Here is a 121,896-nt window from a genome sequence, read left to right as displayed (position 1 = left end):
CTTTATTTAGTATTTCGACACTTTAGGCTGGGCATTAGGCCATGCTGATTTTAGATTCGTGTGCAAATTAGAGAAGGATGTACACTATCGTTTTCTCCTTGTGTGGACCCCTGTCACACACTCAATAAGGCCGTCTTCGTTATTCATTCGTCACACAATTTTGTATTTTGTGACCACCCGTCACAAATTTCAAAAATAAATGAATATGTGGACCTTCTGTCACACAACTCCGCACTACCACTGAAACGATTTTGTATGCTTTTCCATAATACAATAAGAGCAATGCACTGACTGATGGAAAAGAGGATTCTACTGAACTCTTAAAATAATTTGGAGCCGCAGCGACGAAAGGAAGGTTAAAAAATGAAAAAGGATATGAGATAGGGTAGTGAAACTTGTTGTGGTCAATTTTACCGCAACAAAGTTAATGATTTTACGGTGTGACGTTGGAAGCACTAACATCTGACACCTGTTGAACTCAGCTGTCATTTAATGCTTCATAAAATTATTTGGTTTGCCATTTAAAATAAATAATGAACATTTACTACAAAACTGATTCAACTACCACCACTTTTGGCGTATCAATTGGTCAGCAAGATCATGCGATTTGACATTTCTAATTTTCCTGAAAGTACTGCTGATGTTCTAAGTCGTACTTCGAGAAGTGTCCTATGCTTAATACTGGTGCTAATAAACACTTGAAAACATTCAGAACTTGGCATTAACGAATGAGATTACTTATATATGTAAGTACTTAAAATCCCATGTAACAGCACTAGCCAAATGTATTCATAATGTCTTCATTAAAAACTAAATTATTGAAAAGCATTTCAAAATATATGATCCGCAACATCTTTTGAATGGCTTTATTATCTCTTAATACGAGTATAATGTTTTTCCCTTTGTTTTCTTTTCTTTCTTAAAATCCATAATTCAAAAACAGCAATTTTATCACAACCACTTCCACTCAGTAACTTATTGATTCCCCCAACAAAAAAAAATAAAATAGAAACTCAAATGTGTACCACGTGCCAAATTCAAGAATTGGCAACGTTCTTAAACATTCAACCGTCATTATACTTAACGGTACATCTATCTACAAGCCACACCATATAAGATTGCTTGAGAGTGGATTAAAACATCATTCTAATAGAATATTGACAAGACAAGACAACGAGCGACGACATAGAGACAACGACTCAATAGCAACGACTTCTTCGACGACACCAACTTCAACAACAACAGCAAGGACGAACAAACTTACAACGACAACGCACGTGACGGAATATATCATCGTTTCAAGTTGCCACCACCGAGCGCTGCCATCGCCTGACGTCGCGCTGCGCCGCACCGTATAAATTAAGAACTATCTTCTAGTTCTATCGCATATAGTAAAAGTTCTTCCTTGTCTCAATTAAATGTAAAAACTATATTTCGTTCCTGTGGAAGGTGCGGAAGAAAAAGAAGGACGGGGCTTGAAGTAGTTCCAGGGGTTGGGGGTGAATTTGCATGCATATAATCTTCTCCGCATGCATATATTTCTAAGAGAATTGCTCTGGCACTTGTTTGCGGTCTGATAGAGCGTCAAAGGGATGCATTTTTGCCCACCATCCGCTAGACTAAAAAAATTGGAATATAAATTTATCATCCTCTCCCACATGTGACGAAAACGAGGACGAGAACGAGGACGAAGAGTATGCATGTTGCTTCCTATTAGCAAATAAAGGCAGAAAAAAGAAACCTTCCCACTCCAGCATGATGCTCCTGTCCCAGTCCCAGCTATAACCTTACCATGAGGATGCTGCAGTGAAGAAAAAAGATTCGTTGTCGTTGTCGTCGTCGTCGTCTTTTTTGAGAAGATGTCGCTTTGAATGTGCACACTTTGTGTTTTTGGATGAGACGGTTGAAAATTATTTATTTACGAATTAAGCTACTTTGTGCTTGTTTGGCAGAATTCTATGATCATATCATATCAGCTAGAGCTACGAGTGAATCTGCATTTAAGAGAGCTTACCTTTGTACAAGGTGGGTCAAAAGTGACTTCCTTATTTGAGGTATTAAATCTGTAATCTAACAGCTAGGTTCTACATTTCACTTTCACTCGAAATGAAATCGAAATCGATCGAAAATATAATTCGGTGTTCTACAATTCGATTTTATCGATTTCAATTTCGAATTTATCGAAATCGAAACGAAGTGAAATTGTTGTGTTCCACAATTCGATTTTATCGGTTTCCGAGCGAGTTTAAATCGATCTTGTTCATTTGATGTGAAATAGTGGAACAAAAAAGACGCGATTAAAAATGTAAGTAAAAAAATGATTTTTTGAATGGAACTTCCTAAGTTTATTGCACTTTAAACATATTTGAAACAGGGGAAAACACAAAAATAATGCGCAGGAGGCAATATTTATACATTTTATGGAGCAGCACAAGGATCTCGCTAGGGGATTTATGAAAGGGGACATAGCAATGGTTCACCGCAGAAGGACGCGAGGACAACTAGCAACATCAAAAAAAAATCATGGTTTACATTTTTGTATTGAAGTTTTGGACGGGCTGGAAGAGTTCAATAAGGAAGAAGCTATCCCATAACAAGGCCAAAGATGTATCAACTGGAGGAGGCCCCTTTAATCCTTGAGGGAATTCCTAACACGATGGATTTCGGTGGGGAGGATGAAGTCGAATACGGTAACAATAATTCCATGCCCAACAACTCCCAACAAGTTGGTCAAAAACATGAAGCAATGCAAGAAGTCACTGAACCTGCATTACCAGCAGCACCATCAAGTAGGAAGAGAAAGCGAAAAACCGGTGGTGGAAACAGCGTAGAAGATCTTATTGCAAAACAAACCAAAGCAATAGAACAAATTGGTGAAAAAATGGAGGGCATATTGATAGCTTCCAGCAAACTCGCTTGTGTTGCAAAGGGTATTGAGCATACTATGAAAAAGCTGCAGAAATCTGTGGACTCTCTTCGTATGTAACGTAGTACCTTTGAAAAATAAAACAACTTACAATCATTGCATTCATTGAAAACTGACCCTTTCTATTAAAGAAAAGCGTTTGATCTTGATTTGGCTAATATGGGTACCGTCTATGCATCCTATGACGCCAGGAATGTTGAATTTGTCAAAAAAATTTCGTTTTGATTTACTTTGATCTTTATCCAACTTGGACAGATTCGATTCTCCAAAATTGTTAGTACTTCTGTTACCATTTTTGAAACAGTGCTTCGCAAAAAGCGATATCAGCATCCTTCCCAATTGACCTTTGGAAACTTCCCTCGGCAAGAAAACGCAAAACTGCGGCTAGCTGCAACGTTGCAGGAATTGAAGATTGTTTAAGATGTGGCTCAACAATTTCCAGCACCATTAAGAAAGCACTTTTATTAAGTCGGTAGTATGAAATGAACCTACATGTACAAAAAAACTAATAATTGACAAGCTTTAACTTTTATTTTCAGTCTTACAACAAAAGCAACATCTGCAATTTCTAAGGGATTAGATACATCTCGCAGCCTTCGTTTTTTTATTTTTTCCAGTGCATATTTATTCCTTTCAGTCTGCAAGACCAAAACGATTAACGCAGCACTCATTTTACGATCCGTTATATAATCTGTAGTGGCTAGTTAGTATTTTTTATATTTTTAAACGCGTGAAAAATAAAAATTATTTACAGGAAATTAATTTGCAAAAATAAAAATACTTCAACAACTTCGCAACTGGCAGATATCAGCTGATTTCAATTTCACGAAAAGTGATTTCGAAAAAAATTCGAAGGTACCGAATCGTTTGAAATGTAGAACACTGAAAATGAATTCACATGATTTGCAATTTCGATTTCACTTTCCTTTCACTCGAATTCTGGAACCTAGCTGTAAATGTAGTAATCTTAATCACAAAGCATGATTTTTAAAGCTTTTTTTGAGCATAGGAGCCAGTTATAGCTATCATTAGTTTTCACCATTGAATCCTATCATTGGAATTCTTTTGACAGGTAGATTATAGTTATTGTCTGGCATTGAAACAAAATTTTCTGATTGGAATCAAGAATTTGAGTTGATCATTAAAAGCGAAACTGACAGGTGCGAATACAAAGAAAATGGAACATTTTCACTGGAACAATTATGTTCCGAAATGTTAAATCAACAATCATTAAAAACAACAGACATTTTCAATGAAAGCTATAAACCTGTCAAAAAATTGCTTTCAATGATGAAAACCAATGTTGGTTCTAACTGGTTATTACTTACTTACTCCAGCACTCGGCGCCTTAGGATAGGACTGGTAAAATCAAAGTTCTGTGTAGCAGACACTTTGTCTTTTAGAGTGAGGAGTTTTGAACCCAGTGCTTTGGCCATACCGAAGCAGCAGTGTTTCGCTAGGGTAATTCTTCTTCGGATCTCAACTAAGGTGTCGTTCGTGGGATTGATGTTTGTTCCAAGGTAGGTGAACTCCTTAACTACCTCGAAATTGCTGCTACCAACAGTGACGTTTTGTCCTAGGCGATGGACAGATGTTGCTTTGTTCGTTGATAACATGTACTTTGTTTTGTCCTCATTTACTTCAAGATCAACTAGTTTCGCCTGTTCTTCAATCGCTGTGAAGGCCTCAAGCACAGCTCTCTTGGATCGACCGATTATGTCTATGTCGTCCGCATAGCCTTGGAGCTGGGTGGATTTGTTGAAGATAGTGCCCTCCGTGCTCACACCTGCCTTACGCAATATCTGCTCCAGGACTATGTTGAAGTCACATGACAACGCATCTCCTTGTCTAAACCCTGCGCAAGTTGGGAATAACTCGGCACAGCTGGATCAGTTTGTTCGGGATCCTGAATTCAGACATCGCCATAATAAGCTCTTGGCGGTAGATGCTATCATAAGCAGCTGTAAAGTCGATGAAAAGATGGTGGGTTTCGACTTGAAATTCGTTGGTATTTTCCAGGATCTGCCTCAGTGTGAATATTTGGTCGATATTTGTGTTGCAGAAAGGTTAAAGACCCTCACACAGAACGTTGGATAGGATTTTGTATGCAACATTAAGCAGAGATATGCCATATTTTGCATAACATTTTGCATAACATCGGGTCACCTTTTTTGTAGATGGGGCATTTGGAGCTTATCGACTTCTCTTTCGTCATTATCTTGCTCGATATTTTGCGCATTCAGCAGCTTTTGGAATTGCTGCTTGAAATTATCTACAATTCCCTGTGCTTCGGTGACTAGGTTTCCTTCACTGTTTCGAAGAGCTTGTGTCCCGGTTCTGAAACCAAAAGCTAATTGCTTCGACCTTTTAAATAAACGTCGGGTGTTGTTCTTGGCCCGAGACTCCTCTAGATCTTTGAGCTGAGAAACTGCGGATGCTCTTTTCTTCCTTCGCAGAATCTTTTTGCTCATTTCTCCTTTTCGTGCAATACTCTTCTCTTGCTGCTCTTGTTTTCCGTTGCAGCATCTGCACACGTGCATTTTCCGTCTCTCTTTTCAATATCACGCACTCATCATCATACCACGGGTTCTTTTTCCATAGTGGCTGGTAACCTATGGTGGTCTCGGCTACATTTTTATTATTTCGAGATATTGGTTTCACAATGTGTTGACGTCTGTATTATTTGGGAGGACGACGGCGGAGAGTCGCTCGCTCAGGCGCTCACTGTAGTCTCTGGCATTCTCCAATGTGTTAAGGCAACCGATGTTGAACTTCTTTCTTTGGGCCGCACGTGTTTTTTTGTCGTTTGATATTCGAGCTCTAAACTTAGCCACTACCAGAAAGTGGTCAGAGTCGACTTTTACTCCTCAGAAAGTGCGTACCTTCAAGATGTTGGATGCGTGCCTTGCGCATATTAGCACTTGTACGATTTGGTTGGTGGTTCGACCATCCGGAGATCGCCAGGTTGCTGTGTAGATCTTCCGTCTTGGAAACCTAGTGCTACTTATCACCGTATTACGAGCTACAGCAAAGTCGATAAGTCGGAAGCCGTTATCTGTTGTTTCTTCGTGGAGGCTGTGCTTTCCAACTTATCCGCCAAAGATGTCTTCCTTCCCGATTTTTGCATTGAAGTCTCCGAGTACGATTTTGACGTCGTACTCTAGACAGCCTCCGTAGGCCCTATCCAGGAGGTCGTAGAAATCCTCCTTGCTAGACTTCTCAGCCTCATCGGTAGGGGCGTGTGCACGTATTATACTGATCTTCTGTAATGTGGCCTTGATGCGGACCACAGCCAGGCGATCACTTATTGGTTTGAAATGCATGACTTTCGTTCTAAGCCGATTTCCCACGACGAATCCGCATCCATATGCAATCTTTGATGATAGCTATAATAAATGTCGCAATTCTTTCTCTTCATTGTCCATCGTATTTCCTGGATTGCAGTAATATCTGCCTTATACTGCGAGAGGACAGATTCAAGTTTCTGAGTTGCACCTGGAGTGTAGAGGGTTCTTACATTCCAAGTACAAACTCTCAATGCCTAGTCCGTTGTCGTTCCGGGTCTGATTACCATAAGAGAGGGTTCATTATCCGAGGCTGGTATCTCTATCATACCTTTCAAGTTTTTCACTGTAGAGGTGTAGTTAGCCCCTCGCACTAACCTCCAAACGTGTTGGGCCATTGATAAGTTGCTTTTTTCCCGATTTTGTACCCGCGCTTACAAGTTTCGCAAGTTATATCTAAAGATATAACCAGTATCCGGTGGTTACCACGAGGAGGAGAAGTAAAAACTTGGTGTGTAGGAAAAGTTGCAGCATAAGCCCCCAGATCCTACAACACCCCACCACCTACTGGTTATTAGGTATGGTATATATTGTGCCTCGAGTGAGCACAAGCTTCATGCTGGGCCTTTTCCAAAGTGTCTTCCATGACACTTCTTAGAACATCTGTAGTCCGTTCCTTTTTCTAACTATAATTGTTCAAGTTTCATTGTTACAAAGTTATAGAAACGATTTTAATCAGTTAGGAACGACAATTGTTCAAAATTGTTGATCTTCAAAACTACCAATATTAAAAATGAAAACAAAGCTTTTTATAAATTTAAATCGCATAATTAATAACTAATGAAAAGTTGAAACTGCTTTTAATATAAATTGATAAACAAATAATTCACTTTGACAGTTCAACAATTTTTAGTCACTTTTCGACCTGAGTTGTGAATTGTTATAAATCGTTAATGTTTGACACTTCAAACAATGAGCTTAGGAACGATGTGATGACGTCAAATTTGTATAAACTGTAACAATTTAAACGTTTCGGATCAAAAATATAGTTTACAATATTTTGAAAAAAAACATTCCTCTGGGCTCCACGGCAATAGTAAAATATCCAAAAGGAAACAATTTAGTTACAGTTAAATCCGGTGAACCAATTAAATTGCTAATTTGTATACAGTTACACCACACCAAGGCCCTATTTCATGCTCATTGAAAAGTTTTACAGGTAAGGGTGAAAATTCTGTCCCATACAAAAATTTCAGTTTTGTAGAACTGTCAGAGAATATGCGACAATTGTCAAAATTTCGGATCATACAAAAATTGTCATGAAATTCAGGAATTTTATTTTAAATTAACAAAAATACAAATTACAATTTTGTCAGTATGTAATTGACAGTTCTGACAGGCAATGGAGTCTCGTTCGTTAAATGACAATTTTAGTTAAAAATTTGGTTGCATTTTGGCGAATTACACAGCTGTTCTCAAAATTTTAAGGAAAAAGTTAAAAATTTCGCGTATGTCATGGTCTGATAGCAACAAATATGTCTTTGTATTTAATTAACAATTCTGTCACCTGTAATAACTTTTGTAATGAAAACTTGTCATAGAAGTCTGAACAATTTATAGAATTGTCACTTATCAATGTTTATCAAATAGGTTCCACACTCATACTCCATATAGTAAATTTTGGGGTATCAATAATTATATGTGGAAATGAGCCTCATTTTGATTGTTTTAAATTATGAATACAATCATTTTGCTGTCTTGCCGTTTCATGTAAACGAACTTCGTTAACAACGCAATCTTAAGGATCTCCTGATCTTCATTATTGTCCAAATTGGATTTTGTGTGGATAAAGCTGCGTGTCGATGTTGCTGGATGCTCAACAGCACTTGCAAGAATAAGTTCCACAATTGGTTCTGTTTGGGCAGTGCCAGGTCTTGAGTCTCGGAGAGATTAACTGCAACGCCTTGTTAAGAATACCGTGCCCTAGTCATGTCTGCAGTGGTTGGATTTGGCACATTGAAATGACGCCAAAATAAGTCATTTGAGGTCAAGTGATTATTTTAAAATAATCTTCAATTAGTTTGGTTCTATCTTAGGGACTCAAGTTAATTTTAGTTGATGTCAAAATGACTTTTTTTCCAAATTAGGAAGCCACCTTTTGGCCCACCCTATATACGTGTACATATCGAAGATAGACTGCATCAGAAGGATTACAAGGTGGATTCGGTGCATATCCAGTTTGTTTTCTATATATATTTTTATATTGCTCGTTCTCGCTGTTGACGGAACGATGAAAACTTTTCAAAATTTGTTACTTGACTTGAAAAGTTTAGGTTTGGAACCTACATTATGCTTTGTATTATATTTAGGTAGTATTATATTGGATTTTATCATACTCGTATAGTACCTTTGAGTGAAGGATATTGCATGCGAAATGTTCAAGGGAATATGAGATTCGCAGAAGATTAACTGAAGGGAAATTATGTACCTATACAACTTAGAGATATAATAGTCGACGGAAGATATGAGTATACTCACATAGATTAAGTAAATATTTTGATGGTTTAAAATAGGGAGAAAAAAAAAACTTTGCAATTTTAGATGTAAGACTTAGATTTATGGAGAGTTAGCACAAAGAACATATGCATCTACATATAACCTACTTGATAAGAGACGGTTAAGAAGTTCATAAGTTGCAATAGTCATTAAAGTTAATAAGAAGTTACACGCGTTGACGTGTGTCGTGTGTTTTGTACGTAATTACTTTACAAATGTCAAAACAAATAGCCGCCATTTGCAAAAAATATAGCATCATCATTAATTGGATGATGACTTTTGTGCCATCCACCCGTTATTATTGCGTGGGTTGTCAAAATTGAAAGGTCGAATACAGTACCATACGCATTTAAAAAAATTGCGAAATTTGAAAAGCTACATGCTCATGACTTACTTTTTAATAAAATCAATAAACATCAAAATAAATGATAGCTGTCAATTTGACATTTTGATATTTATAAATAAAGATGGCTATTAACTTTTAACTTAATATTTGTATTAACCTTCCGATGCCAAGTGGGGTCTCCCATCACCCCACTACTTTTTATAAAAACTCAAAAGAACTTTTCTCGGTTTCTTTTAATGTAGATACTCGATCTTTAATAAATTATAATAATTGATTTTCAGTTTCATTATTTTTTTTATAGAAGGTGATGGGGCGATGAACAACAGCAGATGTAATTCAATTAGGCAAAAAAGCTTTGCCTTCAGAAGGTTAAAGTTAAAAACAACATTAAACATTTCTAACATAATGCATTATTTCGAAAATCATAATTCCTTAATGCTTATTATTTACACAGCACCAAATCGAAAAATCTAAGGCCTCTTTTACACGAGACGGTTTCGTCCGTACGGTTTTTATCCGTGAGCCATTGATAGTAAACTAATAAAATTAACTAAAGCTTTCACACTGGACGGAGACGGGTTTTTCCCGTACGGAAGATTTAAAACAGCGGTCTCAATGACTGAAACATATGGCGACCGTGCCGTCTTATCAGGGGCGTACGGGACTACGCGTACGCATTCACAATAGACGATTTTTATTCGTCTGCCGTCCGTTATTGTTGTCACTTGTACTAAAGAAAAATATCTAAAATATAACCAAACGTAGACGATTTACGGGGAAAATAAGATAGGTGTGAAAACAAAGTCCGTACGGGAAAAAAATCGTACGGATTTTAACCATACGGACGAAACCGTCTCTTGTGTTAAATCACACAGTTTTGGCTGCTAATTGTGATTACATCTTCGACGTTCATTAAATTTTCTTGCAAAACTGCTAACTGTGATTGAAAATCTTTCACTTTTTTATATTAAATTTAAGTAATGTCAATAAAGTGCTCTTAAAATATATATCGTTCTGTTTTTACTTACTTAAGGTGGTGCTACAGTTCGGGGCGGACCTGGAACTCAACCAATATGCGTCTCGAGCCAGATCGGTCCCTATAGCTAGCTGTCTTCAGTTTCGCACGGAAAGTTGGTTGAGATTTTCACCCACCTGCGTGAGCCACCTGAGTTGCGGTCTTCCTCTACTGCGCCGTCCCTCGGGATTGGATTCGAAGACCTTCCGGTCTTCTAAGCCATTGGAATTTAATTCTTTGAACTAGGTCAGTGTCGCTATTCAGCCCGTACAGTTCGTCCTTACATCTTCTCCTCCATTCTCCATCTATGCGTACGGGACTAAAAATCACCCGAAGAATTTTTCTCTCGAAGCATCCTAAGACGTTCTCATTTTTCTTTGACATAAATGAGAACCGGGATGATGATGATGAGTGTCTTATAGATGGTGATTGATGATACTCGAGAGAGGACCTTACTTGCCTTCTAAGTCCAAAGAAGCATTAATTTGCAAGAGTAATTCTTTGTTTGATTTCAGGGCTGGTTTCGTTGGCTGTGTTTGCAGCGGTACCTAGGTAGACAAAGTCCGTAACTACCTCGAAGTTATAGCTGTCCATGGTGACGTTTTGTCCAAGACGTCGTCGTTCAGTGTCCTTTTTTGATGACAGCATATACTTGGTCTTGCCCTCATTGACCACTAAACCCATCTTCTTCGCTACCGTCGAAATGCTCAAAAACGGTCCACTGACATCACACTTCGATCTTCCAATTATGTATGTCAATATCATTTGCGTATCTGAGTAGTAGGTCCATCCACCTTTGGAAGACTGTGGTTGAGTTTTGCATAATTCTTTCCAGAACGAAGTTGAAGAAGTCGCATATGACAGTGCATCGCCTTGTCTAAAACCTTTTTTGACATCAAATGCATCGGTGAGATCTTCTCTGACCTTGATAGAGCAGCATGTATTCTCCATCGTCATTCTGCACAAACGGATAAGTTTGACAAGGATACCAAAATTAGACATTGCTCTGTAGAGCTCTTCCCTATAGATGCTGTAGTACGTACGCGGCTATAAAATCGATAAAGAGATGGTGGGTATCGATTTGAAGCTCCTGGGTTTTTTCCAAGATCTGCCGTAGTGTGAATATTTTGTCGATAGTGGACTTTCCTGGTCTGAAGCCACATTGATAAGGACCTATCAGGTTGTTGACGAACGGCTTCAGACGTTCACATAATACGACAGAAAGGATCTTATACGCAATGTTAAGGAGACTGATGCCTCTGTAGTTGGCGCAGTTTAGAGGGTCTCCTCTTTTATGCATCGGGCACACTATGCTGAGACTCCACTCATCGGGCATGCTTTCTTCCGACCATATTTTGCAGAGGAGTTGGTGTATGCTCTCTACCAAGTCATCACCTGCTGCTTTTAATAGTTCGGCAGCGATAACGTCGGCTCCATCAGCTTTGTTTGACTTCAGTTTAGATATAGCTATCTTCATTTCGTCAAGGTCGGGTAGGCGGAATTGTTGATCCACCTCGCCTAGGTTGAGTGGTTCTATCTCCCTTACAGCGGAATTCGGTTCATCATCGCCGTTTTATAATTGGGAGAAGTGATCTTTCCATATTCTCAGCATCGACTGCGGTTCTACTACGATGTTCCCCTGATCGTCTTTACAGGCTCCGGTTCGTGGCTGGGAGGTTTTTTTTTACCTTTTGGTAAAATTTACGAACCTAATTCCTGTTGTTACATCCCTCTATCTCCTCGATCGCTCTCTTTTTTTCCATCTAAGAAGCCGGTGTTCCTCTCTCCTCTTCTACTCGTAGAACTTGCAAGCAGCTCTGGCCCTTATGTACAACGCCGTTTTGTATGTCTGTTGTTTTGCTGCGTGCGCTTGTCAAACCAGGGGTTTCGCTGTGGTAGCCATGTGAAACCTAGCACTTCAGAGGCGGCATCTCTGATGGCTGCAAGGCAATTTTGCCACTGGATTTCAATGCTTAATGCAGACAGCATAGGACTTCTTAAGAGGTTATTAGAGACTCGATCAAAAAAGTACATGGCAATCTATTGATATTGTAGCCATCTAACGTCGAAACTTCTCACAGCACTTCCTTGTTTTAGTCTGGATCGGGATATCCGTAGCCGTACCTTGGCTACAACGAAGTAGTATTCCGAGTCAATGTTGGCCCCTCGGAATGTTCGGACATCCTGTATACTGGAGAAGTGTCGTGCGTCGATCCCAATGTGGTCAATCTGGTTGACGGTTGATTGATCAGGAGATTTCCATGTCCCCTTGTGGATATTAAGATGCGTGAACTGCGTACTAGCTACCAGAACGTCTCACCCGCAGCGAAATCGACCAGCCTGAATCCGTTGTCGGAGGTGGTGTCGTGCAGGCTGTATCTCCCGATTATGCCACCAAAGATGTCTTCTCTTCCTAGCTTGGCGTTAAAATCTCCTAAGATAATATTAATGTCATAGTCAGGGCACTGCTCATATGTCTTGTCCAAGAGCTCGAAGAATATGTCTTTGGTGTCTTTATTTTTCTCCTCTGTCGGGGCATGCGCGCATATTAGGCTTATGTTGGCGAATTTAGCCTTAATGCGGATTGTCGTGATGCGCTCTCAACCTTACTGCAACTGTAGACGACAACGTTTATTCCATCTCTCTGGGTGAGGAGAGGTGCCTCTCCCCCCCTCTTTCGTTTTCTGCCCCCAACAACTTTCCACTGGGGTTAGAACCCAATCTCCAGTTGAGGTATTAAGCACCCGATGTTCACCGCGGGCAGGTGAGAGTATGAGTTGATAGACAGAGGTGGGTTTTTTGCACGTTTGTGTCCTCTTGAGTGCACATGTCTGCCATTTGAACATCAAAAATGAATTGTAGAAGTATTAAAAAAACTAATTTCAATACAAATTTGACAGCTACAATGACAAGAAAGAATGACAAAATAAAAGTCAACTTATTTATAATTTGATGATAAATCTCATTTCAATTTGCTGTTTTTCATTAATGTAAGCAACATAGCCGAATGTATCTGAGAGGAATTATTGGTTTTGTTAATTAAAATTACAAATTATTACTCAAATAAATATGTTCACTATAAACATAAATAGAACGGTGCACTTTGGCGTATACGCACCGTTTCTTATTTAATTAAATATTTAAAAAAAAACTGTCTTAGCTGCTTCACCTCCTAAGTCTCTATAGTTCATTTTATATCAGGGTTGAACTTTGCTAGGAATCGTTTTTATTCATAAATATAGCACCACATTTCTTCCAACATAAAAACAAGAAAAAAGTATATTTAAGGTCAAGGAGAAAAAAAAAACTAATTCTCAAAGATCAAACAACAAAAAAACTTCCAGCAAAATATAAATAAGTAGTTTTCTACTTTTGAATTTTTGTCACCACAGATGTTTCATTTTAGTTGCAATAATTGAAAATATTTGTTTCATATGTTTCCGCTCAAATCAATGTATCCTCGAGGGCTTTTTTGTTGTACATTCGAAATCTTTTTGGGATTCAATAAAAGGAATAAATAGTTGAAATAGAATTTTGGACACATTTGCTACAACTATTGATATTTATTCTAAAACAAATGCATATTTTTTTTTTAAATATGATTGTCCATCATCCATCTCAATTTATGTTGGTAGGAGGTGCAATCGGAGTTTGTCGAATGTACAAATAAAATTCAAATGCATAAAAATACATACGTAGACCTAACTACTGAACAAAAGTTAAGGTGCTTGTGAAAACTCAGGAAATCCAATTTAAATTCAGGGGCTAAAAATTTCGATTTTAAAAACTGGACCAGAAAACGGTTGTTAATATATGGGCCTATTATGTAAGACAACTAAGAAAAAAGTTGAGTTGTAATCCGGCAATCGGTATTACCGATCACAACTAGTTGACTGTCAGAAGTCAACCAGTTGTCAACTCAAAAATGGTTGACTCTTTAAGTGTGTCCAAGGTATTATGTAAGCCACTTGAGTTGTCTCTCACCCTGAGGCTCCACAAAAGTAAAATCCAATCCAACTTCTTTTCCACAAACCATTGTTTTTTTTAACTGGGCATATTATGTCTTGACGTGAGCAACTTCAAATGTCACATTTGACATGTGAAACTGTTAATCTGTTCTTTACTTTTTTGTTGATTTACCTTTAGTGTCGGTAGTTATTGGTTTTCGGTGAATCAATTTCTCGAAGTAAGGGAACTTTATGATTTGAAGGCGCACCTACTCAAGCACTTACTATGGGAGGACGGTGCAGATGTCGGTCGACAGCTTTAAAGCTGTTCTGTGCCTAATGAACGAGTGAAAAAGGCACTCGACGATAATTTAAACGAAATAAAATTTTAATTTCAAAAAGTCTGTGGAAAATGGACGCTCACCACTATACATACAACACAAACGTCAAATTTGATGACAGGATTTTGATCCGCTCGTAAAATCTAAACTGCAATGACCGGATCATGGACTGAATGTTGGATTGTTGGTCTCTGTTGGATTATTGAACAATGGAGACCTCAAATCAGTCGTGATTGTAGTCAAAATTCAACTACTGATATTTAGCGGTTGTATAGTGCATTTGTGTGCACACAAAAATAACTAAAATTAATTTACTATGTTGTTTCTGATTTCTCTCGTTCTTGATTCAGTTACTCCATGGACGAAATTATTGACGTCATGATCATTTGAATCGATTTCTCCATTATTTTGAATTTTACTTATATATAATACTTTAAAATGTTGACTTATGTTATGTAAAGCACAACTTGCATTGACAAATTTTTCTTTCGGGACTGTAATGCAGTCCTCGGGCAGATAGAAGGCACCTGAATTTACTTTTGATCACGCCAATCGTTCTTTCAATAATGTTTCTTTTTTTTGCGTGTATGGTATTGAAACGTGATTCTGGACTCCCACTTTCAGCCAATCGAAATGAAGTCATTAGATGGCTCTCTAAAGGATCTCCCAAAATAAAAGTGTTCTCATCCAATTCATTTAACATTTACTATTATTCACTTAAATTGTAAACGAATGAATCGTGATTAGCATATTTGGAATCTATGAAACGCACAATTCATTTTGCAGTCAAAAAATGAATCTTCGATAAATTCATCTCGTCATTTGTCATATGAGCTTTAATCCATTGTGGACTGATACGTTCTTCTACTACGTCTAGCACTTCTTTTAACACTACTGACACTGTTGGCTGAGCAAGGCCTTAATCAAAAATACTCCATTACCAAGATCAGAATCTCAGACTGACATTTCGGTTTGCCTACAAGCTAACTGCACACTAAATGTGAGAAAGTGTGCGTGAAATGATGCAAAAACTAAACACATTCTCACATTTAGTGATCCGGCCCATCAAAATGATTCTTGTTAGTTCTCAGGCACATCTAAATGCTTCATTTTGGCCTAAATTAATGGAGTATTTTTGGCCTAAATTAAAATCATTACCACTGCACTTTTGGTAACTTCCTACTGCCATGAAACGTAGGGCAGTGCAGAGTTTGAGAACTGGCGGGTTTTTCGGAGAAACGTTGTGGATGTTTCAAATAATCTTTGATTTCGTTTAGCACATAAGCAAATGTGTTGAGTCTAAAATAACTTAAAAATCTGCAACAAAACGAAGGAATAAAATCAACACTTCTCATCAGGCCCGTAGCCAGGATTTCGGTTGGGGGGGGGGCTTGCTTGTTCAATTTCGAAAAAGTTATTCTATATACAAAAATTTAAAAAAAAAACTACATAATTTAAATGTTTTATTTTTGTTTTTATTTTTTTTATTGAATTAAATAAAAAGTTCGGATTTTTACAGCAATAAACGACTTGTCTTGCTTTTAGACATAATGTCGATCACTTCATCTGGATCCACATCAATACCTGAGTGAACAGACAGCATTGCAAGTGCGCTTAGTCTTGGATGGCCCATAACGCTTCGGGATACTGTTTTGATCCTTTTCATCGTTGAAAAGGTTCTTTCAACGCTAGCTGTTGTAACTGGTAGTGTGGCTGCCAAAATTGTGAGCAAGTAGCTTATGCTCCTGAAGTAGGTCTTGTCACATATATCTAGCAGTTTCAGAACATCGGAAGAGGGATCCATCGATGAAATTTTTTCGCACCAGAGTATGTACTCCGCTTTAACAGCTGACAAGGATATTGCGTTATTGAAGTAGAGTGTTAGATTTTCCATTTCATTTACTCGACTGGCGGCAGCAAAACCTGGAAGCAGAGCTTGAAACGATAGTAAAACGTCCTGTCACCTGTCAGTAAGATTTTGTATAAGAGAATCTAGACAAGGAATAGTTATAGAAACTCTAAAATAGTCTTGTGGACATGATGTTTCTGGATTAGAGCGCGTTGTTTGTTTCAAAGAAAGCCATGGAATTGTTATGCTGACTTCAAATAAATCCCTGGCAAGTTATAATGCGGATTGAAAAGCGTCTCTGAAAAAAAGTCTCTGGCAGTTTCTCTTATGTTCTTAAGACAACTTAAGACTTGTATCGTGTGATTTATTGCAGACACGAAATTTAAAGATTCATTTTGAAGGAAAATTGGTAAGGAAAGCGTTAAACTAAAAAGTTTTTCGCATACCATGAGGCTTACCAGAAAATATCTTCTTTGAATTGCTGCTAACAGAGTTGATGCTTTTGAAGGCATTGCCCACACGTCTTGGTGGATATTTCATGAAGACTAATAGCAATACATTTGAAGAGCTCTACAAATAAAAGAAGGCTGTCATGCCTTTCAATAAACCTTGTTTCATAAAGGCGCAAAAGTCGTTTTTTTCTGCTTTCTGGAGCGTATTTTTGGATGCCGATTTGGAAAGTCTTATTTGCATTTGAATGGTTTCGAAAGAAATTAGCTATTTCGCTTACTACACCAAGACAATTGCGAATCGAGGGTGTGGACATGGCATCAGACAGAGCCAGGTTCAAGCGATGACTTGCACAGTGAGCATATCTGGCATTTGTATACTGTTGCCTTATCCTACTCTGTACTCCACTTAAGTGGCCTGACATATTTGCCGCTCCGTCATAACATTGGCCAACACACTTGTTCATATCTAGATGTAGTTCCTCACATCGCTTCAATATGGTTTTAGTCAAGTTTTTAGAAGTTTGGTCATCAACAGGAATAAAACTTACAAAATCTTCCCGAAGCATACTTTTCGTGGGCTCTGTATAGCAGTCAACATATTGGACACATATTGAAAGTTGCTCAGTGCCAGAAACATCCATTGTTTCATCAGCCAGAATGCTAAAATAACTCGATCTTATAACCCGGTTAGATATTTTTCTTGTTACAATATCAGGGCATATATCTCGTTTTGGATATCTGGGCTTATATAGGTTGCATTTTTTGAACTGGTTACGATGTGGTGTTTTAAATTCGTATCCTCAGACTTTGTCTTTTTTTTTCTTTAAACCCTTTTTTTGCACAAAATATACCAGGTTCACTCAAACTCACTTTTAACACTTATTTAAAATACTTAAGACACCTAAAACACTTTATTCGCACAAAATTAATAGTAATAGTCTCTTAACATTACTGTGTATTTGTCTTTATTAAATAAAAGTATCTAAATAGTCTTCTTTTGATGAAAAAAAGAGTCTGTTGCAACCAGATTGCTAAGAGTTATTTTTAAACACAATTTGAACTTAAATAGTATTAACTCTTATTTATACCTACTTGCGTATATAAAAAAAATGCATTTATGCGTACAGAAAAAGCATGAAATCTGCCGGATAGTAGCTCTGCTTTTCTGATGTGGCGTATGATAGATAAAGCACCGTCGTTTTCGGCTGGTTTCTAGCTAGTTTATAATATTTGTGGGATATACATTTATTAAAACAACATGATTTCAGAACAATATTCATAAGTAGTGAGGAACTAATAAGAGAATATACAAACTTTTGTTCAAATTTTTTTTTTAAAATAATTTCGGGTGGGAGACTTGAGCCCCTCTAGCCCCCCCTTTCTACGTGCCTGCTTCTCATCAAAGAATTGTTTACAAATAATACTTTTTGTTTGGAAGTTCCAAAGTGATCTCGAATATTTTTTCTCATCGGCGAAACATTGAGGGGACTTTCTTCTTCCAAATTTATAAGAAACAAATCAATAGATCTCTTCATTTCGTATTATTTTGTCTTTTTTATAAAATTTTGCACCGAATCAAAAACTTTAAAATTAATGCGTATTTTACTTAACACAGCTGATTTTGACAAAAAAAAAACACATAAAAGTAGACAATGGGCAGGTTCAGACAACATAAAGAATTTATTTGCAGTCAACTACATGCTTGGGACGTACATTTTGACCAAGACAACTAGTAACTTTTTTAAGCGTCATACATTTCAAATAAGGAACCTTACTTCAGAAACCTGTACCTTGTGTTGATTGTGCATAAACTAAGCAAAGCATTATTGTCAACCAAACAACTTTCAGGCAAGCTACAAGTCCAACGACACTTGTACATATTTTGTATTATAAAGAAATATAACTTATTCCTTTTCCAATTTGACAAGGAACCTCTTCACACAAAACATTAATGGCAATTGGCCATAAAATAAATTATACATAGCGTAATAAAGTTCAGCTTTCAGCTAATTGAAAAATCATGATTAGGTGTCATGTTGACATAAGTGGACTTGACTTGAATTGTAAGGCAATTTTTTGGAAACTGAATCAGATACTTGAAACTTGCCTTACTTTCAAGTCCCTTATGTCGTCTGAACCTGACCAATGTATTTGGTCTACTCAACTTAAAAAAGTTTTCTCCCATAACCCGATTTTTTTTTTGTAGTTGGCTTCAATTTGAGTGGCTTTCTGATCCATAAATGATTTAAATAGGATCTATAAAAATTTTGTATATCCTTAGTAATAGTAACTTTCTAGAATTTCAATTAATTCGTAGTTTGCAGTAGCTTTGACACCTGTCAAACTCAACTGTCATTTGAAGTGTCATTAACATCAGTTAAAAAATCAATTTTAAGTTTTTGTTTATATTGAGTTATTAATTTGTCGTTAATTTGCCATAAATAAGTTTGGACAAATTAAATTTAGTTTGTCTGTTTTTTTTAAAGATGACCATTTCATTATTTTAATTTTTCAATACTTTTTATTTTTTATGACAACAAAACAGTCAACAGAGTATGACATTCCCCACTGTCAAACTATAGACAAGGACAATCGAAAATTCTTTTGGGAGCTTAAAAATATTTTACAAATTTTTACTCATAATTATAGGAACTTAAATGTTTAATCATTTGAAAATGTATTCCCACCAGCGCTTTCCTATGAAGCTTTTATTTCTTATTTTGACATACCTACGAGTAGAAATTATTTGCATCACATGAATGAATGACGATAACTAGAAAAATGGGGGAAAAACTTTAATCAACAAAAATAAAATAACAAAAAAGAAAATGCATTTAATATAACAATAGTGAAATTGGACATATTTACATGCACTGTCATGGAAATAGCTAAAATAGTTTCTTTTTTTTGATGAATTCTAATGAGGGTTTTTGTTTTTATTTGAACTGCAGTTTCTATGAAATGAATGCATGACCATTTCTCTATGTTAGCTATGTAAAAAAAGTCGTTCAAGTTTAAGGGACTTTCTATGAAATCTAGATTCATCACGAGTGATGATGATGATGATGATGATGATGAATGAACCCAAAATCAACGCTGTGCAAGAATGTACCAAATTTGTTGGGAATGTTGTATCACTTTAATCAAAAGACTTAAAATTCTACAAACACTATTTATTTGATATAGAAATGCAGGAGTTCCAATCAACTCTTACTTCTTGAGCCAAGGCGATTCGATAGTGACTGTTTAGATTGTAATAAGTTGGGCATACATGAACAAACTGCTTACTGATTTGTTTGATGGATTTTTAGCTTTTTAACGGTATATCCACTTTGCTGTTTCACAAGTATAGGGCTCCAATTTGTCATCTGTCAAACTATGTTTTTTTTTTTGATTCGATGGATCGCATAACTTTCGCAAAATGGCGATTCTGGAACAGAATTTATATATATTGTGTATTTGCCTTAATGAAAGATCTGTATTTGTCTTGTAATGTGTATTAGACTTTAACCATCCATCTTTCTCTTTCTGATATATAGCTATCTTAAATCATCTCTTGGATGTATCTAGAATTTTATAAGATATATTAATAAACGCATCTTTTGTAAAAGAGTTCATTAAAAGCATTCCTTTGTAATAAATAAAGAATTATAAATAGACTTAATTGCATACACAACAGTGGTGTCATAAGTGGAATTGAGATAAACAAATATGTCATTGTCAGAAGAAACCCTGCAATCGCTTACATCAGTCTTCTCGGAAGCAATCAAAAAAGCAGTTGTGGATGCCACACAGGCGGCGATATCTACTGCCACGAGAAACGGCACAACCTCACACCAACCTTCTCCAAAATTACCAACATTTTCTATTGGTGAGTATAGATCATCTGAATCTGAATCAGTCGGAGATTATTTTAGGCGATTCGAATGGGCACTCCAACTCAGCAAGATCCCAGCAACCGATTATCCGCAATATGCACGTGTTCATATGGGAACAGAGCTGAACAATGCCCTTAAAACGCTTTCAAGTCCACAGAATCCAGAAGTCCTTTCATACGAACAAATAAAAACAACCCTTGTAAATCATTTTGACACGACAAAGAACAAATATGCTGAAAGCATCAAATTCAGACATATTGTTCAGCAAGCTGATGAATCAGTTGCCAACTTTACGCTTCGTCTGAGGCAAGGCGCTGTGAATTGTGATTATGGTAATTTTTTGGACAGGATGTTGATAGAACAATTTCTGCATGGACTTTCTTGTCGTGAGATGTGCAACGCTATAATAATCAAACAGCCCGACACATTTGCTATTGCATATGAAGCCGCACAATCAATTGAAGCAAGTCGCAACACAGCAGTTGAGGTGAAATCAGAAATAACACCGGCAGGCGAAGCCACACACAAACTGGGATATGCCCCCCCACGGTTCAAGCGCGGCCAAAAAGAAGCATTACAACCATTTTAACAAGGACAACACCCAAATCAAACTTGTAATGGGTGTGGAGGTAGACATTTTAGGAATCAATGCAAATTTCGAGAAGCGGAGTGCCATGCTTGTGGCAAAAAGGGTCATATTGCAAGAAGGTGCCGATCGAAAACCGCACAAATTGTCGAGGTCAACGAGGAACAGCCGAGTGATTCAGATGAAATAGTACAATGTCTCAAAAATATAAACCTGGTCAACTCCATAAAGCCTACTTCCACATCAGACACCCTAAAAATCGAAGTGAAAATTGATGGCCGTGACCTCGTGATGGAGCTAGATACTGGTTCACCATGTGCCATCATTAGTGCACAGATTCTTCGCACTATTAAACCCCAGTTTTCGTTGATGAAGTCAGACAGACAGTTCGCAAGTTACACCCGCCATCGACTTAATTGCATCGGACGTATTCCAGTTAATGTAACTGTTGGCAGAAAAGTTCGTAGGTTAAATCTCTATGTGGTAGAAGGCCACTTTGACACTCTCTTTGGAAGGGAATGGATCGCTCAATTCGCCAGTGACATAAATTTTTCTAAGTTCTTTGAAACTTCAGGTCACGTCAACTCTCTCACATCAGCAACTCCTAATCTGTCAGAGGAACAACGAAATCAAATGAACTCCCTTCTCAACCAATACGAAGAGGTGTTCAGTAACATAGCTGGCAAACTAAAGGGACCTCCTGCTTCACTTCATTTTAAGCCTGACGTGTCACCAGTTTTTATGAGAGCAAGGGAAATTCCTTTGGCATTGCGGGATGCTTATGCCAAAGAGATCGACTCGAAAATTTCCTCAGGATTCTATAAAAAAGTGGAATACTCGGAATGGGCATCAACAACACATATAGTATCCAAGAAAAATGGACGTATTCGTATTACTGGGAATTACAAGCCAACACTTAATCCACGAATAATCATTGATGAACATCCAATTCCAAAAGGTGAGGATATATTTAATCAAATGAAAGATGCAAGAGTATTCTGCCACTTGGACGTCACAGATGCCTATTCACATTTACCCATTGACGAGGAGTTCAGCCATGCCATGACATTGAACACCACTACCCATGGATTAATTCGGCCAACTCGTGCTGTATACGGAGCTGCAAACATTCCGGCAATTTGGCAGCGGCGAATCGAAATGGTGTTTCAAGGCATTCGAAATGTAAGAATCTTCTTCGACGACATCCTTATTCATGCCAAAAATTTTGATGAAATGCTAGAAGTTGTCAATCTGGTCTTGGAGAGAGTAAGAGAACATGGACTTCATTTGAATCGAGAGAAATGTGTGTTTGCGACATCATGCGTAGAATTTCTGGGACATAAAATCGATGCTAATGGGATTCAAAAATCAGACAAACACACAGAAGCAGTGAAAAAAGCACCAAAACCTTCCACCTTCGAAGAACTGCAACTATTTTTGGGTAAGGCAACTTATTATAGTTCTTTTATTCCAGATCTTTCGACGAGAGATCGACCATTGAGAAACATGCTGCGGTCTGAATCGTTTAAGTGGACACAAGAAGCACACGAAGCATATATGAACATCAAAAGTATTTTAATATCGCCACAAGTCCTTATGCCTTATGACCCGTCACTTCCGCTTCTATTAGCCACTGATGCGAGTAAAACTGGACTTGGAGCCGTCCTTTCACATGTCTTAAGTAATGGACAGGAAAGGCCAATAGCATATGCGAGCCGCACCATGAGCGCAACAGAACAGCGATACCCTCAGATCGATAAGGAGGCCTTAGCTATTGTCTGGGCTGTACAAAAGTTTTTCATGTATTTATACGCTCGCCATTGGACCCTCATCACCGACCACAAGCCATTGTCTCAAATTCTGCACCCAGAAAAATCTTTACCTGTTCTCTGTATCAGCAGAATGGCAAATTATGCTGAGTTCCTGACCAACTTCAATTATGATGTCAAATTCAAAACAACCAAAGAAAACGCGAATGCTGATTACTTCTCACGAGCTTCTTTAGAAACAGATGTCAATAAAATTACCCAATCGCAACAAGTTTTTGATTCTGAAACAGAATATGACCCATTCGATAATTTCTTAGTTCATCAAATTCATCAACTGCCACTCAATGCAAAACGAATTGCTCAAGAAACTAGAAAAGATCTACATTTGGGCAAAATGTGTTCCATACTCGAATCAGGTCAATGTCTAGTCCGATCGGGTTTCAAATCGCCTGAGTCCAGCTATAGGTTAGCTGCAAATTGCCTTGTCTTTGAACACAGAGTGGTAATTCCATCAACTTTACGTGAAAAAGTTCTTGCAGATCTTCACTTAGCGCATTTGGGAATGGTGAAGATGAAAGGTTTGGCACGATCATTTGTTTTTTGGCCGGGAATTGACGCAGATATCGAACGTATGGCAAGGAATTGTAGCAACTGTACTAAAAATGCACACTTACCCCCCCAGTTTCGAGAACACCATTGGGAGTATCCAAAAGGACCGTGGGAACGAGTCCATATAGACTACGCGGGACCCGTCGCTGGAATGATGTTACTCATAGTATCTGATGCGTATAGCAAGTGGCTTGAAGTTAAAACAACTAACTCGATGACAACTGGTGCTACTATATCTATTCTCGATGAATTATTTGCTGCATATGGTGTCCCAGTAATAGTGGTGTCTGATAATGGCACAAATTTTACGTCAGCTGAATTTAAAACGTATCTACAGACAGTTGGCGTAAAATATCATAAGCTGACAGCACCGTACCATCCATCAACGAATGGACAAGCCGAGCGGAGCGTACAAACAGTAAAAAATGCACTAAGAACCATGGAAACTACTAAGACCTCACTTCAGCTAAACCTTAACAAATTCCTTCGGCAATATAGAAAAGCACCTCATACCACCACAGGCCAATCACCATCGCAGCTATTTTTGGGTCGTTCACTCCGGACTAGTCTAGATCTTCTCAGACCTGATGATATATTTACAAAAGTAACTGAAAAACAAAACTCGCAATTCAGCCCAACCTTCCGCATTCTGCAACCAGGGCAATCGGTCTTTTTCTTATCAAACAACCCTCGTATGGACAAATGGGTTCCAGGAGTTATCAGAAACCGTTTGGGAGACCTTCATTATGAAATCACGTACCTTGGCAAACGGTTTAAACGCCATATCGACCAGATCAAAGGTCATAAAGATAATTATTCAAATAATCAAGATAAAACTCATGGATCGCAATATGCAGAGCATATAGATGTTCCAGTCAACGATCGCTCTAGTCAATACATAAGACCACCACAAACGCCTACACCACATCAACAGCCATTGAGTGAAACTAGTACTGCTGTTGTAGTACCTAAGCAGCAGTCACTTACTCCACAGGAGACGCATTCACCTGGACCTGGAAGTCAATTAATAACACCCCCAGCAGCTCCACGAAGATCCACCAGACCTCGGAAGCCTCGGGTCTTATTCTCACCTTAGCCACGAAGGGTGGGAAGAAATATTGTGTATTTGCCTTAATGAAAGATCTGTATTTGTCTTGTAATGTGTATTAGACTTTAACCATCCATCTTTCTCTTTCTGATATATAGCTATCTTAAATCATCTCTTGGATGTATCTAGAATTTTATAAGATATATTAATAAACGCATCTTTTGTAAAAGAGTTCATTAAAAGCATTCCTTTGTAATAAATAAAGAATTATAAATAGACTTAATTGCATACACAACAATATACAATGGGAACAGCCACATATCGAAATTTAAGAGGAGATTATAGTTGACATAATCGTTCGACATCGCAAGCAATTGGCAAAATTGTAAAGAAATTTGAAGAGACTGAATTGGTTTCAGATGTTATAAGGTCTTACTTACTTACTTACTTACTTAAGGTGGCGCTACAGTCCTGTGTGAACTAGGGCCTCACCCAACAAACTTCTCCATCTAGCTCGGTTCCTAGCTGGATATCTCCAGTCTTCAAGTTCTCTGAGGTCACTTTCCACTTGTGGGCACCACCTGATCCGCGGTCTTCCTCTACTGCGCTGTCCTGTTTCCATTTTCATTTGTTTCCATGCGCTCTGCGTGACCCGGCCATCTTAGTCGTTGGACTTTTACCCTTCTGGCTAAGTCTACGTCGCTGTACAGCCCGTACAGATCGCCGTTCATCTTCTCCTCCACTCCCCTTCTGTTACGCCTGTCGATGGTGACGTCCTTGACTACCTCAAAGTTACGTCTGTCGATGGTGACGTTTTGACCAAGACGTCGGTGTTGTATGTCCTTTCTTGACGATGATGTACTTTGTTTTGCCCTCATTAACCGTTAAACCCATTTTTGCCGCCTCTGACTCAATACTTGAAAAAGCCCCATTGACATCACGCTGAGTTCTTCCGATTATGTCAATGTTATCAGCATATGCCAGTAATTGGATAGGCTTTTAAAAGATAGTTCCTCTAGTGTTGACGTGTGAGTTCTGCACTATTCTTTCAAGTACGATGTTAAAATAATCGCATGACAGCGCATCGCCTTGTCTAAAACCTTTTTTGACATCGTAAGGTTCTGTTAAGTTTTTCGAACCTTTATGGAGCAGCGTGAATTCTCCATGGTCATCCTGCACAAACAGACGAGTTTGGCAGGGATGCCAAAACTAGACATGGCTCTATACAGCTCGTCCCTGTAGATGCTGTCATATGCGGCCTTGAAATCGATGAAAATATGGTGGGTGTCGATTTGGTGTTCTTGAGTTATTTCCAGGATCTGCCTTAATGTGAATATTTGATCGACTGTGGACTTTCCTGGTCTAGAACCACACTGATAAGGACCTATCAGGTTGTTGACAATGGGCTTTAGACGTTCACATATTTCGGCAGAGAAGATTTTATAGGCGAGGTTCCATCCATCGGGCATGCTTTCTTCCGACCATATCTTACAGATAAGTTGGTGCATGCTCCTAACCAACTTATTCCCAGCTGCTTTAAAGAGCTCGGCATTCAAGCCATCCGCTCCAGCGGCTTTATTAGACTTCAGCTTAGATATGGCAATCTTTACTACGTCTAAGTCGGGAGGACGGGATTGTTGGCTTTCGTCGTCTATGTTGAATGGATCATCCTGCCTGACAGCGGAATTCGGTTCGTCGTCGCCGTTATACAGTCTGCAGAAGTGGTCCTTCCATATCCTCAGCATTGACTGCGGTTCCACTATGATGTTTCCACTTTCGTCTTTGCAGCCTTCAGTTCAAACTCAACAAACCAGGGGTTCCTTGTTGATGGCTGTTTGAAACCCAGCACATCAGAGGCGGCTTCTCTGATTGCATCTTAGCAATGTTGCCACTGGTTTTCAATACATTGTGTTGGCGGCATGGAACTTCGAGAGAGGTTACCTGTAACTCGGTCGGAAAAGGATTTGGCGATCTCTTGCGATTGTAGCCATTTGACGTTGTACCTTCTTCTAGCACCTCCATGTTTTGCCTTGGGTCTGGAAACCCGAAGTGCTACCTTGCTTACAACGAGGTAGTGGTCCGAGTCTATGTTAGCACCTCGGAAAGCTCGGACATCCAATATGGTCAATCTGGTTGACGGTAGATCTGGAGAAGTCCAAGTTCCTGTGTGGATGTTGACGGGTGAAAAACGCGTACTGGCTACCATGACGTTTCACCCCGCTGCAAAATCTATGAGCCTGAATCCGTTGTCGGAAGTGTTGTCGTGCAGGCTGTTCTTCCCGATGATGGCACCAAAGATGTCTTCCCTTCCTAGCTTGGCATTAAAATCGCCCAGGACAGTTTTAATATCGTAGCTAGGACACTGCTCATTATGTTTTGTCTAAGAGCTCGAAGAATATATCGTTGGTGTTGTCATCCTTCTCCTCTGTGGGGGCGTGCAAGCATATCAGACTAATGTTGCCGAATTTAGCCTTGATGCGGATGGTCATGAGGCGCTCATTGATGCACCTAGACTTCTTGCGTAAGTCTGGCTCCAATGACGAAGCCGCAACCAAATAAGCGCTGTTGGTTTTCGTGGTAGCAGTCACCATAGTAAATATCGCAGTTTTTCATCCTCTTTTTGTCCAGCCCATTCCATCGTATTTCCTGAATGGTGGTGATGTCTGCTTTGTAGCAGTCTAAGGCCTCCGCTACTTCTTCGACCGCACGTGGTCTGTTAAGGGAACTAACATTTCACCGTAATACCCGAAGTGCGTTTTCTTTAATTCGTTTGCGTTGGTTGTTAACAGTTAATCCGTCGGTATCCGAGGCTTGTTGGTGCTTCGCAACTATGATGTTTTTACGTGGCCAGGAAGTCACCCCGATGGCACAACCCATAACCAGGAGGGCCAGATCCTACGTAAAACTCCAAGGATGGGGAGCCGGATAAAACAGCCCCTTACAGGCCTGGGCTCCGAATAAGTCGAAGAAGGCCTATAAGGTGTGTAAACGCCACCGTTGATTCCATCTCGGGAATACCTCCGCTGCCATCTGGATAAGGAGAGGTGCCTTAGAGAAAACAACTCTTCCCCTCTCTCGTTTACTTGCTCCAACAACTTTCCACTGGGGCCTGATTATGAGTTTCGCCATTTTTCAATTATTGTTTTCGCTTTCGCCTTCTTCGTTTTGAATCCGACCAATTCCAATAGCTTTTTTTTTGCGGATTCACAGGCGAAAGAGTGTTTATTATTATTCAGTGTTCGATTTCGTGGATTATTTCTTTATTTTAATTTTCTTATAATTTATCCACAATAAAATATAAAATTTTAAAATTCATTCAAGGAACGATAAAAACAAGCAAAGAAATCGACATCAATTTTTGGCTCTCGTCGAGTTTATGAAAAAAAATAAGGGCATTGCAACGGGAGCACTCGACGGTCCTGAATATCGGACTAAACCAAATGAACTGTGGGACAATATTTCAAAAGTTTTAAATAGCCTAGGACACCCTCGAAAAAATTTTGAAAGCTGGAAGAAAGTATGAATACATTTTGTTCTTTTAACCATTGCTATGATTTTTTTTAGGTTTGGAAGGATTTCAAATACAACATAAGAAAAAAAACTTCGTCACAACACCAAATGCATCCGTAGAACAGGTGGTGGGCCAAATACTCAACACGCGTTTTCTCCCCTTGAAGAAGACATAATAAAGCTTCTTGATTTGAAAGCATGTGAGACTGGGATGAATGTGTCTTCATATGGGTGCCAGGAGGAAAATCGTCCCGAACAAATGGACACGAGTGCATATCACTCCAATGAGGATTCAAGTCCTAATCGAAACATTTCTAGTCAAAATGTCAAAGGTGATGAACAACCAGAATACTCCGGATCTCAGAACCTCAAGCAATCTCGGAATTGTGAAACATTCGTGCATTCGACACTAATTTCAAAACCTTTGTTGCAACTACAACTGCACCGCAATGAATACTTGCAAAATCAAACACAAGCATTTTCTGAAGCACAGCAATCGCAGTGTTTTGAAACATTCGTGGATTCGACAGCAATTTCACAACCTTTTTCAAAAACATCTGCAACAACAGCCAAGAATAAAATAAAATATACACCATAATTGATTCCATTTTTTAATTTTAATATTATTTATTAAATAAATCAACGCAAATTTCACAGATTTCGATTCGCCGCGAGTTCGTTAATAAGGAAATACGAAGCGAGTCGAATTTGAAAGGTCGAATTGAAAACGATCCGCCGCGAACCTCATAATCAGGCCCCTGGGGTTGGAACCCAATCTCCAGTTGAGGTACTAAGCACCCGATGTTCACCGCGGGCAGGTGAGAGTAAGAGTTGATAGACAGAGGTTGGTTTTGAGAAAGACCTGTGACGCTTGTGTCCTCTTAAATACACATGTCTACCATATAAACATTTAAAGGGTACTAATAACCCCTTGAGTGCCTGTAAATTATAAAAACAAAAGAAACTTTATAGAAAGAAATATTAAGCAGGTTATTTTGCGTTTGGATTGTGTTAGGTAGCCAAAAAGTTTCCTACATTAGAAAAGTTTGTAATGATTTTGTGCTTTTAATAAAAACTATTTGAAATTGTGTTTTTTTTAAATTTTTATTTTTCTTCATAAAATTAATAATTTACATTGTAGAGATAATAAATCTTCAAACTAGCTTTTGTATATAATTTGCTTATTTTTTGTTTTGTTTTAAATTATTTTCTCTACTTCTTTTCATTTTTGTTTGCTTCGTTTTTCATTAATTCTGTTATTTTATTTATTTATTTATTTTTAATCTCTTCAATGATTTTTATTTTTTAGGATAATCTTATTTAATTTTTGTTTTAAATATGTATAATAATTTTGTTTGTTTTTTTTTGTTTTATTGTAATAAAATCCGAACTCTAGTCGCACGTCAAAAGACTTTTTGTTTTATATAATTTATATTTTTATAGGATGTAAAATGCAATGCAAAATAATAATTAAAAAAGATAGAATTACTAATAAATTGTACAATTATTAAAAAAAAAATGTAAATAATTCTGCTTACAACAAAACACAAACACAATAATAGGCAGAAAAAGAAGTAAAGAGGGAAATGCAGGAGGAGAGTATTTGAAGCGGTCAAAATATTATAATGAACAACAAACACGTCAAGAAGAACAAATTTCATAGGTTTTATAGTTTTATAGGTTTTCGTTCTTTGTTTTCTGTTTGGTCGTTTTTAAAAACGCTCCTCTAGGCTAGGATTGAGTGATTCTGAGAAAAGGAGTTTTAGTATATTCGCTCGTAGAACAGAAGATACGCCTGCGCTGTGAGCACTTGCTGTTCAGTTGCTTCCTGGACTCGGCTATCGGACACGTAGTACCATTTGCCAGGTGGCGGTGTAATATTTGGCTCCTCACACGGTGAGGGCTCGGGCTCCTCGTCGTTCTCAACCTCGGGCTCGGAAGAACTGCAACTGGTGGAGAAGTCATCGCTGTCGTTGGCTTTCATGCGGAGATCACGAGCCTTCTCCTTGGCCAGCAACTCCTCGAGTTTCTCAAGCTGTTCGTCGGCCTGATCCAGCTCGGCCTTGCTGCCCTGAGGGATAAACTTCCACCGCCTATCGTCGGGCTTGAGCTGCGGGCGTACTTTGACGTAGGCGGTATAGTGACCACCGTACATACCTCCAGAGTGCTCGACTATGCCGTACAACGCATACACGAGCTTCTTTTGCTTCCTATCAATATTTGGCAAGTTCTTCACTTTGGAGCCACAGAATGGGGCAATATCCAACACCATTGGGAACTCCACATGCCGGGTCAACTTACTGAAGATACAACGCTGTCCGATTTGGAATCGCTTGAGATGTAAGATGAGCACCGCGGGTGGACTGGATATCAAAAATTGTTTAGTAGCATTGGTGTAGATTGTCTTGCCGCCCTCACCGTTGATGCGCTTTGTACAGTTGTCACAGCCCACCTTATTGTTGCCAGTCATAAGTTCGACGGCTGTAAAATTATTGAGGCACGATTGTACTGAGCACTCGCCATCGTCGCATTGGTAGCGCGGCGCAATCGTTGTGCTCCAATCTGAGTAGCTTTGGGTGCGAACGCGTTTCGCTTTTGCTCGTTTCGAGGCAGCAGCCTGGGCGGTAGCTTCTGAGGTAAGATGGAGTTTGTCCATTTCGTTGGAAAGCGAATCGTTGATTTCACCATTTACCATCGGCGGCTGAGATGGTGTTGCCATGCTGGTGGTGCTGAGAGACAATTGGCGGACTAGGCTGGCTCCCTTCTCGCTGATACCAACTTCTATCAACTTATTATTGCTGACACTCACGACAACGCCATCGCCGCCAACTGCAACGCCATCACCATTACCGCCCTTAGCCAAGAAACGATCTTGAACGCTCACGCTAGCGTTGGCAGGGCTTGTGGCAATACCTGAGTCTGAAATCGATAAGAAAATAAAGTTCAGGAATTTTACACAATCTAATTTAGGCTACTCACCATTTTCATCATCATCGAGGGAATCTTTATTTGGATTTTCTGGAGAATCTCCACGTTTCTCTGGTACGAGAGGACTTGGCAGCTCGTTGCTGTTGTTGCCATTCGGGTCGCAGGTTGACACATAATTTGACGGCACTGCCGTTGTTGTTGCTACTGCTGCTCCTGAAGCTGCTGTTGTTGTGGTTGTTGTTACTTTCGATGTTGTTGCCGTACCAGAAGTTGTATCATCATTGAGGTTATCTTCCACATCGGCATCGGACTGCTCTGACCCGGATGAATTGGTCTCCATGGAGTAGGCAGAGTTGAGCTGTTGCTGTTGTTTCTTTTGCTGATACTTTTGACTACGTTTGGCTTTGCTTTCTTTTTTCAACTGATGCTTGGAATGACCCTGTGGCACATTTTCTGGACTATTTTTGCGTCGCTTAGGCGGCTGTGGTTTCTCCACACTGACTGGCAGAGACATATCAAGAAAATTCTCATGCCTCGACGAGGTATGGACGCAATCCTGGCATCGGAGTGTTGAAACTAAAAATCCTCGGAATACTTGTTCGGGGCGAAGAATTCGATCGCCCGCCTGTTGGCCATAAATTTTGCATTTCTTCTTCATATCCTCGCTGACATTGTTGGTGTCTTGATCGTAGTAGCCAATGTTTTGGAGGATTACTTTTTGGTACCGTTTCAAGTCATCAGATCTTAAAAAAAGATAAGATAAGAAAAGTTAAAACTACATTAAGAAAAGAGGAGAAGGATATATTCTTACCTGACGCTCTCGAGTAAATGACGAAGAAGCTCATGGGAGTCGTGCTGATCTCCACCACAGAATTGTGGGCATTTGGCGCAAAGTTTATCAAACAATTTGCAGGGATTAAATACACCTCCTAAGCAGGCAACAATTATTTCAAATACATTTCAAAACGTGTAAAAGTTTTCTAAGCTTACCTCCGGATTGTAATTCCTCTAAGGTTTGTGCCAAGGCACTAGTCAGACCTCCCCACGAATTGAGTGTTCCTTTGATGGGTGGCAATTCCACATCTTCGTCCTTATTGAACTTAAAAGATCCTCCAGGTAGAATAAATCTAAAAATAAATTCAATAAAACTCAATTTCTTAGCCAAAAAATAACAAGCTAAAGCATTCTAACTCTTCTCCAGGTTCAGAAGATTCTTTAAGGACATCCAAAAGAAATGGTGTCTGGGCCAAACATTGCATAACGGCATTAAAGAAGCACGTATTTCCCAAATTAGTCAATCCTCTTACTCGAGGTAACTGCAATTGTTGTGGATTTTTTTGTGATGAATAATCTGTTGTTGTTGTTGTTGTTGTTGTTAATGATGTCGGAGGTCTGTACATGGTCTGATCGTTGCCCATGTGACCTTGAACTCTTTTTGCCATACCAGGAATTGGTGGTGGCGGCGGAGGTGGTGATGGCCCATAAACGACTCCGTTATTGTTTTCGGTTGTGTTTGCAGTTGTTTGTTGCTGCTGATCCATTGGTAGCAGAGGTCTTATGTGTTCTAAGGTAGCTGCAATTTTTCCTTGAATGGCGTCAATAGAATTCTCACTGCCATGCAGTGGAATAGCTGGAGCTGGTGGTGGTTTTTGTTGTAATTTCTTAACCAATTCCACGCATTCTTGTAGACTTTTACACGTAGACGCACTGACTTCTTCGTCACATGAATAGCACCAAATCTCGTAGGTTGTTGTATTCATTGCCATCGAATGGAAATATGTATGTGGAGTCTGAAAAAAGAATAAGTAAGAATATTTAAGTTACTGGAACTTTAATTTAAGCAGAATTTCAACAGCCATTTACTGAAGAAGTATTGACATGTTTTTAAATACTTTTTGACAAGCAAATAGAACATTAAATGCTTGACTTCTATAAATCGGACCTAAAACTGATTGGAAACCTTGATTTTTAAAATCTCTTGAAATATACTATAGTTGATAGGGACCGAGCTAGATGGAGAAGTTTGTAGGATGAGGCCTTAGTTCAGACAGGACTGTAGCGCCACCTTAAGTAAGTAAGAAAGCAATATTCTAACGACATCAAAATAAATCTGCTTTATTTTTACATTCGATATCATGGTTTAATTTATTTGCAAATGTTGATACTATTGATTGCAGAAGCTTACTTGCAAGGAAATTTACATTAAGTCGAATTCGAAATACAGGGACATTCAGCTAATCTATGCAAAACAGAAGAAATCAAGTTGTGGCATAGGCGTTTGGGTCATGTTGGACAAGAAGCCTTCACAAAAATTGCAAGGGAAAACATGATAAAGGGACTCAAATGACTTCATTGGATGACATTGGTTTTTGCGATGTCTGCATAGGTAAACAGTGTCGTGATCCGTTCAAAGGTGTTCGGTAAAGAGCAACAAGAGTTCTAAAAAGAATTTATTCTGATGTTTGCGGTCCCATTGATGTAGCTGCTTGGGATGGTTCAAGATACTTCGTGTCTTTCATTGTTGATTTCACACATTTTGCTATGATTTATGCACTGAAGGAATATGAAGCTATGACAAGATCGATGTTTGGAAAATCCATATCGAAGCTTACTGTAGGCCAAGGACGAGAGTATTGTTCAAGGGAACAAAAGTTATGGTACAAAAACATGTTAAATTTGACGAAACTGACTTTCCGTTCAAGTATAAAATATCAACTAAGAACAAAAATAAAAATGGATTGGCGCCCCTTCGCAAAATTACAACAGTGATCTTCAAGGCGAGACTACTGTAAGGCGCAGCGAACGGGAGCGCCGACCTCCAAGTAAGTTTGATGATTATTACATGAGTTATAGAGCAACTTCTGCGGATGAATTTTTAACAGGTATTCCGAATTCTCTTGATGAAATCAATTCTTGCTCTCATGCTGCAAAATGGTATAAGGCTGTTGAAGACGAATTCTCTTCAATGAACGAAAACAAAGTTTGGAAAGTGGTCAGAAAACAGAAGAATGCGAAGATTTTGAAACCGAAGTGGATCTTCCAAATTAAAGTAAACGAGAACGGTGAGCCGACAAGATATTAGGCCAGACTCGTAGTGAAGCAATATTTACAAAAGGGTGGAATTGATTATGACGAAACCTACTCACCCGTTGCGAAATTGACAACCATACGAATTTTGTTAGCTGTTGGACTGTACAAAAACCTGATATTCCACCAATTAGATGTAAAGACTGCATTTTTACATGGTGAGTTGAAGGAAGTACTTTATATGGCTGTTCCAGAAGGGGTTTCCGAAGCAGATGGAAATGTTTGTCGCATACTTAAATCCATCTACGGCTTAAAGCAAGCACCCCGATGTTGGAACAAAAAGTTTAACGATTTTCATCTTCAATTGGGATTTAAAAGATCTAATCACGACTATTGTTTGTACACCAATGTGGGACAAGAAAAAGATGACTTCATCATACTTATTCTGTATGTTGATGATTTACTAATTGCTGGAAAAAGCTTAAGACAAATAGAGCAATTAAAGACAAATTTGGAAAAGACATTCAAGATGTCAGACTGCGGGAATCTTAAATATTTTCTTGGAATTCAGATTGATGTTCATGAAAACGGAATACATTTATCGCAAGTATCCAGCATTGATAAAGTTTTAAGCAAGTTTAGAATGGAAGAATGTAATCCTACTAGAACCCTGATGGAAAAAGGACTACAACTTAAAAAGACAATAACTGAAATTACACTTAACAAGCCCTACAGAGAATTGCTTAGAAGCTTAATGTATATTATGATGTGGGTTAGACCGGATATATGTTTTCCAGTTGGATACATAGGAAGATACCAACAAAACCCATCAGAAATTCATTGGCAAGCTCTCAAACGAATTGTGAGATTTTTAAAAGGGACTAAAAATAAAAAAAAAACTTGTTTTCGAAGTAAGTAGTCCTAATTCTTTGATTGGATATGCTGATGCTGACTGGGGAAGTGATGTAGTTGATAGAAAATCAGTATCTGGATATACGTTTAAAGTTTATGGATGTACTGTGTCATGGTCTAGCAAAAAGCAAACTACTGTTGCGACTTCTTCAAGTGAAGCAGAGTATATAACCCTTAGTGCTGCTACATCTAGCCATTTGGATCCGAGACATATTACAAGACCTTAAGCAAATTAATACGGAACCTGCAATAATTTACGAAGACAATAAGGGATGTATGATGTATTGGAATGGCTACAAATTTAGAGAGCAAACGGTCTAAGCATATAGATATAAAACACCACTTTATTCGAGATCACATTCAAAATGGACTGATTGAAATCAAGTCTATTGGAACAAAGGATCAACTGGCAGACGTTCTTACAAAATCCCTTGATTCAACACGTTTTCAAGATTTATATTTAAGACTTGGTTTAAACGACAGTAGATGAAGCAAAGATAATCAAGACAATATTCAAGCCATTAATGAATCACCAATGAATTCATACAAAATGACAGGACCATGCTGGCAGCATAAACGGTTAATATTTTATTAGAAATGGGGAGGGCTCTGCTGTTACAGTGAAAACTACGAGATCAGTTTAAATTTTTACCTTTAGGCAGGTGATTTTAAGGAGAGGAAAGAGGGCCGTTTTGATGCCATATACTCGTTAAACCTTTGGAGTGCGAAATTCATAACAGTGACGCTAGAGCCATTTCGTCGTGCTCAGGTCGTTGATTTTCATTTCGGAAGTTTCTTTACCATCATTAATTAATTAACTTTCGAAAGTTGAAATTCTGGAACACTAGACATTTACAGAGAAAGTGAACACCAGTCACAATCACACAAATAGTATGCGACTTCACTTCTCTAGAAGATGGCAAATTACCCTTTTTTGCTAAGACCTTAAAAAAATTGCAGGGATGGAGGGGACCTACAGTTTATATGCCGAATCCGAGAGGCTAATTTGAGAAAGCACTTTTTCATGACAAGAATTACCTTGAATTTGTCAATTCCTCGCAAGAGGCAGTACCAGTGGATAAAACTTTAGGTGGCACAGGCAGGGATCGAACCCAAGACTCCTCGCATGACATCCTAACGCACTAACCATCATGCCACGGGTACTACCAGCCCAAACCTCCAGCTTGGTCTTTTTCTCCGTCGGAAGCGAGCTTGAAGGTCTTTTCTTGGGTAGCCAGAAGATTATCAATAACCTTTTGATAATTTATTTTTTATTTAGCGTTCTTCTCATGAATTGCTCCAGCCGTTCATTCTTTGCAATTTTTTTCATTTTTCTTGGAACATCGGAAATTCTAGTGATGTGCATACTCCCCGTTACAGTCTGCTGGCTGGAGGCTAGCTGACATCCTCAAAGTCGGCGTGTGGTCTCAAGTCAGAATGGCAGTAACTTCCATGGGGGGAAAGCCGAACATAAAGTAGGTCGGAAAATAAGTCCAGAAAATAAAACGGACTCTGTTTGTTACCAGTCTTTTATGAAAGTTTTTATTGATTGATTGATGATAGTCAACATCCGTTTTTTAAACGTTCTTCTTCCCTGGCTCAGAAATTTTACATTTTGTACACACACAAAAAAACACTTTTGTGCGCCGAATCCCTCTCGGAATCATATTATTATTTGGGACATTTACAGAGGTGTCTAGTAGTCAGAAACAATTATTGATAATTATTGCTCCTTTATAATGGAAAACGACGGTCTTAAAACCGCCTATTAAAAAAAGCATTTTTTAGTGATACATATTATGGGTGTGGTCTGGAAGGTCAAATAGAATGAAGTCTCATAGAATATGGCTACCAAACTTTTGTACAATATAAAAAAACTGGCCTTATTTGGTTCTATAAAAATTCGATATCGATATCTTAGGAGTGTTGAAAGTCAGTTTCAATTTCAATAGTTGTTATCCAGACCAATGAACACATTGTAATGAACTACAACAAAGCAATTGTCTTGCCTGGATCGCCTCACCTAACGATGGAGAAAGCTACCATTGACTCTGGAACGCCTTTAAGAGCCACGCAGACGAAATCAGCAAGCTATATTCAGTCCCTTTATCCAGATTTAGCAGGTGGTACAAAATCTGGCTCAGCAGATTAAGAAAGTTCATGAAGGCATTTTGATTTTTCGTAAGATCTCTTATTTATCCTAAAGAAACTATTTTAACTTTAAGTTTGACATTAACTTTAGATTTAATCAACTGAGGAGTTTTACATGAAATGAAGAAAGTGCATCTAAAATGTATGGTTAGGTTAAAGTGGCTGTCCAAGAAGGAAACGGACACACTTAGGGCCATTGTGATACCACACGAATATTCCTAACCTCAATGGAACCAGTTTGAGTCCCTTACGAAACGTGAGAGGCTGATTATGCTGATATGATTTTGATCATTTAAGAAGAATTCTTGCGTTTTTGAGCCAGAGCAGGGCATGTACATAGTAGATGAAGAACTGTTCCCTCCTGTTCCTCGTCCATTAGGCTTTTTGAGAATACGCCTAGTCGCGTGGCTTGCTTTTCTATTAGACAGTGACCGGTTATGAAACCTATTATTAGGCTTATATGCATTCTGCTTAGAGATAGCAAGCACCTTGATCGTTTTAAATCCAGTGTTGGCCAGATGTTTTTTGTGACCTGACACGTGGTGATGTTGTTCCATCTGGTGTTTGCCTTCTTCATAGCGTCTTGCATTAGCAACAGTTTACAAGTAGCGATTGGTATGCCAGTATGTGCCAAACGTGGTAGTATGGGTTGCACTGTACCGTTCCTGGCGAATTCATCTGCCTTACAGTTACCTGGAATGTCTCTATGGCCCGGCATCCAACAAAGGTGAATATTAAACTGTTGTGCCATCTCCATTAGCTAGAGATCGACAGCTATGGACTGTTATAGAGTTTGTAGAGACAGAGTCCAGGGATATGATAGCAGCCTGACTATCTGAGAAAATATGGATATCAGATGTTGATATCACGTTTTCTTTAAGCCAGGACAAGACTCCTTTTATCGCCAAAAGTTGGTAAGGCGGAATGAGAAACTTAATTTCAATCATTCAGAGTACACACCTCCATCAACCACTTCTTTTGTTTTTGAACCACCTCATCATCCTATCCTGCCAGAAAGATCTGGAAGGTATAGAAATCTCGAAATTTCTGTCGAATTGCAGTTGGGGGATGGTGTAGTCTGTGTGCTTTGTAATTGATTCTAAATACCTAAGAATTACGGAGTGGCCAATGTTGTTGTCAGTCCACTGCGACGAAGCTTTGAGGCGAATAGCTGAGCTTGCAGCTATTTGTTTGCTAAATATGTCAAGAGGTGTTAGGTAGGGTAAGGTGTCCAGTGCCGCAGACAGGGTCGTTCGAAGCGATCCGCTTATACATAGGCAAGCTGAACGTTGGACTTTATTTAACTTATCCCTGTTTATACCATTCTCTAAAGCAGTCCACCATACTGCCACACCGTACATTAAAATCGGTCTGATTACCGATGTGTATAGCCAATACGTGATTCTCGGTTGTAGGCCCAATTTATTACCAATAGCTTTTTGCAAGAAAAGAGAGCTACAGTAGCTTTTTTGACTCTTTTCTGTACGTTGCGTTTCCAATTTAGTTTTTTTATCTAAGAAAAGTCCCAGTTATTTAGCCTCGTCTGAGAATTTCAATTGGATTTCTTTAATATAGGGAAGGTTGACAAATGAAATCTTGTATCTCCTCGAAAATAAGACCAAATCGGTTTTGTGTGGGTTAACACCCAGTCCACACCGACAGCCCAAAGTATTAGTCTGTCTAAGGCATTTTGTAAGAGTTCTTTAAACGTGTTAAGATGCTTTCCTGAAACTACTATAGCAACGTCGTCCGCATAGGCTATCACTCTGAAACCCTTCGCATCCAGACTAGTTAGGATTCCATTAACCACTAGGTTCCAGAGGAGAGGGGATAGAACACCACCTTGCGGTGTCCCTCTACTAACGAATCGTCTGCCAGAAGAGTTGCCCATTTTTGAGTTGATTATTCTGCTAGTCAGCATTAAATGAATTAACTCCCGAAGCGAACTCTCTACATTTAGAGATGTTAGTACAGATGTGATTGCACCTTGGTTGTCAAGGAAAGCAACCATAGTGAACTCTTTATAATGGAGGGAATATTTGACGGTGCGTACTAAGGTGTGTAACGTTGTTTTTAACGATTAACCTTTACAGTAGGCATGTTGAAACGAAGACAGAAGTCTTGTATCAATACTTGCCCTTAAATGGATACCAATCAATATTTCCAAGGTCTTAAGAAGGAATGATAGACTTATAGGTCGTAGATCTTAAGGATTGACTTACGAACATTTACCTGCTTTGGGTATAAAAACAACAAAAATCTAAAATGTATGGAACTGATTTATTTTTACTCTGGAAATGTTTTGTGAAGTTTTGTGGTAACAAACTTTTGGTACAACGTCGGAATTACAAAAAAAAACTTGTTTTCACAAACTTTGGAGGTAATTGATGGGGGGAAAGCTAAAAGTGAGACTCCTGGCACTTATACTTTTGTGATCACATTTTCAAGAAATTAACTCCAAAAAAATCTTAGAAAAAACCTGCTAGGCTTTAGGGTATCTCATATCAAAGCACAAACCCTCAAAAGAACTACACTCACCAATTTTGGCTATACAGAAACCCGTGGCGTCATAGTTAGTGCAAAGGACTGTCGTGCCAGAGGTCTTGGGTTTGATCCCTGCCTGGAGGATTGACAAATCCTAAAAAAGTAATTCTTGTCATGAAAAGTGCTTTCTTAAATAATTCGTTCTGATTCGGTTTAAAAACTGCAGGTCCCCCCCATTCCTGACAATGTTACTAGCAAACAGGATTGGTTGAAAGTTGCAAGTCACTAGGCCCTAGTTCTCAACGGAATGTTGCGCCACTTAATTTAATTTAATTTAAAAACTCCCAAAACTTTTTTAAAGATGGAGAGATAGCATTGATCAGCTTACTAAAAGCTTTATGGTCCATCAAAAAAGTAAGATGGAAAGATTAGGTAACCGAGCCTCGAGTCGATAATGATGACTTGTATTATTTAAAGGCTATGAACGATATTACTTATATTTTTTGACCTGAAATTACCCTAAAGATTTAACTTAATTATATGGAGCTTTAAAAGGTCCTGATAAGATTTTAATATCAAAGGATTAATGGAATTAATAAAGGCAAATCAGAATGGCAACCGTTATCGCGCCATAGGTACTCGGTGAGCTCTTATCTCACCAAGACGGTGGAGACACAAGCCCTACAGACCGTCCGTTAAACAATGATCTTGTTAATGAATCATTTTTGTGAGCACTCGATTTGACGTTTTGCTTCGACCTTCGATGTAACACTTTTGTATTATTTTCTTGTGAGATATGTAAATATGTTGTCGGGCTGCAAGTACAGCAGGGCTTTAACTCCTCCTGGAGCGTAGGGCAGCATCAAGTTCCTTCCACCTATCCCGATTCACCACAACTGACCTCAGCTGCGGCCACGATTGAATACCTTGAGACCGAGCCTCCTTTATAACAGATGACCTCCAAGTTGTCTTTGGTCTTCCAACTCGTCCATTCCATTGGACCGATTGTTTTGCTATATTGTCGTCCGGTTTCCTCAGTGTATGGCCTAACCAACGCCATTTCCGTTGCATGATGTCTACGTCCAATTTTTTCTGTCCGGCCCTATTACACAGCTCAACGTTGGAAATGGTTTGCGGCCACCGGATCTTCAGAATAGAGCGCAGACAAAGGCTAACGAAAGCTTGTAGTCTGCTAGAGATGTTGGCAGAGCATTTCCATGTTTCAGAAGCATATAACAGCCCTGATTTGACGTTGGATTCGAAGAGTTTCAACTTGGTGCGTAGCGATATTTTGCTAGTGTTCCACACAGAAGAAAGGATTCCAAATGCACTACGGGCTTTGTTTATTCTACTGTTAACATCCAGGTCCGTTCTGCCATCAAGAGCTATAAAACTTCCCAAACAATTAAACTGCTCGACCTCCTGTATTGTCCCCTGCCTTAGAATAACTTGTGTGCTTTGGCCCATGGTCATTACTTTGGTCTTATTTGTGTTAATCCTTAAGCCAGCCACCTCTCCATTTAATTTCAGTGAATGACACATCTCATTTAAGCCTGCCGTGTTGTTAGCCATCAGACATATATCGTCAGCATTATCTATGTGGTTAAGCTTGTCAAATAGACTTAATTGGATACCGTGTCTTTCATTTGTACCCATCGTGGCAGTCATCACATCGTCAATCGCCAGCAAAATAAGAATTGGTGACAAGACATCTCCTTGTCTCACTCCTTGACGCACATCGAAGTAGTCGGAAAGCTGTCCATTGTGCAACATAAAACATCTTACGTTGTTCTACGATTCTTTAATAACAGCGACAATTTTCTCAGGGATTCCTCGCGCAATAAGCGATCTCCAGATGCATTCACAATTGACCCGATCAAACGCTTTCTCAAAATCTACAAACATTAGGTACAACGGTGATTGGTACTCAGATGATTGTTCGAGTATGATTCGCAAGGTGTTGATGTGGTCGACGCACGAGATCGGCCACTGCCAAACCCCGCTTGGTGCTTATTGAGGGTAGACTCGATACTGGACTTAATCCTCTTGAGAATAATTGTTGCGATTAACTTCGTAAAAACGGACAGAACTGTGATACCGCGCCAGTTATTACAGTTTTTGAGATTTCATATCTTTGGTAATTTTACAATAACTCCATCCTTCCAGTCCCTTGGGTAGTGGAGTTTAAGCAAAATACGGGAAGCTTTTAGGAATTCTGCGGGAATGCCATCAAGTTTAGCTGCTTTGTATTTCTTTAGAAGATGTATTGCATTACTTATCATATAATGTAAGCGATCAGGTCTTCAGGAAAAAGCCAACTACGATTATAGCTTTTACAGCCAACATTACTCGTGTTATTTAAAAAATTCGTTTTTGTTTTATTTTACATTTTAAAACAAACCTAAATTCAGGACATTGATTACATTTTATTATGTACACTTGCTTTTAATTACCCTAAAATAATTTTTTGTAAGAGCCCGAAAATTCCTTTTTAAACTCAAAAAAAAACAATCATTAAATCTTCATAAATACAATTTAAACTTAAATCTATGAAAATATTAACATGCAACTCACTTCGTAATGTTTAAGGGCGTGCTGATTCTTCAACCTTCCGCACAATTGTTTGCCACACTTGAGACACAGCCACAATGTTTTATCATATTCAAACGATTCACTTCCTTCGTCCTCGCTTGCTGGTGGTGTTGTTGGTTGTGTCTTGCTGGCCTTTGCACATTCCGAGCAAGTTTCACTAACAATTCCAATCACCTTCAAGTTCTTACGCAGAGAATTCGGATCGACGGACTTCTTGATGTGTTTACAATCACGCGAGGATCCAGTCCCCGAGCCATTTGGTGGCTTCTCGTCATACGACTCAGTCGAGTAGCCTTCGCCACCATGTGGAGCAGATTGATGCTTCTTCTTCATTTCAATTCAGCCTGCAAATTCAACTTCAAATGCAACTTTTCTTCTTCCTCGGTCCAGTTTTCAGAGAGAGAGAGAGTAAAGGGGGGCTCTTATCAGTTGGGATTACATTTACTTGAAATTGAAATAGAAATAAAGAAAAGCTGAACAAAGCTGAACATAAGAAAAAATATATACAAATAAAAAACAATAAAAACAAAGAAACAAAAAGAACAAAAAACCTAATCCCACTTTTTGCGGGTAAGAATTCGGATTCCGTCGTCGCGTCGTCGGCTCGGGTCAGGTCCGAAACAACTCGACTATATTCTTCTTACATAAATACAATTTTTGTTAAGCAGAAGAAAAAAAATTAATGCAGCAAAATTATAAAATGAAATAAAAGAGAAAACCTTAAAGGTAACATAATGAGGTTAAGTTCACACACGTCTCTATGTACTGAAGCAGAAGCAGTAGCAGCACCAGTAGCAGAAGCAATATCAAACCCAACCAAAAGGTTGTGCTGGCTGAGCTATTGCTGTGCTAAGTGCTGACTGCTGGTGCTGCAATGCAGGTATTCAAGTCAAGTTGTCGTTTTCGTTTCGTCGTCGTCGTCGTCGAGAGTCAAGGAGGAACCTTGAATTTTTCAATCAATTTCTTGATGTGAACAATTTTTCTATTCTTGATGCTTCACTTTACCAATAAATAATTGACGTTTGCAACGCAAATTGAAGGCAATTCAATTAGAGGTTAATTTGTTTAATAATATAAATAGGAAATTAATATATTTAACATTTTCTACCATGGAAAAAACGTGAATTTAAAAATCACTCTTTGTACCTTTTTTGTTTCTTTTTCTGGTGTGTGGTGTGTGAAGAAAAAAATCAAAAAAGTGACAAGAGTATTTTGAGAGGGTAAGTGAGTGGTTTTGGCAGCACTGTTAGCGATTAAAGTGACATCTTTGCTTGAGATGGGACAACTATTTAACTTAGACCCTAGATGGGCCATAAATTCGATTGGAAATCAGATTTAACTTACAAATCAATATGATTTATATAAATTTTGTAAATTGTCTTTAAATTAAAGCAGAGGTTACTCATTGCAACGAGAAATTGGTAGAAAAGTTGATAGCCCTATCGATTTCATCACATCAATGTATGAAGAGTATTAACGATCCGATGTAACAGGGTAAGTATCGTTCTAACATTTTCCTTGCATCGCAACGACAAAATATTCTGAAATTCAGCGGACAATTTTGTATTTTACTCTTCCCTTTCTTGAACAGAAAAATAAAATAATGTAAATTTTCCAAATATATTTGACAGCTTAACAAATGTCATACAGTGACATCTGTTAATTTTTTCTAAAAATTGCACAAAAAAGCTTAGAAAGAGGGATTGCCCTGTAAAAAGGAAATGAATACAGACTTTTGTATGATTTCGGAATTAATTCAAAAAGTAGGACATTTCAGGTTTATAAACAAATTTCTTCAATTAAAATTTGTTAGAATAAATTATTTATTATAGCCACAGCACGAATATTTTATAAAAAAAAGGTGTCTGTAGCAGAAGTCACTTTTAGACGTCAGCTGGCAACTTATCAGGTGAAAAATGAGAGATTTAAAACTTCTTTTTCAAAGGCCAATGCGAAAAACAACTGGCACCGAAGGACACAGTATGTAAAGTTAAAATTACGATACAGATATCTCTTTAAACAACACAAATTCCTTGAATCTGAAATGACAGACTTCTGGATTGTTCCATGAGTAAATTTAGATCTCCGTCAAAAATTAATATTTTTTATCGTACATGCAACTAGTGGAATTGTTTTTTTTTTATTGTTGTCATTTATTGGTGCAACTTAGTGTACGTGTAAGCGGGCGCGGTAGAGCTGTCAAACTTCCAGCTAAACTTTTTTATTATTAGGGCATAGAGGGGTTAGTCTGCCGAAAAATCCAGATCTGCAGATTTGATTTGAAACATTGGAAAATTCTGTTTTGACAGATTGTCCCTAGATCAGTGTATCTGTCCTAACTGCAGCACGATTGTGACTTTGAAATTATTTGACTTATAACGAAATGATACTCCGTTACACATTTAAAACTGCAGCTTATGGCTGAATCAGCTTCGGCTTCACCTGACGTTTACGAGTTCAGCAATAGGAATTCAGTGCATGCTATCACAATGGAGCTTCGACCTCACGTTTCGTTTGACAATCGAAAGGAAAAGAACGTAATGTGATTCCAAACGGAAGCTCTAGTTCAATTATCTGAACATTTGCTTTGTCTGACAGCTCAACAGCTTTAAAAAAATGTCAACAAGCAAAATATATGATCTTTGGAGGGATGAAATAATAGAAATGTCATTCAAAGCAACTTTGAAGCAGGCCCGTAACGCAAACGAAGTCGAAGCTGAAGCGTGTTTGTGATTCATCCATTACCGCTAAGCTAAACTGTCCCACATTATTTTAAATTAAACCCTCATGAGTGGAACCTATTTGTGTTCACGTTTTGTCACTTTTGCGGAACCATAAAAATCGGTGTTAAGCGCTTGTGGAATTGGACACAAAAAACTGTTTAAAACAATGTGGAACATTAGCCCTAAAAATCTATTCTACACCTTATTTGTGATATTTACGAACTTATCATATGTTTTTATTTTTCAAATTTCTAAAATGAGAAAGAAACTTCAGAGCGTCAAGATGAATTAGGTGACAATTTGAGCTGTCGTTGGAAATCTGTATCTGTAAACACAAATCATTGAAAATATTTTGACATAACACATTGCGTTTTGTGCAGAAATGTAAAAGTATTATTTGTTTGCTAATAAGGAAACATCTCACCGAAATTAGCTACAACTAAGATGCAAACTGAACTATGACTACAAAAATAAGATTGACGTTTGAATACCAGTCAGCGACGCCATCTTTTTAGAATCTAATAAAGTATTTTCTATTGACAGTACAACATGTGGATGGAATGTGTTCTGAACGAACGAATATTCGTCCAATTTGACATTTCTTTCACACAGCTTGTTTTTATTCGGCATTCTGCACAATAAGGCTTGAATTAAATTTTTAGGTTAATCACAAGCTTTGAAATGTGGATCGCATCACGTATGTGGAACGCGAAGGGACTTTGACAGTTTGTTACAATCCGATTGCGACGAACTATTTGATTTCTTAAATTTCTCTTATTTTGGAAAATCTTAGTTTTAAAAATTGTTTAAAATCATATTTATTCATTCATTCTTTCCTTGGTCGTTGGTTGCTGTCATGTAAATTAGCCTTAAATGTTTTAAATATAAGGACAGATGTCAGGACTGAAAAGTTTAAAAAGTTAGAAGTCATTAAAACTACTCAAAATTCACGAAGGCAGCTCAACACTGTTTGGACTATTGAAGACAATTGAGATTATTCAAACTGTCAAAACTGATACAAATCTGTAAATGCAACTCAAAACTGTCAAAGCAGTTCAGAAACTGATGACTATAACAAATTATGAAAGGTCAAGACTGAGAATATTTAAATATGTTGTGTTTTCAGGGCACTTCTGAATTAATTAGTTAAAAAGATAGCTCAAAACCGTTAAGGCAGGTCTGAGCCAAAAAGCGTATTCGTAATGATGATTTAAACAAGGTGAGAAAGTATGGTCGTTTGGTATCGTTCAAAACTGGTCAAGACTGTTAAGACAGTTCAAAATCATTAACCCATAAATTCCAATCGGCAGCGATATTTTATTAGATATATTGTGAATGTGTGTTTCAATCTATGGGACTGTATGAATCACAACAATTATTGTGCATACTAATTTAATTGATGTCATAGAATTTTAATATAACTCTTGTTTAGATAATACTAGTATTTTTATCAACGCAAAACGATTCGAGTCAAGGCAACAGAGGTATTAATTAATCATATCTTTATGTGTTACAGTGACCATTATAAAAAATAATGCGTTGATCATGAAGAGTGAATGTGATCGCACCTTATTATCAAAGAATTCTTATTTCTTTTCGATCTGGTTTTAAATTTCTCCCAATTCTCCAAATTTGACGTTTAAACAGTTAAAATAAAAGAAAAACCAATATTTTTAATATTTCCTTATTTTATTCGCTTATATTATAATACTAAAAAGCCGTATTTTTACGAATCCGCTTAAAAACAATTTGACAGCAAGAGAACTTAAGCAATTATAACTGTCATTATAATATTTAGATTTACACGAGTAAGCGGAAATGGCGTCTTTTAGTGTTCTTTTATTTTATGAGTACGAAAGAAAGACACGGCTCATATAAACATAACACAGTTATGTATTTTAAATTGATTTTAATTTTATATACAATTGGAATAAATATTTTGTTTAAAGCTATTAACACATTTTTTTCTTAAATTTATTCATCTTTGCCTTAAAAGCTTCGATGTTTAGTCAAACTTATTTTAATTTTACATATAAAAAAATGTACAACAGTAAAATCAGATATCTATAAAAATCTACACATATTTACATTTAATCTAAAAAAAACAAGTCTTATAACCAATTTTATTATTTTATAACCATTCGAGCCGTAAGTTCAAAACTTCACCCTCACTGCCAAAAGGCTACACTCTAGACTGTCCATTGTACATTGGTACATTGTGAAAATTGATTCCGCTGTAAAGAGGTCCAAAAGCTTTGGCATTCGAACCAGCATAGGTCGGTGAAAATGCCTTCTTTTGCAACGATGACACAGATTTGATCGAAGTAGATGGCGTTGGTGTTGCAATGATACGATTTCGATATGATTCACATGTTTTACGTGACCAAACCCACATTCCAGTCAGGGTGCCACCGGTGAGTTGGAAGAATATTCGCAGCAGTGTGGGCAGGGATGTTGTCTTCTCCGGTGCAGGACATGACTCGGCTGATACACATGCTGGGACATTGAAGTCAAAGCGTTCGAAGAATGCAGCCAGCACCGCAAGAACCGTTGGGAAGAAGAACACCAAACTGAAGATAAGGAACCGTTTCCGAATTTGTGAAAATCTCTGCAGACCAATCGTTGGCTGAATTTGTTCTTGGAGAGTTTTCAAAGAGCACGATGCTCGCTGTGTGAAAAATAATCCAAGAATAAGTAGAACTAAGGCCGGAATCTCAACAAATCCTGGTGCAGAGCACATTCCAGTAAGCTCATGTGGTTTGACGGCATCCCGAAGGAGGGCAGTGATGGGAGGTGCTAACGGAGGAACCCAAGCCAAAACGTGAAAGAGTCCCGACTTCTTTTCCAAAGCTTCACTTGACCATTTTTTGTGCGATGACAGATAAAAACAGAGGGCAAAAATGAGCCACCAGGTAGCAGCACAGAGCGTTAAGTAGCTGGTTGTTATGTAGGATGCCAAACATGGTGGAGTCAGGGCACACGCGCCTCCGATTTCATCAGTGAGCATAGCTCCAGAAGCCAGCATCTTTGTGGAGTTGTGAAAAACGATCCGTTCTAAGTAACAAACACTGTATAGGTTATAGCAGAGACAGAGAAAGAGCACTGGTCTCTCCGGATATCCAAAGCGAGTCGGTTCAGCCCAGAAAGTAACCAAAGAAAAGAGTGTCAGGATGAAACAAACAGCCGAAAGAGCCAATATAAGTCCTTCAGTGATTTTCTTCTGCTGAGTATTGTACATTGCATCCTTGTTGCATTGTGGAGTGCAGTCAGTCTGGAGAGCGGTGAAGTTTTGAGGACAAATCAAAGTTGACACTGACTTCGGCACATGATGGGGAGGAATTTTCCACGGCAACCATGGCCAGAATATCTGCTCTTGTTCAGGCAGCAAAGGTCTTTCGGGCAGGAGTTGTTTTTCAGTAGCTTCCTCTGGTATCTGCATACATAGCTCATGTTTCTCAGGCTGTGGCAGTGTATCGCAATTGAGGAATTCTGGCCATATCAGGGTCAACTGGACCTGATCGGCACACTCCGTTTTGACAGTTTCACAAAGCGACTTGCATGCAGTCACCGGTCTCGGAACATCCGGTGTGCACAACGGAAATAGCGACGAGCACAAAAGAAATCTCGCTCGATTTGAGCAGCCTGCCTCCAATATTGGCATTAACTTTGTTATCTGGAAAGAGAAAGAAAACGAAAAAAATTAATTGACATTCAATGATAATTGCAGGGAAAGAGGTTAACAGCAAAGAACAAAAGACTAAACAAAGCTACCGACAGACACTTTTTTTTCTTGAAGTGTCTTCAAATTATTGTTGATGTGATCCTCACCGATCTTTCAAGGACAGGAAGAATGTTTCAGACATCAAAAAATTAAATTTAAAAAAAAAAATAAAACGAAACGAAACGAAAAAACAGCCTCCTTCTTCCAAGAAAGTTGCTTCCAAAGAAAAAACCTCAAACATTTTTCTTTCATCGTTTCGTTATTGTTCGATATCTTACGTCTGCGAAGATTGATGGGTAGGACGATGGATGATGATGATGAGATGACTGGCATCATCAACATCGATCTTCGCGGAAAAATATATATGCGAAGTAAAAAAATGAAACACCGAAAGTATCTTTTTATTGTTTAGGAAGACCACTAAAAACCCCAAGGGGTTTTTTCTTCTACTTTTTATTTTATTGGTTTAGTTTCTTATCTTTCTTTGTTGTGAGAAGTCTCCAGAAAAGACAGCACAAAGCTTAAAAACAAAGAATTTTTGTCAATAGAATATAATTGCAATCATTCGAGAAACCATTGAAAAAAAACAGAAGTTTGTTGTATTTTTAAGAATTAGATCAAAAAAACGATATTGAGGACATTAAAAGGCAGACTAGTATAGTCGTTAAATGATTGCCTAAATTTGTGAGTCCGCACGTAACCATTTTTAAAAATCAATTTAATAACGAACAGAACGGTGAGTAATCTGACAAGTAGCATATCATAACCATAACCAACATTATCTTCAATAAAAATATGACGTTTCAACTTCTGTCAAATTGATTTTTCAGTATGAACTTGATAAAACTTTCGACTAAATATAACAACAAATTACAGTGAAAACAACGTAACTAGTTCTATTGATTGAATAATTAGTCTAATCTTTGTAAACACATATAATTTTAGGGAATCATGAGAGAAATTGAGAGTTTTGACAGTCAAACAAACAGAACTAAGAACAATCTTTCAAGACTTTTCGAGCTTCAGCGTAGAAATAGAATTTTCCTTTTTCATGATATCCAGTGTTAGTGTTCGTTAGATGACCTTTTAAGGCCGCACGAATAAAAAACCTCGTATGACTTAGCCTTAAAAGCATTTGAACATGCCTACCTTTAAATGGAACACTTTTATCTCAATATAATCCACCTTGTTTAATACATATGATCTACTAACATATATAAAGATATAGCAAGGCACTAACCAAAAACAAGTAACAAAAAAAAACAAAACCTTCCATTTTAAGACACTCGTCATTTTATTTGCATTAAACGTCTAAAAGCTTTTAACCCAACCACACATTGAGATTGAGCGAGTTCTCTTATCTCTTTACCGCCCATTCAATGAATTCCATTCAAAAATAAGAAGAAGACAAAAAACCTGTCAGAACACGATCATTTTGTTGTTGTTGTTTTTCTTAGCGAATTCGTCGATCTTTTTTCTTTTGTACAAAAGGAGCTTCCTTTTCGATAAGAAATAAATAAAATTTGCATAAAATCTTTTCCATAAAATCACCATCATCAATGAACAAAGCAAAAAGAAAGAAGAATTGTACAACAAAAATCTTAAAGCCAAAGTGATGACAATCAATTTTAACATTATGTCAAAAAAAGTTTTCTTCTTTTTAAATAAGTAGGGACGGCACCTAACTATGCAAGGCCAAGGAATCACCAGAATTTCTTATGGTCCATAAGCACTGAAGGAGAATGAAAATATAAAATCCGGCTTCGAAACTATATAAATCTGGGATTTGAATAAATTACTATACGCGATGGACTTACAAACAAAAAGGAAGACAGAGGCGATAACGACGACGACAGGTTTTGACCAATTCAAAACTTATCAAATAAGAAAAGACAACAACACAAATGAGATGGTGGCCTCATCTTTCGAATGATGATTTTGATTTCGATTTCGAATTTCGATCGATTGCAACTTAAGTGCTAAGCCTGTTGTATTGATTTGAAATAAGGTTCTTGATGTGAACTGTCATCGCCACCACTCTAGATCTGTTTCCTTATACTAGGTACTTTATAATTTTATGCACCTAAGTCATCAATTTTTATTTCTATCTTATCATCGGATCATTAATTATAATTATTTGAGAGCTCTGAACAAATTTAGTTTAATCTTCATTCGATACGTATTCGAAGTTGTTTTTTTTGTCTCTTTTTTGAATTAAAAAGCAATTTAAATGCTTTAATCGGGTCATAAAAATTACTATTTTTATTTTTAACAAAAAGAGGTTTAGTAATATGAATATTCTAAGACAACCAAATAATATGATCGTTGGAATAATCTTTTAATTAATTTGAAAGTTTGTTTTGTTGAAGATTTTTTTTTCATCACACAGTTTTGTGAGTCGCTAAGAGATTATACCCATTAATGAATTAAACTTTGAAGACCTTTTCACTTTAATAGTTTACTGTTTATTTGGAAACAGATAATGTGTCTTAAGTAGATTTTGTAATAATATATTTAAATATGTGAACTAAATAGGTAGCTGTCATTAGCTAACCGTGTCAGATTTTCCACAAGACACTCTTGAGAACTCTTAAAATAGTTTTTATGACATTAATAGTTTTCAATGTGAAACATGATTCATATTAATTGTCAAAAAAAGCAAAAAGAAAGAAACTGTTAGTCGAAATTTACATAATTCACTCTTTTGAGATAACTCAATTTGACACTTCAAATACATTGAAAAACATAAGAAGACTTTCTACGTCTTATTGGTAAATAGTTGTCTGGTATGATGTTAAATAAAGTAATTCTGATATATGTATTTTCTATTGTATTCTCAGACAAAGATTACACGATTTCAAGTAATTGTAACCACTGACAGATTTGACGTTATTGTTAGATCACATCCTTACTTCCTAAAGCTATGTGTATTGGTAGATACTAAGCGTTTCTCTTTTTAAGCTCAGAGCGAAGAACTGAGCTGTCAATAAATCTGTTTTTTCTTTTAGTTTTGAATGAAATGACGGAGCTAATGTAGTAATGGCTGACTTAACGTTTGGTGTGTGAGGTATAAAAGAGACAGATAGCAAATTCTAAGACTATTGACAGTTCAAATCTACAGTGTACTTCATAATCCGCGAACTGTGATCAAACTATGCTTAGAACTTAATCGACGTGCTCTGGCTCCGTTCTGAGATTTAAAAAGAAAAACTATTAATATCTACCAAAAGTGTAGACTGAGCTTTAGGAAGTAAAGATGACATTTTTAGATTTTAAGAATTACTAATTTAAAACATTGAGGCAGCTGTGATTAATTCATTACGCACTGCGCTGTCAAAGCTTAAATGTGCAGAAATTGTATATGGCACTGCATTTTGAAGCTGTAGCTCAAGAATGAAAAGTTGATGTCCTGAGAGGAGGGGCCTTAAGTAGTATTCACATGAGCGCGACCAACGAACGACGAATGAATTACAAAATGTGAGTTTATATACGTTTGAAGACATATTTCCACAAAAATTCTTAGCAAAACGATAAAAAATTTGGTTTCTTTTTTATAATAAACGGGCACTCAAGGGGTTATTAATACCCTTAAAATGTTTGAAGTTTAAACACAGTGCGAGCTTTAGGAAAATAGGGAAGGATTAAAGAAGAGATACCGATGCGCATTGGTCTTAAAGTTTTGAATATCAAAATGATAGGGAAAAACAGAGCTGGGTAAAGTATTCCACATTCTCAATGTGCGGTTAAAAAAAGAATCTCTACACTTGACATTACGTCGGAAATTGAGCTCAAGGTTAAACTGATGTGCATTCTTAGAAGTACGAATATTACGGCTGAATTGTTTTAGGGGGGGGGGAGGGGAATGCAACTGGTTAATTCGATAGAACATTGCTTACATTGCGACGGTGTTCAAGTGATGTAATTGTTTCGTCATTTTCAAAGCTCTTTTTTGGATCCTGTCCAAAATACCTAAACTTGTTTTAGGGGCACCTGTCCAAATACGCGAGGTATATTCAAGTTTTGGACGAATGAAGGCTTTTTAAATTGGATTTACTTGATACGAACTATCAAACTTTATTCGCACTCCACATTATCCACACTCGCAAACGAATAAAATAATCGCGCGTACTTAACCTACAAAAATTATTCTTGTTTTGGTTTCGGTAGTGAATGGTGTTTGGCTGTGGTTCCTTGTCGAACTTCATTCGCGACGAATTAAAAACTCTCAAGTGAAAGAAATGTCAAAATCGACGAATATTCGGTTATTCGTTGGTCGTGCTCATGTGAATAGCGCTTTAATGTCAAACTGATATACTGCCCATCCTGCTACAATTTGAAGAAAATGAGATGATGGGAAATGTTGATTGAGCACAAAGTTTCACTAAAATTGTGGACTATGTAACTAAGGGCGGAACGAATCTTTTAATTTTTATATGACAGTTGAAGTTTGCTAGACAAATGTCAAAATGATATGGATATAATGAAACAGCAAGTTGAATATTTTCCCATCAAGCATTACAAAAAACGATCATGTTTTCTGAACCAAGAAAACAAAGCAACAAACATTTTAACAAACAAAAATCAAACCGTAAGAGAACACCTCCTTCTCTGGTATATTGTTGCATTTAGCAAAATAATTTCCTACTAAATTTATTGTTTCACAATTGAATACAAATTATTATGAAGGGATACCATTCGTCACCTATGGTGCATGACCAAGCCGACCCGACACAGTTAAAAATAAAAAAAAAATATATAAAAACCTTTTCAAAGAACTTTGTATACCAAAAAAAGAAAAAGAAGAAGAAAAAAGGTAACCTCAATCCAATGAATGTCCACGCAGCTATTATTGCATGTTCAACAAGCCCTCTGACAATGAAAGAAAATCACACATCCAACAGAAGCGATCCTCATCCTCATATTTCGTACTCCACGTCCAAGTCTACAACAGCACAAGGTATACAATATTTCCAAGTCATCATCTTCTTCCTTTTTTCTTCAGTTCGATCTTCTTTGCCCCGCATGTGGCCTATCAATAAGATTTTCAAAGAAATCCTCGCCACACCACACACCATACACAGCAGGGGATCTCGAACTTCATCATCTTCATTATCATCAAAGGTAGGTTAGGAAGGTAGGTAGATGTCTTTTAATGGAGGCATGCAGTGTATTCGTATTTCGCTTTAGGGAGGAAGAAGACGAAGAACGAACGAAGAAAGATCTTTGTAGCTAAGCTACATAGCTATCTGATCCGCCGGATCATTTGACTTGCAACTGGTGCGCGTTTGGCGCACAGTATGGCGCATGGCGGTCTTTCCTTCAATGTGATTGCGGCGACGACGCGACCGACCGCGACGTAGAAGACTAGGACTGCAACGAAGACTACGCGACGTTGAAATACTTGGGTCTTATAAATGGAATGCATAGGGTCAGTCCCAGTGCAGCAGAAGAAGTAATTAATAGAAATATGCATTTGGTCAGAGATGCCAACAGTTTATGCTGTTGTTGCTGGCTGGGTGGTACGAGTAGCGGATGTTAGTTTGACGACGATAAGGCATTGCGGCAAAAAGTGCTAGACGTATCTCGTATATGAGCCATTAATATTTACTCATTGACTTAAAAGGGTTAGATACTCATTGCTTAGGTTTTATATGCTTTTACGACTTTCACCTCAATGACTTTCCATCGAGGAATCTTAATTGAATGCATTACTATGTGGCACGCTGAGTTAACTTTGTTTATTAACCGTCAAGCAATTTTAATCCCCAACAACCACTAGTTAAATAAATGAGATATATATCCAACCCTATAGCATTTCTTAGCCATGGATTATTCCTCAACAAAAGTAAATGTTACCTTCCCCAACAAAAAGAAAAAAATGCAAACAATAATAAACTAAAAACAAAGCAGGTCTAACGTTGCTACCTTAAGGAACTCCACTTATTGTGTATTATATAGACATGCATATCATTTTGCCAGGAATTCATCAGGCATAATTAGGCTTAAGTATATGCTTCCTTTTTTTCTTAAAATTCTTCAACCTTACAAAAATGAAAAATACCTATAGTGCCCCTTTTAACTTCCCTCTTATAGCACATTAGTCTCATCAGCAGCAGGTAGATTCGACTTGGTTTTTTTGTTTTGTTCTTCGTCACTGATACTACAGAACAGACCGAACTCAAAGATGACTCACAAAAAAGAAGATACACCCGATCCCGATGAGAATTAAGAACAGTGAAACATGAATATAAAATAAATTCCAGCTTTAGGAAGGTACAAGAGCATACCAAATTGGTGGGGCCCAATCTTTTAAAAAATGGCTTTTCATTCGAAATTATGAATCTATAAAACACATTTTAATCCATTCAAATGGTGTTAACACCATTACTTCGGGTTTTATTCTTTTTCCCAGTCTTTTTCAAACTTAAAGAAGAAATGCATAATATGGATTGGAGTTGGAGGCTTGATGCATCTTATTATGATGCTAGCTATAGCCTTGATTCGTTTTAGGTAGGTTTTAAGGCATATATTTTTTTATTATTCATGATTTCCAAGAAAAAAGATAAAAGGTATTTTTTGGAAATTCAGATGCTAGTCGATAGAATTCTGTTTCTTAAATTAATGTTTTAATGCTTATAATTAGGACACACTGTAGTTTTATTTTAATGTGTTGAATGTGTGTCTAAAAAATTTGGTTTTGGAATTTATTAAAAAAATATTTTGGTCTTTTGAGAAAGTCAATCTTATGAATTGTATCCTTTGAAAAACGTATCATTTCATTTAACTTCACAAAACTTTTATAGCAAATATAATGGCCCAACTATAATAGACTTAACCGAAAGTAAGCTAATGTCAAAACCGAACGAAAAGTTATCAGAAGTTATCGTCAAAACAAAAAGTTACCATAATGGATTCAAGTAACTTAAGCAAATTTGACATTGGCAATGGCTCTTGCGTAACTGCGCGAAAGTTAGCGAAATTTAACGAAACTGAGCACAACGTCTATTATGGCTAGTGACATATAAAGCTGCGTATTGGTTCGTTCCCTTAAGCTGGATTAAGCTCAGTTAAGTCTATTATAGTTGGGCCTTAACTCTTATCGACAAAACTGACACTTAAACAAATTGACATTTATGTTTTCTTATTTAACTTAAAATGCAAATAGAAACTCTTAACGTCAAAATTGACACTTGGAAGAATTGACTTTTATGTGTTCTTAGTTAACTTTAAATGGAAATAGCAATTAATATAGTGTGCAGTTTTCATTTCTATTAATATAAATAATATATAAAATCTGATTAGCTCCTGTTGTTTTTACTGACAGATTTCAATTTTATTATTATTAAATCAATCTTGGATATTATATCCTTAATATTTTTTGAAAAATGTATGTTATTGCTTTCAACATGACAGCATTTTTATAGCAAACCCTTAACGTCAAAATTGACACTTTAAAGAATTGACATTTATCTTTTTTCGTATTTAACTTCCTATTTCATTACAATTAATATAAATAATATATAAAATCTCATTAGCTCCTATTATTTTTATTGACAGATTTCAATTTTATTATTATTAAATAAATCTTGGATATTATATCCTTAATATTTTTTGAAAAATGTATGTTATTGCTTTCAACATGACAGCATTTTTATAGCAAACCCTTAACGTCAATATTGACACTTTAAAGAATTGACATTTATCTTTTTTCGAATTTAACTTAAACTGGAAATACATATTGACAGAGTGGCAAGTTATTATTTCTATGAATAGTATAATGACAGACTGATTTGAAAGCCGGCACAGTGGGTTTACATTTTGATTCATTCGAACATAATTATTATGTGAATCAAATTTAATTATTAAAACAAAACAAGAAGAATGTGAGAGCAATAAAAATGGAAAATACAATCATTTTTACAAATGGCGCTTAAAGTCAAACTTTTTTTGGTTTTCCGGAACTGCATTCTATCCTTTCAAACGGTTATGATATGAAAGACAGAACAAAAACTTTCTTTTCTTTCTTTCTAGAGCAAGAACTGTCATTGTGACATTAATTGAAATCATCATAAGGGTATGCTCACACTTATATTGGCTTAAAGATCACTTGAATTATACTTCTCTCTCGCCATTTTGAAGTTCGGTATAAAACCAAAACTTAGACCAAACAACTGTTTAAAAAGTTTAGACAATAAATTTCAAGTTCTCGTATCAAGGCTTACTCATAAAAGTTCTTACATTGTTGCTAATTTGACAGCAATGCACCATAATCATAGAGTAATTTTTATATATGTATAGATAATAATAGATCTAATTTTTCATTCGAAGTAAGTTCCCTTGAGGGAAAGCAATCCTAACGTAGGCATTTGAAAATCTACTTATATACACATTATTCACTTATTTTAAAAGTAAGTCATGCCTTAAACCTTCTACAAAAAGGATCTTCCTTTCTGCATGGCGTTGAAATAAAAAGCAACAAAACATAAACAAAAGTGCAATGATCTCTAGTTTTTCGATCCTCTTTCGTCACAGCGAACTTCATTGGAGCCGTACCTATAAAATAACCTGCTAACTTTTGTGCCTTCTTAAAGAATTTCGAAACACAAAAATAAAAAAAATAACAACCAAATAAAATCAAAGATTCGAGATGCAATCTTTTCTCTTGCTGAGATGGCGATGTTTTCCATTGTGTTGAGCTCGAAGCGATTCGATGTAGGCAAGGCATACACGAGAAAATTAGGTTTGCATGAGTCTTAAGGTGTGCGCACATATTCCTTTTTTTCTCACTTTTTTCTTTTTTTATTATGGAACCCGATCTTAAAGTGATCGCGTTAAGTGTAGCACAATTCAATTAAGATCTAAAAAAAAATCGTTTTTTTTTCGTTGAAAAGCATAGCGTTTCGTTTTGATTTATGAATTTAATTAACCGCACAAAAACTCTTTCTCCTTTTATCAAAAGGAAAATGAAAAGAAGGAAAATAAAACAAAACAAAACCGGATGAGTTTTGATTCAGAATAAAAAGTAACGTTAAAATGTATATCGCCAAAGATCAAAAGATATACAAGCGTGATCGTTGCCCGATCATTTTTGACGATCGGTGAGATCATATAATATGGCTGCTTGGCTTCGGCTTCGATCTGTCTGTCAGTGTTGCTTAGTCAATTGGAAAACTGCTGTTGCTCTGACAGGTATCATCCATTTTGTATACGATACAATACCATTTTATGTTGCAGTATAACGATCTATCTGTCTGGCTTTATTTTCTTTATACGATGGATGCTTGTCTAATAAGATCTCTTTCGATGAAACGAAGAGTAATTTCATGCATGACTTTTATGGCAGAGTTTTTGTGCTATTATAAAAATACCACAAATATTCTATGAACATTTATTTAATGTAGCCGAAGAAGAAGTTGAAAAATTGTAAAGAGGAAGTAATAATAAAAAAAGGTTTTACGTTTTTCTTCTTTTTACGATTTTATGCTCTATGAACAATAAAAATGAAATGTTCTAATCAATAGAAGATGAAAAAGGTGCTATGAGTACGAAGTAAAATTCTTTTTACCGTATCTATTCATGGGCAGCGTGAAATTTTTAAGAACAATTATTATTAAAGAATGCATAAATATGTTTTTGAATTTGTATTTCAATGAAGTAAATACATACTAAGTTGAAAAGTCACAGGTTCTGTCAGTTTCAAACAAAGTAATAGCTGTCACATTGACAGATATTTAGTTTCCGCAATAAAAACTTTCTTGGGAACTAGCAGCGACATAACTGAAAAACGCCTTAGCTTATAAGAAATGGAAATTAGGAAGTTTCCTTAAACGTCAGTTTGAAACAAGAAAACTATAAAAAAAAACAGATTGACAGCTTAATATCAGAGGAAAACCAAACTGACTTCAAACCATGTCAATGAATTTTCAAAGTTAGAAATAAAAAATACAATTGTAATTTCAAGAAAAGTCCAACATTCTTTTAACAAAGTGTCAAAAGCAATGTAGCAAAAATCGTCTGGTTGTTTAATTCTTTGTTTCTTTTGAAATTTTGACGTTTCCATAAGAAAGTGACATTTTGTTTAAGTAATAAGAAACAGGACCAAAAATAACTTATCGTTAACGTTTTTACTTTTAAAACGAATAATGTTATAGAAGGTACCAGTAAAAAACAAAATGACAGTTAAAATAATGCTTACCTACAACTTGACGAAATCTGTTTTTTTTGTTTGTATTTTATCCATTACTTGCACGAACATATAATTAACTGTCGATTGATTCTCGTTTAATTGACATTAACTGTCAGTTAAAAAGACACGGGATGAAACCGCAGAACAAAACAAACCAAAACCAAAACGCCATCATCCGCTATTGTGTAGTCAAGATATATGCAAGCCATAAGCAAGTGCATAGCCACATTACACCACGAGAATGTGACAGCTCGTTCAGTCCAATTGGTTGCAAGCAAAGACTGCAGATATTTATGCTGATGCGCTCTTTGCTTGGCTATCGAATTCTTTTTTGCTTTCAATCTTGATATGGGTGAACTGTGTATATGAAAGCAGCGCGCGTTGACATGGTGTTGGGCCTGCCGTATTGAAGAATGTTGACATTGCAAGTCAAACGGATATCACGTATAAAATGTCTGACATTATCCGAACATTCGATGATTTTAATAAATATAATAAATTTCCCAAATTAATAATTTTAGATTCTCAATTACATTGTATTATGGAAATAACTATCTTACGGTTAGTGAGTTGTGGCAGATTTTAAAAGTAGGACGACTAAGTGTAGATAGATCCTAACTGACAAACTGTTTTTGAATTTCATGTAATTACTCAAGAAACTCTACAACTTGTCAAATAGTCGTCTCCGTGATGGCTGTCAGCGCAATTATTGCTGCAGTGTGCAATTTTCTAGTTTAATTACATATTCATGTTGCACTTTACAAATAACAGTGGTAAGGTTCATTGTATATGCCATTTTGAAAGAAAATGAACAAAATAAAATACAACATGTCACTCGAAATACAGCTGTCAAAAAAAAGAAAACTTTTGATCTTACCGCTTAACCGACCACATCTGACACAACTCAACGAACGAAGCAACAGCAAACCAAGAGTAAAACAAAAAAACAAAAGCAAAAGAGATAATGTCACTTCTCATCTGTCATTTTGAATGGAAAATCGTGAATTTTTCATCTCCCGCAAGTTAGTTTGGTTGATTGCGACGAACTCATTTTGCTGCTGGAAGACAGTTCACGATTATTAATAGTAAAGTGACAGCAACGACCGGTACAAGAGCGCAACATATTTTATGCTAAAGGTGCTTCGTTTCAACTACTATAGCTGAGAGCCGACGACCGACCAAACGACCGACGACGCGACGCTACAGACAAAACAAAGATTGAGAGAATTCCCCAACGTATACCGGACAGGTACTTGACAATTTTTCCGTCGCGCGCGTTCAGATCTTTAACTTTGCGCAAAACGTCATCGCCAAAAAGAAAAGAAGAAAAGTAAAACTGCACATGGAATGGACAAGATAGCAAGCGAGGTATATGATGGTGATGGGATGGATGTTGGTTGAGGAGAGTGTTTGGCTATGATGATGGAGCGAAATCGGGAATAAATTGCATCTATAGATGCATAGATGCAATGCATCGATAAATGTTTCGTTGCGGCAATTGGCAACGGATTTGGACTATGGATATGGAGGGAGACCAACCAGCAATCAGCAAGGCATCTAAAGCCTTCAGAGTTGTTGGGTTTTCTGAAGGGAAGGGGTTTATAAAGCATAGGCATAAGCATATTACGGAATGGCGGCAATCTTTTTGAGAAAAAACAATCGAGCCAAACGATAAATCGTATCGTAGGAAAAATGATGTAATGCCAATGCCATGGTACCGTGGTTTGGTTCAGCTTGCTGGCGGTCTCACAGAGATCCAAATGGAATGAACTCAACTCCACTCCATCTCGAACCGCACCGTGTGGACGGAAATGAGTTGTGTTATATTATAGTGCAGAGCTAGCAACGAGCACCGCTCACCGCTCACTGCTCATTCTGTGATTAATAGAGTATGATACACTGATTTGGTTGCTTTAGTGCGGTGGTGCGGAGTCAGAGATACAGGTAGGTTTATGTATGATGCTTTATATCTAAGACCTCCACTTTTCGATGCGGTTGCACAAATTCACTGATGCACAGAGCACAGCACAACACAGCACAAAGTGTGGTGGTGGTTTGCCTTATGGGCCTTAATAATGGTCAAGCATTTAATCTTTCAAGTATTCGCAAAACAGTTGGCATAGATTTAGAGGCGAACAAATAAAATCGCAACGTGAACAGGTGGTTTTTTGTAATTTATTCGAATGTAATTTGCTTAAATAGATCTTTGCTGTTGGGACATGCAAAACACACAGTTCAACGAAAAAAACATAACTCTGGATTACTTTTGGCACATGGTATATCAGGGATTGTTTTATGAGTTGTAATTGCCTTGGTTAGGAAAGATCAGTAGCAGCTGCAGCTTAATAATCTAAGAGAAAGAAGTAATTTATTATCCTTTCGAATATAAAGAGTCTTTTACTTCATTCAAAAATGTTAAAAAAAGATGAGAGAACGTATAACGGTAACAGGTTTTATGAGATTATTTGTGAAAAATGGGCAACCTTGCACTCTAAAAACTTAGACGCTTATCATTGCATAATTTTGTAATTAAAACCTACAAAACTACCTTGCCAAAATGAATTTGAGATTAATCGATTTAAACGTCAAAAAATAATGTTTTCTACGCTTCCATCTATGTAACCGCGCCTAACAGTTGTCAACTGATGCAAAACATTTCAAAACCAACAAAACTTTCTACAAACAAGTTTTACTTCCTAACAGTTAAAGTAGAACTGACACTTATGTCATTTTCAAAAGATGTAGCTTCGATCTTCCAGATCCAGGATGACAGCTTAAGTGACATATTCACTTTTTCACAAGTGTTAACTACGTAACGATTAATTTTGTCTAAGCGCATTTGATAGTAGCGCCATTTCAATCAATCAATCTTTTAAAAGGATCACAAATTTAGCGTCATCCAATTTTCCGCGCAAACACATTTTGATGGTATAACGATTTATTCCAATAAGATGTCTATTTTATATTTAATGACTTCCTAAATGTAAAATAAGAATTGACGTTTAAGAATTGACATTTGCACTTTTTTGAAAACTTAAAGCATTAACCTTTCAAAAGATCAAATTTTTAGAGACATCTAATTTTGATGGTATAACGATTTATTGCAATAAGATGTCTATTTTCTATTTATTAACTTCCTGAATGTAAAATAAGAATTGACGTTTAAGAATTGACATTTGCACTTTTTTGAAAACTTAAAGCATTAATCTTTCAAAAGATCACATTTTTAGAAACACCTAATTTTCAACAAACAAATTCATCCTAACGTCTATTTTCTATTTACTCCCTAAATGTCAAAGCAGAATTGACATTTGTGCCGTTTTATAAATTATGGCATCGTGAAGAAAGCTTCATATATGACACATGCGCTATTTTCAAAAGTTAAATCATCGACCTTCCGGAAAGGTGTCAATTTTAGCGCCATCTACTTTTCTTTTTTGATAAATGATCGAGAGGCAGAATGGGCATGATTTTAAAATTCGCAAACCCCGTTTATGGTGTTCTTGAATCTTCAATGACAGACCAACATATTTTTTATGTTGGAGCTCTCAATTAAATTTAAATTTTAAGGTATGTACCTACCAACCCAATATAACTCAACAATAATTTCCTGCATCAATTGCGTCAGATTTGCAACAAAATTGTGTTGTTTTCATTGACATAACAACTGTAATTGAATTAAGAACCCACAAGCGAAAAAGGGTTCGTTCGCGCTAACGTGTCAAAAACACGTCCAACTACAAATTATACAAAAAAGAAAATAAAGAAAACACAAACAAAAAAGATCCTTCCAAAGGAACAAAATGCAGACAGGTTGATATATGTAAATCATAAATTTTACTTACGGTATATGGTGTGTTTGGTGCGTTCTGTGCGTTGTGCATTGTGCAACTAAACACATTAACTTCTTCGGTCTCAAATTAGAGGAATCAATTAATTTATAAACAAAAAAGAAATAAGGTGAAAAAAAACGCAGAATTACTTTTGCCACTTTGCTCGATGCACCTTTAACACGTGTAATTTTTTTTACGGTACCAAATGAACGTCAAAAGGTATACGGTCGGTAAGGTAGGTAGGTATATAAAGGTACGATTATATGATGCCAAAGCATTTATGCCGCTTATTTTTTTTTTTGTGTGTTGCTCTTCTCTGTAGCTTTGCGCAGTTCAATTAACTTAATTGCCATGTAATTATCTACCTTGCTACAGATGCCAAAACCAAAAACGAAGAAAAGACAAGCACCGAGAGAGAGCACAGGGAATATCTTTTAAAACGTTCAAAATAAATTACCCGAAGGTATGCTGTGTGCGATTCAAAAAGGTAAAACAAATACCGAGTGAACAAGAAAAAACAACAATCATACGCAATACAAAAGATAGACACCAAAGAATGAAATCCAAGAATAGTCGTCTTGGAAAGAGAGAAACCTCATGGGGATGTGAACAACAAGAAAAACAAAACAAAAACAAGAAACTACAAAAAAAAAAAAACAAAAACTGCCATCATCCTACTGATTTTGTAAATAAAAGAGATCTTCAGCGGAAGCAAAAATCCAAACTACCATACCAACAAATCCCAAGCCCAAGCCCAACTTCAACCTGAACCTGAGCCTGAGCCAAGTCACTGCACAAGTCAGCAAAGCAGCTACAGCAAAGGCATCACAGAACAATGCGAATTGCGAATTGCGAATCGTAATTATGTTCGAAAACGGAATGGTGAATTGTGGAACTTTGTTTGGCAAGAAGGAATTTTCATTCTTTTCTTTTATTTTGTTGCCAATGATGATGAAGACGAAGAAAAAAAAAGAAGACTAAGAAAAATGGTAGAAAGGATGGTATTCCATCAATTTGTGCGTATCTTATATGTTCCCGATGGCTGCAAGGACCACTCTTTAGAAATTTCCTTAGAATGAAGGTATTTCAGCTCTTTCTTTCTATCAATTGGGTACCATAAATTCCTATAGAGAAACAAAAACAAAACACGACTCCGTTAACAATTATTGGGAAGTCTTTGTTTTTCACTTTGACATATAGGACGGTTCATCACAGCATGGGTCATTGCTCATTGAATAATTTATGTGATGATCACATCAAGCCAATAGGAAATATACATATAAAAGATAGAACTCATCTGATATGTGATGAAATCTATGATTTTAATCATCTTTGGCAATGTGTCCGAAATTAGTTAAACCGAACTATTTTTGGAAAAATAAATGACAGCTGGATATATGACGTCAACATTGTCACTTTGGTGTTTCGGAAATATCTTGACCTTAAATTTATACAACTGTAAGTTTAATAAAAATTGAAATAAACATATTTGAATGCTATATGTCATCATCTGTCAATTCTCCAAACTCAATTGTCACTTTAGACGTTGTAATCATAAATAAGCTATCTTGACCTAAAATTTATACAAATTGAATTTAACACTGCTTTTCGAAATAAACATATTTGAATGCTACATGTAATCATCTGTCAGTTCTCCAAAGTCAGTTGAAATAAAGCAAACACGAATGTTGCAAGACTACGCCGCATAAAATGATAACCGAAGAAACAACATTGTTGGGAACCATTTTAACCTATTAAAAGCCCAGTCTGATTTATAATCAACTTAATAAATGTCAGAGGGCAGTCATATTATAAATATATAATACTTTTTTGTAACACAATCTATGAATATCTATAAACCTTTTAAAATGACTTTACAATAATGTAATGCAATTTATTCTCCTTTCCGTTTTATCTATCCGGCATTATATCGCTTCAACACATCCCTCTTGCACACAGAAACGATCTAGGAAAAGATTAAATATATGTGTACGCCTTCGATTTTCTGATTTGTTTACCTGGTGTAGTCGTAGCCGAATATTTTAAATTATTTAGATCGTCTTCGGCGCACAAGAATAAAAGGGTGAACATTTTATATTTTACGATGTGTTTAAAAATCCCTAATGGAATGCAACGCTGTTATTATAAATGATGAGGATAAGCATGGGCAGTTTATAATATATGTTCGTTTTTTAGGAATCAGTGTTTTGGAATGTTTAGATTCTCGATCTCTGAAACTGCAATTCTTCGTTTTTCCTTTTATTATTCTTCATTTTGATAGATTGGATAATATAAGGTGGGGCACGCACTCTTTAATTTACATGACATAACTTATAATTTTAGTGTGCAAAAGCTTTAAGGACCTGTTTAAAATAGCTCTTGGACACAGATATCTATGAATGTCTTTCTATCTCAACATTTTTATAACGTAAGCTAACGATTACCTGCGTTGACATTAAAAATTCAAATAAGTAGTAAGTAATTTACAACATGCACAACAACTGTCAAAAAATAGCACCTCGACGACAGATTGAGCACAATTTAATGCGATTGACTTGCAGCCATGATTTTTCACCGTATGAGCCATTAAAGTATCTTGCACATGAGCTACGAACTGCTAACGGGTGCTCGCATATTTTGACTTTTCTTTCACATGAGCTTTGTTTCTATTCGCAGACAGCGACGAACTGTCAATTTATAATTACCCTTTTCAATAAAAAAAATAAGAGAGATATAATTTTGAGGTTAAGTTGAGCGCGAACAATTTATTCGTTGCTGTGTGGATTGTATGTGGAACGCCAATAGAGTTTGACAGTTCGTAGCAACCACATTGCAATTCGTTGCTAACAAATTGTTTTTACAAAATTGTCTTGTTTTAGAGAAAAAAATGCAAATTTTACTATCCTAACATAAGTGTCAATTGGTTTCTTATAATTTAATTGTGTTTTTGTTTGAAATTGACTTTTTGAAACGTTTGTTCGTCGATTCGTTGTTCGCTCTCATGTGCAAGGCTCTTAAACCAACCCAGATAATGACATAATATAGCGATCTGTCAGTTTATTCATCAACTCACAGAACTGAGGTTTGAAATAGCTGAAAAACTAAATAAACTATATAATCTACAAGTTTCCATTCATTTTTAAATAAAGAAGATATCCACACTAAAGCATTGTTTTTCTCAAGACCTAAGCATCTTTATATTTTGAAAAAAAAAATAAGGCATGCATTAAAAATTTAAACAAACTTTGATATAAATCAAACAATTTTATGACGAACGCATGAAAACCCTAAGCCCATTGCTTTCATCACATGTTTTGTGGATAAAATTACGAGTAGAGGTATCTACTTTCCTGAACAACGAATGTACATTAAATTGCGTTTTCTTCTGCACTTTATCTTAATATAAACAAACCCAAAATACTGTACACACAAGACACACTAAGATTTAAAAAATGTTTTCTTGTTCATGCATTTAGACATTTAACGTTGCTTTTTGGTTACACATTATGAACCTCAACTGAAGGAAAAACAAAAAGCCTAAACACTAAATGAACGCATACACAAACCTCTGTTGCTTTTGTTGACGGATTTTTGTTTAAACAAATAATTAAAGAAGAAAATTTGTTTTTGAAAAAACAACAACTCATATTTAAAAAAGAAAAAAATGAAGAAAGATGATCAAAGGGCATGAATTGGGTTTAAGGCGCTAACCAAAATGTCTAATTCTTCAATTCTCATAATTAAGATGAGTTGTTGAAAACGAATTGTTATTCTTCCAATCAACTCGACAAAATTATAATGACTTGTGCAAACTTCCCTCTTTTCTAACACAACATACAACACACAAAATACACAAGAGTGATATAATTGTGTTTGTTTATTTTTCGAAACACTTAATCTTGGTAAATTTGTTTCTGTCTCGAAAAAGCTATTTGGGCTATTTACACAAAAATATCATAAATTAATTAAATATATTAATGAAATAAGTTAAGGAATTTTAATTGTTGGCGTTAATAGTGATGAAATGAACGCACTCAATAGATAAGGAATCTGTCAACGGCAAAAGTTGATCTGACAGATGATGTCCATAATACCGGACTTGACAAATCTCTCAACAATAAAAGTGAAAGCAAACCTTTGGTGAAGACAGATGATGTCATCATATTTTTTTTGACTTAAATGCATTCTGACGTTTGTAAACAAAAGAGAGATAGATAGATATATTAATAATTATTCAAGTAATTCTGGATTTTTAAAAATCTTTTCAACAAACCGTTATTGAAGACACAAATGATTGATCAATTGGATCAAATCGGATACAAGTGATCAGTCTTTTTATCCCATTTAAACCAGACGAAATGTATCACTTATATACATCATTATCATGATAATCATCAATCATTTGACAGCTTAGTGACAGATAAATACATCATTAGCTGGATTGCACTCAACGAAAAAGATAATCTTAGCATAAGATAGGAAATATAAATGACTGATCGTGCTTGCGTTTGGGGATATTTTGAAAACTTATATAACCGTCTTACCAAAAACCGTTAACAAGAATTATTAATGTCATCGCTATAAATGTAGGTCAAATTCAGACTTAACCTTTTCACATCCGGCAAATATGTCGAAAAACTTAGCAAAAGTTATCAGATTAAGAAACGTCATAAACACAACCAATAGACGTCACGGAAAAAGAGAATGTAAGTTAATGACAGCCTAAAGTAGCAAAATCCACTAAAGTTCTGTTTGAGTTAACTTACTTACTTACTTACTTACTTAAGGTGGCGCTACAGTCCTGTGTGAACTAGGGCCTCACCCGACAAACTTCTTCATCTAGCTCGGTCCCTAGCTAGATGTCTCCAGTTCCGCGCTCCAAGTTGGGTGAGGTCACCTTCCACGTGTGCGCGCCACCTGATCCGCGGTTTTCCTCTACTGCACTGTCCTGTGGGTGCGGATTCGAAGACTTTCCGGGCCGGAGCATTGGTTTCCATGCGCTCTACGTGACCCAGCCATTTTAGTCGTTGGACTTTTACTCTTCTGGCTAAGTCTACGTCACTGTACAGCCCGTACAGCTTGTCGTTTCATATTCTCCTCCACTCCCCTTCGATGCATACGGGACCGTAGATCACACGAAGAACTTTTCTCTTCAAGCGACCCAAGGTGCTTTCATCCGCTTTTGTCATTGTCCATGCTTCTGCACCGTATAGCAGGACGGGGATGATAAGGGTCTTATATAGCAACACTTTGGTCCCTCGAGAGAGGACTTTACCACTCAATTGCTTTCTTAGTCCAAAGAAACAGCGGTTAGCAAGAGTTATTCTGCGTTTGATCTCAGCGCTGGTGTTGTTTTCTGCGTTTACAGCGGAGCCTAGGTAGACGAAGTCCTTGACTACCTCAAAGTTAAGTCTGTGGATTGTGACGTTTTGACCAAAACGTCGGTGTTGTATGTCCTTTCTAGACGACAGCATGTACTTTGTTTTGCCCTCATTAACCGTTAAACCCATTTTTGCCGCCTCTGCCTCAATACTCACAAAAGCCCCATTGGCATCACGCTGAGTTCTTCCGATTATGTCAATGTCATCAGCATATGCCAGTAATTGGACAGACTTTTGAAAGATAGTGCCTCTATAGTGTTGACGTGTGAGCTCTGCACTATTCTTTCAAGCATGATGTTAAAAAAATCGCATGACAGCGCATCACCTTGTCTAAAACCTTTTTTGACATTGAAATAATTTGTTAAGTTGTTTCCAACCTTTATGGAGCAGCGTGAATTCTACATGGTCATCCTGCACAAACGGACGAGTTTGGCAGGGATGCCAAAACTAGACACGGTTCTATACAGCTCGTCCCTGTATATGCTGTCATATGCGGCCTTGAAATCGATGAAAATATGGTGGGTGTCAATTTGGTGTTCTTGAGTTTTTCCAGTTTAGAGTTAACTACGTTATTTAAATTTCAGAAAGCAAAAGTGACTGCTAAGAGTTACGTCATTAAACTAGCGCAAACGTCAAAAATACAAAACCGATATTAAACTTTCTGTCACATGGTTTATCAGTGATGCCATTTTTCGCATGAAAAGGAATGTATTTATTCATTTTTTGGATTTTAAACCAAATGATCACTTTAGTGCAATTTATTTATTATTTATTTGTTATCAAAACAAATATTTTCAATTTATATGTGAAATAATTGAAATTTTCTGTATTTAAAATTTTATTTTGTAGTTATACAAAAACGTAGTTCATAAAAAAAAAAACACACCGCCCCAACCCTAAAAACAAATCAACTTATATTCCTATACGGTCGGTTGTTTGTTTATACTTCGTTCAAACTATTATCAGTTTACACTTCAGATAATAGGTTTATAACATGCGCTAGTTTGACATTTCCCATGTCACTTGTCATTCAATAATTGTTGTTGTCACATTTTTAGTATCTTCAATCGTTCATATCACTTGCTGTTATAATCATATACTCATGTATGTATACTAAATGCATATCAGTTATTTTTGTTCGTCGCGTCTTCAGTCGTTAGCGGGACTGTGTCAACAATAAAATTTTTGTCGGCACTTTTTTGTATCAACTCACTCAGTGCCCAACCCATCAACTTACTATATCATTATTTCTCATCATGCTAAAAAGCCGACAAATATAATACAAAACAACATAAAGATTGCCGCAATTTATGAAGTTTTTTTACATATCACTATGTAAACATTTAAAATACTATTAATGCGAAAAAATACATACATACGCTATCTAGACTAGAACTCAACGAATTTTAATTGCGTTAGTGCGAAACACGCGGTAAAGGCTCCGCTTCGTTGATTGATTCTAATTGAGGTTAAATAGAGGGCTGGGCGTAGAAGGAAGAAGTTCGCTTAGTAAACAATTAGTGGCCACTCTATCAAAATGTATTATAATTTTTGCAAATGGCGGCAAATGTCAAAACTACTGTGACACTTGTGAAGTTAACCGAAATACGTCAAAAGACATTCTACTCTTTTTGCAACACAAAGGTACTCTCAAAGATTTCTTTGCGGGTTAATGCGAAAATCACAAGTTTTGCGCCAACTTGTGTAAACGTCAAAAAATGTAATATCGCAATGCTTTCCGAAGATATACTCATCGATGCAGCACACATGTCCTTAATTTCAAAATGTAAATATGATGAAAGAAGCAAAAAGTTGTGTACTTTTAACCAACACAGATCACTGATGTTGTTTTCTGTGTTGATTTTAAGACTTCAAAGTGTTTACATACACTAAACGGGTATAGAATTATGTTTGTATTTATCGAAATTCTAAAAGCGTTTATGAATCATTTCGCTTTGAAAAACATATCAAAGAAATAAAATGCAGTTACTTTTTGAACGTTTGATCCGTTGCCGTCCTTCATGCGTCGTCGTCGTTCGTCATAGTCGCCGTGATCCGGCAGAGTACAAGCAAAACCAAAACCAACGCAACGTTTGAAGTTTTGCGCGCTCAAAAATTACTCAGAAGCAATAAAATTACCCCCAAATAGATATTATAACGTAACGTCTAATCTAATATCTGCGATCCACAAAAGCACCAGCGTTCTTTTTATTTGTGTGTTTATTTTCTTTTGGCAAAACTAATGTAGTTCAATGGCAGAGCGAGCGCGATTATAATTTTTATTTTATTTTTCCTCTGGTTTTTGTGAACTTTTTATGATTTCTTTTGAAATGGACGATTAACAAAAATAAAATTAATTTTTTATTCCATAATAACGAATAAGACGTATGTAAGTAAATTATCTTAATTATAATTGCTTAGGTTCCTCACCTGTGTCGCTGTCGTCGCGTCTCGTCGTTGTTGCCGGTGTCGGTGTCGCTGTTGTTCTTTGTCGTTTGTCGTTAGGGTCGGTTTAATAAGTTGGTAGGTAAGGTAGGTACTTATGTAGATGTTAGCTCTTCTGACAGAGGATGGCGTAAGTGTAGTAAATTGTTATTTTTTGTTGTAGTTGTCGATATCTCTCTATCTTTAAGTTTATGTGTTTAAGATCAATGATACCGCCAGATATACGAACAATAATAATCATGAAGTCAGCGGGATGGCAATTAGGAAGGAAAAAAAAACAATTTCCTATGAAAAATCGAACTAACCTTTTACTTTTGAAAATTCTATTGACAGTTTCTCAAGTGGGGAAGCGCAGTTTTATTTATTATTTCAAATGCAATGTAGATATAGAAGAAACCTTAGAGTATTTCCAAAATGAATAGATAGAGGTTAAAGTTTATTTAGTTTTCAAGTATATTTTGAGAGTAGAGAAGAAGTGCCTGACAGTGATTTTCAGATTAGTGTCAAATAAACTTTATGTTTGGAGCCTAACGAATGGAACTCTGCAGAAACCCTCTAACAGTATTTATAATGTGTTTTATAGCAAAATTAAACTTTTGTTACAAATAAATTATAAAATTCTTTTTATGATTAAGACTCAAAAATTTGACGTTTCTGTTTTGTATTGGTCTGTTTGATATCCTCTGCTGTAATCCCTGCTCTAGAAAATATACATCAACTATTATATAAAGGATTAAGAGAGAAACAGATTGACACTTTAACAGCAATTTTAACAAGGAGGAAGCTGTTGACGTTGTATTCTATTTTACATCACTTTTGGAGCTGAAGATATCTACTGATGTCCAAGCTGCTATTGAAGTTTGTGACAAGAAGTGTCAATTTGTTTCTCCTCTTAGGGTTGTTGGTGATTTTTTTTCTAGAAACAATAAAAAATAATTCGAGATCACAAAATGGGATTTTATTTTGCAAACTTCTAAATCTTTGCAAAGTGAAACCATTTTCCAAGATATTCAAAATGTCAATTCTTCAACTGATTGAAATATATCTAAATTGTAGACCTTGCAACTTAAAATTTGACAGTTTTGATTATCTTGTCAGATTTGACATATATCAATACTCGAATTCAGATTCTAGCATTCTAAGCATCTTCCCCATGAGATACGAACTAAGAACGGCGAACTGTGAATGTTCGCAAATTTTGACTTTTCTTTCGCATGAGCTTTATTTCTATTCACAGACAGCGACGAATTGTCAATTTATAATTACCTTTTCTCCATATTTTCCTCAACCATGATCTTTCACACAAAAAAACAAAACAAGAGTGGCATAATTCTGAGGTTAAGTTGAGTGCGAACAATTTATTCGTTGCAGTGTGGATGGTAATAGAGTTTGACAGTTCGTAGCAACCACACTGCGATTCGTTACTACCAAATTGTTTTTACAAAATTTTCTTATTTTAGAGAAAAAAATGCAAATTTTATTATCCTAACATTATTGTCCATTGATTTCTTATAATTCAAATGTGTTTTTGTTTGAAATTGACTTTTTGAAATGTGTTAAATCACGTTCGTTCGTCCATTCGTTCATTCGTTGTTCGCTCTCCTGTGCCACTTTACACTTTTTTGAGCCACAGGTTTTAAATTGTCTGAAGTCTGAATAGATTAACCCAGCAGTATTGTCATCGACATCAACGTTAGACCTTAATCCTAATTTTGAAGCCACTGTACAAATGGTACCAACTTTACAGTCAAAATTTTCGTCAAGCAAAATAAAATTAAAATTTGTTCAACTTTTTTGTTTATTCCTCTTCACGCTGTCAAAGGAGCTGTTGACGTTGTATTCTATTTCACATGACTTTTGAAGCTGAAGATATCTACTGTCTAATCTAATGAAGTTTGTGACAAGAAGTGTCAATTTGTTTCTTCTCTTAGGGTTGTTGGTGATTTTTTTCTATAAACAATAAAAAATAACTCGAGATCACAAAATGGGATGTTATTTTAAAAACTTCTAAATTTTTGCAAAGAGAAGCCATTCTTCATCCGATTGTACTGGCAACTTAAAAACTGACAGTTTTGATTATCTTGTCAGATTTGATATATATCAATACTCGAATTCAGATTCAAGCATTCTAAGCATCTTCCCCATGAGATACGAACACCGAACTGGAAACTGTGGATGTTCGAAAATTTTGACTTTTCTTTCACATGAGCTTTATTTCTATTCGCAGACAGCAACGAATTGTCAATTAATAATTTCCCTTTTCTCAATATTTTCCTCAACCATGATCTTTCACACAAAAAACAAAACAAGAGTGGCATAATTTCGTTGTTCGCTCTCATGTGCAAGGTCTTTATTCTTTAGATATTTGATTGAAGGGTTGATCATATTGCTCAGGTAATCAATACTGGATTGTGCAGTAGCCTTTATTTTTCATTGAAGCCAGAACGTTTTTAGCTTTGACGTTTGCGTACTGCATTGTCAAGCAAAAAATACATAGTTTTTTTTTAATGAAATTGAATATGAGGCATTTGCACATGACACCTTTTTTAACTGTTGACAGTTGTGTTAGTTGTTCATCCAGATTTCGAATATAAAGAAGTCATATTTCAAGTGCGATCAACACGTCGTTAATTTATTCGTTTCTTTTTTTGACAGATTACCAAGTTAAACTTCATTTAAATTTTCATGCAAGTTTTAAATTTGATCTTAATGATAATTCTTCTTTCTTGAAGACATCATAAATCCATAAAAGAGACAGAAAGAATTTTAAACTTCTGTATATTTTTTTGTCGGCTTGAAGTAATAATCGAGTTTAAAATTTGTATTTTATATTTTTACGTGGCTGTGCTGGACGTGATGGGAATATTTAATTAGTTTATATTTTCTTGTTTTTGAGTGAATTCTCCAAATCAAGATTTTATTTTAGAAATACAAGACAAAGCCGCTTTATCACATATTCTTATTAGCCTGTGAAGTAAATGTACATAAGTATACATGTAAACCTTTCAGGAGCTCAAGTGAAGCTTTTTTTAGGTCCAACATGACAGAAGAACAAAAGCTGTCACTCTGTTTTATAGCTCTGTAATATTTTTTAGGAATAAGATAAAGGAAATCAAAAATTGTATGAAAACATTTTGCTGTCATTCTTTAGAGAATGTTAAATTTAGATAGCAAAAGTGCAGACATTCCAACTTTCATAAAAAAGTGGAAAATGATCAATGAACACATTTGACATTTTCTTGTTTTTCTACTGATCAATTTTCAAAAACCGTGAAGGTGCTCTATTGACAAGACCACACATAGGTAGATTTGATTAATAAATAATGACAACTGTGTTGACAGTTAAGTTACATAGTGTCTGGTGTGCTTAGAATGTAATTCACAGTGGAAGGCGCTTAGTGTCATAGAGGACTAATGTCAGATGAGCTACTAACTCAACGAAAGCTTGTTCTTGTATCAAAACTAAAAGTTGATGATAAATTGTTTAATTTCAATATGAAAACTATTTTTATCACAAACAATAAAGCTCCCCACCTACATTACAGGTATATTCTACCGCGCCCATTTCCGTATTTTAATTTGATGAAAAGTGTTTTCTAATTTGACAGTCATCTTAACACTATATCGCGATGCATTGCTATGCATATTAATTTTATACCCATCAAAAAGAAAAACGAATAGAATTATTGAGTATGGGAATGGAAATGGGAAGGGAACATACCTACATTTAAAAAAGATACCGCCTTTTATAGTTTTTATGTTATCTTTTCTTTTTGATTGCATTAAACACACGCGATGCCTCTGATGATGTCGACTGTCGCCGCTTGATCATGACTAGACAGTCAATTACAATGTTTCCTCGTATTTTTCTTTCTTTCTTCTGAATGATTGGAGGCGCTTAATTATTATGGTTGTTTAATTTTGATGTCGTGTTTTTTTTTTTGGTGTTGTTGAATTTTTATTCGAAACAGAGGAAATGAATATTAAAAACAAGAAATGCACTTTAGAGACAATCATTTTATCGAGATAAAATTACTTGGGTGAATGTAGTTTTTATTATCACAAAAACTTCAAAAAAAAGAAAACCTTTTGCCTATGAGCACATTGTAACTCGTCGGCCATACAGTGAGTTCTTTTCTTGATAGTGGAACCATAGAAATGTTGATGCAAACAGAACTTGTTTTCTGTTGCACTGAATTTAGTGAACCGATGATGTTTATTTGACAGAACCAGAACCGTCACTTTACTTAAGTGAATTTTTATTTTGTTTTAAAGTAAGAAAACCACGTCAAATATAACATTTGTGAATGGATAGATTAATATAGATTTATAATTTACTAACTGACAAGGCACAGACTTAATCCGTCATCCGAATCCATTCTTGTCACGAAATTGTAAGATCTTTGAAATTCGATTTTCTGAACCTACTTGATAGTTTACATTGTAATATAAAATTTGTTTTTAATTTACAAACGTCAAATGCAACTGTCAGTTTAGTTATTATATAAGTATGTATACACCAATAGATCGAAAATGTCAACAAAACAGAATATATTTGCAAATAAGTTCAATATTGTCCTAATAAACTGACTGCTAAATTGACTTCTTTATCATTTCTTACTTTATTCAGTAAATTTTTATACTCTGAGGACTTATAGACCCCAAGTCCTAAGAAACTTATATAAAAAACGAATACATACATGTTTTCAAACAGAAAATCGCAGACGTATGAAGTAAGGAAGTAAGGAAAAAGACCTATGCATATTAGGTCTGTTTGATATCAAATCAAATCAAATCAAATGGGGTGGCGCAACAGTCCGTTGTGAACCAGGGCCTAGTGACTTACAACTCTCAACCATTCCTGTGTGCGAGTACTGTTGTCAGGAATGGAAGGGACCTACAATTTTAGGCCGAATCCGAACGGCTAGTTTGAGAAAGCACTTTTTCATGACAAGAATTACTCTTGAAGGATTTGTCAATTCCTCGCAAGAGGCAGTACCCGCGAAAATTATTTTTTTTTAAATTAAGGTGGCACAGGCAGGGATTGAACCCAAGACCCCTTGCATGACAGTCCAACGCACTAACCATCATGCCACGGGTACTACAGGTCTGTTTGATATCCTCTGCTATAATTCCTGCCCTAGAAAATATAAATCAACAACTATTATATAAAGGATTAAGAGAGAAACAGATTGACACTTTCACAGCAATTTTAACAACCAGTTCACACTTTTTTGAGCCACAGGTTTAAAATGGCTCTGAATAGATTAACCCAGCAGCATTGTCATCGACATCAAAATTAGACCTAAATCTTAATTTTTAAGCCACTGTACAAATGCTGCCAACTTTTAAGTTCAAATTTTCAGGTTTATCTCAACTCGAATCAAAATTGACGTAATGTAAAAACAAATTAAAGGAAATCGCATTTGCATTTAAAAATGTTTCAACTTTTTTGTTTATTCCTCTTCACGCTGTCAAACGAGCTGTTGACGTTGTTATCTATTTCACATGACTTTTGAAGCTAAAGATATCTACTATCAAAACTGCTGTTAAAGTTTTTGACAAGAAGTGTCAATCTATCAATCAATCTTAGGGTTGTTGTTGATTTTTTTTCTAGAAATAATAAAAAATAACTCGAGATCACAAAATGGGACTTTATTTTACAAACTTCTAAATTTTTGCAAAGAGAATCTATTTTCTTAGATATTCAAAATTTCAATTCTTCAACCGACTGAAATATATCTAAATTGTAGGCCCTGGCTACTCTAAAAACTGACAGTTTTCATTATCTTGCCAGATTTGACATGCGTTATTACTTGAAATTAGGTTCAAGTGTTGTTCTTTAAACCTTTCAAACAAATCAAATTCTTAATTGAACTTAAAGTCTAGAAACTTAATTCATTAATTAAAGTTTGTTGACCAATCTAATTAGCTTTACTAACTGTCTTTCACGTTTTTCTACCTATAGCAATTAGTAAACAAAATTAAACTTCCTTACCGACCTATGTAAAGAACAACACAATTCCTTAACAGCGTTATATCCATCAAATGAATTAAAAAAAAAAGTTTTATAGATAGGTAGTACTTCAACAGTCCCCATTCAAATGTCAAAAGTATCACAAGAACACCCAATAGCATCTACCTTAGCCTTTACTGATATTCTTCATCTGCCTATACGATCTTTTCCTCTCTCTGGCTCAGAAGGACTACAATAAACTGATTTGCAATAAAAAAAGTAAACAAAATGTCGAAGACAACGACGACTTCTCTAAGACGATAACTACCGCACCAACACCACTGGAACTGTGACTGTTTACATTGCTCAATTCAGTTGGAAAATGCAAAACTTTTGCTCCAGAGCAAAACTTAAAGGCCGCGCTACACTGCTTCGCAGTTCGGTCGCTATTCCAAACAATCGTATATTTCTTCCACATCATCTCCACATATAGAGAAGCGAGGTTCTTATTCTTCTTCTCGGTGATGGGTAAGTACCTAACCTAACCTTCCCTGTTTTTCTGTTTGTAAGCCGTTGGACCTTTTTATTCATTTGTTTTGTTTTGTTGTTAAAAGTGGTTCTTATTTGAACTTGTAAACCTATTTACCATCATCTCTACTCGTATCTACCTGTTGAAAGATATACGAGGTTAATTATGTGAGCGCTTGCTTCATACCTAATTAATGACCCACTAAGGCTAACTTAGCTATAGCATCAACAACATCCTATAACTACTTGAAAAGATTTCATCATACAAGAAAAACGGTCCTCCAACAAGAAGGTATCAAATGCGGTTCTATATGTTAACCGATATAGTATAAAGAATTCTTAAAATTTGAATAACTCATAAATCTTTAATAATGATGACAGTATTATGTTGGTAATGTTGACGTACCCTTATTTCAGCATCCAGCTGGTTAGTGTGCCCAGCTAAATTAGGCATTGCTGTCATATTGTATCCCAGACCTTGACATGCCGGTACAGATATCCGTTGACATTGTAATCCTTGAGAGGTTTGAATTTCATCGAAGAGCATAAATATAGCAACGATTATGACGCACAAGTTTGGCCAAATGCTCGTACTACGGATACCACACATTTTGGGAAGATCTAAATAACCTTCTTAATATTTTTTTTTGTGTGTATAAATCACTTCTTTTTCTTATTTGAAAACTGAACTGCTTTTTCTTTTCAATTTAAGATTGCACAACTTTAAACAAAAACAATAAACGTTATGAATACATTTTAATAATATTCTTTTATTTTTAATAAAACTGTTTACAAAAACATTAAAACTTATATTTTAAATCTTGAATATTTAAAAATATAAAACCAAGCATTAGAATTTATAAAATAAACGTATTTTCGTTTCTACTCGTACGATATTATCGAAGTTTTTATGAAAGAGTAAAGAGCACTTCTATACACTTTGACGATCGTGCCTTTACTTTTTGATATGATGTTCACAGCTTGCGATCTAATCCGATACTGGCGGTAAGTCTATGAAATCACTTTGGTTTTTAGTTTTCGGTGTCTGGCTGTGGCATTCGGGTTCGTTTGTAGATTTGCTTGAGTGTAGTGCCAGGGAACTGTATATGAGGGTTGAAGTTAGAAAATTTTCGTTCGGTCAGACACACATTAGGATTACAGTTTTTCACCTGGGCGCCATTTAAAAAAACGAGTTTTTTTCTCTCTTTTATAATTATTAAATTTAACGTAAAAATCAATTAGAGTCATAAGTCTTTAAGAAGATTAAACTATTATTTAAACAAAATGTCACGAACCCCCCCCCCCCTAATGAAATTATTATCGAAATTTTGATCGGTATATCAATCGGTATTCAATCGGATGCCATTATATTACATCCTTTTTTCCGAATGCTTAATAATAAGTTGCCTCTTTAAGTTCTTAGATCTTTTTGTAAAATCTTTGAGTAGTACAAACTCTCTTTAAAAAAAAACACACATCCCGGGCGCCATTTTACAAAAATGTATGTATTTTTTTTTAAGTATATTGTTTCCTTTTTCTAGAATATCAAAATTTGAGATAATAATCAAAAATAGTCAAAAATCTTTAAGGAGATTAAACTAGTATTAAAAAAAATGTCCCGGGCGCCACTTAACGAATAATGTGTTTTTTTTTCTTTTATGTAAAGTGTTCCTTTTTAGAAGAATAATTTGACATAATAATCAAAAAAATGTCCCAAATCTTTAAAAAAAACAATGTCCTGGCCCCCACTTAACGAATAAAAAGTAAATATCCCAATATTGTTCGGCAAACTGTGGAATGTCACATTTATTTCCTAATTTTCAATGTTCTTAAATTAAAACTTGATAAACTTCAACCGGGCGCCATTTAACATAAGAAAAATGTGATGGGCGCCACTTAGCCTCGATTACTTAAAAAAAATAACGTCTCTTAAGAACTTTTTTTTTTAAGAAAGAAATCTATCGGACTATGAGGAAACTGTGGCGTAATTAGTTTACTTAGAAATTATTGTTTCAATTCCATTTTCTTAAAAAATTCATTCTTAATCTTAGGATATTTTGAACTTTTATTAAAACCCCGTCTTGGGCGCCATTTAAAAATAAAAATTATCATAACTCTGTTCTTCCTTTACTTTAAGGTTAGTACACAACTTACACAACTGTAAGGCAGATGAACTCGCCAGGAACGGTACAGTACAACCCATTCTACCACGTTTGGCAAGTACTGGCATACCAATCGCTACTTGTAAACTGCTACTAATGCAAGACGCTGTGAGGAGGGCAGGCACCAGGTGGACCAACATCACCACGTGTCAAGCCACAAAAAACTTCTGGCCAACACTGGATTTAAAACGTTCAAGGTGCTTGCTCTCTCTAAGCAGATCGCATATAAGCTCGATAATAGGTGTCATAACCGGACACTGTCTAATAGGAAAGCACGCCATGAGACTAGGCGTATTCTCAAATGACTTTTGCAGAAGCTGTATGGACGAGGAAGAGGAAGAAACGGTTCTTCATCTTCTCTGCACATGCCCTGCTCTAGCTCGAAAACGCAAGAATTAGCTAGGAGAATTCTTCTTTAACAATCTAAACGATCTAAATCATATCGGGATAATCAACCTCTCACGTTTCGTAAGAGACTCTATCTGGTTCCATTGAGCTTAGGAGGAAGCCTCAAGATTCATGTGGTATCACAATGGGCCATTAAACTGGCCTAAGTGTGTCCGTTCCATCTTAGACAGCCACTATAACCTAACCTAACCTAGTACACAAGGAGAATTTTGAAGTGCGGGAACTATTTTGTCAATGTTAAAGTATTTGGTGTCGTCAACGATTTCATTCTGTTTTTAACGTTAGTTGTTATAACGGAAAAAAAGAAATTACGTTATTTATGTGACATCAAAAAAAGGTTCTTACTGACTTAATATTAGTTTTATTCTTTAACTTTAAGCTTATTTTATACCAAAAAGTACCACCGGATCAACTTAAAGTACTCATCTTAAGTGGCGCCCAACAATCGACCTCTTATTGGGCGCCATTCTATAGAATAACATCATCAAAAACAAACAAACAAACACACAAAATGTAAAACTCTCAAGTTTAGTACTCAGATATCTGCTTCACAAAGGTAGCCTTCAAAAGGAATCACTCCAGCTCTAGCACTTCACTTCGTTGCCGCTTTGAACGTTGTTGTTGTACCGCATACATATTAGGTATTAAATGCTGATTGTTGTTGTTGCCGGTTTTCTTTGGGGATACCACTGATGTTGTTTTTTTTGTTTTTCTTTGTTTTGTTCTGGTTTTCGTTGTTGTTGTTTTTGTTATTTTTACTGCATTCATTCACTGCATTTTCGTTGCATTATTGTAAAGCGAAGCGACTTCAAACGCTCTCCTTTCGTTCCCTTACCTTTTACAGCAACTGACAAATACTTTTCTTTCTTCTTTATTTCTCATCGTCTTCTTTTTCGCTGTTTACAACACTCACTAACCTAACTTCGACTACAACACCAACTCACATTCACTATTCACTACATTTTTACGCATTTACATCATCCGCTTGTTTTTCGTTCTTCGTCTTATCATATCTGACGACGGGAACGGATAAAGAAAGAAGAGGCAACCTACAATAAAAAAAAACCTCACTGTAAAAAAAACAACCTAAGAAATCAAAAAGAAGAACTCTGTAATTCCATTTCATCCGCATTTTCGTAATGGCCAATAAAGAGGTGTACTCATTCCTTTAAAAACGAAAAATAAAAACAAAGAAAAAGAAAAAAAAACGCGATTAAAACAAAACAGCAAAAACAATCCAAACGTCACATGGCTATACCTTAAGCTAGTCAGATACATTTTTGTTTTCACTAAAGTGCAGCTCTTCGTTTCTTCATAAAGCTAAAGCAGAGAAGTTGTACAAAAGTAAAAATAAAAGAAGAAATAAATGAACGCAGAACAAAACAACTTCATAGGGTTTTTGCCGCCACATGCTGCTGCTGCTGCTGCCGCATAATATAAGCGAACGAACGTCTGTGTCATGATGTGTGATGTGTGGTGTAGAGTGGTGGTCTTTTGATGGAGCGCGGGTGGAAGAGTAAAACTTGAGTGAACCTTAATATCCCCAGCTAGCCAGCCGGCCGGTGCTTAATAATTACTTTCTATTAAAATGTGTGTACATATAATATCTTCACTGTGGCTTTACGTCGATAGTGAGTAGTGATATCACCACTCATTCAAATTCAATGTGAGAAACAGAGTTGCTAATGTGATCCATAGAACTCTACTACCATTATTTTTGAATTTCAACTTTAAGTTGTGGGTAATAGCCATACTTGAACATAGGAAAAGAGAGTGTGAGAGGGAATTCATAAACAGTAAAAAGATACGGAGATAAGATTGATCCCTGTGGCACACCAGCGTGCCTTCTGTTAAATTCAATTTTCAGTTACTTGTCCTTGCATTTTGATGTAAACGAGCTTTATTCTTTGCTTTAAATTGGCAGTGAACTCCTGTAACCAAGACACCACCGACCGGCTTGAAGGCATAAAGAAAAAAGAGGCTTGGATGCGACCCACACTGATAAATTCCTATCCCGTCTGTCGATTTGTCTTGCTTAAAAGTTTGTCTCGCATCAATTTTTACCAAATTTGCGTACTATTTCTTGTAGATTTTATTTTTTAAGAAAAAACGGACTGTTGGATTTTTAGATACAAATTACTGAATATCGAAAACAATATTTCCTGTGAAATAAAATAAGTTTGAAGCTAATATTTTAAATTTTTGAAAAGCTATTTGAGTCGAAAGTAAATTTTTACCAAGTTTTAGTATTGTTTTTTTTTTTAGGTTTTAATTTTTTGTAAAAAAAACTGTCGATTTTATTTTTCTCAAAAATTGTTCTAAAGTAAAAATTAATTAGAAGCTATTATCTCAAATTTTTGAAAAGATGTTTGAGTCAAAAATCATTTTTACCAAGTTTTGTTAATGTTTTTTCGGTTTTTAATTTTTTGTAAAAAAAACTGTCAATTCGATTTTTTTCAAAATTTTACTGAATGTGGAAAACAGTATTTTTTGAAAGATAAAAGTAAATTAAAGCCAATATCTCAAGGTCTTGAAAAGATATTTGAGTCGAAAACCAATTTTTACCTATTTTTATTACTTTTTTTTAGGTTTTTATTTTTTTGTAAAAAAACTGTCAATTCGATGTTTTTCAACATTTTTCAGAATGTTGAAAACAATATTTCTTATAAGATAAAATAATTTTGAAGCCTAAATTTCAACTTTTTGAAAAGATATTTGAATCGATATTCAATTTTTACCAACTTTGATTAATGTTTTTTTTTAGATTTTCATTTTTTATAAAAAAAAACTGTCAGTTCGTTTTTTCTCCAAATTTTACCAGTAATGTTAAAAACTTTATTTTTCGTTGCAAAAAATTTGTTTGAAGATGAAATCATGTTTTAGTCGTAAAATTTTTCTGGTGACAGTTTTTTTTTTCAGTTTTTTTGATTTATAAAAAAACCGTTAAATGGTTTTTTTAAAAAAAAATATATTTCTTTGATATCACGTTATAATGTATTATAAAAAATTTAATTCAAGTCTCTAGCGTTTTTGGTTCGTAAGATATATAGGATTAACCAAAATGTTCACCTTTTTTTCAAACTGCTATGGTAAAAAAACCGCCCACTCAATTTTGTTGAGAGCCCTTTCTGCATCTTTCTGCCTTTTAATCTGTATAACAAAATTTATTTGAAATCGATATCTCTTCTGGTTCTTGAGCTATGGCCGACGAAAAAAACGTCGAGAACGTACGGACGCACAGACATCCTTCTAAAAATCTTTTATTTCGACTCTAGGGACCTTGGAACGTCAAGAAATATCAAAATTTTCAATTTTGACAAATCTGACCCATTACAATAACTTCCTATGGAAAGTTAATAATAAATAACAGAAAAGGGTACGGAGGTAGAATTAAACCTTGTGTTACACCAGCTTTGTTCTAATTTTCAGTGACTTGGGATTGCATTTCGATTTAAACCAGCTTAATTTTGTTCTTAAATTCTAGCTTTGAGCTCCGCAGACTAAAAGGCATTTGCCATACAAAAATGAAGGGGTTTTGAATTACATAATCCATGCGGCCAAGAAAACTAGGGCCTAGTGACTTACAACTCTCAACCATTTCTGTGTGCGAGTACACCGAATCCAAATTTGAGAAACCAGTTTTCATGGAGGATTTGCCAATTCCCTGTAAGTGACAGTACCCGTAAACGCACTAACCAACACGAAATTCAAGCAAGGATAGAATCTGAGGGTAAAACCGGTTTCTTCATCGAATAATAAACATTAATTTAGTTTTTGACTTTGACTTCTTTGGCGTTAGTTGATTATTTCTTTAAGGGTATGTTCACAGTAAAAATCTAAATTTGTCAATATGCAATTTTAAACTATGAAGAATACAAAATTAATCTTATTTTTCTATATTAAAAAGAACGAATGATCTCTTTTATTGAATTTCGATCAATACTAAAGTTGACAGCAAGTGTCAAACTTCTTCCTGGCACTTAATCTTTTTTAATATAAATCAGTTTAACATTTTTAATCGACCTAGCGGCAACTCTTTCAGATAAACATACCGAATGTTATCGTATTGAATTATTTAAAGACTTTTAAACTGATCTTCGTATTCAGTTTATATCTGCTTTACATTTTTTTGCAAAAAAAAGATGTTTTCGTTATCCTTTTTTTATTATTTTGAAATTGTAGAGTCCGTCAGAATTTGTATTGATTTTATTTGAATATTTTAACGCAGTTACGGTACAATAATATGCGATTTAAATTTACAATTATCGCCAAAGTAAAAATCAATATAAAATAAAAAAAAACGAAAACAACTTAGCTCTAGGTGGTTTTATGCACACTGCACATTATTGCGTGAGTAAACTTCACAAATGGACTTTAATTTCAAATGAATATAGATATATCCAACCCACCGCACACACCGCGTCGGATCAGACTTCAGAAAAAGACCACAGAAGTAGAAATTTTGCCGCTAGCTGTATATGAGTATGACTACTATTGAGACCGGACTGGGCTCTGGGAGTGCTATAGCAGTAGTTATGGTGGGTAGGGTATAAGACATCCCAATGATGGCGGCTTCGTTTGAACATTATTTCCGGTCCGTTTCAGACGTTGATGATACACCAACTGAATTGAATATGGGGGGTATAACACCGATTCCAACACTCTGGAATAACGATTATTATATTAGCTATATACAATCGCGCATCCATAGATAGAAGCTGCCGACAATGACGGTAATATACCAAAACCAACCTGCCCACAGAATACACAAAGATCACTTAATTTTCACACGACTTCTCTTCGCGGCGGCGCGGCGATGGATGGCGGTGCACCGTGTGAGTTCTGAAAGTCATTTGCATTTTATTACTGAAATTTTGTGGCATTAGTTTTTATTGTTTCAATATTATGCGGGAAGTGCCCAGAGGTGATGTAAGAATGAAGTAATTGCTTGTAGTTTATACAGTAGCATGCAATTTATTGCAAATGACGTTTATGGGCAGCGTTTGATCTTCTATAAAAATGTTAAATTCAAACGTCAATTTGATAAGTCAAATGATCGTCATTCTTGTAGACAGATCTTAATACTGTCACATATACATACATGCAATTGATCTGCTTACACAAAATTTACGTGAGCAACGTAATGTCAGTCAGTTTTCATGAAGACACATTTGACGTGTTTAAGTGTTTTTTGTCAACTTGTCATTTTTTTGGCTATGAATCTGATACTGTTGACGTATGTAAGCCAACTGTATTATCATTTTGATTTGCAATAAAATGGAATACAGTGTTCAAAGTACGGTCTTTTGAAATATTTAAGTGTTTTTAAAACTTCAAAAAGTGATTTATCCTAAGTTTGGTTGAATCTTGTTTCAATAATTTATCAAACATTAGGACTGTTTATATCAATTTCAATGATGTGTAACACTTAAACTTTGGTTCCAGTTTCGATTTAAATAATTAAAACAAAGAGGCTGGGATGCGACCCAGACTGATAACTTGCTTAAAAGTTTGAAGGTTTTCGTGTTAGGTTAAAAAAGTCGTCAGTTGAATTATTCTTAAAAATTTTAAATTACAAACAAAACAATATTTTTCATTAAAAGAAATAGTTTAGTTTAAAAATCTAGTTTTGTTAAATAGATTTTTAGTCGAAAACAAATTCTTACCAATTTAATTAGCATTTCTTAAATTTCCACAAATTGAAATTAATTTGAGAGATATCAAGAACCGAACATCAATTTTTACCAAATTTGCGAACTATTTTTTGTAGAGTGTATTTTTTATAAAAAACGGACTGTTAGATTTGTATATAAAAAACTACTGAATATCGAAAACAATATTTTCTGTGAAATAAACAAGTTTGAAGACAATATTTTTAGTTTTTGAAAAGCTATTTGAGTCGAAATAAATTTTTACCAAAATTTAGCGCAAAAGCAACAGCAACAACAACCACAGCAGCAAAAAAACCACAACCCAAGCCCGCTCCCAAAAACACAGGAGCGGAGCAAAATAAAAAGAAGCCAGCAGCAGTGACAGGCCCAAATGTTGAGGGCCCATCGACCTCAACTAAAGCAATGCAGCAGCAACAACACCAGAAACAACCACAGCCCAAGAAGGAGAAGGTGCCACCAATTAGGACCTACCGGGTTGACCTGCAAGACTTGAAACAGGTATGTAAGTCGTTCATATTCTGAATGAAAAAGAAAAGCGGTATTCGGTACAGTGCTTCTCACTGGCCGAATACAATTTACTTAAGAAGTGCTCAAACAGGCCACCGCTGAGTTCTTCAGCTACACGCCTAAGAGCGAAAAATTCAAGACGGTCCTTCTGAAGGGCATAAGTTCTTGCACGGAACCGGAGGAGCTCTTAGTTGAGCTCCGTCAAAAATCCACGGACGACCTCGATTTTATCGGGGTCAAGCCTTTCACTACGGTGAAGTCCATGCGAGGGGGTTATAGGCTGCCAATGTTCCTGGTAACATTATCCCCCCAAAGCAGTTTTGAGAGTGTGAAGAAAATCAAATCTCTCGACTATCAAACTGCACGCTGGGGCACATTAAAAAGGCACGACGGCATTCTACAATGCACGAAGTGACAGAGGTTTGGCCATGCCAATGCGAATTGCAATATGCAGTTGTGTTGTGTCAGGTGCGGAGAAACCCACAAAGAAGGAGAATTCAAGCTGGGGAATGAGCGGGTTGAGGATTTGACCCTGCTCAAGTGTGTCCTTTGTGGAAACCAAGGGCACCCGGCTAGTTATAGGGGTTGCCCTAAAACAGATATACGAAACAATAAAACGAACGATGGAACGGACAATACCAAAGTACAAAGAACGGGACCAAATGGACGCGTACAGAAACGCGACTGTTGACGCACTGCGAAGGCACAAGAGTGGCTTACTGACAAGACTCAAAAACTTGTACAGACGACTTACAGACCCACACGACTTGGAGGTTAGGACACTGAAGTCGTCAATAAAAAATGTCAATCTGTTGATTAAGGAGAACTACAAGCTTTCAATTAACAAGTACTGGGACCGCAAGATGCGGTCAGTTAATTCGAGTGACCCTAGTATGTTCCCTAAAATCAACCAGATATTCAGGAAAAAGAACGACAATGACCTTCCGAGTCTGAAACTCCAAAGAACCGAAGAAAACAGAGACGTACTCATGACAGCGCAAATAGATCCAGAAAAACCCATCTTTGACGATGACTTTTACATAATTGAAGTTCCGAAGGAAAAAGTGGAGGCGGTGGGAGCTGCCTTTCAGCAAGTGTACAAGGTGAATGTTAGCATTCGCCCTAACCACGACCTGGAAAACAGGGCCCTACTTAATCATTTTTATCTTCGAAATAATATGACACAATGGCGATCTGAGAACCGCGGTTTCATGCGGTTCAATGACGATTCGTTGGCAAATTCCATAATCGCCGAGCAAACGGGACCAAGTCCCTTGTTAGTGACGAAGGTTGAGCTTCAGCTCATCTTCAACTCAATAAAAAACAAAAAGTCGGCAGGTATCGATGGTATATCCAACGTTGTACTAAGACATTTACCGACGGAAGCAATTGACATTTACACCACACTCTTCAATAATGCACTGAATAATGCATATTATCCAGTGCATTGGAAGACCGCTGTGGTTCATCCTCTCCCGAAAAAGGGAAAGGACAACTCCAACCCGTCAAATCTTCGGTCGATAAGTCTTCTTCCGAACATCGGCAAAGTTTTCGAAAAAATCATTAATAGGGCTCTGACTAAGTGGGCTGCGGAAAACAAAATTATTCCGGATAAATAGTTCGGGTTCAAGGGGGGCCATGACACAATTCATGCTGCGTCTATGAAATAAATCAAAACAACAATGCACAGGTGCTGTTCTGGTTGGTTTGGAAAAGGCCTTTGACACCGTATGGTTAGAGGGTCTTTACCTGAAACTGAGCAGGCTTGGCATTAGCAAGCCATTGTTGTATATACTTTATGATATGCTTAACGGTAGAAAGTTTGTTGTCAAAAGTGGCAATGTAACTTCTACCACAACATTCTCAATTAAAAATGGTCTTCGTACGCCGACGATCTGATTGCGTACAGAACGGCCCGAAAGGTTGAGGTTATTAGAAACCTCTTGCAGCGTGATTTCGACAAGATTCAGCGATATTGCGACGACTGGAAACTGAAAATAAATCTCCCGAAGTCAGAGACAATTCCGTTCCGGACTCCGTTGGCTGGGCCACGAGGGATACGTGCAAGAATTGGCGCAAGATGGTCATCGTTGATCTTCACGGTCAGCCATTAGCGAGCAAAAGTGTGGTGAAGTACCTCGGTATCTGGTTAGATCAGTATTTATATTTCGACAGACATAAAAATGCTGCTCTGACCAGGGCCAGAGGAGCCTTCGCTCTGTTTTTTAGCAGTCGGCTTGACCCCAAAGTGAAAGTAATTTGCTACATGGCCCTCATACGGCCAATGATCGTTTATGGTTGTCCTGTGTGGTTCAACGTTGCCCCTTCCCAGATGGAGGAGTTCCGGGTGTTCGAGCGGCAGTGTTTACGACGCTGTACCGGCTTATATCGAACAGCCGAATCTTCTTATGTGCATTACTATTCCAACGAGGTCCTATACAACGGGGCTCGAATCAATAGAATTGACATTTTCGTGATAAAACTCGTTCGAGGTCACATTGCAAGAGCTATGTCTTCGACATTTTTTAATTTTATTTTCGGGGCGTTCTATCCGAATGACGAGTATTTTGAGAGTGCACGCTTGAGCGGCTTCATTCCCCCAGAGGCATTCCTCTTTTTAGATAGGTGCGGTCTGATACAGGATAGATTGGCAGTTCCGTTAATCTACCACGTCAGACGAAGAACCGTGGATAGGCTACTCCCAGTGCTGTCGTTTCACAAATTCCGAGAGTAGCAGTTTTACTAAAATTTGGGGAGCATTTTATGAAGTTGGGGAGCCTCGTTTAAAGACGGAACATTCGTTCTGCATTCATTCACAATGATAACAAAAATGACAAATATACAATGCTTATAGTTATAAAAAAAAAATCATCGACGAATGCTACGGGCAGATATTTCATAAAATAAATATGATCACAAATGAAAATAAACACAAAATTTTTTAATTTTTTGTATCAATATTTTTATTCATACGAACATAAAGAAAAATGTTGGAAAATGATATAGCAATGTAACCTCTAACTAAACAAAAGAAAAGTATCCATATACATACATAGTTATATATCTACATAAATATAACCACATAAGAAATCTTATTATACAAAATAACTAAAAATAGATCATTATTTACACATGTACATATGTACCTACATACATAATAAAGCATAAAATATAAAAATAAATACATACATATTACATCATTATTTCTTTTACTCTAAACCTCTTTTTTTATACTTCTCAATTAAACTCTTCGACGGTACCCACTTTTTGCAAGAGTTATTGTTTAGAAGTTCTTTTGCCGTTAAAATAGAATTTACTGTTTCTACATGAAGGCAGTTTCTCCTTTTGTCTTTTATTAGACTAACCTCCGAAAATTTTCTTTCAGCAGTCGCACTACTATGGGGAAAAGCAATAATCGTACCCACAAATTTTCTTATCAAAGGAAAAAGATATTCATTCAAAGCATTTTTACTTTGGAAAACACATCTGTAGAAATCTTCAAAATCCAATTCATTTGAAACACAAGTTTGGTTTAGAAATAGCCGCCATTCCTCATCTAGATTTTCAGAGTCTGTCTCATCCACTTAATTTGGAAAAAGCATCATTAAAGAACCAAACTGGGTGCTAAATTCTTGGGGTCAATACCTTGTATTGCGATTAAAACTTCATCATCAAAATTAATTCGGGATCTTACTTGTTTACATAATTCAATGTAGTAGTCACGACAATTAATTTTTATTGCTCTAACGTCAGAGTCTGATATGTTTTTTTTTATTAATTATTATTGCCGCTTTTGCCCCAATATAAATGTCGTTAAGTTTTAAAAAAATATTTTCGTTTGAGAAATCTATTTTATGTATGTAGCTGTAAATCATCTATAAATGGTGGCTTGACAAAATTTTGAAGAAGGGTTTTGTAATACGTTTTTACAGTTTGGAGCAAGGTACATACGTATTTTTGGGGCTTCTGCTTGAAATTCAATGTTTATTTTATTTGTTATATTCAAAACGTAACCCAAGAAACTTAAATATGTTTTATTTATTTCTGTGATCTCTGAACAGATATTATGTGCCAAATCCATATTGCTTTCTAACTCATAAGAAATAAAGAAATGTTGCAGTGGAACCCATTGTTCAAGAATTCTTGAAATAACGTTTTCCAACGAAAGCCACCTAGTTGAAGACATCTTAAGAATTTTGTGCACCTCAACTGAAAAATATTTTTGAAACTCTTCCAGTTCCAGTTTTCGCTTAGGACTATGCGCAAAAAAAGAATATATATTTCTGGTTAGGGCCTCAAGATGGGAGGGAAGTTTTTTGGAAGCTGCCGAGAAACACAAATGCAATGAGTGGCAAATGCATCCCATTACATAAAGATGCGGCTATCGTTTTGTAAATGTTTAAACTGTCACAGTTTTCTATACTAATTAATGACAGAAATTTATCTCTAACCTTACATACAACAAAATCGAAATACCTTACAATTAAAACTAAGCATTTGGTTGTGCTGACGTCCGTGGTTTCATCGATTATTAATGAAAATGGTTGGTTTCGAATAATTTTACCAATTTCTTCCAGTCCTTCTTCATTAAGAATCGTGTTGTTTCCACATTTAAGACTTTTAGCTATTTCGGAGTCGGAAGCCGCAGCTTTTATCAAATCAATGATTGGTGATATCAACGAAATTGCGAGATTATATTGAATTAAAAACATTATAACTCGCAATTCTGCTGTTTTAATTTTATTTGTTTTGGTCTTGAAATTTTTTGTATGTTGGATATTATCGATCAGTGGCTGTTTCATTAACGATTGTTTCAGCTTTGTGTGTTGTTGGGAATCTTGATGTCTCTCCAGGTGTGAGTAATTATTTGGCAGATTAATCTTGCATATTTTGCAGAAGGGTCTTGTGGTATTATTAGGTCCAACTCCTTCCTCTATCCAATCAAAACTTTCGAGCCAGGCGTTCCGAAATTTTCTTACCCTCTTTTTGCTTGCTTTGGTGTTTGCTGGATCTGGATCCTTTCTTTTTACTGCAGAAGATGTTGTGTTGGTGACATCTTCCGTTAATACTTCTGTTGACCTTGAGCTAGACGGTTTTTCTGTATTTACCGATGGAAGCGATGGTGGTGGAGGAGCTTCTGAATCTTTTGGTGGTGGTTGTTTTGTTTGGGTTTTTGATATTTTTATTAAAAACCTGTCAAAATGTTAATATTTTAATAAAGGAACCATGCATATCCAAAATTATGATCTTACTTTTCCATTTTTAATTTATTTTCTCCTTTCTTGAAATTTATTAATGTTTGTCAAACGGTAACTAAACTAACAGTGAATGTTTTAATAAAATGTATGAATAAGATATAGCTATGGCATGCCGATAAAAATATCGCTACCTCACTTGCTCATGCATTGAATTGAACTTCAACTGGAAAAATGGTTTTACTTGTGTTCCAGTTGAAATTGAAACATGACATTTTAAAGTTTAACAGAGATGTTAAATTTTGAATGGCAGCAGGGATGTGAGAAAGCAGGATTTAAAAATATTTTCATTAATTTTCTATGTGGAGTCTTAAGGAGCCATTTTGAGACATGGGTAGCACAGTAGCCCTTCCTACAGTAAACGAGCCAAATGCTACTATAGTAGCCATTCCGACAGCAGTGGCTACTCCTGTACAATCGGGAAGTCATGGCACAAGGCGGAGCAGAGCTCCTTCGGTTCAGTAGGGCGGTGTCCGAATGGGACCGAACTGATAGGGTGAAGCAGGAGAACCAGTTTTGGTGGCTTCAATCGGCACTTGATATTGGGTAGTCAGGATGGGGTTTTAAGCCTTGGCCGGCTTACATACTTGTTTTATAGTTTTAGGTTTTAGTTTTAAGTAGAATAGGCATGGTGGCACAAAAAGAAATAGAAAAAAATTCAAACAAATAAAAAAAAACATTAAAAAAAAACATGGAATAAAAAAAAAAAGAAAAAAAAGACAACAAAATATGAAAAACAAAAATGTTAGATAGTTAGATGTGCTGCTGTGGTTGTTCTAGTTTTAAGTAGTTTATAGGTAGAATAGGTAGTTTAAGTTTTATTTAAGGACCTAATTGTAAGTAGTTTTTTTGTAAATATAAAAAGGATACTGATATTAGTTTTTTAAATTTACTAATGAATACAAAAATAAATGAAATTGAATTGAAGTTAAAATAGATCTTAGGCATTAGTATTAGGTATTATTGTTTAACTTAGAGTGTCCGTATGGGACCATTAAGTAGTTGTAAGTTATGGATAATTAGGCTAGTTTTATGAATTTTGTCAAGCTTTAAGATAGGTTTAAGATTGAATTAATAAAAATTAATATAAAAAAACAAGTGCGTTGGACTGTCATGCAAGGGGTCCTGCCTGTGCCACCTACCTTTTTTTGCGGTTACTGCCTCTTGCGAGGAATTGACAAATTCTCCAAGAGTAATTCTTGTCATGAAAAAGTGCTTTCCCAAATTAGCCGTTAGGATTCGGCATATTAACTGTAGGTCCCTTCCATTTCTGACAATATTACTCGTATACAGGAATGGTTGAGAGTTGTAAGTCACTAGGCCCTGTTTCTTCATAAACTGTTGAGCCACCTAATTTATTTATTTATTTTATAGTAAAAAAAAAACCACGCAATTTTCTTGAGAGCCTTTTCTGCCTTCTTATCTGTATAACAAAATTTATTTGAAGTCGATATCTCTTCTGGCTCTTGAGCTAAAAAAACGTCGCTAACGTACGTACACACGCACGCACAGACATCTTTCTAAAAATCTTTTATTTCGACTTTAGGGACCTTGAAACGTCAAGAAATGTCAAAATGTTCAATTTGACAAATCGGATCCATTACAATGACTTCCTATGTTAAGTTAAAAATAATTTTATAAATGTCGTATGGATTTAGCAAATTGCTAAAAATTAAAGTAGGGATTTTGTGATTTTCACTTTAGCAAATTGTTAAGAGGTAGTAAGACTTTAAAATGGTTTAAAACTAAATAAATCATCTTATATTAAGAAAATTGCTAACTGTCAATTCTTTTTTTCTTTTTAAACAACATCAGAGATTTAAAAGACGTTGTCCTCCATTGTTTAAAATTCTTTTGCCGATAATATAACTTTTTAGCTCTTATTGTATATATAATTTCTGCATAGATTTTGTTCATAACAGAAAACTTCTTATTTTAATTGTAATATTGATATATTTTCGAAATGTGCTCCAATATTGTTAAGAAGAAGAAGAAGTGTGTATGTGTCATTATTAACATTGTTCACATTTTACACTTTTGAGGTGACTCATTTTGACATTTCACTATTTTATCTCGCTCATACTTGATATGTTAAAAGGAATTGTTTTTTTTTTGTTTACAATGTGAAGAACTTGGAAAATCTGTCAACAGATGAAAATCCTTGATTAACCAACTAGTTGACTCTAACAACCATACAAAATATTTCTATAATAATACACCAAGTTGTCATATAACAGTAATAACTACTTTACCTTTTCTCCATCAACAATTTCTATACTTAACGCATTTATTTTTATTGTACTTAGTTGTTTGACAAGTGCATAACAATATCATGTTTAACACGCAATGCGTGTGATATTGTCTAATCCTCTTGCCATATCCCCCTTTCTATCCATAGTTTCTACATATCTTTGAACACACAAAACATCTTATAGCAACACTACTAATGGCGGTGTTCATCAATACTGAAAGGGTAATAGTACAGCTGAATGGTATTACGATACTTACCTACCAGAGTGCGCTACCATCTGATGATGGCTTACAGTGTTTTGCCGATATGGTCTGTAGACTTACTTCTCCAAAGTAGCGCTAGAGCTATATTTAATCCATTCGTTGTCGTCCTCGACGTCGCTGACCGTGGCGTCATTCACCGTCTTTGTCGCTGTTTCTTGTCGCCGTGGTTATCTTTGACGTTTGCCTTTGTAGTATTAGACCCGAACAGCTACAGCAGCTATAGAGAGCTGTAACGTTGTTGTTCCACTTGTAATTATACCACGTTAATTCCACTTTACGTTTCGCATTGCTAGGGTTTCAAAAGTGCGAGTGAGTGTTAGCTGTTAGCTGGATGATGGGCGCACAAAGGTATTTTATTTCAAAACATTCAGTTCCATATACATTTACTACAGTACACAAAAACCAAACAAAAAATAAAATTAGGTAGGTACATAAAAAAAGACAAGACGGTGACTCCAAATAAAGGGAGTCTTGAAAGACTCACAAGCAATAGTAAGTACCTACCTGTAAAAAAAGGCCATTGAGGAACACTACTCTAATTCTCTTTAAACAAAAAAAAGTGTATTACATTTTTTGACGCAGCTCATTGCTGACAAAAGAAATGTCATTCTCATCACTGACGTATAAATTCTTTTGTGTAAATGATCAAAAAATAAAGTAAGGAAAAACAGAAAAGAAAACAAACTCAGAAGCAATTGCGGCAGCTATAAGGATCCTTTTACAAATCTCCACTTAAAGTGTTTAAAGAGCCAAAAGGATAGGATATGAACATGAAGATGCTAATATTTGAAAGATGCATATAAGATATACCATCAACAACGGTTAAGAGGATTTTCACCGGCTGCTTTCTTTTTTCTTGTTTGTCGTTTTAATTTTTTTTTCTCGAGGAGAGTTAAGTGAAGTGTTTACTTAGGCCGGGATTAATTACATAAGAGTTTATGAACTCTCGAAATAACTTTATCTGTCTACCTGGACAGTTTGTATTTATGATTAAGATAAGCTATAGGATAAACATGGTATTACAGAGATTGAACCATCTGGTAAAATTCGAATGAAGATGTTATCTTTATGGATGTTATATCTAGATCACAAGTACTTTATGCTGTTTTGAATTTAAACAGATACCAATTGCAACCTTTTAAAATCCTTAGATGATGCTCAAGATTATATTAAATGTGTACCGGATTTCTAGGTTCGTATCAAAAACTTCCACTTTTTAAAGTTCCCACAGTAGGTTTCAGCTAAACAGATTCTTTACTGCACAATCAATGTAGCCATAACGTCATTAAAGAACATTTTTCTTCCATAGGTAAGTTGCCCGAAATTTACTCGGTTTCTTTCATGAATACCTATTGCTGCAAGAATACCCAACTTGCGTGCTCTGAAAAATTGTAGCACTGACCGTACTTTGAAATGACGCAAGTGTGCACCGGGTCTAATAAAAGACTTCCTATACATTTTGTAATAGTCAAAAACACTCCATATGAAAACCGAAACTTAGCTGTCATTCTAGTTTGCCTTCAAGATGAAATGTCAATTCGCACTCACACATCTTATGTTGGGATAAATTTACTACACACATTGAAAGTTTGGGATCAATATTAGCCGCGTTTTATTATCACCATGATCTGATCCGGATCTTGGATTTACATGCATTACAACAACAACACAAGATCCTGCTTTGTGTTTGGATCTCAATTTGAGATCCAAAATTTAATTCTTTTTTTCACAACAAGGAGCGCTGTATCATTGTGATTTCACATGTAAATGTTGGTATCATTGCAAACAAATTAAATAAAACCTGTATTGCCATATAAACATTTCCATTTGACTGAAATAAAATATTTTTTAAATAGAAAGTGAGAAGCTTTATATTTATTTATTTGGCATATAATCCATGAAATAATTAGATATTTTAACAAAACTTGATATTAATTGGTGAAATTCAAATAATTAAGTCCAAAAAAATGTATATTTGACATAATTTATGGGCATTCTTTTCCCAAAAAAAAGAACAAAAAAAAATCATTGAGCAAAATGTTCTATGGGCAACCCAGCTTTAAATGTCAAAAAATATAAACAAAATCGAGAAAGCTGCAGAAGAAATGGGAGAAAATACAAATAAATCGTAAGTAATCTCTAAATTAATTTATTTTAGTGTCACATTTATCAAGTTCAATTTTATGAATAGGTCAAAACGAATCTGGACTACAGATGAGACGAAAGCGTTCCTGGATGCTTACGGGAAGAGGCGTTTTGAGTTTGAGAGTGCCAGACTCAAAAAGTTCGCAATGAGAAATGTCTTGGAAGATCTTACTTCGTTTGGAGTTTTGGTAGATATTAATCTTTAAATTTGATGTGACTCGTTATTTATATATAAATATTCATTTCTAATGTTTTTTGCAGACTCAAACGACAACCGTTTTTCTTTATTAGTTCAGAGCTGAGCAGAGTCTGAGCGAACAGAGTACCTAGAGTAGAGTAGAGTAGAGTAGAGTAGAGTAGAGTAGAGTAGAGTAGAGTAGAGTAGAGTAGAGTAGAGTAGAGTAGAGTAGAGTAGAGTAGAGTAGAGTAGAGTAGAGTAGAGTAGAGTAGAGTAGAGTAGAGTAGAGTAGAGTAGAGTAGAGTAGAGTAGAGTAGAGTAGAGTAGAGTAGAGTAGAGTAGAGTAGAGTAGAGTAGAGTAGAGTAGAGTAGAGTAGAGTAGAGTAGAGTTCTGAGCAGAGTAGAGTAGAGTAGAGTAGAGTAGAGTTCTGAGCAGAGTATGTTCAGAGCTGTTTGATTTAATTATGAAACAACTTGAACACTAAATTGTCATGATTTAAAATGTCGCCTATTTGAAGGCGTTCAAAATTTTCTTTAATCAAATTAATTACAAAAATAATCATAGAGTTGGTCCATTTGAAGCCTGAAATAAATTTGATTCATTAAATAGCTATATGCAATAAGTTTTTTCTAAATTACCTTTCCTTCTGCACTAAAGCGACCAACCTCTTCCTCCATTTTTATTGTTTTTGTTTTGAAGATAATTTTTTTAATCTACCGACTTTTAAATATCAAATTGTTTGTGTTCAGCATTTTACTCCGTTTACTCTGTTATTTTATTCTGAGCTCACAGAGCGCGCTCTGAACATGTTCAGAATTAAAAAAGAAACACGAATTTGAAACTCTGAACGATCAGAGCTCAAAAATAAACACAATTATTTTTTTGACAGTTCGAGCTTTGCTCTGAACTAAAAAAGAAAAACGACAAATATTAAACGAATTTATCAAAAATTGTTGGTAGCCCAATTTTGTTTGCAATAATTGGTTTATGAGGAAAAGTGTATTAAATCTGATTCAGAATTCAGAGATTTTAGTTTTTATAGGTTGACATTAGGTCCGTTCGCGTACTCTCCTAGACCAGTCCAATTTTACGGAAAAATACGAAATTTAACCAAATCCTGTTTGCGTATTCACAAATTGCATATTTTTTCGTGAAAGAGAGCGTTCAGGAGAGAGTGAAATATTTCCCCAACAAACGGATCTTAGCTCCAGAAATTTCTTTTGTCTGATTAGGAAAATGTATAATATACATAAGGTGGCGCTACAGTCCTGTGTGAACTAGGGCCTCACCCGATAAACGTCTCCATCTAGCACGGTCCCTAGCTAGATGTCTCCAGTTTGGCACTCCAAGTTGGGTTAGGTCACTTTCCACTTGTGCGCACCACCTGATTCGCGGTCTTCCTCTACTGCGCTGTCCTGTGGGTGTGGATTCGAAGACTTTCCGGGCAGAAGCTTAGGTTTTCATGCACGATAAGTCTACGTAGCTGTACAGCTCATCGTTCGTTTCAACCGACCCAAGGTGCTTTCATCCGCTTTTGTCATGGTCCATGCTTCTGCACCGTATAGCAGAACGGGGATGATATGGGTCTTATATAGCAACACTTTGGTCACTCGAGAGAGGACTTTACCACTCAATTGCTTTCTTAGCCCAAAGAAACAGTGGTAAGCAAGAGTTATTCTGCGTTAGATTTAAGCGGTGGAGTTGTTTTCTGCGTTTACTGCGGATCCCAGGTAGACGAAGTCCTTGACTACCTCAAAGTTACGTCTGTCGATGGTGACGTTTTGACCAAGACGTCGGTGTTGTATGTCCTTTCTTGACGACAGCATGTACTTTGTTTTGCCCTCATTAACCGTTTTGCCGCCTCTGCCCCAATACTCACAAAAGCCCCATTGACATCACGCTGAGTTCTTCCGATTATGTCAATGTCATCAGCATATGCTAGCAATTGGACAGACTTTTGAAAGATAGTGCCTCTAGTGTTGACGTGTGAGTTCTGCAGTATTCTTTCAAGCACGGTGTTAAAAAAATCGCATGACAGCGCATCACCTTGTCTAAAACCTTTTTGGACATCGAAAGGTTCTGTTAAGTTGTTTCCAACCTTTATGGAGCAGCGTGAATTCTCCATGGTCACCCTGCACAAACGTACGAGTTTGGCAGGGATGCCAAAACTAGACATGGCTCTATAAAGCTCGTCCCTGTAGATGCTGTCATATGCGGCCTTGAAATCGATAAAAAGATGGTGGGTGTCGATTTGTGAATGTATGATCAACTGTGGACTTTCCTGGTCTAAAACCATACTGATAAGGACCTATCAGGTTGTTGACGATGGGCTTCAGACGTTCACATATTACTGCAGAGAAAATTCTAAAGGCGATGTTAAGTAGACTGATTCCTCTATAGTTGGTGCAGTTTAGAGGGTCTCCTTGTTTTAGGATCGGGCAAACAAAACTGAGGTTCCATTCATCGGGCATGCTTTCTTCCGACTATATCTTACAGATAAGTTGGTGCATGCTCCTAACCAATTCATCTCCAGCTGCTTTTAAGAGCTCGTCATTCAAGCCATCCGCTCCAGCGGCTTTGTTAGACTTCAGCTTAGATATTGAAATCTATACTTCGTCTAAGTCGGGAGGACGGGATTGTTGGCTTTCGTCGTCTATGTTGAATGGATCATCCTGCCTGACAGCGGAATTCGGCTCGTCGTCGCCGCTAAAGTATGCAGAAGTGGTCCTTCCATATCCTCAGCATTGACTGCAGTTCCACTATGATGTTTCCACTTTCGTCTTTGCAGCCTTCGGTTTATGTACCTGTTAATTTCGTTTCACCTGTTCATAAAACTTTCGAACTTCATTCCTGCTTTTAAAAATCTCCACCGCACGCTTCTCATGCCCTCTCTTTTTCCTTCTGAGAAGTCGGCGTCCCTCTCGCCTCTTCTGCTCATAGAGCTCATGGGCAGCTCTCGTCCTTTTATCCAGCACCGCTTTACATGCCTGTTGTTTGGCTGGATTTGCCTGCCGACATTCCTTATCAAACCAGGGGTTCCATGTTGGTGGCTGTTTGAAACCCAGCACATCAGAAGCGGCTTCTCTGATTGCATCTTGGCAATGTTGCCACTGGTTTTCGATACATTGTGTTGGCGGCAGAGAACTTCGAAAAGGGTTACTTGTACCTCAGTCGGAAAAGGATTTCGCGATCTCCTGTAACCGTTCGACGTTGTACCTTCTCCCAGCGCCTCCCTGTTTTGCCTTGGTTCTGGAAACCCGAAGTGCTACCTTGGCTACAACGAGGTAGTGGTCCGACTCGATGTTAGCTTCTCGGAAAGTTCGGACATCCATGATGCTGGAAGCGTGTCTGGCGCCGATCGCAATAAAGTCAATCTGGTTGACTGTAGATTGATCTGGAGAAGTCCAAGTTCCTTTGTGGATGTTGAGGTGCGGAAAACGCGTACTGGCTACCATGACGTTTCTTCCCGCAGCAAAATCTATGAGCCTGAATCCGTTGTCGGAAGTGTTGTCGTGCAGACTGCTTTTTCCGATTATTCCATCAAAGATGTCTTCCTTCCCTAGCTTGGCATTAAAATCGCCCAGGACAATTTTAATATCGTAGCTAGGACACTATTCATATGTTTTGTCTAAGAGCTCGAAGAATATATCTTTGGTGTTGTAGTCTTTCTCTTCTTTCTCGAATTTAGCCTAGAAGCGGATGGTCATGAGTCGCTCATTGATGCACCTATAGCTCAAGACTTCTTGCCTAAGTCTGGCTCCAATGACGAAGCCGCATTTAAATAAGCGCTGTTGGTTTTCGTTGTAGTAGTCACCATAGTAAATATCGCAGTTTTTCATCCTCGTTTTGCAGTGCCCATCCCATCGTGATGATCTGGGCTCCGATTAAGTCGAAGAAGCCCTATAAGGGGGTTCAATAAGTAGTTCAACCTTACTGGAACTATAGACGCCACCGTTAATTCAATCTCGGAAATTCCTCCACTGCCGTCTGGATAAGAGGAGGTGCCTCAGTGGAAACACCACTCGCCCCTCTCTCGTTTGCTTGCACTGCTCTGATAAGATTAATTGACAGATGTCATATGAATTCAGCATACGAGTATTGTTAAAAGTTAAACTATCTTGATCTTGACTTAAGAAAAATGCTTAAAATCGTTTAAAACTAGCTTAATCATATTTTAAGTTTAGTAATTTCCTGATTTGGATTGACTTAATCGTTCAAAATTGTGTTTCCATGGGTAAATTCAGATGTGCGTCAAAAATTGATTTATTTTTGTGATGCATGGAACACAATTGACATTGTTTTGTTGTCATTTTATAAGAGTAGTTCCGGGTACGTACTAAGGACTGCGGTATAGCTGTCAAATTCCCCTATAAACACTTTTTAATAATTGAATAAGTATTCGTGCAGAAAAATCCAGATCTGCAGATTCGATGTTAAATCAAAAATAAATCAAATTATTTTGCTCCATGGAATGCAAAAACAGGAAAAATCGAAAACATGAACTGATCTTTACTGTGAGGATCATTTTATTTTTGTTTTGATATTCTAAACTAGCAGCTGCAACAACTATGTCGCATCCTTATGATTGCATCAATTTTATATCTTATAAGACCTCTAAGCCCACTTCTACCTTCAACATCAGATTCAAACAAAAGATGTATCTATTTTCACACGCATGAATGATTTAATTACACATCACATTATTTTGTAGCCCCTCGCCAAGTAAAAAGAAGACACAAAGTACCGACATTTTATGCACAGGAGTTCCTTGTGGTTCCTTTTCCCCCTAGCTTGCTCAAATTGATCTCATCCAGAACAAAAGTATCAACTCACGGTTACCATAACAAATTTCCGATATACATTTTGTGTTTTTTTTTATGTTATACTTTATTCGATCATCCCAAGACCATGCATCCTCATCGTCGTCGCCGCGCCATCGTTGGTCGTCATCGCGTCCGTCAGCAGCTTCAGTAAAAAAGTATTCCCTTTTAGTCACTTTGGATGTGGATAGGGGAAAAGGGTATAACCATAACGAAAGGGAGAATTCCTCTTTTTTGAAAGATCAAAATTCCTTTGATCTCCGATCGACTGTCAGTCTTATCGTCTTGGTATTGGTCTTGGTCTCTGTCCTATGCAGACGGTACGTTTATAGTAGTTTTATTTTAATTTTCCATATTTTTATGATTAAGTCTTTTTTAATTGTTTTTTATGGGATGCGGTATCGTTTTGAGTTGTGTGTGGAGGCTTGGTTAAAAAGTTTATAGTTGGACAATGCGAAGATGAAAGAAATAAACACACAATACTACACACATGATCCAGAACCAAGCCAAAAGATCAATTTAATGTGTTAGGGAGCAATTAAATGCATAAGCAAGCCCATCATGTTATATACAACCAATGGAACTTAAATATAGCAACGAAGGAAGGAAATCAACTGAAATTGATCAGTGCTGTCGTTGGAGGAACTAATACCTCAAAATAACGGCATATACAGAGATAATTAAATAATCTACACTAATGTCAGAATATGCCGGAATGAACTCAACATGTAAGTGGAATATTTTATGTTCCCAGGATCAACCTAAACATTATGACAGAACAACACATGTACATAAAACAAATATGCAACAGTTTGACAGCTCGTATATAAAAGATATCCAAACTCATTCTTTGGTGACATATTTTATAATTATGAGCCCTTAAATGTCACTCTGAAACAACCAAATAATAGATAGTTTTTTATCTACAAAGTCACACATGTTTGACGTTTATAAATGAAAGTGACATCGTAGCCAAAACTTTGGAGAGTAAAATTTACATTTTTTTAAGATTATATTTAAAAAAATTCAGTTTCGGTTAATGATAAACAAAATTTATAATTTAAAAATAAAAATTCTTGAATTACTTTGAACTGTTTGTAAATTGCCCAAAGAGGTTGGTTGTCACTTCTTATGATTACAGATTCTTAAAGATCTCTTTTTTACTGAGAAAGTTGGCAAAAAAGGTTTTGTTGTTTCCTAAGTTCATTTGACGCCATCTTGTTTTATCTATAAACTGTCAAAATAAGAATTTAAAAAAACTTCAGTTGACAGCTCTGACAAATGCAAGTCAACCATAAAGCAGCAAGAAGGACAAAGTATAACGCATGATGTAAACTGACGAATGCTACGATACAGCCTGTCTCTCAATTAGCACACGCATGTGTGATTTTTGAGCAAAACTATCCTTGCTTATGGTGAACAACGCAAAGAACGTTCTTTATTTGGCGGCAAAGATCAAACATCACATGCATCGCGTTCTATATGTGTTTTTTATTGCCGAGATCAGCTACCTACCATTCAGTTATTTTCTTCTTTTTTTTTTTAGTTGATGATGCTTTAACACAGGCATTTTATTTGAATAGCACCTTTGGGCTAGATGTACGGTTGACTGATGATGGTCGCATATATAGACCGAAGAGCTCCTATAATATATATTTTGAAGGGTGAATAGTGATCGACACAATGATCGTGACCACTTGGGATTATGGCATCAATCATGCGAAAAAATGTAAAAAAAAATTTGCAAAGAGCAATTTATTTGCTCGAGGGATATCATTGTCGAAAACCCAGCCTTTAAGAGTAATTTGGTTTAAAAAAGGCGCTCGATAGAATTCCTATTTGTCCTTGACAAGGGAGAACAAATAAATATCATCAAAAGAGGGATCTTTGACAATGGATCTGACATTTTTGCATTGGAACGAATGGACAATTATAATAACTCCAAAAAAAAGAAGGAGGGAGTTTTGCCTCTAGAATCCTTTGTAAGCACATCATAACTCATATACATTTTTCCTATCCTTAACCATTTTTATTTTCTTTCAATTTTTGTGAGAACATTTTATGGGACAAAGTGATCTGATCTTCTATGATGGTGGTTGGGTATACGACTTTGCAGTTAATATTTGCTTATTTTCTGCATGCAAGGGGCGAGTTTTGGTTTTAAAATTATTTCTGTATTCAATTGTTTGATAGGGACCATCTGTGAAATTTATACAGAAATGGGCGAAACTTATTTGCTCAGAAGATGATGATGATGGTAATAATGCGATGTGGTCTTGTATTAAACGTATTTTGGGGGAAGAACTTAATCTTTTGTTAAGCAAAATTCGGAAACCAGACTTCTTCCTTTTTTTTCAAATAAATAGTTTCGATAATGATTAGGGAATTATATTTAAATTTCAATTGAATCTTACGTTATTCTGAACTGTAGTAAATGTCAAAACCGAACGTAAAGTTATTAACACCATATGTTGCGGTTGGCATTTGACATTTACTTGAATTAACGAATCTTAACAAACCGAGTAAAACGTCAATCATTGCTGAGGTTGAAAATTCCTAATTTGTCAAAGCTTCTTCTATAGTTAGTCCAATGCTAAAGAATTACAGTGTTAGACTGAGAATTAACACAAAAGAAAAAAGATGTAAATTTTAAATAATCCGGATTATTGTTTTTGAAACATAATCTATTGAGTTATGTTTTATTTAATGATCAACAAAGGTAAAATAAGAAAATAATAACAATTCAAGAAAATAGCACAAGTTATGATCACAGAATTAGCACTATTAATAAATTAGTACTTTTTTAAAAAACTTTTTATTTTCATGATGTTCAAATGGTAGACATGTGCATTCAAGAGGACACAAAGAGTCCACAGGTTTTTCTCAAAACCCATCTCTGTTTATCAACTCCTACTCTCACCTCCCTGTGGTGAACATCGGGTGCCTAGTACCTTAACAGGAGATTGGGTTCCAACCCCAGTGGAAAGTGGTTGGGGGCAGTGTTTCCACTAAGGTACCTCTCCTTATCCAGACGGCGGCGGATAAATTCCTGAGATGGAATCAACGGTGGCGTCTACAGTTCCAGTAAGGTTGAACTACTTAGTGAACACCTTATAGGGCTTCTTCGACTTATTCGGAGCCCAGGCCTATAAGGAGCCTGGCTACGGCTCCGCATCCTTGGAGTTATACTTAGGATCTGGCCCTCCAGGTTGGGGGTTGTGCCGTCGGGTTGCCTTCCTGGCCACGTAAAAGCTTCATAGTTGCGAAGCACCAACAAGCCTCGGATACGGACGGATTTACTGTTGACAACCAACGCAAACGAATTAAGGACAGCGAACTTCGAATATGCACGTGGAATGTTAGGTCCATTAACAGACCACGTGCGGCCGAAGAATTAGGGGATGCCCTTGACTGCTATAAAGCAGACATCACCGCCATTTAGGAAATACGACGGGATGGGCCGGGCAAAAAAGGGGGTGAAAAACTGCGATATTTACTATGGTGACTGTTACCGCGAAAACCAACAGCGCTTATTTGGATACGGCTTCGTCATTGGAGCCAGACTTAGGCAAGAAGTCTTGAGCTTAAGGTTCATCAACGAGTGCCTCATGACTATCCGCATCAAGGTTAAATTCGTCAACATTAGCCTGATATGCGCGAGCGCCCCCACAGAGGAGAAGGATGACAACACCAAAGATATATTCTTCGAACTCTTAGACAAAACATATGAGCAGTGTCCTAGCTACAATATTAAAATTGTCCTGGGCGATTTTAATGCCAAGCTAGGAAGGAAAGACATCCCTGGTGGAATAATCGGTAGTAAAATATAAAATAAAACAGCCTGCACGAAAACACTTCCGACAACGGATTCAGGCTCAAAGACTTGTCTGGGGGGCGAAACTTCATGGTAGCCAATACGTGTTTTAAACACCCCAACATCCACAAAGGAATTTGGGGTATTACAGATCAATCCACCGTCAACCAGATTGACCATATTGTGATCGACGCCAGACACGATTTCAGCATCATGGATATATGAACTTTCCGAATAGCTAACATTGATTTGGACCTCTATCTCGTTGTAGCCAAGGTAGCACTTCGGGTAGACCCAAGGCTAAACAGGAAATTGCTGGGAGGTACAACGTCAAACGTCTGCAATCGCCAGAGATCGCCAAATCCTTTTTCGACCGAGTTGCAAGTAACCTCTCTCGAAGTTCTCTGCCGCCAAAACAATGTATCGAAAACCAGTGGCAACATTGCCAAGATGCAATCAGAGAAGCCGCCTCTGATGTGCTGGGTTTCAAGCAGCCACTGACATGGAACCCCTGGTTTGATGAGGAATGTCGGCAGGTAAATACAGCCAAAAAAACAGGCACGCAAAGCGGCGCTACATAAAAGGACGAGAGCTGATCATGAGCTCTATTAGCAGAAGAGGCGAGAGGAACACCGACTTCGCAGAAGGAAAAAGAGAGGGCATGAGAAGCGTGTGGTCGAAGATGTTGAGAGAAAAGCAGGAATGAAGTTCAAAAGTTTTATGAACAGGTGAAACGGAATTCAAAGGTACATAAACCTAGAACCAAAGGCTGCAAAGAAGAAAGTGGAAACATCATAGGGGAACCGCAGTCAATGGTGAGGATATGGAAGGAGCACTTCTGCAGACTGTATAACGGCGACGACGAACTGAATTCCGCTGTTAGAAAGGATGATCTATTCAACATAGACGACGAAAGCCAACAATCCTGTCCTCCCGACTTACCCAAAGTAAAGATTGCCATATCTAAGCTGAAGTTTAATAAAGCCGCTGGAGCGGATGGCTTGAATGCCGAGGTCTTTAAAGCAGCTGGAAATAAGTTGGTTAGGAGCATGCACCAACTTTTCTGTAAGGTATGGTCGGAAGAAAGCATGCCCGATGAATGGAATGGATGGGTTTAACGGTTTATGAGGGCAAAACAAAGTACATGCTGTCGTCAAGAAAGGGCATACAACACCGAGGTCTTGGTCAAAACGTCAGCATCGACAGACGTAACTTTGAGGTAGTCAAGGACTTCGTCTACCTAGCATCCGATGTAAACGCAGAAAACAACACCAGCGCTCAGATAAAAAGCAGAATAACTCTTGCTAACTGCTGTTTCTTTGGGATAAGAAAGCAATTGAGTGGTAAAGTCCTCTCTCGAGGGACCAAAGTTTCACTCTATAAGACCCTCATAATCCCCGTCCTGCTATACGGTGCAGAAGCATGGACTATGACATAAGCGAATGAAAGCACCTTGGGTCGGTTCGAGTGAAATGTTATTCGTGTGATCTACGGTTCCGTATGCATCAAAGGAGAGTGGAGTAGAAGATGGAACGTTGAGCTGTTATGGCTGTACAGCGACGTAGACAGAAGACATAAGGGTAAAAGTCCAACGACTAAGATGGCTGGGTCACGTAGAGCGCATGGAAACCACAGCCACAGAACAGCGCAGTAGAGGAAAACCGCGAATCAGGTGGCGCGCACAAGTGGAAAGTGACTTAACCAAACTTGGAGCGCGAAACTTGAAACATCTAGCTAGGGACCGAGCTAGATGGAGAAGTTTGTTGGGTGAGGCCCTAGTTCACACAGGACTATAGCGCCACCTTAAGTAAGTAAGTAAGTTCTTATTTTCATAAATATTATGTTGGGAAATCCTTCTGTCAAACTACAGCTTGTAATCTCTGATAAATACTCGCCGTTGACAGCGATCAAAAAGAATGTAGTTCCAGCATTCTTTAATAGCTTCGCAAAGTTCCTTTAAATTGTTTACTTGCCTTAATCCAACCTATTATTTTACATAGTTCCATTTATCTTCAGTTCAGGACTCTGGTCAGGCCAGTGCAATATATTGCTTTGTTGATCACTAATCCAGCGCTTCACTGACGAAATTTCGTCTGCTTAATGATATTCCATGTTCTATATGCACTTTATCCAAAATTTCAGCTGACTTTTCTGCATAATTAGCGATTATTCGATCATTATCATCAAACTTGTCTCTTTTAGTGGCGGGTTTCTTCGAATGGCATTAGTGGTATTATGAGTTTCAAAAAATTGAATGGCACAGTACACTAATTTTCGTTACTTTTCATCGTTATGATAATTTTTCGGAGCTCAGGTGTACAAGACTGTTGTCGGCCCATTTAATTAAAAAATATTCAGAAGTTGTATAGATATTCCATATATAGTACAGTGAGAAATTGCTAACAAAACGATATGCAGTAGCCAGAGTTTAGTATTTAAAAATTGGTACAACTGAAAGAAGATATCTGTCAGAATAATAATAAACAAACACACAAATATAGAAAAACTTTTATCTTATCTTTTCTATTGTTTTCTCTTGCTAAATAATCCCAGTTAGTCCATTTTCACTAACAAAACTAATTAATATCAACAGTAATACATTGATTACCGATGCATTTGATGTCAAAAAAGGTTTTAGACAAGGCGATGCACTGTCATGCGACTTCTTCAACATCGTTCTGGAAAGAATTGTGCAAAACTCAACCGTCAACACTAGAGGCACAATCTTCCAAAGATCCATCCAATTACTCGGATACGCAGATGATATTGACATAATTGGAAGATCAAAGCGTGATGTCAGTGGAGCGTTTTTGAGCATTGCGACGGAAGCGAAGAAGATGGGTTTAGTGGTCAATGAGGGCAAGACCAAGTATATGCTGTCATCAAAAAAGGACACTGAACGACGACGTCTTGGACAAAACGTCACCATGGACAGCTATAACTTTGAGGTAGTTAAGGACTTTGTCTACCTAGGCACCGCTATTAATGCAGACAACGACACCAGCGCTGAAATCAAACGAAGAATAACTCTTGCAAATCGCTGCTTCTTTGGACTTAGAAGGCAATTGAGAAGTAAAGTCCTCTCTCGAGCATGTAAAATCACCATCTATAAGACACTCATCATCCCGGTTCTCATTTATGGCGCTGAGGCCTGGACCCTGTCAAAGAAAGATGAGAGCGTCTTAGGATGCTTCGAGAGAAAAATTCTTCGGGCGATTTTTGGTCCCGTACGCATAGATGGAGAATGGAGGAGAAGATATAACGACGAGCTGTACGGGCTGTACAGCGACACTGACCTAGTTAGCAGAATCAAAGTCCAACGGCTTAGATGGCTAGGTCATGTAGAGCGGATGGACATCAACGCTCCAGCCCGGAAGGTCTTCGAATCCAATCCCGAGGGACGGCGCAGTAGAGGAAGACCGCGACTCAGGTGGCGCACCCAGGTGGGAGAGGACCTCAACGAACTTGGCGTGCGAAACTGGAGACAGCTAGCTAGGGACCGAGCTGGCTGGAGACGCTTGTTGGTTGAGGCCCAGGTCCGCCCCGGACTGTAGCGCCACCTTAAAAAAAAAAAAAAAAAAAAAAAAAAAAAAAAAAAATACATTGATTTTTCCCCTAATAGAAAACACACATGATTCCAAATGCACAACTACTCAACGAACACATCCATCTATTGCAATATCAATCGTACCAACATTTGAGAACGAAATTACATAAGATCCATTCGAGACTCGTATAAATGTCAAAAACCCATCCATAGTATGATTCTGCTCTAACTTTTAATGGTGTTATTAATGCTATGGATATTATTTTTGTTTTTCGTGTAAAATCCTACTATACTATGAATAGATTTAAAAAAAAACACGGGTACTTTTAACAATTCGTGTAAATTCTTTCCCCACACACAATTTAGTAATGGCGACCTAATCTTCTGAAAAAAAACATAAGAGAGTGTAAATAACAGTAAATTTTCAAAGATCACAGGGTGATGCAGAAATACGTTTGTCAACTAGGAAAATGATTTTTTTATAAAAAAAAAGTATTAAAAGTGCTAATTCTCTGGCCAACACTGTACCTTAATGATAATTATTCGAAGTTCTCAATTAATAAAACGTTATTGATAATTTAGGTACTTACTAACTTTAAACACAAAAAATGAGCAAAATGAAAATTTTGATTGATAATGACAGTTGAGATTGAATTTTTCTCATCTGTCACTTAACCTGACGAAGGTATATATGTATGTACATATTTGGGCTTTTAGGACTCAACTGTAAAGGACAAACCGAAAAAACTGTCGTGAAAAGATTATTATTGCATCTAGTTTCTAAAAGAAACGTCAAACGCATTATTTAAATAGTAAAAATAATAAATAACAAACAACAAAATGTGAATCTGTGTTGAGTAATAATTTGTGTTGATTTTGACATTTAGCTATTTTCGTTCTCTGTATCTGACGTATGCTCGATTATAGCTGGGCCTTTACTCTTAAATCACTTCAAGTCATTTTTATCTACTTTGATTGAGTTTGAATCTTGCCCCCACATTCACATATTCAGCATGTAGTAGGTAATATCTTTTGACTGTTTCAGTCTATCAGTTCATGAAAATAAATATATTTAAATTTAATTAATACCCAAAGTATCAAGAATCGTGGCAACTTTGTTCTTGTTTTGAATCCAGTCTTCTATAAGAGTTGGCCTGTCAAATTAATGCATTCATTTTCCATTACACACCCACTGAACACAATCAACGTATACCTACATGCATTATGCATACTCCATAATATAGCGTCTATGCCCAGGCCCACATTAATCCGCACCACACTGGCACTGCGAGCCGATGCTGATGATGATGCTTCCTCACCCAGTCCCAATCCCAGGTGCGGATCTCAAACGCGAGTAGAGAAGCAAAATCAACGATCTCCACCAAATAGAGAGTCTTGCGAAGTGCAAGCGATCTTTACCTACCCACGTTTTGATTTCACGGCAAAGATAATTCAACAATCAAATGCAAAAGACTGAAGACGAGAGTTAAGATGAACAGAGAAAAAAAAACATTATAAAAGGGAAGCGCAGACATAAACTCCCTATAATTACCGACACCCTGGAATGGGTAAATGCACCAAATCGAACCGCCCCCGGGGCTTAAGCGCTGGCTGTATACCTATACGAAGCAGCATTAAAAAAAAAACAAGCTCGGGCTGTAAAATAAGGCTCAGCCATGGCGCACATTGTGTGATTATAGCTTCGTTCCGAAGCGTCTCTTCTAGAGGCTTAGGAAGGTATAGCTTAAAGCATCCACATCCAAGGAGAGGGAGACTGAGCTAAATGCATATCGTCGGCATTTTATTATTTTATTTTGTTTCATTTGTTTTTTTTTTGTAATAAAGATGTGAGCATCGATGCAGACTTTGTGGACTGATGTGATCCCGTCGTTCTTCTTCAATATCGGAAATTTATCTGTGCTGCCTTCTTGAGTATATATCAGACTTTAGGTAAAAGAAGGGAAAGGGTGTTTAGTGCGCGGCATCGCATAACACATTCGTGTGCTTCAAATCCATTAAGAGTGAATTCAACCAAAACGTCAAATTATAATGTTTACTTGTCAGTTCTATCAACTTGAAAGAGCATAAAATCCTTCCTCTTTGACGAAAGGATAGCACAAGTTTGGGTTGAGTAATAATCTTGCCACAAGAATACACGCGGTTGATGTCTTCAAATAAATATGTATTGTCAACCCTGCGATGGCTAGAAGTTGTCATTACAATCTACATAAACAGACTTTTTGACAGATATAGAGGCAAATCCTGCAGAAAAAAACTTTTCTTTGGAAATTTGAACAATTCCTCCTCAACTTTAACCCTTTTATACTTAACCCTTCAATTCCCACATCTTATCGCTTATCTTTATATTGTGTCGTTCACACGAACAAACGTTCAACGTTCATTACGTCGTGTTTTCGTTTTGACGATGATCGGTTGATTGCCGCAAGTGCTGTGTCCCCTGCCACGCCTCAAAACCCGTACGTGAAAAAATCGAATCGAATATTTCTCGTGTGAAACGCCGCCGTCTCGTACTCGATAAAACCGCAAACGTGCAAAAAATCGAATCGAATAGTCGCCGTCTGAACGTAGCCTAAGGGATATTTCCTATACTATTGGATGGAAATTTCATTTGCAGCAGTTGTCATTTACATTAAGCAGTTTTTCTAAATAAGGAGCTGGGGCCTAGTGACTTACGCCTTCAAACCTTTCCTGTATGCGAGTAATGTCAAAAGTGGAGGGGAACTACAGTTTTACATACACTTTTCATGACAAGAATTACTTTTCATAATTTGTCAATTCCTCCCAAGAGGCAGTGTACGTGGAAAAAAATTTTAGGTGGCACAGGCAGTCCTACAGACTTATGATTACGCGGTTTTCCTAGTGTTGATTTTTCTTAGATTTTTCGGGACTTCACAGATATATTTGTTCACTGTGAACACACCTTAAGGCCAATGTTAAAACATGGCTGATGCCAGCCGTGATACGAGTTCTGAAACGATATTTAACGAAGGTTATCGAAACCGTAGGCACCGAAAACTGGGTTTAAGGAATGGAATAAAGCTTCTTCTAATGTGTGGAATATATCAAAGGATTCTAATTAAATACATAAATGGTTTGACCAAACATTTATTTTAAAAGATATCTGATTAAAGTCCACCACAGCAAAGTAAAGCTTTTTCGTTAAGTTTCTGTTTAATGACCAAATTTACCATCGCACATGCATCAGTATTATATACGCTCTCCGAAACGTATTATTCCCACCTTAAATATGCCTTGGCGATTCGCTACGTTATTCGTGCAACATTTGTGAGATTCTGTGCTGCGACGAATTGCTTATACCAAGAAAGAAGAACTAATCATTGACTTCGTCGAATGAAGAAACGGGAAAAAAACAAGTTTTTACCTTTTACGCGTAATCTCTTTCATGGATGGCATGGCTCAAGCATCAGTGGTGGAGACAAGCGACTGGCCGGTGCATTGGAGCAAGTTATGTATAGGAGTTCTTTTATACGGTGTGTATCCAGCTACCATCCTTATGATAGCGGATGGATGCGATCGCGACCGTCCAGAGAAGATCGATCATTTAATTCAGTCTAACAATAAACCAAAACCAATGTTCCCCAATATGCTATACGCGTAGTCGTCGTTCTTCGTTCGTCGTGCGGCAGTCAAGCGCGTAATCTCAATATTTTCTAGAGCATCATTCACCCATCTCCAGAAGCAAACCAACATTCTGGACATGAACTGGTCCCGCAGAAATAACACAAAAAGTAAACCTAAAGTGGAGAAGAAACAAAAACAAAAATTCCTCTTCTTATCGATTAATTTCCAATTTAAGTTAGTGGTGCACTTGAGCCAGAGACAGAGCCAGACTCCAGAGCCCCAGCCAGGCCAGGAGTCCATATCACTGCTTGCAGCACACGGAGGTTGTTCTTGAGTCTCGACTGTGATAAGTTTTAGGTTCTTTCTTTTCTTCTCTTTTACAGCAGGAATATGGTGCATTTTATCAGAGCTAGGCTTCTTAGGAGTGTACCGCATTTTCTTTGACCAATCTTTTTTTTTTCTGGTAGGCATATCTTTGTTCGTGCGGCCTCGAAAATAAGGTACACACACGCTTCACTTTGCGCTGGACTTGACTAATGGATGCAATCTGGAGTTGATCTACTAATTAATTGACTCTTTGTGTCTGATGGTGTTTGCATTGGTGCCTGATGATGATGATGGTGGATCTGGGAGAGCTGTCGTTTATTTTTTGTTGGGGCTATCTTAGGTGTTGATCTTCAAACGGAAAGATGTAAGGCAGGCACTTTTTTCTCTCGATTTCCATTTTTTAGTTAATGTTTTGTGATTGCTGCGAGGAATCGTTCGTAATTCCTTCCGAAATTCAATCAATGAACTCTGCAGGTTCATTATTCGAAAAAGTGATACGACAAAGACGAGTAAATGGATTTAAGAAATTAAGTGATGGGTTGTAGGATGTTGGTTTTGTGGTAGTTTTAATGTAGACTAATCCTTCCACTACTTTTCATATGGAATATTAGAAAAGCAGTTTCCGGCAGTCCGCAAAAAACCTTAAGTTGCTTTCTCTTGCTCTTAAAGCTATTATTGTTGCTGGTCGTTTCATTTGTCAAAATAAGAGTTAGAAGTGACATTTCCGCTTACTATATTCAATCAGCAGATTTCAAAATGGCGTCATTAATACACAAATCATTAAATAAATTCGTTCTGTAATTATTAGCTTCCCAATAGTCATGCATCCAAAACTAAAACTGTGATGCCATAACCCAAGTCGAATGTTGTCATCTAAACGGAGCTTAACTTTCAAATTAACTGAATTTTTGACACTGGAGTTGACAGTAGTTTGTTCTTTTTCGAACTGTTATAAACTTTTGTCGTTATGTCGAACAAAGTTGTTAAAATGTCATATTTTCGGATTGTTGTAATTTGTTATAATCTTTTGTTGTTGATCCGTCAAAATGAAAAATATTATTTTATGACCTTAAATTTCAAAATAAATAACGAAACTGAATTGAACTTGCTTTTCAACTGCTTTCAAAAAGTATTGATATTTAAAATAATATCTATTTTTAAATATATCGTAACATTAGCAAAAATTGGAAACAATGACATATATTGTTTTATTACATAATGAACTAGGTACTTTTTAATTCTTTTTTTTCCCAAGCGAAAAAGGAACTATTGGTTGTTTTTCAACTAATTATTCACTTTGACAGTTGTAGATTGTTGAAAAAGGGAACTATTTGACACTTCAACAATGAACTTATGAACGATGCGATGATGTTTGTATGTTGTTAGAAATCGGAACAATCTTGATGTTTCATTCTGAAAATTGTTAAAAATTATGAACAATAACTAGAAAAAGAACAGACCAACGAGATTGCTTAAGTTTAACATATGAAACCAAGGACTGAATTCAAAACGTTTGATTGGCCACCTGTCACTGATGGCTTGTAGTGACATTTTAATACGTTTATTTATATTGAATTTTGATATTCAGATATAATGTTCGTTCAACTTCGATTGTATTTGAAAATTAAAGACTACATTACAGCTGAACGAATCTAACATCGTCTAAAAAAGTTGTAAGCACGTATGTAGTCGATACTGGTTTCGTTTCTTTTCGCAAAGAGGGCAGATATAATCATTGGGAAATGAAAAGGAAGTTAATTTCTTTTGAGTTAAAGTGACAGTTACATACAGTTTGAAAATATAAATATTTCTATGAAAAACTTAACGAAACTAAGATAAGACCCTGGCTGATGACACATAAATCAACACATCTGACTAAAATGAAGCTCGGTGAAGGTTTTTAGTCCAACTTGACTTAAAATCCACACTTATAAAAAGTTAAACCAGATCTGTCAATTTAAAATGTTTAAAATTAAATCAGTTTATCTTTGTTTTAAGCTACCTTCTTCGTTCCTGTTAGCAGCGGCGGCACTGTCTTCAGTTAAAAAATAAAAAAGAAACAAACAGCGATAAGCTTTGAAACTTAAGGTAAATTCTTCATTTGAAACCAAATGAGTCAAGTAATTAATTTCTGATGTCATATCTGGCTTAGTCTTTATCCATCCCTTTTTTATGCCATTAGGAGATAAGTGCATACATATAGTCCGTGTGCCACTGCGTCGCGCCATAATCGCCGTCACCAACGTTGCCGTCGTCGTCGGCCGTTCGTTGTCCATTCCATCGAGGGTTTAGTCAGAGTGCCGATTGCCGCTATGTCGTTTAATATATTCGTTTTCTTGAAGATCTCAAGTCAACACGATTTAATTTGAATGCAAACACAAGACTTTTGCGAGGCACATTATCCGATCGCGTCCGCTCAAATTATGTGAATGAGCATCGGATGAGGAGACAGTGCGCTGAAGTTTTAATACCAGGTTTGCACTTGGATGTGAGATACAAAAAGTTAAATTAATCTCAAAAAACGGAGAACGAAAAATGCTCTGTTTTTTGAGATGACAGTGTGACAGATGGCATTGCTTTATTACCTAAATAGTATACAAATTTGTTATGAGTCACAATAGTATCATATTAAAAGTTCTGTTTGATTTCCCTTAACCAAAATAGAATACTTTCTATAAAATCAATCGATTCTGAATTATAAAAAAAAAAAAATGCTTTAAATACTTCCCCTTAATCCAAAATGGCTGTGTTTATTTACTTCACTAAACATTCCATATGACTCGACCAACCAACGCTAGCCTTTAACGATGAATTTCGACGACCATTCTACGACCAACGACGAGCGATGTGTTGATAAATCGAATGAATAGAATTATGATGGAAGATGAAAGTCGGTAAATCCAATCCATAAGCCAAGTTTACAGCGCCGCCACCACCACTGTGCTGTGCTGCCAGCCGGCCGCTAGAAATCCAAACTGACATACCGCAAACTTATCGACAACGACAACATCTATCCTATATTCCAGGTCCCGCATATTCGATACAGACGAAAGACGGACGGGACGATGACAGCACAGCCAAACGTCATTAAGAGTCAACCAAATCAACACAGAAAAATGAGACAGCTAACACAGCAAAAGAAGAAGAACGTAAAACTAGCAAAAAGCCACAGCCAGAGGCCAGAGCCATATCAAAACCAAAAAGAGAAAAACTCTACACACGGCAAAGTCAGTGTTGTAATCATAATGACAGAATTCACTTAGCGATTCGGACCATAAAACGTCAAGTTATGAGTGCAGCCCCACTGCCAGGCAGATACCCAAACTGACTGGCTGCTGCATAGTTTTGTTGTTGACCAAGGGGACACGATGATGACGAGCGACGCAACGGCAAGTCAAAGACGACTGACGAACGGCTGGCTAGTGGCGGCGGCGTTGGAAACGATGACGGTGACGGGACGTGCCGCAAGGCAGTCGTATGTGACCACATTTGCTATATTTATCTCGCGCACACGATGATTTGTACCTTTCGTCGGCAAGCAAAGTCATCATCAACGCAGCAATGCGATGACGACTGACGGTGACCACAACTTGAGAAGGCAGAAAGAGATTAACCAAAGATATGGCCACAAAAAGGATCAGGAATACGATTTTTTATCCGCTGCTGGGACGCTCTGCGAACTGCGAACATGCCAAGATGTTCTGCTTCATTAATTTTGCGGTTTTTATGCGGAATGTCACATAATGTAAGCGTACAGTGAGATTACCCATGAGCACTTTGCTGGAAAGAGGAAATAAGCTATGAGAATTGAGAGTATAATGTATATTGACATGTGGGTGGGCAAAATTTTCAGATGGATTAGCGGTAAAAAATCAAAAACAAAAAATAAAAAGAAAGAATTCTTTGATACTGGCTTGAAGCTCGCTCTGCCACTGTCACTCGCAGTTAAATGAAAAACATAAGAAACAATTTTTAATGAGATATATCTTCACGTCACGTCAAACGAATGATCAGCACTCTTGGCAAATGGAATATAAGAGCCTTTAAATTAATTGGCCATGCCATGCTATCGTAGTTGCTATCTTATCATCATTTACTCTGGGAAACTGACATATAGCATAGCATTTCTTTAGAAAATATTCGCGGTGGCAGCTCCACCTGGAACTGGGAGAGTAGAAACCATCACCACACAATGAAAGAGTCGGCAGAAAACCGATTTCAAAAGGTTCAGCAAGTGATGTGGCGGCGGTGTTCGGTGGTGGAAGAGTCGTGCAATGGAATGGCGACAGTGCATTCGAAAAATGCAAAGTAGATGATAAGAACTTCGCTGGCAGGGTTCGTTCGATCTGTTTGACCATAAAATAAACCACTTTATATTTTTCTACATAAAAGCTACACAAATATTTTTGGATTTTCATGTGAACTTTTTTCATACGTCTATTCACAAGAAACCATGAAATTCAGTCAAACAGATAAGAACCTGTGATTTACAACTTATGTATATACTTTGAGAGGCTTAATAGTCCCTGTAGTTCTTTGTTCTTCTCTCGAATTAACAAATGGAGAAGGAATCAAACATCATACTAAATAACTGAAATTGTTCTTATTAATTTTTGACAGATTCTAGTTTTAAGCCAAATGTCAAATCTTTCTTACCGACCATGTTGGGGACAATTTCATAAGTCGACAGAAATATGATCTTCAAATTTCTTATAGTTAATGTCGGTTTACACTTTTCACGTCAATCAAAAAAACTGTGGGATGGCCAGAATTGATATTAATTCTTTGACATTTTTACAATATTAAAAATGCCAAATTTGACATTTTATTTCCTCCGCCATCCTACTCGTCTGATTCTATGATCAGTGTTGTTAATATTTGAAAGATACTTAAGAAATGCGATGTTTGACATTTTTACAATATTAAAAATGCCAAATTTGACATTTGATTCCTCCGCCATTATGTTCGTCTGATTCTATGATCCGTGTTGTTAATATTTGACAGATACTTAAGAAATGCGATGTGATGAATAAATCTCCAGATTTGTCAAAAGTTGTACGATTAATGGTCAGTTCGCACCATAGGTAGGTTGACACATCACTGACTAGAATACATACATAGCTGCGAACAGTAGACGGGTAATACAATTTAGAGCGAAGTTTTTATTAAAAATCTTTTACGATTTAACAATCTTTTGTAATTATCTGAAACGAATACTAGTAAAAATCAAAAACACTCTATTGGAAGATATAAAACCTTTGTACGTATCACCCTCCAAACCCCATTTGTTTACTTTGATGTTTGTAATTTGAACGAGTAGATGTGAATTTCAACGAATTAACTACTGAGTTTTTAGGAAAAATGTCATAATTTAGAGGAGAAATGTCAAGCTTACTTAAATGAGTTTATGAATCTGATTTCCGGTTTGGCTTGTAGGCAAACCAAGATGGCTACCGAAGATTCATATCTTTATTAGAGTTTTTTTGGAAAAAAATCATCCGTAAATAGACTATAACCTCTTTTCGTCAAGTTTCGTTAACTTTTACATTCTCAAGATTAACGAGTATTATTGATGAGAAAGTGGAGGATGGTGGTTTTTATAGTTTAATTAAGATTTTACATCTTGAAGTATGGGGAGAGCTTTATGATATTTGACTTTTTTGACAACTTTTGACAGTTAAAGCCCTATTTATAACATTAGTGAAATGAATCGCCAAAAAAAGTGAACGAAACTTGACAAAACTAGAAGTAAGAGGATATTAAACCATATAATCCAAAGAACACGATTTTCGCAGAATCACACGGCACTGTCCTTAGGCTTTCATCTTGTTAAAGAATGAGGTAAATCCGAAAAAGATGGTACTGCGTTGTCGTCTTCATTACCAGCAATCAAACCACAAGAAAAGAAAATCCTTTTAAATAATGTTGTACAACAATTAAACTATAGTATTTCTTATGTGACAAAACGTCTGGCAGGTACTTTATCATGATTTTCATCTGCGGCGACATACAAAACAAAAAACAGCAACACATACTTTACCTACATCGATATGACAGTCATTGCTCATAATGGAGTTGTAATGATTATGTTATGTTCGTACTCATCTCTTTCCATTCAGAACACAATATTGCGTGTATATCTTACAGATACAAAAGTGTAAAAAAAGAACTGCAGCAAAAGTATGATTTATTGATTGAACATGCAACAGACGGTTGTGGAAGAAATACATCAAAAGCATAAGCCCATTGTGCGCTCTCCGCAGATCTTATATACAAGGGTATAGAAGCGGCATTTAACAAAAGTAATCGACAAGCATTATACACATGGCAGATTGCAGGCAGGCTGAAAGTTGAAGGCTGAAGTCTGCATCCTGGGCCTTAATTCCTTTCGTTTTTTTCCGCTTTGTTTTTGCAAACTGCAAGGATACAGGGGGTAATATTCCTTTACGTGGGACATTATTATTATGTGTGTGTTTTATCGGAAATAAATTTCCATATTGACGAGAGAGACTTCACAAACAAAAGGTTGGAGGTATGAAACAGCAGCGGCACACGTTCGTTTGATAGATTAAAGATAATTCCCACAGAAAATTTGTTGGCTGGTTTAATAATTAAATAACTTTGCTATGCCTTTTTTTTTGCTAATAAGCTATTTTTGATTCAATTACATATCTGTAGTGCTTACATTTTTCCAGACAGAACGAACGTTTGTCAAAAACTTTGCCTTAGTTTTAGTTATGTCATCGATATCCTCTTTCAAGATTTTCAAAACACTGAAATTCATGATTGTACATATTTTTAAAGTTTAAAGCATTTTTATTTACATAATTTTAAAAAGTTACAGACAGGAAACAACAAAATGTCAGTTTCAACAAAGTGGAGACTCTAGTATTTGTGAACACAACCAAAATGTTACACAAACGCTACATGAGCAAGTAATCAACAGTTTAGTTTATTAAATTTTAAGGAACTTCTTAAATTCTTTTCAAATTGATATCTTCCTTCAAAGCTAGTTCAGCAACTGAACTTTACAAGAACTATCAACTTGTGATTTTGTGCGCAAATAGAAAACGAACGTACCTAATTATTTGTTTAACCCAGAAGTTGCATGAGTTACAGGATTTATACTTTTCTTAATCTGATATTTTAATTTACAAAAATATGGAATGCAGAATATTTAAATCACATTGGTTGATAGAGTTAGTACACCAATTTTGCTCATATCTTAATAACTGCAGGTTACAGGAAGTGCCGTAATACTTTTATGAAGACAAACATTTTAACACATTTTACGCATGCGGTTTCCTGGCATATATACATCAATCCCGCTGTACTTTTCTTCATAATTGAAGATGCAGTCCTGGTGTAAGATACCCATTATTTCAGTTTTTGTACACTGATTGCCAAATTATTTGGTCTATTAGAAAATTCAAAGTAACTACGTGTCAAATTGACAATTTGGAATGGGAAATAAAAGACTAAGAAGTTTTTTATTCTGAAGTTTCCATATGAAAATTTTGTTAAAATCCAAGTTTGACGTTTCACTTTTGACTTTGTGACAGTGTTTTATAGCCGATTCTTACTTTAAATACATTTTCCCTGCTATCTAATTGAAAAACTGCCATTTTGTAGAGTTCAGACAAAAATTGAGCCAACAATTGAAAAAGCCATAACTCTCAGTCGATTACTGTCTATCGTTTAGACGCGGGCTAAAAGGGGGACTTTTTTATATGTGATGACATAAAAACTCTCGCATGCCTCCTGTTTTCTGTAAACAAAATTAACAACCTCTGACAGCAGCTGTCATATTCCTATCCACAATTTAAATTTTTGTATCTGGGGTTAAACGTTGGAATTTGTACTTTAATTCCAATTAAAAACATTTCCAAGACTTCAAATAATTTCAAAAAAAAAAAAAAATGTTCAAAATGTCACTTCAAAGCACAACCATAATTTTATCCAACCAAACACACGTCTCACGGTCGTCATCTTCTTGAAATGCAATTGCATTGTGTGTGCACCGCGTCGGACGGGCTGTCAATGGTAGATGGTGCTGTTGCAACGCGACTGTCATCACATTCTCAGGTGCTGCAAATTAGTAGTTATTTTCATTATTAATTTAATGACAGCAAGTCGATCCAAGTAATGGCGGAATTGCCAGTGCCACAGCATTTCAATCGCTACTAGCGGATTTTATTTGTACTTCAATAAGTTAGACCCCGACCCCAACCATCATCATCCATCTCCATCTGGCAGAGCCAACCATTGCGCTTCTTTTTGTATACATTTATGTTTTTGTGCAGAATTTCAATTTCACATCCATAAAACTCGACATGGGGTGCTACTTGCCAGCAGTGAGTAGAATAGATGTGCCTTCAGCTTTAACCATGCACGCTAGTCTCTTACTCGCGTGACGACAAAATAATAATTGTTACGAGTTACGACGAATGGTCGAAGCATCGAGCATTAAAATGACATCTCTCATCCAAGTCCCAGTCCGAGTCCCAGCTGAGTTTTCTTGCAGGAGACCATTCGCCTCTCCATGACATTTGGTTTAGCAAAGAGTCAAGGAGCATCAGCAGAGTAGTTTTACAACGGCAATTAATTTGATTGAGCTTGCCACCGAACAACAGCAGTATCGTCAGCAATTAACCGTCGCCAAGATCAAAGCCATCACCACCGCCTCCGATGTTGTTCCACAAGAAGCATCCACAGTGGTAGATTTTTTTGTGATCGGGCTGGAAGTTGGAACACCAGATAAAAAACAAAACAAAACGAAGGTGCCACAGAAAAGGCGCAGGGGCTTCTGTGAACTTGTTCACTCTATATAAGCAGTACTATCTACCACAGCCAGTGTATCAGTTTAGTCGAGGGGCTTACGACTTGACTATGGTGTGTTGTTTGTTCCCATGGTGTGGTGGCTGGCGGCTGGCAAAATGTCGCTAAATGTTAATTTGCCTTAAGTGAAACAAGCTAAACATGCTATTGCGCACACACGCTTTGCGAATCGAACAACTTATTTGAAAGTCGTTCCAGATGTAAGATTATCAGAAGATGAATATTGGAAAGACAACAAGTAAAGCCATTGCGACCGATGACAGCTATGATGTTTCTTGTTTTTTTTGTCGTTTTATTATAATTGATAATTTGTTGGCCATTAAAAGAGATTTTTATTTTTTTTGTTTTGTCGATGATTAATTTAAATTTCTTACAATTAAATGGTTGACAAGTAGTGTTGTTAATAACGCCTTTTGTGGGGAGCAAAATAAAAACAGAAGACAGTGAAAGTGATAAGTAGAAAAAGGAAGGGTGACACGATTTCGATGTTGTTATTAATGGAGTCTTGATCTCTTCGAAGAATTTTATGAATCCATAGGTTTGGATCTTTTAAGAAAATAAGAACAAACTCCATTAATTTGTTTCAATAAATTGACAAAACTGGCACTTTGGAGAATTGACATTTATGTTTATTCATGTGGATTTTAACTTTTCAGTAAATCTTTCTTTTAAATCTGCAAAAATATAGAAAGCAGAATATTGAAATCACATTAGTTAGATAGACTAACTACACCAATTTTGCTGGGCTCTTAAAAACTGCAGGTTACAGGAAGTGCCGTAATACAAACATCTTAACACATTTTACACATTCGGTTTCCCGGCATACATCAATCCCGCTCTACTTTTTTTCATAATTGGACATGCAGATACTTTGTAAGTCCTGGTGTAAGATACCCATTATTTCAGTTTTGTTCTAAATTTGTGTGTCACTGCAGAAACTCTGAGCTGTGATCTTAGAACAAGAGCCTTCGTATTTGCCAACCCTCTTGAGAGGAATTGACAATTTCTCCACGAGTAACTCTTGTCTTGAAAAAGTGCTTTCTCAAATTACCCGTTCGGATTCGGCATATAAACTGACATTCCATTCCTGACAATATTACTCGCACACAGGAATGGTTGAGA

At 36.6% G+C, this 121,896-nt stretch overlaps 4 protein-coding genes across 7 annotated transcripts; 1 reads left to right on the top strand and 3 right to left on the bottom strand.

Annotated features, from left to right (window-relative positions):
* Positions 1 to 21,211: 21,211 nt before the first annotated feature.
* LOC129944172 (uncharacterized protein K02A2.6-like) lies at positions 21,212 to 24,654 on the top strand. Its single transcript, XM_056053406.1, has 2 exons — positions 21,212 to 21,352; positions 21,412 to 24,654. Exons 1-2 carry the CDS (start codon positions 21,212 to 21,214, stop codon positions 24,652 to 24,654), a joined length of 3,384 nt encoding a protein of 1,127 aa, XP_055909381.1.
* A 4,547-nt stretch (positions 24,655 to 29,201) lies between these two features.
* On the bottom strand, positions 29,202 to 43,446 carry LOC129944840 (ubiquitin carboxyl-terminal hydrolase 16). Of its 4 annotated transcripts, none has more exons than XM_056054500.1 (7): positions 43,357 to 43,446; positions 42,193 to 42,654; positions 32,236 to 32,834; positions 32,035 to 32,171; positions 31,856 to 31,973; positions 31,096 to 31,787; positions 29,202 to 31,035 (listed from the first exon to the last, which is right to left on the bottom strand). In XM_056054500.1, exons 2-7 carry the CDS (start codon positions 42,541 to 42,543, stop codon positions 29,879 to 29,881), a joined length of 3,054 nt encoding a protein of 1,017 aa, XP_055910475.1. In that variant the 5' UTR covers positions 42,544 to 42,654; positions 43,357 to 43,446; the 3' UTR covers positions 29,202 to 29,878. The 4 variants fall into 4 exon arrangements, with proteins under 4 accessions (XP_055910475.1, XP_055910476.1, XP_055910477.1 ...); XM_056054501.1 differs by having other exon boundaries at positions 43,319 to 43,363; XM_056054502.1 differs by lacking the exon at positions 43,357 to 43,446 and adding an exon at positions 43,216 to 43,326.
* A 3,155-nt stretch (positions 43,447 to 46,601) lies between these two features.
* On the bottom strand, positions 46,602 to 77,995 carry LOC129946086 (frizzled-3). The gene is made up of 2 exons (XM_056056116.1): positions 77,390 to 77,995; positions 46,602 to 48,606 (listed from the first exon to the last, which is right to left on the bottom strand). The coding sequence occupies exons 1-2, from the start codon at positions 77,591 to 77,593 to the stop codon at positions 47,116 to 47,118; spliced, it is 1,695 nt and encodes a 564-aa protein (XP_055912091.1). The 5' UTR covers positions 77,594 to 77,995; the 3' UTR covers positions 46,602 to 47,115.
* Positions 77,996 to 89,603: 11,608 nt separating this feature from the next.
* Positions 89,604 to 91,053, bottom strand: LOC129944171 (uncharacterized). The gene is made up of 4 exons (XM_056053405.1): positions 90,985 to 91,053; positions 90,193 to 90,925; positions 89,684 to 90,113; positions 89,604 to 89,620 (listed from the first exon to the last, which is right to left on the bottom strand). The coding sequence occupies exons 1-4, from the start codon at positions 90,990 to 90,992 to the stop codon at positions 89,604 to 89,606; spliced, it is 1,188 nt and encodes a 395-aa protein (XP_055909380.1). The 5' UTR covers positions 90,993 to 91,053.
* Between the last annotated feature and the right edge of the window lie 30,843 nt (positions 91,054 to 121,896).

This window comes from Eupeodes corollae, chromosome 2 (genome assembly GCF_945859685.1).
Source record: "Eupeodes corollae chromosome 2, idEupCoro1.1, whole genome shotgun sequence".
NCBI classification, from domain to species: Eukaryota; Metazoa; Arthropoda; class Insecta; order Diptera; family Syrphidae; genus Eupeodes; species Eupeodes corollae.
The sequence above is the reverse complement of the archived record's forward strand: the minus strand, read 5'-3'. Positions and strand labels throughout refer to the sequence as shown.

Excerpts from the sequence above, each read along its gene's own strand:
- LOC129944172 (XM_056053406.1), top strand. The coding sequence starts at position 21,212 with ATGGGTGTGGAGGTAGACATTTTAGGAATCAATGCAAATTTCGAGAAG. Across the intron at positions 21,353-21,411 it reads GGTCAACGAGGAACAGCCGA|CCTACTTCCACATCAGACAC; the intron begins GTGATTCAGATG and ends AACTCCATAAAG.
- LOC129944840 (XM_056054500.1), bottom strand. The coding sequence starts at position 42,543 with ATGAAGAAGAAGCATCAATCTGCTCCACATGGTGGCGAAGGCTACTCG. Across the intron at positions 32,172-32,235 it reads TCTTCTGAACCTGGAGAAGA|ATTTATTCTACCTGGAGGAT; the intron begins GTTAGAATGCTT and ends ATTTATTTTTAG. Across the intron at positions 31,974-32,034 it reads AGAGGAATTACAATCCGGAG|GAGGTGTATTTAATCCCTGC; the intron begins GTAAGCTTAGAA and ends TTGCCTGCTTAG.
- LOC129946086 (XM_056056116.1), bottom strand. The coding sequence starts at position 77,593 with ATGTGTGGTATCCGTAGTACGAGCATTTGGCCAAACTTGTGCGTCATA. Across the intron at positions 48,607-77,389 it reads AGCTGGATGCTGAAATAAGG|ATAACAAAGTTAATGCCAAT; the intron begins GTACGTCAACAT and ends TTCTCTTTCCAG.
- LOC129944171 (XM_056053405.1), bottom strand. Across the intron at positions 90,114-90,192 it reads TAAGGTATTTCGATTTTGTT|CCGCATCTTTATGTAATGGG; the intron begins GTATGTAAGGTT and ends ACAAAACGATAG.